At 51.5% G+C, this 138386-nt stretch overlaps 7 protein-coding genes, 1 long non-coding RNA gene and 1 pseudogene across 10 annotated transcripts in view; 4 read left to right on the forward strand and 5 right to left on the reverse strand.

Moving 5' to 3' along the window:
• Positions 1 to 2855: 2855 nt before the first annotated feature.
• KRT80 (keratin 80) lies at positions 2856 to 25944 on the reverse strand. 2 transcript variants are annotated; one of them, XM_050748776.1, is made up of 9 exons: positions 25423 to 25944; positions 19198 to 19406; positions 14723 to 14783; positions 14333 to 14428; positions 7440 to 7604; positions 6881 to 7006; positions 6056 to 6276; positions 5517 to 5572; positions 2856 to 5381 (listed from the first exon to the last, which is right to left on the reverse strand). In XM_050748776.1, exons 1-9 carry the CDS (start codon positions 25720 to 25722, stop codon positions 5257 to 5259), a joined length of 1359 nt encoding a protein of 452 aa, XP_050604733.1. In that variant the 5' UTR covers positions 25723 to 25944; the 3' UTR covers positions 2856 to 5256. The 2 variants fall into 2 exon arrangements, with proteins under 2 accessions (XP_050604733.1, XP_050604734.1); XM_050748777.1 differs by having other exon boundaries at positions 2856 to 5416.
• Positions 25945 to 34344: 8400 nt separating this feature from the next.
• LOC126931064 (uncharacterized) lies at positions 34345 to 57895 on the forward strand. Of its 2 annotated transcripts, none has more exons than XM_050748802.1 (4): positions 34345 to 34377; positions 47650 to 47857; positions 49695 to 49766; positions 57521 to 57895. In XM_050748802.1, the coding sequence occupies exons 1-4, from the start codon at positions 34367 to 34369 to the stop codon at positions 57581 to 57583; spliced, it is 354 nt and encodes a 117-aa protein (XP_050604759.1). In that variant the 5' UTR covers positions 34345 to 34366; the 3' UTR covers positions 57584 to 57895. The 2 variants fall into 2 exon arrangements, with proteins under 2 accessions (XP_050604759.1, XP_050604761.1); XM_050748804.1 differs by lacking the exon at positions 34345 to 34377 and adding an exon at positions 34400 to 34432.
• On the reverse strand, positions 38336 to 46772 carry LOC126931072 (uncharacterized). The gene is made up of 4 exons (XR_007717771.1): positions 46712 to 46772; positions 46201 to 46276; positions 44751 to 45099; positions 38336 to 40033 (listed from the first exon to the last, which is right to left on the reverse strand). It is a non-coding gene; the product is annotated as an uncharacterized LOC126931072 (long non-coding RNA).
• A 4865-nt stretch (positions 57896 to 62760) lies between the features above and the next one.
• LOC126931065 (putative methyltransferase-like protein 7A) lies at positions 62761 to 63538 on the reverse strand. Its single transcript, XM_050748805.1, has one exon. The coding sequence runs from the start codon at positions 63509 to 63511 to the stop codon at positions 63113 to 63115; it is 399 nt and encodes a 132-aa protein (XP_050604762.1). The 5' UTR covers positions 63512 to 63538; the 3' UTR covers positions 62761 to 63112.
• Positions 63539 to 67296: 3758 nt separating this feature from the next.
• Positions 67297 to 82064, forward strand: KRT7 (keratin 7). The gene is made up of 9 exons (XM_050748774.1): positions 67297 to 67688; positions 69201 to 69412; positions 71557 to 71617; positions 72740 to 72835; positions 74674 to 74838; positions 76228 to 76353; positions 78528 to 78748; positions 81319 to 81353; positions 81734 to 82064. The coding sequence occupies exons 1-9, from the start codon at positions 67365 to 67367 to the stop codon at positions 81901 to 81903; spliced, it is 1410 nt and encodes a 469-aa protein (XP_050604731.1). The 5' UTR covers positions 67297 to 67364; the 3' UTR covers positions 81904 to 82064.
• Positions 82065 to 83114: 1050 nt separating this feature from the next.
• Positions 83115 to 92214, reverse strand: LOC126931052 (keratin, type II cuticular Hb1-like). The gene is made up of 9 exons (XM_050748772.1): positions 91303 to 92214; positions 89168 to 89376; positions 88466 to 88526; positions 87398 to 87493; positions 86729 to 86893; positions 86376 to 86501; positions 85410 to 85630; positions 85176 to 85207; positions 83115 to 83765 (listed from the first exon to the last, which is right to left on the reverse strand). The coding sequence occupies exons 1-9, from the start codon at positions 91684 to 91686 to the stop codon at positions 83590 to 83592; spliced, it is 1470 nt and encodes a 489-aa protein (XP_050604729.1). The 5' UTR covers positions 91687 to 92214; the 3' UTR covers positions 83115 to 83589.
• LOC126931597 (keratin, type II cuticular Hb3-like) lies at positions 91685 to 105593 on the forward strand (annotated as a pseudogene).
• An 11638-nt stretch (positions 105594 to 117231) lies between these two features.
• Positions 117232 to 122764, reverse strand: LOC126931049 (keratin, type II cuticular Hb1-like). The gene is given in 10 exon segments (XM_050748768.1): positions 117232 to 117812; positions 118112 to 118143; positions 118434 to 118654; positions 118928 to 119053; positions 119316 to 119480; positions 119694 to 119789; positions 120549 to 120609; positions 121403 to 121572; positions 121574 to 121612; positions 122396 to 122764. Coding segments are annotated over 10 exon segments (1518 nt in total). The 3' UTR covers positions 117232 to 117573.
• A 10390-nt stretch (positions 122765 to 133154) lies between these two features.
• The window catches only part of LOC126931053 (keratin, type II cuticular Hb6), a 7246-nt gene continuing 2014 nt past the window's right edge, over positions 133155 to 138386 (forward strand). Inside the window, exons 1-7 of the mRNA XM_050748773.1 lie at positions 133155 to 133567; positions 134374 to 134582; positions 135376 to 135436; positions 136196 to 136291; positions 136505 to 136669; positions 136932 to 137057; positions 137331 to 137551. Coding sequence (XP_050604730.1) covers positions 133199 to 133567; positions 134374 to 134582; positions 135376 to 135436; positions 136196 to 136291; positions 136505 to 136669; positions 136932 to 137057; positions 137331 to 137551 — 1247 coding nt within the window. The 5' untranslated portion in view covers positions 133155 to 133198. The remainder of the gene's footprint in view (positions 133568 to 134373; positions 134583 to 135375; positions 135437 to 136195; positions 136292 to 136504; positions 136670 to 136931; positions 137058 to 137330; positions 137552 to 138386) is intronic.

Here is a 138386-nt window from a genome sequence, read left to right on the forward strand (position 1 = left end):
GGATCAGACTCTGTGCCTGTCGGAAACGGTTTAGGTTTTGCTAGCCTGAAAGGGGCAGGAGCGTTTCCTTGTTTGGGTAGGGAAGCCCTTGTTTTCTCCCGTCTGTTCATTCATCCTGCACACTCTCACTCTGTTCCTTCAATGTCCAGGCATTGCACCAGCACCTGGGATCCAAAGGTCAAGAAGATGTGTCCTCACCTTCGTAGGACTTTTAGGCTGGAGGTCTTGGCTGCGGAGGGACATTGCTCATTCATCCCTTCATTCATTTTGCATTTATTGAACACCTACTACATGGCAGGCACTGTGTAAAGCCTTGGGAAGGCAGTAGGACATGATCTTTGCCCTCAAGGAGTTTAGAGTCTTCTGAGGATAAAAGTCACAAAAGCAGGTGACTGAAGCACTGCTTAAGTAGAGGAGTGGGGAGTCAAGGACACAGAGAGAAATGTTGGATGAATTTAATGTCCCCTGTGTGTCCAGAGCAGGGCCAGTCACAGGCTAAGTATGTGTTCAGTAAATGTTTGTGAAATGCAGGACCCATGGGTGGGTCGTAAGTTTCTTAAAACTTATGAGTCAAAGAATCAAGTCGTTTTAACTCTACAATAAAAATTCTGCAAATGAAAATGACTGGAAGCAGTCAAATGATACTTAGAGGAAAATATATGGTCTTCAAAGCATCTTATATTTAAAAAGACGATAGAAAATTAAAGCATTTAACTCAAGAAGCTGAAAAGCAATAAAAATAATAAACTCAAAGAAAATAGGAAGGAAATAACAAATATGTCATCTAATTCTTTTATTTATTTCTTTTAAAAATTTTTTTTGAGATGGGGTCTCACTGTGTTGCCCAGGCTGGAGTGCAATGGGCGTGATCATAGTTCACTGCAGCCTCCAATCCCTGGGCTCAAGTGATCCTTTTGCCTCAGCCTCCCAGGTAGCTAGGACTACAGGCGCTTGCCACCTGGGATTGCTGGGATTTTAGGCATAGCCATCACCTCCTGGCCTCATGAAATTCTTGGCTATGAAATTCATATTCATATTCAGAAATTCAAACTCCAATTCAGAAATTAATAAAATAGAAAACAAAGATAAAATGAGAGAGCTGGTCTCAGCTCTAGGCCTCTCTTGGACAGTTATGTGGCTTATCAGTCTCTTCTGAGTTTTGAGAGTGGAGCCTGCCCTTCAGGGTCTTCAGGGGAATGGATAAACTCAAGCCTCTGAACTTTAGCCCAGGGGCCTGGCTGTGCTGTGCGCTGAGCCGGCATGAGGTCTATTTGCTTGCATTTGAGTCTCCTGATTAGTTGGTCACCTTTAATCCTTAATGTCTGCTGTAATAATCACACCATCACTAATAAGCCTTTACAATTGTTGAGCTATTATAGTTCAGAGTGCCGGAAGCAAGAGATGTGGCTTTCCTGAAAGGAATAAACATAGCCACCTCATCAAATGCCCAAGCACCCTGTGAGTTAAGTAGGGAAGGGGTGTGCCCCATTTTACAGATGAGGACAGCAATGCTCTATTTGCCTGAAGTCTCCTTGCTGGTGAGTGGGTGGGCCAGGACACAAATGCTTCCACGTCCCTTCCCGCTATTTCTTTCCTTTGAGACACCTGTTCCTCCTTTGGTCTGTCTCCTGAGTTCCTTTGTGTTCACTTGAAGTCCCCCTTCCTCTAAGCAGCCTGTTCTGATTCCCTGATTCCCTCCACAAATCCTTCTCTTCCCTGACCTTTGATAGCACCCACTTCTGCATGTGGCGAGGAAGTCCAGGGTGGCTACCTTGGGTGGATATCTCATCTCTCAGCCTGACTGTGAACTTCTTGCGGTGAAGAGGTGGACCCTTGTCTTGGAGGAGTCTTAGCACAAGGCTGGGCTTGGAGGAGGTCCTCAATCCTTATGCGTTGACTTGGGATTTGATTTGGCAGGATTGGGCCCATACCCATCAGAATACATTCTGGGCTGTGTCAATTCCCAGTAGGGCAGAAGTGCTTAAGAAGAAAACCTGCCACCACTGGGGAATCCCTGGCATGTGTGTTGGCTAAAGCAGCCTGTGTGGTGCCTGGATATGTCAGGAGGCACTGGGAACATAGGTCAACATTGGTGTAGTCTCGGGGCAGGACAGTGTATTAGTCAGCCTAGGGGCCTGGCTGTGCTTATAGTGTGTTCTTAAACACACTATAAAGAAATCCCTGGCTGAGCGTGGTGGCTCACGCCTGTAATCCCAGTACTTCAGGAGGCTGAGGAGGGCAGATCATTTGAGGTCAGGAGTTCGAGACCAGCCTGACCAACATGGTGAAACGCCATCTCTACTAAAAATACAATTAGCCGGGCGGCCGGGCGCGGTGGCTCAAGCCTGTAATCCCAGCACTTTGGGAGGCCGAGACGGGCGGATCATGAGGTCAGGAGATCGAGACCATCCTGGCTAACACGGTGAAACCCCGTCTCTACTAAAAAATACAAAAAACTAGCCGGGCGAGGCGGCGGGCGCCTGTAGTCCCAGCTACTCGGGAGGCTGAGGCAGGAGAATGGCGTGAACCCGGGAGGCGGAGCTTGCAGTGAGCTGAGATCCGGCCACTGCACTCCAGCCTGGGCGACAGAGTGAGACTCCGTCTCAAAAAAAAAAAAAAAAAAAAAAAAAAAAAAAATTAGCCGGGCATGGTGGTGGGTGCCTGTAATCCCAGCTACTCGGGAGGCTGAGGCAGGAGAATTGCTTGAACCCGGGAGGCGGAGGTTGTAGTGAGCTGAGATCCGGTCACTGCACTCCAGCCTAGATGATAGAGCAAGATTCTGTCTCACACACAGACACACACACATTAAAAAAAAAAGAAAGAAAGAAAGAAAGAAAGAAATCCCTGAGGCTCAGTAATTTATAAAGAAAAGACATTTATTTTGGCTCACAGTTCTGCAGGCTGTACTGGCATGGCACCAACATTTGCTCAGCTTCTGGTGAGGGCCTCAGGAAGCTTACAGTAAAGGCGGAAGGTGAAGGGGCAGCAGGCATATCACATGGCGAGAAAGAGGGGCGAGGTCTCAGACTCTTTTAAACAACCACATCTACGTGGATTGAGTGAGAACTCACTCATCACCAAGCGGATGGTGCTGAGCCATTCATGAAGGATCCTCTCTCATGATCCAAGTACTTCCCACCAGGCCCCACTTCCAACACTGGGAATTACATTTCAACATGAGACTTGGAGGGGACGAGCATCCAAACCATACCAGATGGTGAGACACGAGACCTTTGTGTGTCCAAGCTGCACTGGTCTGAAGATATAACTAGGTCCCTGGACTTTTTCTCCCTTAATTGGAGAATTCCTAGTGTTCCATGGTCAGCCTGATTGACCAGTGGCTGACCGGTCCTGAGAGGGGAGATAAAAAACAGACATACAGCTTTCTCCATAGACAAATCTCAACACTTTATTCATCCTGTGGCAGCGAGAAGGGGACATGGCCCCAAGATAGCCAATCAGGTGAGGTGGCTGGAGCGTGTGCTATCTATCCAGATAGTACATACAGACTGATCATGCAGAAACAGGAAGGAAGCAATAAGTTAAAAGCCACATAAGTTATGAAAAAATAATATATACTTTATATATCTTGTATCCCCACTGAGGATTTGCTCCCTTGGAAACCAATGAAGAGCCTGAGGGAAAGCACCAATCAGCACCCTCTTTTGGGACTTCGGGGATGAGAATATCTGAGTTCCCATGGTCGGAGAGTCAGTAACCCGCCAGTGCTCCCCACAGGCCTGGAGGGCCTTGAGGCCTGGGGGCCCCGACCTCTGGCCAGCATGTCCTGGAAAATGAGATGAATGAATCTAATGCAGTTTAGAAGAGGAGGTGAGGCGAGGGGCAGGGAGGGGAGATGAGAGAGAAGGAGGGAAGGAAGCTGTGCAGTGGGAGGCTGGTGCCACTGGGATGCCTCTGCAAGCCTCAGCATTGAGAGCCAAGAGGGGGAGACAGGAGTATGCCTGCCAGCACCCCCGTTTTCTGGTGGAGTGTGGAATTTTCCTCTCTGGTAGAGCCCTTGTAAGGCTGTCATTCGGGCCCCACAGCTGGACCTCAAGGGCTTGGAAGCTCCCAGACTTGCCTGGACTGTGCCTTCTTGCTGGCCGGCCAGAGGCAGGGGGAATGGGCATGGAGGGAGGAGGGGGACAGGGTGAGAAGAAAGGAGGAGCTCTAACTCCATAGGTGTGGGGAGTTCCTGGGCTCCTCCATGAATGCCAAGGAGGGGAGGGCAAGGCTATTTGGCCCAATGGAGAGGAGAACAGAGGCCCTGAGAAGTGAGATTCCTGGGAAGTAGACCTGGGGCTTCATGGCAGGGGTGGGACCAGGGGTCTTCAGGGCTAGGTGCACCAAAACCAGGTGTTTAGGCTGGGAACAACCTGGGCTGGGGGCAGAGAGCTCAGATCCCAGACTGGTAGGACGCCAGTATGGCAGGGAGGTGAAAGGAAGATCTAATGCTCCTGCCTAATCTCAAGCTGCCATCTGGCTTCCACTCCCAGGGAGCTGATTATGGCAAGAATAGCTTCCGGAGAAGGTGCTAGGAGCTGGTTGGGGGCAGCCTGTCCAGTTCTGACTGTGGCCTACTGGGAGGGACCCATAGGAGGAGGGAGGGGTGCAGGTGTTCGGACTGATCTCTGGGGCCTAGGCTTAGGTCCCCAACACCCAGGGCCCCTCCTCCCTTCACTCCATAATACTGTCGGGTCTCTGGGGAGCCCAAGGAGCATGGGAAAGCCAAGAGGGTCTTCAGCAGCCAGGCTTCCCAGGAACTCCAGATACAGAACAGGGCCCACACCGTCCTCCTCGGCTCCCGCCCATAGGTGGATGAGCCGGTCCCAGTCTCAGTTCCAAGGCAGAGGCAAGGCAAGGCTTGAGATAGGAGTCAAGGTCAAGGACTGGGCAAGAGTCAGAAGGGCCTTGGCAGAGCCCAGTGCTGGAGGAGGGGCCTCGGAGGAACAAGAAGGTGGAGACAAAACTGACCCCTAATTCCAGCTGACCCATCAGGAAAACCTCTGGCCAGAAGGTTGGAAGGACGGGACTGTGAGATACTGATACGGAGCGGAGTGGCTCTGAGCAGCTGCTGATGCTCCTCTCCCACCCTGGCAGCCCACAAAACAGCAGTCAGTTTTGAACCCCCCTCTCAGTTCAGTATCAGATTTTGCCTCTCCTCCCAACCTAGAGGCTCCAAGCTGCTTTCTTGAGTCTAGCTTAAGTCCCTTCTGCTGCAGTGGAGTGCCCTGGGGGTCCTGGGGTCCCGTCGCCTCACTCTGAGACCTCCGACTCCTGTGAGAAGTACTTCTCTGACATTTCGGTGATTTGGATCACGGGGCCTTTGCTGCCCTTCTTCTTTCGGGAGGGGGCCTTGGAGAGGCCTGACCTGGAGGCAGCTACAGGGAACATAAGGGGTAGGGGAGGGAAGGGGCTGGAGGTTTGGGAGCCACTTAAAATGATGCCTTTAGGATCATGATCCCCTGCACCCTCACCCCCACCCCACCATGGGTTCTCAGGGCAAGAGGACTCACCGGTTTTGCACCTGGACTGCACAGCGCTGACCACAGTGGCTGAGGGCAAGTCCATCCTGGGGGTGAGGGGTGGGGGGTGGGAGAGGGATATGATGGGATGTGAAGGGAGCCTGTGGCTTAGACTGCCCTGGGGGCTGGCAAGTGGAGGGTAGTTCTTGGTGGTCACTCCCAGCCCTGGGGTTGTTCTGCTGTGTGGCCCTGGCTAGCCAGCTTGTTCTCTGTGGACCTCTGGCCCCTCTCCATGGCATAAATGGCTAATAGCACTGAGCACTGAGTTTTGACAGGCATTTGCCTGCATAATCACATGAATCATCCCTGCCACAGGTGAACCATGTTTATGATCAGCTCACTTTCCAGATGGGAAAACAGGATGAAATGAACTGGGCCAAGGTCCCAGTTTGTAAGTGACTGAGCCAGGACTTAAACCCAGGCCTGCCAGGCTCACTGTATCATGTTGGAAAGGAGAAGTGACTTTGTGTAGGCCTGGGCCTCCAGCCCTCCTTCCCCTCCAGCCCTTCCTCACCAGCCCTGGCTCTCACCTGCCCTCCTCGCCCTCCACCAGCTTCCTGTAGGTGGCGATCTCAATGTCCAGGGCCAGCTTGACATTCATCAGCTCCTGGTACTTGCGCAGCTGCCGCGCCATGTCCTGCTTGGCCTGCTGCAGGGCGGCCTCCAGCTGGGCCAGCTTGGTCTTGGCGTCCTGGAAGGCCAGCTCACCCTGCTCCTCAGCTGCCTTGATGTTCTCCTCCAGTTTCAGGCACTGCAGCCAGGAGGACAGAGGGAAAGGGCCTGTGAGCAGGGGAAGGAGGAGCAGGCCACGGCCAGGAGTCATCTCTGTCCTTGGTGGGGTTGGGTGTGGGGAGGGAGGGCTGAGCAATGGCATTTCTGGGTGTGGTAACTGGTTGCCATGCAGCAAGAGGGAGTTTAGTTCGACCCGAAGAGGCACCTTCCCAAGGCCAGCAGAGAGCACCACAAGGCACTAAAGGAGCCTGTTCTGGCTGTCCTTATGGGGCAGCACCTGCCCTGAAGGTTTGTCCTGACTGGAAGCTGGGACTTAGGCCTCTACTCCCTCCTCTCTGTGTAGTTGGTGGGGGGCTCCTAGGAGGGAGGCAGTGGGCTCTGGGTGTGCGTGGTGTGGGGGTTTCTAACGTTCCAGCAGCCTTGATCAGTTTATAGAGTATTTTTGTATGCAGAGCTCACACGATCTTCATAATTACTTTAGGAGGCTGTACTATTAACCCATTTGACAGATTAGGAAACTGAGGCACAGAGGCCCTAAGCGACTCACCCAGGGTCATTCAGCACACAGGACTGTGTCTCCCTGCTCTCCTCCCCACCCCTAGGCACGTCCCCCAGATACTCACATGGCTCTTGACAGAGAGGATCTGGGACCGCAGCTTCTGGATGCGTACATTGAGGTCCGCGATCTCGCTGCGGCTGCTCTGGAGGCTGCTCCCATACTCGGCCGAGCGGGCGACCTGCTCCTCCAGCTGGAGGTACGTGGAGGTCTCAGTGAGGGGCAGCTCAGTGCCATTCCCAGCACCCGTTACCTGCCTCTGCTTTTTCTTGCACCCCCCAGTCCCATCTCCAACTCTGCAGCCCACCACGCCACGCCAGGCTCCTTCTGCTTCCCCTACCACCTCACTTTCTAGGTGGCCTCCTCCTGGCTGCCCTAGCTGAGCCCCATGCCCACATCTGGCCTGGCATTGCTGATAACAGCACCACCTCGAACTCCTGGAGGGCACAGACCAGCTTCTGTGGTCTCCCCCGGCCCGCCCGCCCGCCCCTGTGCTTCTCCATTCCTCTCTCATAGACTCTCAGGACAGAGAGCTGCAGGCAACCTCAGCCATCACCAGTCCAGCCCTTCCTGCCACCTGGAGAGCTGTCCAGGCTGCTTCTCCTGCCCTGCATGGTCAGCCCCACCTGGCTCCGAGAGTATGCCTCGGCCTCCTCCAGGCTGCGAGCTGCGACGGCGTCATACTGGGCCTTCACCTCCTCCACGATGCCGCTCAGGTCGATGTGGCAGCGGCTGTCCATGCCAACGGTCACCGACACATCCTTCACCTGTGCTGCCAGATCCTTCAGCTCCTGGCCGGGCACAGGTGTGGGGGCTCAGGGCTGGTGGGGAGGGCACAAGGACCCTCAGTCCCACACAGTCCCTTTGTCCCCGGGGTGAGCAGGGAGTGGAGCTGCTCCCTTCCTGTCCCTCTGGAGAGATGATGAAAGACCGAATGCCTCCCTGCTATGTCTCCCCAGCCAGGACTCTCAGAAGGCAGCTCACTGCCCACTGCTCACCCACCCACGGTCCTCCTCTCTGAGTGGAGGGCAGGCTGGGACTGTAGGTTTTAAAAGCTACCCCGCAAGCTTCCCCACTGCCTGCCCTGCTGCCCTCTCCCCAGGAGGGATAGCCTCCTCCTGGCTGATGGGAAAGGGCCCGAGAAGTCAGGCTCTGGGGCTGTGAGTTGGGCCCCTCTGTTCACTGTTCCATTATTCCTGTGCTGTGGGGTGCAGCTCTGCCTCTCCCACTGGGCAAGGAGCTCCCTGTGAGCCTGGCAGAGCCGTGTTCATCTCTGAGTCCCTGTGTCTGGGAAAGGAGTGCCTCAGTTCATTTGGTAAATGTTGGGAGGGAAGCAAGTGAGTGACCAGGGTTGGGGAGGGCTGGAGGCTGACAAACCTGTACTCCCCTTTCCCGGCCCCACTGAAAGCCAACAGCCTGTGAGGGGCCTGGGCGCAGCCTCCGGTGCTGACTTCAGGGTCGCCCTGGAGACTCACTGCCCGCTCCCTCTCTAGCCAAGGGACATTGCCTGGACGACCACAATATTTTCACCATCTCCTCCCTATCCCTGGAGACTTCTGGAAATGGTAAAACCCACCATTCCCCGAGGAATTCCCTACAGGCTGGACTGTGTGCTGAGCGCTTTCCACACGTCCTCACCAGGCTGGCACTGCTGCGGCCCCAGAGGAGGAAACTGAGGCACAAAGATGTTGTGGAGACAGCGGTGAGTGGCAGGGTGGACCCCAGAGCAACTGCTGCTGTTGCTGCTGTGACGCTCCTTTAGCGTATGGAGACAAGGGGCTGACACCTTCTTCATTGTCTTTCTGGCCCCAGACCAGCTTTCTCTCCTGGCCACAGCCTTGCAGCTTTCTAGCCAGAATGCTCAGGGGTGTGTAGGGAGGCAGGTGGGACCAGGGATCTCTAGAGGCTGCAAAGGGCCCTGGGTTGCTTACCCTGGAGATGCTGAAAAGGGTAGGGCCTCCCTGTGGGAAGGAGGAGCAAGGGGAGTCAACCGAGCATTGTGCCGAGTGAATTGATGGCGGGGAGGGGGCCAGGCAGGAGGTGGGTGTTGGGCGCAGACACATCGTGCTCCTTCTGGCATTTACAGTCCACCCCGACCCCTATTTCAATCATCAAATTTCAGTCAGCGTTCCCATTTTGCTCACCGCCTCATAATTTTTTAAACGTGTTTGTTTGAATCAAGATCCAAACAAGGCCTGTACACTGCAGTTGGTCCATATGTCTCTAGGTCTCTTGTAATCTCCATTTCTCTCTTTTTTGTTCTTTGCCATTGTTCTTATTGAACACACTGGCTGTCTGCCTTGCGGAGTCCCCACAGCTGGGTTTGATTGTTGTACCCTGTGCCAATGTTCAATGTGCTCTTCTAGCCCCAATATTTCCTGAAAACTGGCTGGTGCACCTAGATGCCTGCTGGGATCCAGGCTCAGCTTTTTAGCTCCTGACTGTGTTCTGATCCTGGTTCTTAACTCTGGGCTCCCTCCTGATCCTCTGTCCCTCTTTCTGCTCAGAGAGTTTGTGCTGAGGCCTTTGGTTTCTGTCTCAGGCAGAGGCTGGACTTCTGAACTGTAGACAACAGGGATGAGGGGCCAGCTAGGGCTGTGTGGGCAGCCACAAAGGCCTGTCTGGGAACTGACTCTGCCCACCAGCACCTCGTGGTGACAAGGATGGTGTGGAAGTGGCAGGCATTCGGAAGCCCCTCTTGGGGACAGCCTATCTCTGCCCTGGAGCTGGCAGGACCCTGAGCTCAGTGGCCAGCTGCCCTTGCGTGTCTCCTGCTGGGGGTTTTGGTTGATCTTCAGATGAAAATATAAATCTCTGGGAAAAGCAGGCTCAACCCGTGCCAGAGTAAGATCAATTGTTACCACAGCCCCACCTCTCCTGCCCCAGTCACTAGCCGACATTTCCCATGTGGCACCAGCACCCTGGCTGGGGCTTGGCTGGGGACAGTTTCAGAGTTGCAGCTTTGAGGCTGTTTTGGTTGACACATTGTGGGCATCAGTGGGGGTGGAGACCTAGATAGAGCCCTCCAGTGTGCTTCTACACGAGGGCCTAGCTTGGCATTCGTTATGGCCCCAGGAAAGGCCAGCGCACTGAGGACGCACTATAGTAGGACTTCCCAGTCAGGGTGAAAAGACTGGCCAGACATTTTCTGGAATGAGGCAGGCTAAGCAGGAGCTTGGTAAACAAAAGCAGGAAATGGAGCATTCAGAACATCCACAGACCTGTTCAGACATGCAGGCCCCTGCCGGGCTGCAGAGAGTATGACAATGCTGGCTGTGTGGTGTGGAGGTGCCCCATGGGATGGGCCCCCTGGAGAGCACGTGAGCCTCCAAATGGTTAAGAATGAAGCCAAAGTCCAGTTCAGGGCTTCCCTTAGGAGGCTGCTGTGCGTGTGAGCACCCTCACTGTGTTCCCCACGTCAGGGTAGATCGTGACTCTTATGGAGTAACAGTGTTGGAGAGTAAAATGTAGCGCTAATGGCTCTGGACACTGAATACCATCACTTCTTTTTTTTTTTTTTTTGAGACGGAGTTTCACTCTTGCTGCCCAGGCTGCAGTGCAATGGTGCAATCTTGGCTCACTGCAACCTCCGCCTCTTGGGTTAAAGCAATTCTCCTGCCTTAGCCTCCCAAGTAGCTGGGATTATAGGCATGCACCACCATGCCCAGCTAATTTTGTATTTTTAGTAGAGACGGGGTTTTACCATGTTGGTCAGGCTGGTCTTGAACTCCTGACCTCAGGTGATCCACCTGCCTCGGCCTCCCAAAGTGTTGGGATTATAGGCGTGAGCCACTGCGCCCGGCCAATCCCTTCTTATTAGTTGAGTAACCCTGGTCAAGTTTTTAAATGTGTCTAAGCCTTGGTTTTCTCATCTGTAAAATGGATCTAATTATAGAGCTGAAAACAGCTAATGTTTATTGAATGCGTACCATGTGTCAGTTACTGTTCTAAGTATTTTAGGATATGCTAACAAAAAAAATCCTCACAACAGCCCAGTGAGGTAGATGCTGTTATTGTCCCCATTTTATAGATGGGGAAATTGAGGCATATAGAGATAAAATAGCCTGCTCCAGTTCCCACAGTTACTGAGCCAGGATTCAAATCCCAGCTGTTCAAAATCTGTGCTGTCTTAATTATTATCCCTACTTCATAGGGTCGTCGTGAGGGTTAACTGAGATTAAGACTGGAAAGTACTTAGCACAGTGTCTGGAATATATTAGGTGCTCACTAAACAGTAGTTAAGGATTCTCTATTATGGTAATTGGTAATAGTGATAAAGCTGGGACGAAGTGTCCAGAGGCAGAGCAGCCTAGTCTTGGGGCAGCCTCCATGCAGAAGTTTAGGCAGCACTGGCTTCTCTCTGCAGGGATGGGCCTCCCTCGAGGTGTGCCTGGCTGCAGGGGGTTGTCAGCAGATTCCACAGCTAATCTCCCTGGAGCCAGAGTGTAGGGGTGGGGTAGGTGGCATTCCAACTGGATGCAGCCAGGCCCAAACACACTTGGGAGCTGTACTGTGTCTCAGAAACTGCGGGGGACCCTTCCAGCCTGTGCCCCCGAGGAGAGAGGCGGAGGGTTTGCAGCAGATGTGGTCTGAGCAGATCATGGCCATGAGCCCCTGCTCAGTTGGCTGGGAAGGGCTTTTCAGAATGTATCCTGGCCGTGTGTGTGTGTGTGCACGTGTATGTGCGCACATACATGTGTTTTGGAGAGAGGAGAGGGCTGTTTTCCGGGACACAGGTGTGGGCCTATATTTCTGATCTGGTGTCTGCTCCAAAGCTGAAACTAGAGTATCGGGGCCTCCTGGGCCACTCGTATTCTTCCACCTAAGGCAGACGTGGCTGGCACAGTCTTTGCTCAGAGCTGCTCTGTCCAATGAGGTAGATGTTGAAATAATTATATTTTGGATATATTGGGCTAAATAAAATATATTATTAAAATTATTTTTTCTGTTATTTTAAAATGTGGCAACTAGAAAACTTAAAATTACATATGCAGTTCACATTTCTATCAGACAACACTGAGTTAGACACCCTCTGGTGTGGGGAATATTTTTGGCAAAGAGTCAGCATTGCCCTCTTAGCCTGCAGCAGTGTATGGAGAGAAAGGCAAACCTCCAATTTCAACCCCATCTTTTTGCTCCCAAAAGTAATAATAACTGCTGTTGTGCCCTGGCCCCTACTGCCTTCACCGCAGGCCCTTCTCCGTGGCAGGCTCAGGATAGCACAACCACACCTGAAACCCGCTGTGTGCCACCCCGCCCCAGTGCCCACTGGAGGCTGCCTGTCACACTCAGAATGAGGTCCGAGTCGTGAGCCAAGCCTGTGAGGCGCTCTCTGACCCGAGGCTCCCACCCTGCCCTGTGCTCTGACCGGAGGCTTCTTTCTTTTCCTTTAATCGCCAGGCTCCCTCCTGCCTTAGGGGCTTTGCATAGCAATTCTGTGCCATCTCCAGTCTGCACCGGGCTGGATCTCTGCCACTCTTGGGGAGGGTACCGCCTCTGAGAGGCCCTGCCCATGGGCTCTGAGGCTCTCCACTCCCTCCAGCTCCAGTGCAGCACCCGGTGTCTTTGCATCCCAGAATCTGTCACCCTGCAAAGCCATCTTGTCCAGATATTTGCTGACTTGCTTATGACTTCTCTCAGCTAAGTCATGCCCTCCTTGAGAGAAGGGAGCTTGCCCAGGCTGTGGCATCAGTGCCTGGCACTTAGTAGGCATGCAATAAACATTTGTTAAATGAATGACTGGGCTGAGTCCTCCTCACAGCCCTATGAGGCTGGTGCTGTTACTCTCTCCATGCTACGGATAAGGACACTAAGGTACAGAGAGGAGAAATGACTTGCCTAAAGTCACAGAAATAGTAAAAAAAAGGCCAAGTTGGGATTGGGGCCCAAGGACTGCAAAATCCAAAGGGAACCCACAGGCCTGGCTACTGGGGTGGGGGCCAAGAAGTCTTGTGGGGTACGACTGGGCAACGCTCAGGAATATCACTGGTTATGCCCAGCTTTCTTCCAGTTATTTCTCTACAGCTGCGGGGCCTGCATCCTGGCTTACAGCTTGAGCTCTGAGCTTGCCGAGACATCAGTGAGCAAGTGGAGAAACGCTGGGCTCAGGTTTCAGAATCTGCACTCCACCTAGGCTCGGCAGAATCTGCACCCACCCATGGGCTCAGCCTCTCAGAGGCAGTACGAGTGGGTGGAGGCCCAAGGATGGCAGAGATCCAGCCCAGTGGAGATGCGAGATGGCCCTGCTGATGCCTGCCCGGGCTGCACAAGCCCACAGTGAGTCTGGGCAGAGGGGCCCCTAGCCCAGTTCCCACCCAGCTAGTGGGCATGGTGCCCTGGTCAGCCCCACAGCACTTGGCCTGGCTGTGGGGGGATTTGCTAGGGCCAGGAAGCTTTTCAGGGCTGTGGGGAGAGCAGACTGCCTGGGACGGCTGCCTTCCTGCTGCTCCAAAGGGTTTGCTGTTCTCTCTGCTATGCTACATCTCGTGGCCACAAACAAGACTCAGTTCCACGGAGGCCCCAGCTGGAGGCTGGGACTGCTGGAAAGACGTGTGGCCCATGACAGGGCCACGAGGCCCGGTCTTCCTTTCCACAGGATGCAGCCATGAAGCTGTGGTCAGCAGATCACAGGGCCATTGTAGCAGAATCTGTAAGTTGTGGTGGTGACTTTGATCTCGGCCTTGACCTTAGCTGCACTGCCATAGCCTGGCACCAGCAGTGTGCAGCACTTAGGTGGCCAAGCCCTGTTATCCCCAACAGTGGTGCTGCCTGCTCCTAGCTGAACCGAAGACCTCTGTGGAAGGAACTTTAGCCCAGGAGTGTCACCCCTGAACCTCCCCATTCCTGAAAGAAGCGGTGTGGAGAGGAGGACTCCTATCCTGAAGGGCGCCTGGGAGTCAGCAGTTGGCATGGAGGAGCGGTGTCCCGAAGCCAGCGGCCGTGCCCATCTGATGGCTGTGCTGACACATACTACACTGTTCTGGGCCCTTGTACACTAGGCCCCACTGAGGACTTAGGAAACAAATGCAAATGTTTCCATTGTCTCCATTTACTAGGTCATTAGCCAAAAATGGGGAAGAGGGAAAGGCAGGCCTATCAGAACTAGCACTGTGAGTGCTGTGGTTTAGGCTGCAGGAATTAGAGAGATCAGTTCAATCAGAATACTCATTCCAGGCCCCTGGGTTCCATGCTCCTGAGGCCAGCCTCCTGACCCTTGTCTGAGGCACCTGGTCTCCCGCATGCCCTCAGTACTCTAGCACACAAAGATACAGTTCTTCTGTATTCATCTCATGGAACCGGCCCATGTTCCATGAGATGAATGGCCAGGGGTCAGGCAGGGTTATTGACATAATCACAGGAAGGGGTTTAGGAAATTACTATGCTGGGCCTGGAAATCGTAAGTGACTGTTGGAGTCTCCATGTCTCCATGCCCCACCGAATGGCTGTGCTTCCCCTGAGTCCTTTACCCATGGACCAGCCAGCTCTGGGCTTGGCGGGACACTGGCCCCATCTCACTCACCTGCTCATAGATGGTTTTCATCAGCTCCACGAAGCTCTGCAGGCTTTTTAACTTGGTTTCCAGTTCAGTCCGACGAAGACACTCTGCATCCAGGTCCTGGGGTTGGGAGCAGTGGTGAGTGGTGGGAGAGGGAATGGAGGGTCCCCGGGCAGGAGTGGGCTGGGGGGACTGCCTCATGGGTGAGAGTGGGGGTGATTCCAGAGGAGATCTGGCTCAGAGCCTCGAAAAAAGAGCTGGATGGGGATGGGGGTATCTCCCTGTCTGTCTGTTGGTCCTGGGACTTAAGACTCTGAGGGCTTTGATTGGGCATAAAGGAGAATAGGATATCTGGAGGTAAAGAAGGCCCAGGGCCCATGGGAAGGAGCCCCTGGGGCAGGCTGGGCAGGCTACCTTCTTCAGCTGGACAAAGGTGAACTCCATGTCTGTGCGCTTGGAGATCTCATCCTCATACCTGGGAGGGAGAGAGGTGTTGCTCAGCTGGATGTGGTAGGGGCTTGGGCCTGGTGAACTCCCCTTGGTTGGGGCTCGGGGCCTCTGCTATCCCACTTGGGGTCTCTTTGCCAGTTAGAAAAAAGCAGCCCATCTTTCTCCCTCTTGTGTCTTCTATGACAAGTCCTCTCTCTGTCTCTCCCCCCGCAACCTCCTGGCATTGGTTTCCAGTTCCTCACTCCCTCCTGATGACCCCGTCCTCTCCCAGCGGCTTCTGCCCTTTCCTGGCTCTGCTCCACACCCAACCCCCTCCAGGAGGCCTCCCTGATTGTGCAGCCCCTCACCCTGGCACTTTGTCCCCTCATCTTTACCTGACCTCCTTCCCTGACAATGTCAGGTTCAATCAAGTCCGCTGGGAGCATCCTGCTCACCCCTCACCTCTCCCACCTCCATGCCTTCCCTGCAGCCCCAGCCACCTCCCCTCTGCTTTGTGAGCTGGTAGGACACTAACCCATTGTGTTCCCTCCAAAGGGAGGATGGGAAGAGTGTGAACTTTGCTGTCAGCTGGACCCCCAGTGTGTTTTTGGGCAAGTTGCGTCACCCCTCCTCCCTTGGCTTCCTGCCTCTAAGGGGTATGCGTGTGCCCACGTGTACAGGGGGCTGACAAAACCCACTCCTGACGCAGTGACAGCCAGCTACAGGCTACAGGCCATACTCAACAAAGCACAATAATGCTCTTCTCAGTTTGGACTTCTCCTTACTCACTCCCACCTTGTGTTTGGAACAAGGACATCACTGGATGGGGAGGACGGGACCCCCAGATCCCTGGCCCGACCCTCTTCCTCCAGTCAAGACATTTGTCTTAGTCCCCGGGGTGGGTGTCTGCTGGCTCCAGACTTCTTGCTGGCCCCAGTGGTCGTGGGGATTCAGCAGCTTCTGTTTTTTTCTCTCCTATTCGGGGAATGCCTGAATCACAGGCAGCTCTAATTACAGCCGCCTGCCTACCTCAGGCCCTGGCCTCCCAGCAGGGCCACATCACTCATCACCCATTGAGCTGGCTGTATCTGGCGCCCCTCATGCCTTCTTTCCCACCAGCCCACCCGAGGAGCTGAGGGGTGTGGACCCAACGGCAGGACACATGGGTTTCTGGTCTCAGTGTGCCAGGGGCCCACACCCTCCCTGGCCACTGCCTTGGCTGCTAAGAGTCTGTTTGGGGCTCTGATGGTATAGGTCCTGGGGGCGGGGCAGAGGAGCAGGCTGGGGAGAATGTTTTGCTGTCTAGGCATTCCCAGAGAGAACTAAATGGGACTTGAGTGGGGAATGACAAGTGCTGAGTGCTTCACCTGCACTATCTCCTGTGGCCTTCAAAGCACCCAGTTAGGGAAGTCCCATTAGTTTCATTTTACAGATGAGGAAATGGAGGCTCAAGAGAGGGCTGGGGGCTCCTGGAGTGTGTTGATGAAGCAAGGGGACTAGAGCCAGGCTACTTGGGCTGAAATCCTAGCTTCCTTGCTAACCAGCTGTGTCCTGGGGTGCGTTCCTGTGTGCCTCAGCCATGATCACGTGATGCTGTGACAATTAAGTGGGGCAATTCACAGAGTGCTTGCAGCGGGGGCAGCACCTGCTGGGGCTCAGCCCCTCTGCTTCGGCCTCAGGAAGCCTCGCGGCAGAGCACAGGCGGCTGTCTGCCACTCACCCTGCCTGCGGGAACATAAGCAGGGTGAGTTGAGGGAGACAAGTGGCCTGGCAGCTGCCCTGGGAAACCTCCCCTGGCAGAGAAGGACACCAGGAGTAAGGGGACTGGAGGGGCCGTCCTCACAGTATCCTGGCTAGGCCAGGTCTGCCTTGACCGTGGACCTCTAGGTGTGCTTTGTGGGTGGGGTGGGAGCAAGCCCTGAGCCCCAGGGGAGAGGACAGTGGGGAACATTGGGCTGAGGCTGGATGATGGGTTCCAGTCTGGAGCCAGTCCCCTTAAGGCCAACACTGTTTCATCTCCAGGCTTTGTGCCAATTAGAAAAAAGCCCCCTTCCGCACGGGCTGTTTGACCTTGTACCAGCCTGCATGGTCTGATGCTTGGCTGGATCTCAACCCCTATCCACCGCCTGAATCATGTACTCTTGTGCAGCGCACAGTTTGCACAGCTGTATGTGGCATCTCTGAGTCACTTGCTGTGTGGCCTTGGGCAAGTTGCTTCCCCTTGCTGGGCCTCTGCTTTGTCCTTAGGAAACAGGAGGGGTAGACTGCTGATCCTTGGGGTTTCTGCTACTTCAAAGCCTTTGGAAGTCTCCATCCCCATAGAGGCTTAGGTCCGCTATTCCACTCCCAATCCTCTGCCAGTCTGTCAGCCACCAATTCCCAAACCCGTTCTCAGGACTTTTTTAGCTTGTCACACCTGCACCGCACCCCCCCCCCCAACTTGTTTATTTCTGGGAGTGAGGCTGATCTCATCGGCTCTGTAGAGACAGGGTACAGCCCTTCCCTACTGGGGCTTGGCCTGGCATCTCCTGGGGGCCCTAGGCTCTGCACAGCCAGGCTTTAGCTCCTCTGGCTGTGGCCTGAAGACCGAGAAGCCCTCCAGCTAGGCTGTTTGCCCAGTCTCTCCTTCCCAACTCGGGTGGGTTCCCTACGCAGAGAGAGGAAGAGAGGCTCAGCCTAAGCAGTACAGTCAGGTAGCAGGCAGATAGAAATCAGGCGGCAGCCAAATGAGGGGGCTGAGCCAGATTAAAACAACAGGTAGTGTGTGTATAGGACTTCCAGTTACAAAGTGCTTCCATGGACGTGATCTGGCGGAGCTCGTGGGAGCAGCCTTACCCAGTGGCTGGCTGGGGTTAGGGATGGGACTTAGCATGCAAGGCTGTGTAACTGAGGACAAACCCTGCCCTCTCTGGGTCTGTTTCCTTCCCTATAAAAGGAGGATCCAGGACTTCCTCTAGCTCTGGCATTCTCTGATCCTTTGAGGGCCGAAGATCTACTAGGGATCAGGGAAGTGGGTCACAGATTCTAGTGAACTGCCCTGACTGCCTGGTCATGGCCAGGTGCTGGGAAGCTGGGCCTCTTGGGGCGGGTGGTCAGCTGCCCTGTGTGTTTCCCTAGGCCTGGGAGGGCAGGGCTGGGGAGAGGTGTTGGGTAAACTCAGCCTCTGGAGTCCAGACAGCTCAGGTCTCTGGACTCCCGGACGGGACAGGTGCTCTCCACCCTCCAGCCTGCCTGGTCAGCTGCTCTGGAGGTTGCAGGTCTCACCTCAGATTGGCAGGGTTTGGGGCTGGGCGGCAGCACTGCAGGAGGGGAGGCCGGGGTTCAGCCTGCCCTGTCCTCGCCTCACCCTGGCTGGAGATCTCCTTGCAAGTAGACCAGACCCAGGAGGTGGGCGCAGGGGCACAGCCGCTCTCCTCTGCCTCAGGCTCCGTGTTGCTGAAGCCCTGCCCACTACCTGACCAGAGAGGGTCACCTCTCTTCTAAGCAGCCCAAGTGACCAGCCTTCCCCTTTAGACTGGCCCATTCAGTTCAGCAAACCTGTGTCAAAGACCTGCTGTGTGCTGAGAACTTCAGCGTTCTAAGGATAGAAAAGCTGCCATTTATAACTGCCAGTCACCGTGCCACACTCTCAACTTCCTCCTTAGGTTAGATACCTACCTTAGGTTGGCATCGACCATAATCATTCCCGCTTCACACAGGAAGAAACTGAGGTTCAGATATTAAGCCACTTACTGGAGGTCACAAAGCTAGTGACGGGTGAGGGTGAAGATTAAACCTCATCCTGGTCTAATGCCCAAGCGGGGGCCCATAAATGCTCGAATATACTGCCCAGCAGCTGTCTGTCTGTCTGTCTGCCTGCCCCCCTCAGTTGTAAAGGCACCTTGCATACTGGGGCTGTTTTCCTTTTCTGTCTGATTCCAAGTCTACCTTGATGTCCGGCGTGCATTGCTTCTCTACTCAAATAAAACCCACTCTTTCCATGCCCTGCCTGCTTCCCCGTGGCTTTCCTCTCCTCTCCGACCCAATCCAGATCAAAATCTAAAGCCACATCTAAAGCAGAAACCCATCTGTTCTAGTTAGTGACGTAATTTCCCATTGCCAGAGCGATGTGTGGGCAAGAGCAAGTGTGTCCACAGGTGCAAGGGGGCGGCTGCTCGAGGCAGGGGTGTGGGTTATGATGATGCCCAAGGGCCGGCAGGCGCAGGGGTTCGCTGGCAGCCAGCACAAGATTCACTTTGTTGTAAGGGTCGCTATTAGGGAGGGGGCGGCTGTAGGTTCACAGCCATATCCTCAGTATTTAGAATACTGCCTGGCACATACCAGTCCCTCAATAAACGTCTCAGGTAAAGAAATGTTCCAGAACATCTTCCCTCTTTCTCTGGCTTAAGTGCCTCCCGTCTTAGGACAGCTTGTTCCCAGCCCTCAGGCCTTGCTCATGGCTCCCATGGGGCTCTGTGTACCTGATTCGAAACTCCTCGACCTTCTCCAGCACCTGCAGCAGGTTGGCCTCCAGCTGCCCCCGCTCCTGGCTCACTTTGCGCAGCTCCTCCTGCAGCCGGCCCTGGTATTCCTCATAGAGATGCCCGAGGTCGAAGATGGCTGAGTCCTGGCCCTGCAGGAAGCTCCAGCGTGTCTCCAGCAGCTGGTTGCGCTGTTCCAGGGCTTGCACCTGGGAGAGCAGGAGGGCGGTGAATGGGTCAGGCGTGGACCAGTCGGGGGCTGAGGCCCCGGGCTGACCAGCAAGAGCCCGCGGGGGACTCCCTGGGAAGTGGCAGCTCATCTGTGCACACCACCCAGGGCCCTCACTCAGCAGAATGCACCTCCAATGACTGATTGTTAAAACTGAAGATGGTAAGATAAGGATAGGATCAGAGCAAGGTGGAGCCAATTAGCAAAGGTTTCCAGGCGAGGGCAGGGCAGGGCTGGCAGAGGAAGGGGGATGAGGGTGTGAGAGTGCCAAGCATGCGACAGGCTCTCCGTGCCTGCCTGGGGCTGGGGCGGGGGGATCCCAGGGAACATGGGGTGTCAGAGGCCCATCTGCCCCCTTCCCACCACGACAAGCGTGGTCTCATCTTGTCTTGGAAACTCAGCAGGGTAGGGCCTGGTTAGTACTGTGGTTAAGCGCTCATCCTCTCAACGACGCAGCCTCTCTGAACCTCAGTTTCCCCAGCTAGAAGTTAGGAGTGATAACACCTGCCTGAGCAGTCCTCTCCTTCCCTCCACCCCTGTCCAGCCCAGCTCAGCCTGGGGCTCTCCCTGCCTCCTCCCCACCCTGCCTGTCCTCTCTACTCTCCTTCCCATCACCAGGCCTCTGCTCTCCCCATTTGTTCTTCCAGCTCCCTCCTGCAGGAAGTCCTCTGTGACTCATGTTGAAAGACTCCCCTCTTCCCTCCAGCACCGAGGCCCTCAGTTTAGCTGCTCCTCCTTTGTCCTGACCCACCACTCTCGCCATGAGACTGCGGGGACACCTGGGGATGTGCTTTGGGATGGGACCAACATCGAGTGCCCATGTGGCCCCTGCTGTGTGCCAGGCCTTGCTCTACACGCTTGACCCATGAAATCCTGCAACACCCCCATGGGTGGGTACTATTATAAGCTGCATTTTACAGATGAGGAAACCAGAGGTGATGGAACTCGCCCAAGGTCACAAAATTAGCGAGTGGCAGAGCCAGGCCTGGAATCCAGGCACTTTGGGTTTAGAACCTTTTAACCACTGTGACACATGCCTCCTGTATGTTGCTGGAGTCACTGTGGGCCCTGGGATCCCGGCTGCCCTTTGTGGGCTGGCTTCTGCCTCCAGTTAAGGACAGTTTTGCCTCGCAGTGAAACCCTGGAAGGGCTCTGAGCCCTGCTGCACCTCTCAAACTCTGCCTCCCATATGCCTCTTGCTGGCAGGGTCCTGCGCGGTCCTCCCTTCCTTCAACCCAGTCCAGCCCAGCTCAGCCTGGGGCTCCCCCTGCCTCCCTCCTCCCCACCCTTGCCTGTCCTCTCTACTCTCCTTCCCATCACCAGGCCCTCCCCTCCTCCCCATTTGTTCTTCCAGCTCCCTCCTGCAGGAAGCCCTCCATGACTCATATCTTGAAAGGCCCCCAGTTTACCTGTTTCCCATTTGTCCTGACCCACCACTTTCCCCATCACACTGGGAGCCATCTGCTCCCCCTTGGGGCCTCTACTCCCTTGGTGCCAGGGATAGGCCATGAGGGTAGGCCATGAGGTTGGAGGCCTGGCTGGGGCCTGGCTCCCGTCAGTGTGGGTGGTTTGTCATGAGGATGTTGTGATAACCAGCCCAGTGATGCTCCCTATGGTCACAGGTGAGTAGCTGGGCCTTCTCCTGCCACTGGCGGTGCTGCTGGCCCAGGCTCCCAGAATCGCAGCCTGAAAAAGCTGCCAGCAGCCTTTTGGATCAGCTGGGCTGGGTCCTTCATTTACAGAGGAGGCAATGGAGGCCAGGGGTGTCAAGTGACTTCTCCAGGGTCTCAAAGCAACTTGGTGGTCCAGCTTCCCAGACAGCCCCATCTGACAGCCACTGCCTACTCTGCACCTTCGTGGGCTCCTGAAGGGTCAGGTGGGGCCAGCCCCTCTCTCTCTGCTCTGCTTCTTCAGGGTGTCCTTGTTTTCCCCGAAGTGCTCTGACGATCCTTCGACATTCACAGCAGACAATGCCAGCGGGAATACTGGATGATGGCGTTTGACGGTGTTTGTGGGCTGCCATTCCCCTGCGTACCTGTACTGGTAGATTCTACTCGAAGCCAACCTTAATCCTGCTCTCTGCTGTACTCACAGCCAAACAGGTTCAGTAGGGATGGAGGTCAAGAGGGTTTCTGCCCTGCCTTGTGTGTGTGAGAGGGAGCGTTGGGGGGGCAGGTATCTGTTCACCCCACCTTGCCTCCGTTTTGACAAGCAGGAGCTCCATGTTTACACTGAGGGTGGAGTGAGAGGAGAGATGTGAGGCTCCTTCCTCCACCCATGAGCAGCAGATAAATCTTCACACCAGGAAGTTCTTCCTACTGTCTAACCTCAATTCCCTATGCTTCAGCACTAGCTCGCTGGAACATGGTGTGTGTTTGGCCAGCCAGTCCAGCTAGAAGGCATTTGTGTCTTAGGGGATTAGGGACAGCCCCCTGTTTTCTGCTGCCCTTGGGGGAGTCTCTGGTTGTCTCTGTGGGCAGGGATGGAAACTCATCCCCCACCTGGGACCTTCCTTGTAGAAAGGCTCCTCCCTCTCAGAACAAACACCTAGGGAGGGCTGATAATCCTGGCGCCCTGAGAGGTGCCAGGTTAATTGCTCCAACCCAGGAAGACTGTCGAGTCTTCACCTCTGATTCCTCCTCTCTGCTCTGCCCGGCCCTCTGCCCTTAGATCATACCGTAGCAGCTGTAGCAGGGACCTCTCCATTTTACAGGTGAAGAAACTGAAGCCCAGTTGAAAAGTAGGGCCAGGTTGGGGCTGAGGTTAGGGGAGAGACCTGTTTTGTAGGGGAAACCGAGCAGTCTAAACTGGAGCTCCTGGAGGGAGACAGGCTGGACATCTTAGAGGCTGCAGGTCCCCAGCTTATAGGGGAGTGCCTCTGGGCCACACAGGTAGTGTTCCTCAGCGGGGGCCGTTGAATCCCCGGCCTTCAGCCAGACGTTGGCTTTGGCCAGGGAGCCTCACAGCCTCACCAGGAGTGGCTGGTTTGTGCTTTTCTGCATACAGGCAGGGGGATGGCTGACTTCAGTTCTTCCAGAGGTCACACAGGCCTCGGTGAAGACATTGTCTCCATCCCTCTGTCTCCAGGCATTTTACCACTGCTCATGGGTTCCCTCTCTACAGCCTCCCCAGGATGACCTCAGGCAGTCCTGCCTCTTGCCTCCCTCTCCGTCCCCTCTGTTGTCCATGTGTGCGCGAAGGCAAGAAGCCCAGCCAGCAGCCTCTGCTGGAGGTCGGCTTTGCTCCCTCCCTGCCTCCCCTGGCCTCTTCTGCTGCTACTGCTTCTCCTCATCCCCCTTCATCTCATGACTGTGACCTTGCCAGTCATTCCGCTGGGATGAGCTCAGGGCCACTGGCAGAGCAGAGCAGAGCAGAGCAGAGCAGAGGAATCGGGGGCACAGAGAGGGTAAATGACTTGCCCAGGAAAACGCAGCCAGCAAGTTGAAGAAACCACACTGCTCCAGGGCCTCTGCCACCTCCTGAAAGTCTCTGCTCCTCCTCATTGCTCCCTGGTTCCTCTCAGTTCCTCAGAGGGCCCCCACCCCTCTCCTCTCTTTGCCCAGAGCCCCTGCCCACTGATCATGGCATCTCACCCCAGTCCTTCCTCTAAGTCCATACATTGCTCAACAGCCCTGCGTTGTACCCCCTGCCCACTGAGTCCCTTCACTCCTCTATCCCGCAGGGGGCCTCTCCCCACCTCCTCTCCATGCTCCTGCCTGGAAGGGGCTAACTGGGTTCTAGCTGCTCCCTGGGCCAGACCCATTTATTTAATTTTTTATTTAACAGTTATAATGCACTTAACATGTACCAGGTATGTTCTAACTGCTTTTCAAAAATTCTCCCATTTGATTCTGATGAGCCCATTAACATAATATGTGCTGAGGCACAGAGAGATTAAATAATCTGCCCGAGATAACACAACTGGTCAGTGGTGGACGGGGATTTAAACCCCGCAATGCTGCTCCAGATTTCACATCTTAACTGCTGCCTGCTTCCATCTGGGCCCTCACAGCCTCCACAAGGAGGCAAGGAGGGTGGGGCTAATAGATCTTCTTCACAGAGTTGAAGGGTCAGCTGGGACCCCTTGGGGCAGAGCTCCTGCAACCAGGCCCCCCACAGGGTCGGTACCCACAGCTCCCTGTGTCCCACCCTGAAGGGCACCCCATCTCAAGGTCAAGGCTAAGGGTTGGGAGGCTCCAATTCTGCTAAAGAACTTCAAGGGCATTGCCCTGGTCTCTAGGCACAGGACCCCAACCCCGAGGGCCTCCTCCCTGGGCTTACATCCCCCCATCCCCATGGCAGTGGCACAGGGTGATATCAGTGCTGGTGTTTGAGGGAGAAAAATCACCCATCTGAGCCAAATTACATAGCTCAGTGAAGCATTCCTTCTAAAGGATTAAACTGGGTTTGGTGAGGAGCTGGCTCTGTAGGGACCTGCCTCCCCAGGGCAGCTGGGCTGCTCTTAGAGGGAGAACCAGCCCAGCAATGCAGGGCTCTGTGCAGCTAGGGCTGGGGGAAGGGATGTGCTGCCTCAGTGGACAGTGGTCCTTCCCCTCTGGGTACCCAGGGGTACCCCAGGTGTGGATGATGAAACTCTGGTCTAGGCACATGAATGGAAGAGGGAAAGAAAAGATTCCCACCACAGAGACCACTGACTTCGTGTCTCAACAGACCTGAGTTCAAATCCAGACTACCATTTGTTGGTTGTGTGACCTTGGGCAAGGCACTTAGCCTTGCTGGTCCTCAGTTTCCTCATCTGCACGGTTGGAAAAATAACAACAACTGCAGGGTAGCCGTGTGGCTTGAATGTCATTGCATTTGCAAAGTTCCTCCAGAGGGCGAGGCACAAGTAGATGCTCAGTGCATGTTACTTTCTTCCCTCTGCCCCTCCCTGTGAGCCCCCACTTCATGGGAGAGACCAGCAATGTGCAGAGGAACACAGAATCAGAGGCCAAGAGCAGACAAGGATGGAGCCAGGGGCTGAAGGCTGGACCTCTGGTTTACTGGGAGGGTCAGAAATGTACAGTTTTCCTTATCTGTGAAATGGACATAAAATTGTCTTCTCCCATAAGGTTGTTGAGAGAAATACAGATAAATGTGAAAAGCATCAGCACAGTGCCTGGCACATTGTAAGCAATTAACCGATAGCAGCTGATACTGTCATGATTATTCTTGAGGGTGCAGGAGGGTGCAGAGTCAGGAGGAGTTTCTTGGAGAAGATGAGTAAAGAACAGATTTGGGAAGTGGATAGGACTTCCTTGGGAGCTCCCTTGCCCTGGGAGCAGAGATGGACACGAGTACCCCAGACCTGTTGCAGGCCATGGACAGTGGAGTCTGGGAAGGGTGGTTGTGATGCTGAGGCCACACTCCCTGCAGTCAGGCGGGGTGCAGGGTGCAGGAAGGCCCAGCTGGCTACCCTGTTCTGACTTGAGGCATTGTCCCCTGCATTCCTATCTCCTGACACCCGAGCTGCACCCTCACTTGCGGCAGTCTGGGCAGCAGCCCCACACGCCCCGTCCATCCTGCTGGCTTTTCTGACTGGGGCAGCTGAGAGAGATGCTGCGGGACCAGAGGCTTGAGGGATAAACAGGAGCGTGGAGCCTGGGAGGCCATCTCCCCTGTCCACCTGCCTCAGAGTAGGACCGCAGAGCACGTCTCCATCAGCCATTCCTGCAAGAGGGCACCCCTGGCCACACTAGGTGGTCCTTCCCAGTCCCTGTCTGGGTGGTGGGTGACCCCAGGTCATGCAGCATATTATCAAGACATCCCTCAAAGGCCATCCTGGGGTCCCTTTCTCCCCACATGCCAGGATGGATCAGGGACTTCCCTCCTCCAGCCTCTGCTCAGAGCTAGGCTGCCGGGTTAGCAGTGCCATCTCCCCATTGGCTGGGTGCAGGGGTGGGGCACAGTGATCGATGCTCAGGAAAACACAGAGCTTGGCTACCTGCCCGGGCCTGGCAGCCCTTCATATTTGGGACCCCCCAACTTGTGCTCACCTTGCCAATCAGGGAGGCAAATTTGTCATTGAGGGCCTTCATCTCCTCCTTCTCCTGGTTCTTCTGCTGCTGAACAGCGGGGTCCAACTTGAGGTCCAGGGGCACCAGCAGGCTGGGGTTCACAGTCACCTTGGAGATGGTGCCAGCCGACAAGCAGCCTGTGAGGCTGCGGGAGCTGAAGCCCAGCCCGGGGTCCCCGCAGGTGTCCCATCCGGAGGTTCCAGGCCGGGGGCTGCCCACCGGGGTCACCTCACAGCTGCTGAGGCTGCTGAAGCCAACCACGCAGGAGCGGCAGGCCATGGCGCCCCCGGCCGGAAGCAGGAGGGCCCGGGGGCTGAGTGAGTGAGCCTGGGAGTGCAGCGGGTGGCGGGCTCTGGTTGCTCTGGTCACAGCTGGGGCAGGCTGGGGACTGAGGAGCAGACACCTGTCGCACAGTGCTCATTAGCTGCAGGAGGGCGGGACGCCTCCCAGCCTGACCAACCTGTTGGATGATGTGGTGCTCCCGCCCCTCCCCCAGCAGCATGTAGGTCTCCCTCCCCACAGGGATCTGCACTGCTTAGGGGGCTGGTCCATAGCCCCCTGCCCCCAAGAAAGCAGGCCTAGCTCTGGGGAGGGGGCAAAGGCTGGGCTGGCCGGGTGGGTTGGGGGTGGGGAGTTGGCAAAAGGAAGGCCATTCAAGGAGGAAGGAGAGAAGAGAGATCGCCTCACCGCAGACCTCACTGCATACCTGAAGGCTGACGTATCTGGGCTCACATACTTCTGGAAAAGATGAGGCAAGCATAGGCCTTGAGCTCCTGAGTGTAGGGCAGCTATCCTGGGCACGGTGCCAGCCTGGCACTGGAAAACAGCACTTACGATTTATTTTCTAGCTGCCAAAGAGTCTCCCTGGCTTATCTTCCCCTTTCCCTCTACCCCCTCTCCCTTCCTTCCTTCCTTCACGTTAACTGGCATTGACTGAGGACCTACTGTGTACACCCCACTGTCTCAGAGGCTGGGAGGACATAGATGGTCAAGGCCAAGGAGCTCTCAGCATTGGAAACGTGAGACCTGGTTCAAGACTCAGCTGGGCTGCTTACCACTCATGTGATCTCAGGCACGTTACTTGACTTTTGTCTTCGTTTGAAAACACCCACCTCACGGGAGATAGCATGTACAAAGCACATGGTAGAGGACAGGGGACAAAGTTGCCCTCAATCAATGGTGCTACCTTCCAGGCACTGAGTCTAGCAGGGCGATGGGTATGGCCGAATGCAGCTCTGCTCTGGGGCAATGAGAATCCCTGCCTTCCTCACACTCTTTCCTCCCTATTCTTCTTTCTCTTCTCTGCCTCCTTTGACCTCTTTTACACCATCTGTGAAGTAGAAACAGAAAAGACGCCATTTTGCCCCCACAGAGCCTCTGACAGGGCAGCAGAGGCCCACACAGACCAAGGCAAACCCTACCTTCCCACAGTTCCTGAGACCCCACTCTTCCACCCCAGGGGGTTACCAGCTCTCCCAGTCCCGCGTCTTCTTTCCTGGCCTGGTGGTCCTGATGTTCTGGCCCTGGTGGCTGGCTCTGCATGTCTTTCCTGGACCTGGCTCACCCCTGCTCTCGGTGGCAGGGGCCAGAGCAGAGAGAGGAGTGTGTCTGGGAGAGTTGCAGATGGTCAGAGATAGAAGGGGTAGCAGCCCCCTCTGGGCCCAGAGGAAGACAGCCCCTGAGAGGGACAACCATTTGCCAGTCACATCACCACCCTGGGCCTCCGCCTCCCAGGGCAGACATCTTTCTCACACACTGGGCACTTCTGGCTCACAAGGGCACAGGACACTGTCCAGAGGCCACGGGTCCATCCTGAGCCTGATCCCAGGATCCGGTGCTGGGTAGGGTAGCGAGGCACTGGTAGGTGACTGATGTGTGCAGCCCTCCCCACTCAACACCACCTTGGCCTCCCACCATCCTCACTCTGGTCTGGTATCTGAATGGCATGTGGTTGAGCACAGCACCTTGCCCCCCACCCTGTCACCCCTGTGTGCTCTGTGGGGAAGGGAGGGGGCAGCAGTGGCATCTGGGCTCTGCCAAGGCCAGAATAACAGCTGATCCATTAGGTATGTCCCAGATGCTTTGCAGGAGTTAGCTCCTCAATCCTCCTGATAACCGTCACTTGAGGTGGATGCTTTAATTCTCATCACCCTAACTGACAGAGAAGGAGGCTCAGGGGGCTTGAGTGTCTAGTCTAAGGCCACAGGATTATGATAAATGGGAACCTGGACAGTTGGGGCGAGGAGCTCTTTAATCTGAGCCTCTAAGTTTTAAGACCCCTAGGAAGGGTAGTGGGTGAGAGAAGGAAGCTGCCTTCTTACTGTCTGGGGCGCAGTTTAGGGCAGCCCTGCCACCTAATTCTCTTGGAGCTGAATGCCTTTTTCTCGCAAGTGCCTGTGCACTTGAAATCTATTTCTTGCTTCCTTCCTCTGGCCTCAGTCAGCTCCTGAGAGTTGACAGGTCTTGGTTAATTGCCAAGTCCCTGGCTCCTCGGCTGGCTTTGCAGGGCTTGCCTTTGGGGCCCCACGCCAGGGGGCTTTCCTTGCGGATGTCTTAACCTCCTTGGAGAGGACTGGAAGGCATGCTAGCCTGGGGCTCTGGGCTGGGGGAGGTAGGTGGGGCTTGCCTGTTGCTTCCTTTCTGGTCCGACAGTCTTCCTTGGGTGCAGTCGGTAAGGATGTCTTTGACTGTCACTGCTCTGGCTGCCAAACAGGAACAGCCACAAAAAAACCCCAAATAAACAAAACTCCATAAACAGCCCAGCCCTACCTGCTCCCTCTCCCCTCCTCACCCCTTGTCTCCTTTCCTCCCCCAGCTCACCTTCCATCCTCCCGACAACCACCACTTGAGGTGGATGCTTTAATTCTCATCACTCCAATTGACAGAGGAGGAAGTTCAGAGGGCTTGAGTGCCTAGTCTAAGGTCACCCGATTATGATGGATGGGAACCTGGACAGTTGGAGTGAGGCGCTCTACTCCCTCTACTCTGGAACTAGCATCCCTGGGGGTCCTGGTCCAGGCTGCTGTCTCTGAGCAGGGCTGTCTGTACCAGCCAGTGCCATCCTCCACCCTCACCGAGGGCCTGACATCACCCTCTCCTGGCGTTGGTACAGAGCCTGAACCACCTGGGGGCTTGGACCCCCAACCAGGGAAGCAGGAGGCCTGGCAGGAGTTGGGAGGTGGGAGATGGAAGTAGGGGAAGGTTTCAGTCTCTCTGAGGATGTTTAGGTACCCAAGCAGTCTCCAGCTCCCTCCTGGATATACAAATAAACAAACCTGCTTGTGGCTTCAGGTGAGGATGGGACAACCCCAGCTAGAAATGACACCTGGGTATCCCGTACCCTCTGGGATTCCGGAACCCTGCCCTTCTAGTCCTTACATGGTCCAGGGACAGGAATCTGCATCTCCCTTTCCTGCCTCTTGAGTCTATCCCCTTTATCCCACTCCCCTGTCACTGGTGACAGGACACAATCCTGATGATCCAGGAGGCAGAGAAAGAGCAGAGGAGGGGAAGGGCTGGCTAGAGGTGAGGAATGGGGAAGAGGCTTAGGCTGGGCTGCCAGAGCCTCCTGGAACTGGTCTTGAAGTGAGGGGGAGTTTTCTTGTTTTTTCTCTCTCCTCCTCCCATTTCCTTCTCCATGTCAGTCCCACCCAACCTGTGGTCTGTCTCCCTTGCATTCTCATCCGCCTCCTCTGTGTTTTCGATTGTCGTGCTCTCTCTCACTTGTCTTACTGTCTTCCTGTCCCTCTCGGAGTCACCTGCCCACTCAGAGTCCCGGCCTGGAGCTCCTCCTTTCTGCCCTGGGTGGGGGCAGAGGGAACAGGGTTTGTGCCCCTGCAGCCCAGCTGGATGTCCTTATGAGAATGGCATCCCTGTGTCATAGTTTCAGCGCCTCCTCTTTGCCCTGCTCCCCATTTGGCCTGAGGCCTCCTGGCCGTGGAGCAACAGGTCTCTGGAGACGCTGGATGGCAAGATATAGTTGTTGGGTGAATGTTCCAGTGGGCACATCCTAGCCTGGGTCAGGCTCTGGGGCAGGATGTGACTCTTGGGGAGACAGACAGGGACTCTCTGGCAGGGGAGCCAGCAAAGGGTTTGGAATCTACAGGGGAAAATCTTCGTATTACTGAAGGACACGATGGGAAGGAGGGTCACTCCTCCAAGAAGCCTTCCCAGATGAGCCTGCTCAAGTTCCTGTCAATCTTCCATCTTCTCTTCTAAATGCATGTCCCCACCTACGGTCGCGATCTGGGTTGGTGCCATCTCCCTTATGAAGTTAGCAACTCCTGGCCTTTTCTCTGGATCTTCCCTTTGAGCAGGGCTGGTCCAGGGGCCAAGTCCTGGGAGTGGGAGGACCTAGGCTGGGGACTGAGAGTCTTTGGCAGACTGTGGCTATGTGATTAGAAGTTCTTTTTTTTTTTTTTTTTTTTTTTTTTTTGAGATGGAGTCTCACCCTGTCACCCAGGCTAGAGTGCAGTGGCATGATCTTGGCTCACTGCAACCTCTGCCTCCTGGGTTCAAGTAATTCTCCTGTCTCAGCCTTCCGAGTAGCTGGGACTACAGGCGCATGCCACCATGCCCAACTAAATCTTTTTTTTTTCAGTAAAGATGGAGTTTCAAAGGCCAGATGGTCTTGATCTCTTGACCTCATGATCCATCTGCCTTGGCCTCCCAAAGTGCTGGGATTACAGGCGTGAGCCACTGTACCTGGTCCCCCCTTTTTTTGTAACAGGATTTTACTCTGTCACCCAGGCTTGAGTGCAGTGGTGTGATCTCAGCTCACTGCAAGCTTCGCCTCCCGGGTTCAAGCAATTCTCCCGCCTCAGCCTCCTGAGTAGCTGGGATTACTGGTGCGCGCCACCGTGCCTGGCTAACTTTTGTATTTTTTGGTAGAGACAGGGTTTCACCATGTTGACCAGGCTGGTCTTGAACTTCTGACCTCAAGCAATCTGCCTGCCTTGGCCTCCCAAAGTGCCAGGATTATAGGCACGAGCCACTGTGCCCCACCTGTGCTCAGAATTTCTGAGGGTCCCAGAGTTGGGGATTGGGGATGTAAGTGTAGGTGTGGGAAGGGTCAAGAAAGGAGAACTAATAGCAAAGACAGAGAAATTAAGCCTCCTCCACATGCCAGGCAGGCTATGGAGACATGGAAGAGGCACTGACCCAGATGAGGGTGTCTACAATGCCTTCCCAGACGGGGACAGTGAGCTCAGGCCTGAAGGAAGAGCAAGAGCTGTCCAGGCAGGGGAGGGGAAGGGTATTTCAGGCTGGGCCAGCATTATGAGCTGCGGGTGTGAGAAATTGTTTGTGTGGGGTTTTGACAAAGAATGACAACGAATGAATAAATGACCACTCCAGCTGGTGTTGCTGGAGTGTCGGAGGTACTGTAGAGCTCAGAGGAGCAGTGACACCCTTGGGGTCCCACAGAGGCTTTGATCAAGGCATGTCCTTACTGTGTAGAGTATCCTTTAGGGGCTCTTCGTGGCTTTGGGGATGGAAGATTCCTTGAAATGTCAAACCCAATCCTTCTTCCTTGCTGGGTCTCACCTCCACTGTGCCTTTTTATCCCACAGCCCTGCCCATTCTCCCACCCCCCGACCCCACCACACTGGCCACCTTTCCCTGCACCTGCTGAGTGGTGTCAGGTGATTGAGTTGAACAGCACAGATACAGAACAATTCCATCATCACATCCGGTCCTATTGGACAGTGCTGACCTGCAAAGCAGGCATCTGAGATGGGCCAGGAGGCTGCAGATTCCTGGGGGCTGTGAAAGGGTTCAAGACTGTCCAGTGGGCAGCCTGGGATGTGGCAGGAACACTGGACCTGGACTTAGGAGACCTGGTTTCTGGTCTGGGGCTCTGCCACTCACCAGCTATGTGGTTTGGGGCCAAATGCTTGGCCTCTCTGGGCCTCAATGGCCTGTACAATTAGGTTGTACTACATATTCTTTTCTTTTTTTTTTTTTTTCCAGTTCAGTTCAACAAATGTTCCTCAAACTACAGTGAACCCTCTTACTCTGCTGGGTACTTGGCTGCCAGTGCGATCCACGGTCCCAAACAAGCAGCATGCTGGGAGGTTGGGCAGGGATGGGTGTTCTGTAATGAGGCCAGGCCTCTGGGGCCAGGGAGAGGTAGGCACAGGCTAATTACACTTTCCCGTCGTCGCAGCACTCAGCCCAATTTGTAATTATTTATTGTTGGTGTTTACGTGTTTGTGTCTGCCTCCCCTGCGCAGCTCTGTGAGCACAGGGACTGTGTGGTGGCTTTGTTTCTTCAGTGTCAAAATGCCTGGCATGGTGCCTGGCAGACATCATAGGTGTTTGATAACTATTTCTTTTTGGAATGAGTAAAAGGCCACCCTTCCTCCCAGCGCCCATGTTACACTGGATTTCGACACAGGGGACAGCCGCAAGAGCTTTGGGATGCTGTAGAGTGACAGAGCCCAGGCGGGATGTGGAAGGAGGTCAGGGTGTCCCCCCATCTCTGGAAGCCAGCTTTGGGGCCCCTGCCCCACCCTTGCTAGGCTGTGCTGGGCTCACTGGGATGAGTTGCAACACTGGGTCCTCTGCCTGGAGGGGTCAGGTAGACCAGTGCCATTTGACTCCTAGGCCTGGCTTCCTGCTCCTTCAGCTTCTGGCCCAGCGTCTGGTCATGGCCAAATGCCTTGGAGGGATGAAAATATTAGGGTCCCTCTTGCAAAGCAAAGAAGCAGAAGGAAGCCTCCCCAAGATGGCAGAGGCCCCACCAAGCCTAGAATTTTGTCAGACATGCACGTGGGGCCGAGTGGGACCAAGCCATAGGCTCCCCAGGTCCCTCTCCTTGGAGGTGGGACACAGGGAGGGAGCATGTTGGGGTTGGTAGGTTTCCTCTGGTCCAGGTGTAGGGTAGGCCCAGCCTTCCTGGGGAGCCCTAGACCCTGCCCCACTGTGTGGGTGCTTGGTTCATGCCAGTGGCATTTTGGCACGGCTGCCAGGCCTGCTTCTGGGTGGAGAGGAGCAGGAAGGAGGATTGCACAAAGGGAAACTGGCAAGAGAGCCTTACTTCTTCCGGCTGCTCAACTCCTTGCAGGGAGGGCCAAGGGGCAGCACAGGCTGTCTTGGTTCCCCGGGAGACACCACGTCCTTGCATCTGTGTCATCTCCCAGGAGGAGAGGCCAGGTCCCGGAAACAGGGGTCCTGTGCCTGGCTGTGAGCCACGAGGGAGGTTCCTACAACCCTCATTTCTTAGACCTCAGACAACACTCAGCTGCTCCGCTCCCTCCCTCTGTCTCTGGGCTTCGCACTGGCCCTCAGCCACTTCTGCCTGCTTCCTCCCTGCAGGAAGCCCCCTCACTTGTCCTTTGAGCAAGACAGTTCTCAAAAGCAACCTCCACCACGGCAGGGCCTGTGTTGTTCACTGTTGTATTGCCACCGGCACATGGCAAGTATGCAGTAAACAATTGTTCAATTAAGACACAGCACGCCCTCTATTATTAGCACTTTCTCTATGGCTGTCTTGGGCAAGGGTCTCTTCCCTCCCTCCCCCATTAGACAGGGCTGAGGACCTGTTTCTCCTCCTCCTAGTCTCCTATGCCTGGAATCCTGGTCACTGCAGAAACTGGCCAATCTTACTTACCTCTGCTATTTGGGCATTTCTGAGTCTCTACTAGGTGCCCGTCCCTGTGCTGAGCAGTGGTGCAAATATGAAGATAAGCGAGGCAGTGTTGTGACGGGTGTTCACCCCACAATTCCGGATCCCCCCTGCCCCTGAGACCAGCACTTCCTGAGCTCTGGAGTCTCTTTCCATCCATCCCTGCCTCTGGGCCAACTGCCGGCTGGTTGCAGCCTCCTCACCCTTCCACTCCTGACACTGTATACGGCTATTTAGGAGGTTTCTTCCTCCCTGGGGCTGCTTTCAGAAAAGAACAAAGAGGGACGGCAAGGCTGGGGAGTGGCAGGGCATCTGGAGACACTTATTTGTAAACCCAACTAGCTCCCCTGAGCTTCAGCTGCTGCCTTTATCTGGCCCGATAATAGACCGAAACCACAGTCTGCTCTCTGCTGAGCGATCTGTGGGCCTGCCAGGGTGGCAGCAGCCCAGGGTGGCGCTAAGCACTGCTCCAGCTGACACAGGGCGAGGAGCCACCAGCCTGCAGGCTGCCTGCCATGCAAGGATGTTCTGTCCATCCAGGGATCCTCAATGGCTGTCTAGGAGGCTCAGGACATATCTGGAGAAGGGCAGCTTCATCTACTGTGGTGTGTGGTATTTCCAGCACTGAGCACAGTGCCTGGCATATAGTAGGAGCTCCGTGACTGAACGTTAAGCGTTCAGCACCTATTTATCAGAGACCAACGAAGTGCAGGAAGCTGTGTTTCCCCCTCCCCATCCTTCTGTATGCTTCCTTCAGCACCTGTTGGGGATTCCTTGATGCAGTGACAGGCAGGGAGTCTCCAAGGCAGTTGGTCTGTGAAAGGCCAGTCGGGGGCCAGCCCTGCCCACCGTGTCTCAGGGAGGAAGCATCAGTGCCTAGGATAACAGCAAGTGCTTGCTTATGTGGCCAATGCCATCTCCTCAGCACCAGCAGGCAGGCATGGGGCTGTTGCACTCCCATTTTGCAGAGGAATGGGGTTTGCGCCCAGATTTCCCGCCTCATCCTTCAGCAGCTAGAGTGCCGCTGCCACCCCGGCAGGCTCACAGATAGCTTAACAGGGAGCAGAATATGGTTTCGGTCTATTATCAGGCCAGATAAAGGCAGCAGCTGAAGCTCAGGGGAACTAGTTGGACTTCCAAATAAGCATCTCCAGATGCCCTGCCACTCCCTGGCCTTGCTGTCCCTCTGTTGGGTGGGATAAGAGCTGGGGTTGGGCTGGGCTGGGGACGGGCAGCCAATGGAGATGAGGTGAGGAGGAGCAGAGGGAGGGGGTGGGCTGGGTCAGTGGATAGCCAATGGAGATGAGGTGAGGAGCAGAGGGAGGGGGCGGGCTGGGTCAGTGGATAGCCAATGGAGATGAGGTGAGGAGCAGAGGGAGGGGGCAGGCTGGGTCAGTGGGCATAGATGGGCTCAGGATCAGCCTCCCGGCCTGGGCTGCTGGATGGAGCAGGGCAGCTGGTGGGAATCTAATGACCCCAGCTCCCCTCTGAGCAGCCACTGGCTACCTCTTGAGAGGGCAAACAGTGCTGGGCGAGATCGGGGGCTAATGACTGTTTTCCAGCAGGCGATTCCTCTATGCGGGGTTTATCTGCTGGGTCATCATTCTGTAGGCTGCACTTACCAGGGTAATAGCAGGCTGGTCTGGGGCCTCTGCCTGCCCATTGGCCTTGAGGCCCTGCAAACAGATGGCAGTAGATGAGGGAGGGGGGGGCAGGAATAAACAGGAGCAGCACCCCCTGTGTTTTCTGAAGGGCGGCTCCACAACTTGGCAGGGGAAAGCCTGGTGAGGACAGGAGAGAAGATTCAATCCAGGGCAGTTGCTCTCTTTCCCCTCCTCCTCCAACTCCAGCCTCCAGCTTCCTGTGCCTCTCCCACAGGGAGGCGGGCAGAGAAACATGCCTACAGCAGCCCATTTCGGGAGACTGAGTGCTGGGTCCCTGCAGCTGTGTGTCCTCAGCTCAGGGTGGCTCCCCCACCACAGGCTCATTGCCGCCCGGATCCAGGGAACCCTCGTGGACACCCGCACCTCCCAGTCCTTACCCCGACTGTCGGCCCCTGCCCAAGTCCACACGGACTCCCTCACTGGCCTCAGGGTCCCTCCTCACCCTCTCCTGGCGCACACTGCTTCAAAGCCATCCTCAGGAAGCCCAAGCTGGAGAGGGCAGTGCAGCTGATTGAGGTGGCCCGGGTGAGAGGCGCAGTGCTTTGAGGACTCACGTGGTTTCCAAATCCCATGGCCACCCGTGTGGAGGAGTTATTTTCAGTTTACATTTGAAGATGCTGAGACTCTGAGAGCTTAAATGACTTGTCCCAGTGTGGGCAGAATAACAGCCTCCCAAAGATGTCCACATCCTAATCCCCGGAACCCATGAACATGTTCCCTTACATGGCAGAAGGGACTTTGCAGATGGGATTAAGGATCCCGTGGTGGAGAGACTATCCTGATTATCTGTGTGGGCCCAGTGTCATCACGGGGGTCCTTTAAACTGGACGAGGGAGGCAGGAGACTGAGGCGGTGTGAGGGAGATGGAAGGGAGCCCAGGAACATGGGCAGCCATGGGAAGCTGGAAAGGGCAGGAAAATGGGTTCCCCTGTGGAGTCTCCAGGGGGAATGCAGCCCCACCGCACCTTGATTTCAGCCAGTGAGACTGTTTTGAACTTCTGGCCTCCAGAGCTGCAGTAGTAAGTAAGATTTATCTATCTATTTATTAATTTATTTAGAGACAGGGTCTCGCTCTGTCGCCCAGGCTGGAGTGCAGTGGTGAGATCTCGGCTCACTGTAGCCTCCGCCTTCTGGGTTCAAGTGATTCTCATGCCTCAGCCTCCTGAGTAGCTGGGACTACGGGCACGTGCCACCACACCTGGCTAAGTTTTGTATTTTTAGTAGAGTTTCACTATGTTGCCCAGGCTGGTCTTGAACTCCTGACCTCAAGTGATCCTCCCACCTCAGCCTCCCAAAGTGCTAGGATTAGAGGCATGAGCTACCATGCCCGGCCAGTAAGATTTATTTAAATAAAGAAATACAGTTGTGTTGCGTGGAGCCCCTAAATTCATGGAAATCTGTTACAGCAGCCGCAGGAAGCTAATGCTACCAGCTGGTAAGTGGTGGAGCTAGCCGTTGAACCCAGAGCGGAGGGCTGGGTTCCAGGCTACTCTCTTGGCCTGGCGTGGCTGTGTCCGCCACTTTCTCTGCCTCTCTTCCCGCTGCCTGCCTGTGTTTTCTGAAGGGCAGCTCCACAGCTTGGTGGGGGAAAGCCTGGTGAGGACGGGAGAGAATTCAACCCAGGGCCAGGGGCTGAGTTTCAGTTGCTCTTCTCCCCCTCCTCCTCCAACTCCAGCCTCCCGCTTCCTGTCCCTCTCCCACAGGGAAGCAGGCAGAGAACACGCCTACAGCAGCCCATTTCTTGGGGGTTCATGTTGGGAGCAGGTGTGTGCTGGCCGTCAGGGCTGGGAGTGTGGAGAGCCCTGCGGCGGCACAGCCGACATGGCCTCTGCCGAGGTCCATGCAGCCTGGCTGCCTCCCTCACTTCACTGGGTTTTTCCTTCCTGGCTGCTGCATCATTTGAAGCAGGGAGTGGGTGGGATGAGGGGGTGTCTTTGGGTCTCTCCTCGGGGGCCCCCGAGGCTCTGTGTGTCTATCTCAGGGTAGGGGGTGTCTGGGTGCCTGGCGTGGGGAGGATCCGAGGGCCCTGCCCCTGGGGTGTGTGTGGGTGGGGGTGTCCCAGACACTGTGGCCCTCTCTGGGCCATGTGTCTCTCAGCCCCTGCGTGTGAGTGTGGAAATGTGAGCATGCGAGTGTGCCTGTGTGCCTGTGTGAATTTGTTGTACTGTAAGTGTTTGAACATGTGTCTCTGTGCCCTGTGCTCACTCATTCCTCTGTGTGAACATGTGAGTGTGCAAATGTGGCTGTCTGCTCATGCTCCTGTATGTGACTGTGTGAACACGTGGGAGTGCATGCCTCCTCACACCCTGCATGTGAATGCATGTGGACATGTGAGCATGTGAGTGTGCAGACACACCCACTCATGCCCCCACGTGTGGATGTGTGTGTCTCTAGATGTCCTTGTGGGAGTGAGTGCTTCAGCATGTCTGTTTCCTCCTTGTGTGTGAACATGTGTGTGTGTGTGAGTGTGTGGCTGGGGAAGCGCCACCCCCAGCCAGCCAGCATTGCCTCACCCCTGTGACACAGCCGCTAATGACTGTTTGCCATTGTCTGAGCGGTGGTGGCATCACCCGCACTAATGACAGTCTCCCCTGCCTAATGACCTGGCTCCTGCCCCATCATTGAGGAGCCTCAGGAGCACTGGCCCTGTGACCGGAGAGATGTTGACCAACTCAACACATTTCTCATTGGGGTGTTGCGGGGGGTGGGGAAGTCATAAATCCCGCCCCTCCCCAACAGCCCTGGGGTGCCGGCGTGGGCTGGAATTTCAGCTGGCTGATGGCATCCTGGGCGGGAAGCCCGAGGTCTGGCCCTGCCCTCTGTCTCCGGCAAAGCTGGGTGGCTGCTGCCCCTCCCCACAGGTGACCCTGAACGCTGGCAGCCAGATCCACATCAGGTCCCAAAGACAGGGTTTTGCATTTCTATCATGAAACCCGCAGGACCTCTCACCTCTGCGAATGGAAATGTCCCTTCTGAGCAGGGCTCTCTGTGCCCAGGAGGCTCTGGTCTGCAGCTGACCTTGGGGAGTGAGGGCATCTGGAGCAGCCAGGGAACCACAGGGTCCAGAGCAGGCTACCTGCATGGAGGCCACCACGGAGGCTGATTCAGCTACACCATCAATATTTCTTTTATGATCAACATTAAACTAAAATAGCCTCTGGATTCAGGAGGAGAGTTGGGCAGGAGGGGCTGCCCCCTTTCTGTGAGCCCACAGCCACAGCTGTTCATTCATATTCTCTTCTAGCTTTCAATCTGCTCCCTCCCATTGATGTTCCCCACTTACAGGCAGGCCTCCTAGCTGAAGTTCACCTGGATCTGCAGGGAAGCCCAGGCCTCTGCCTGGGGCAGGAGGGACTTCTTAAAGGTGTTCTGGGTTGAGAGATGCAGGTCTGCAATTGGCCGTGAGACCTTGAGCGGGGGGCTGGGGAAGCTGTGGCGTCCTGCTCTGCCAAGTGCCGGTGCAGCGGTACCGGCTGCCTAGGGCTGCTCTGGGGACTAGATAAGCGCTGTGCATTATATAAACCATTCAGAACATTGCCGGCACACAGCAAGCACACAGTACATCTTTTTAAAGCCTCTGAGCCTGCATTGCCCCCTCTCCAAAATGGAAGAGATAACTGCTGGTGCTCATGGCTGTCGTGAGGATTAGTGAGAATCCAGGGGAAGCACCTGCTGCAGAGTAGGGCAGCTCCGGCATCTTTCTCATGGAGTCCTCGGCTTGGCCGCTTCTCTCCTCACCCATGAGGGGCTAAGCAGGGGGAAAAGGAAGGAGTGGTTGCACTGGCTGTTTTCATTGCTACCTCAGTGTCCCTGTCCCGGTGGGGCATTTCCTCACTTGCCAGCCAGGGACTGTGGCTTGCTTACGTTACTTATAGCGGGATTTCTCAAACTCATCTGCAACTCACTAGAGGGTCGTGAGGATAGAAAACCATCCCAGTGCAATACAGAGTATCGTTTTGTAAATGTATGTGTCTGTTGGTTGCTGTTAAATATATTTCTTACTGTGCATTGAGATTAAGAAGCTGGAGACACCTGCTCCACTGTCTCTGGGCAGGGCAGAAGCAGGGGCCTGGGGACTCCCTGGTTTTGCCTTGCTCCTCCTCTGCCCCATCATGAGATTCACACTAAGTGCCCATGTGCACTGTCCTGGCATGGCTAGGCCCCAAAATGGAAGAACCCAGATCCAGCTGGAGACACATCCCTTCCTGCCACCAACAACCCACACAAGTGCCCCCTCCTGCCATGTGCCTGGGAAGGCCCACACTTGACATCCAAGGTGCTATGCCATCCAGGAGTGGCCTGCAGGCTGGAGGGTGCTGCAGGACAGGCAAGGGTACAAGGGAAGGCCTCCCAGGCATGCCTCTCATCTGGACCTAGGCCTGGATGAGTTTCAGGGCTGAAGCAAGTGTCCCTGAATCCTGCTTCTTTCCTCATGATGCTGGACACTTAGTCAATCAGCCCAGGGGTAGGGTGAAGGCATCAAAAAAGCCTTCCCACAAAAGCAGACCAGTTGGGGGTGGGGGCCCTGCAACCCAGGCATGGTCTTTCTTTCCTTCCCCCAACACAACAGCCACATCCTCAGTGTGGGCCTAAGTGAAGGCCAGTGGTGGGCAGGGGCAAGGGGTGTAGGGGCATCCCAATAGCAATGGCTGCCATTTACTGAGGGAGGCCTCTGTGCCAGGCACAGCACAGATCAACTTCAATCTTTATGACTCTCCTCAAGTGTTCATATCTATAAAATGGTTCTCATTTTATAGATAGCAAAGCTGAGGTCCAGACCAGTTATGTCCACACAATTAGTAAGTGCTAGGGCGGAGAATCAATCCCAGGTTGGTCTCTCTCTGCATCTTTCTGTGGCTTCTGAGGGAGAGACTCGTGTGTGTTACTGGGGACACAGCACTGGCACACAGGCAGGTTCTAGAGGCCAGGAGAAGGGAACTTGGTCTTGGAAGGGTTTGCAGCACACCAGCTGGAGAGGTTTCCTTTGAGGAGAAGCTGACCTCTTACAGGTACTCGCAGAGATTCCTTTCCCAGTATAACCTTAGCTGGGGCCTCCCTGGCAGTCAAGGCAAGAACTTGCTCATGGGGAGAGCTGCCCCTTGTTGAGAATTTTATCAGTGAGATTGCTTGATTATCAAAAGGAAAAAAATTGCAGCAGGGGAGATGTGACTTAGATCCCAAAGTCTTCTTTGGCACTCTTTAAGGGCAGGGACTAATCCTCCAGCAAAATAGGCTTAATGAACACTGGAGACTCCCGCAACTAGTGATGATCATGGCATGTGTAGCTCTGTGAGAATATCTGCAAAGTAACACGTAAACAAGGGCAAATGAGCACAGGGTAACTTGGGATCGAAGTGCTGAGGTACGCGAAGTAAGTGGTGTAGTAAGTGGTAAAAGTTGGGTGGGGTTGACCAGGTAAGGCTTCCAAGAGCAGGGAATGTGTGATGGTCTGGGAGGGACAAGGCTTTCTTTGAGGCTGGGGCAGGCAGGGGGAGCAGCTGGCATCTGGCATCCCAGCGGCATCATTCCAGAACCAGCCAGTCCTTGGGAGCCCTACCCCAGAGATGGCTCAGTGACCTGGTACTCTGGGAATTTGCCCTGCCTCCTGGGTGGGGATTGTCCAGCCACATGCCTGTCCAGCTCAGTTGGTGCCACTGGAAAATGACATGGAAATGTGATATGGCCTTGAGCCAGGTCCTCCTCTCCAGGGTTTTGGCCCAGTTTTGGCCTGTGGCCCATCCAAGTGTCTTCTCTGTGAGATGCTGGGGAGAGAGAAGAGGGGAGTGTGACTTCTACCAAGGTGGGGCTGAGGGAGATTCTGGAAAGTGGAGTGGGGAATGCTACCAAGGCCAGCTGTCCCCCTCCTCAGGATCCAGAGGCCAGTCAGGAGGGTGTGTGCCCTGTGGTCAGCCTGCCTCCAGACTTGGCTGCATCCGGGGCGGGAGCCCCGACCTGAGGCTGTGGAGAGAAACCTCAGATTCATAGAGGTCTTGGGCTGGAGGGGATTTCAGTCTCCCGTTTCCTTACAGAGAGGGAGGTGGGGGCAAGGGGTTAGGAGGGGAGGACAGAGCATGTATATGTGTGTGTTTGTGTGTGTGTGTGTGTGTGTGTGTGTGTGTGTGTGTATGGTGGATGGACCCATGTTATGAGGTTTTTGATTTTTGAGGAATTCCCTGAGGGTGGGGAAGGCTGGTGTCTCCCAGGCCAAGGTCTGAGGTGGGAGCAGCAGGGGCACCTGGACTCTAGGGCTGGGGTGGTGACTGTGGAGGGAGAGACAGGCAGAGCCCAGGTGGCTCCCTGTAGGAAGGGTAGGCCAGGAAGCAGGGCCGGGAAGCTGGAAGGGGTGGGACCGGGAAGCTGGAAGGGGTGGAACTTACTTGGGGAGATCCTTGGTGGGGACAAGGAGGCACATGTGTCTGGCTGTGCTGGAGCTGAAAGTCTGAGAGCAGACAGTGAGATTGGGAGCAGAGAGAGCACCCTGAGGGCAGAGCTCTGGGCCATGTGGAGGCCTCTTCCTATAATCAGGAGGCAAAGGGAGCCCCTGGTGGTCCAGCAGGACCAGACATCTCCTTCCCCTGGGACTGCCAGCCAGGCCTGCCATGCTGTGTTCCAGAAGCTGCAGTCTGTCCAGCCAGGCTCAGGGGAGGGTCTTTGGACCCCCAGTGGTGGATTTTGGGGTGAGTGGAGGGGATAATTTGGGGAGAGACATATCCAGGAATTGGCTGGGGAAGGAGAGGTTGAGGGTTAAGACACAGGAGAACTTGGGATTGGGGTTAACTCAAGGTCTGTCTGATCTCTACGGACACCCTGAAACAGAGAGAGAGAGAGAGAGAGAGAGGCATCTCTTTGGGGATTACAGGCCCTTTACAGCTGGCATTTAGTTGCATGCCTGCGGCAGCCTCAGGAGTGACAGCATTTGGCTACCAGTCTCCTGCCCAGCAAACTTCCTGTGCTTTAAAGCAAGGGTGTCCTGTTCAGGGTCAGCAGAAAGAGATGCAGGGGAGGGAATGGCCCCTGGCGAGGAGGAGAGCCTCCCCTCCCCTCACCCATTGTCTTTTGGTGTGAGGGGGCAGCACAGGGAGGCTACTGGGGAGCATGGAAGGGCCTGGAAGGAGGGACAGAGACTGTGAGTCACTAGCTAAAGGTCACACGTGGAGGCCGGAGGAAACTCGTGTCTGAGCCCCATGGGGACAGCTCTGTTGTCGGCTCTCCACAGCCTTCCCGTCTTCTTGTCTTGGGCTTCTTGCCCAGGCCCTGCTGTCAGTACCTGCTCCCTGAGCCAGTGCCTGGCACACACAGCCATGAGATCATGGGGTGGGGTAAATTGGCAGGACCCCGATCTCCCCTGGAGCGGCGGCAGGTGCATGTTGGAGCTCTGGGCCTGGCGCCTCTGTAATCTCCCTCCTGGCCCCTTGCAGGGACGTGGCTCCTCCAATCAGCCAGTTCTGCCTTTTCCACCTCAGTCCCCGGACTCCAATTAAGGTGGAACATTGGCCCAATCCGTGGCATGAAGGCTTGAGATTAGACTTCAAAAAGGACTTCCTACTCAACCTGTGGGATGGTGGGATAAGGGGAGAGGGAGTTAAAATTAGGGACAAATAATAATAATAAGTGTATTATTCATCATCGAGGGCTTACTCTGTGCCCTGCTCTGTGCTAAGTGCTTTGCAGGCAGTTCTCGTGTAATCTTCACCGTAACCTTGTAGAACACAGAAACTCAGCCCGAGCTTTTGCAGCCAGTCAGCAGAGGAGCTGGTGCTTGCCCTGAGCTTCTAGCTGTGGGATAAATCTGGAGGGCACAGTGAGGCTGGCCACTGGAGGATCACGTGGGCTCCCGAGTGCCCATCATCCATCATTTGGCATTCCGTTGTGAATAAGACAGGGGTCTGGAGGTCAAACAGGTAGGAAAGGTAAGAGCTGAGTTCATGTTCCAGAAGGCGAAAGTCAGGACGCAGAAGTGGGTGGGCCTGTTTCTGTTTGGCATCTCTTGAGTCAGAAAAGAAGCAAGCACATCAGAACTGCAGCAAGAGGGAGCGAGGTGAGACAGTGAGACGTTCTCACTTCCAGGGCTGCATGTCATCGGCACGTGAGGGGTGTGTTTCCTGGAGAGGGAGAGCTGCTTACCGGGCTCAACTGGTAAGTGGGAGGATGGACAGCCCACAGTGGGGTCTCTGTTCAGGCTTGTGTGAGCACCTGTGTGTGCATGCCTGTGTGTGCCCAGATATGTGTGTTCACAGTCTCTAGTGAGGCGTCTTCTGCCTCCACGGGTTCTGAGCTCTCCAGCAGTGTCTGTTGCTGTGAGCACAGGCCCCTGAGACGGGACTGTTTCCTTTGCTGATGGTCTGGAAGGTACTTTATGTTTGGGTGCAGTGCTGTCTTGATTGGGGACCATTCTTTTTCCTCAGATGTCCTCCAGTTTGGCAGACCATGTATTCCAATCTGAAAACCTCCACCCTTACTTTCAGGAATTTTTCTTTGCCCCTTCTCTAAGGACCTCCATTCCCTTTGCCTTTCCTTGAGGACAAACGCCTTTCCTTGAGTATATGACTCTTTCGCCTCTGCTGCGTTCTAGCTTCCACAGGATTGGATCCACTGTAGCGAGTCCACACATGCTTAGCAGCATGGATGCAGGGGGAGAAGGGGCGTGTGAGTGACTGCGTGTGGATGGGGATAGCCCTTGGGTGCTCCCTGTCAGGTGTCATGTTAGCTGCTGGCCCTGTCTGCCCTTGGTGTCCAAGCCTGTACCACATGTCAGGGGTCTGGGGTCAGATTCTGTGTTTCAAGGTCCAATGGCAACACAAAAATTCCTGGGATGTCAGGGCCAGGTGAGACCCCAGAGGCCACCTAGGTGCATCTATCCTTCACTGATAGACAAGGCACCCCCCAGAGAGGGAAGGGCCTTCCTTGCCCAAGATCACACAGGAAGTTGAGGGGACACAGCTGGGTCTCCTGACTCCCAGTCACAGCTCTGTTCACCATGCCACATTCTCTCCCTAATTTTGACAACCCCCTCTCCCTTCCTCTCTCCCTCTCTTTGCTGTCATCCTTGTACTTTTCTCTTGCCCTCCCCTTTCAAGAACACACATTCAGAGCCTGCCCATTTCTCAAGGCCTAGCCTGGCCCTCCTTCACTCTGGAACCTGCCTGATTCCTCTCCCCTAACTTCTTCTGCACCATTAGCAACATGTCCTGCTAATTCTCATTCTGTAATTGTCTGTAACACAAATTAATGCTTGATTACTTGATGCTCTAATGACCTGAGCCCTAACCAGGCTCAATTGCTTTCTAGCTGCATGACCTTGGGCTAGTTACTTAACATTCTTTTTTTTGTTTTGTTTTTTGAGACGGAGTCTCGCTCTGTCGACCAGGCTGGAGTGCAGTGGCGCGATCTCGGCTCACTGCAAGCTCCGCCTCCTGGGTTTACGCCATTCTCCTGCCTCAGCCTCCTGAGTAGCTGGGACTACAGGCGCCCGCCACCGCGCCTGGCTAATTTTTTGTATTTTTAGTAGAGATGGGGTTTCACTGTGGTCTCGATCTCCTGACCTTGTGATCCGCCCGCCTCGGCCTCCCAAAGTGCTGGGATTACAGGCGTGAGCCACCGCGCCTGGCCTAGTTCTCTGTTTTGTCATCTGTAAAGTGGGGCTGGATTTGAGCCTGAGTAAACAGCAGAAGCCAAGACTCAGAGGGGTAAACTTCAAAAACGGCAGTGTTAAAATCTAAGGTGTGATGGTGGTGTGCTGGGAGCAATGGTGAGAAGGCAGGCAGGGGTCACCCGGGGGAGTCTCAGCTGTGGGGGGCTTATGTTATTGGTAATGGGGCTCCCATGAGGCTTTTTGTAAGGGAATTAACAAACCCCCACCTAGAGCTTGAAGTAGGGTAGAAAGGACACTGGCTTTGGAGTTGGCAGATCTGGATTGAAATTCCAACTCTACCACTGACTAGCTGTGTGATGCTGCACACATTGCTGGATCTCTCTGAGCCTCCTTTTTCAAACTATAAATTAAGGATTATACTCACCCTATGGAATTATGGTAAGGATTAAACAAGAAAAGGTCTATTAATTGCTTAGCTTGGAGTCTTGCACTTAGTAAGTACTTAATAAGGAGTAGTCGTGATTACTGGTGCTGTCGTCATCACCCAGCAGCACGTGTCTGCCTCCTGGCCTGCCTCTGTCCTGGGTCTCTCTGGGTCCTGGGTGTCAGGCTCATTCCTCATTTCCCAACCTGGAGGCTTCCCAAGGGCAGGGCTCACATGCATCATCTTCTTGCTCTGGCTGTTTCAGGAAGTGATGGGAGTGGGAAAGACTGTTGAACTGGTGATGTCACACTTTGGGGCTTCTGGGTGGTTCTGCAGAGGCCCCAGGGACCTGTAGGCAAGTGGAGAGGGGATGGGGAAGGTCTCAGGTCCTATTGGTCACCCATCAGTTGTGTAATGTCTGAAGTGATTAAGGAGCTTGGGGAGGTTGGCGTTGACAAGATGTTAAGCCAATTCTCCCAGGGATAGTCCCTGGGGCCTCAGGCACTGCGGTGGGCCTACCGCTGCTGGGGAACCCCATGGTGGGGGCAGGCCCATCCCCCAGAGAGAGAGCACAGAGGTGAAAGCTGAGGGGAACTTGCCTGACAGCTTCCCCCAGCCCCGACTGAGTGTCTCCTCGGTTCATGCGGATGGAGCGGGGAACCAGACTACACTATCAATGAAATAATTAGAGCCTAATATTAGACAGTATTTCTTAAACACCTACTAGGTGTTCAGGTGTGTGCTGGGTGCAAAGGATAATCATTTGGCAAGGTTGGCAGGGCCCCTGCCTGCAGAGAGGTTACAGTTTAGAGGGGATTCAGACAAGCACGCAGAGGATATGCACCAGGAAGGGAGGAAGCCTGGGGGCTACAGGAGCTCTGAGGGGTGCACTTGGTCTCTCTAGAATGGCCATGTGAAGTTTTGTGGGGGTGAGACATAGCTGGCCCTGCAGGGTGAGCCAGGGACATGCAAGCGGTTGTGTGTTTGGAGAGCAGACCAGGGTGTTAAGAGGTCGGGTGGAGGTGGCGGTGGGGGGTGACGGTGGCTGGAGATGAAGCTAGAAAAGTACGTGGGGCTCTTGAATGCTGACATGAGGAGTGAGCTTTCTGTCCCAGGGGAAGCTGGGAGCTGTTGAAGAGTTTTAAGCAGGGAGGGATGTGGTCAGATGCAGGGGCTGCAATGCTATGGGAATGGGGAGGATTGCGGGGGGTCTGCCTTTGGGTTTCATGGAGCAGGGGAGTGATGGTAGGGGCATGCTCCTGCGGAGGGAGAAGGGGATGGGGTGTGTGGGTCTGCAGCAGGCAGTCTGAGGTGGGCCTGCCCAGGTAAGACTCCATCAGGTCAGGATTTGGAGCCCAGGGCAGGGCTGAGGGAGAGGGAAGGGTGAGGTGGAGGGCTGGACTGGAAGACCAGGCAGGAGAACTGCGGCTTCAGCTCCGCCAGCACTTACTTTAGGCCTCCCAGGGTGGTCTGCTCCACTGGCCCTCAGAAAGACTTGCTGCCTCGCGGAGCCTCAGTGTTCTCATCTGAAGAATAGAGTTTGCAAGGCCTTTCTCCTACATACTTATCTGATTAGTGAACAGTCACAGTGTCTCCATCTGGGCCCTGAGTTATGGGACACAGGAACTGGGAGAGGTAAGCCCATGACCCACCAGGCCCCCTGAAGAGCCATGCCACAGCCTGAGGTGGGCTCTCGGTGTTGACCAGCTCTTGGAGTACTTCAGGAGGAGGTGGAGGGACTGGGGAGTTCTAGGAGAGTGTCCATGATAAAGAGCTGCAAACAAGATCCCAGGTCCAAGGCTGCCTCTCTTCCTCTGTGACATGGGGTGCTCTCAGACCCTTGCAGCTCAGTGGGTTTTTGAGCCACCCCTGCGTACTGGGACCAGAACCCTTAGGGCTGGGAGGACAGGGAACACAGGGTTGTAGCTTAGGCATAATGGGGTGAGGACCCCAGGACTCACCCAGCTCTGAAGGTCGCCAGATCTTTGCATTTTACTGTTCATCTTCTGCCTCTGCAGGCCCTGAATGGGAAGAAATAGGTTCCATGTGCAGCAGGCCAGGAGAGATTTAGGCAACAAGAACTTCCAGTTCTGTCTCAGGGTTCCCAGCTTTCTCCATGTCCTGAGGGAGCCGCTGAGCCTGTGGGAGATGAGGGGTGCCCATTCCAGTCTCAGCCTCCCCCACCTGCTCTCCTGGGATACGTTTGTCTGCCACTTGCATCCCGTTGGAAGCTGTCCCCATGTGGGTGTCAGGCAGGTGGCAGGTGCAGGAGCAGAGTGCACCACCGCATTGCCTCCCCCTCTGGGGATCACTGTGAGTTGGGGTAAGAGTAGGGTGTTTCAGCCAGCCCTAGGAGAGGGGAAAGCAGCCCCCGTCTGCCCTGGTGGATCTCTGCTCCTGGAAAAGGTGCTCTAGCAGGCTCATCTATGTGAGTCACTGCCTTCCATGTGGGGTAAGTTGAGCCCGGCCTTTTGGATGTCAAAATCCAGGGATGCTAAGATCCTGGGTCTGGAGAAGGGAAGGTGCACAGTGCAGCAGAGCCTTGGCCTGTCTTTCCTGACTGGGGATGGAGCTGGCAGGACAGGGAGGTGGCTGGCGGTGCAAGGCGTGCCCATCCCTCTACCTCCTTCCTCACACCCCTGAACTGCTCTGTTCGCGTCTGGCCCCTCTTCTCTCCTCACTTTTTCTTCTCTTCTTCTTTTCTCTCTCACTCTCCTCCTGTCCTCAACCTTTTGGTCTCCCTCCCCACAGTCCTTCCCTCTGTCTCCTTTATTTCTTCCTTAACCCCCTGCCCTACCATTTCCCATCTCCTCCTCCACCCTCCGGTTCTATTCCATCCACTTACCCCACCACAGACCCACCTCCGTGAGTTCAAGCTGCCCATTCTTCCTTCTTGCAGCCCCTGCCCAACTGAGGAGCAGAGTTCATCCCATACCCTGCAGGGAGTCCAGTGCCACCACGATGCCCCCTCTCCCCTCCCTGAGGCTGGCTGGGTCCAGCCTGAGCTGTGCTGCCTGTTGGCTCAGGCCAGTGGGACTGTGCCTCAGGCAGGCTCCTGCCCTTCCAAACCCGGGGCTTGGCTGCAGACCCAACAGTGGCTCCCAGAGGTGAGGCTGGGGATTGCAGCATCCTGCCAGCTGCAGTTCCCTCCCTGCTGTACTCTCACTCGTGATGTCCTGAATGTCCCACTTGTATGTCTACTGGTGGGCATGAGCATGTGAACGCTGTGTGGACACCTGGGCATAGTCTGTTGTTCATGCATGCACGTGTGTGTCTGGGGGTGTGCATGATTTGAGTGTGTACCTCCTGCCTTGAGTGCGCACCACCCCTGGGAACCGAGGTGTATGTGTGAGTGCTGAGTGCACATGGGTGTGCAGGTGTGTGATGGAATTCAGGCTCCTGCAGACTTTGCATATTTGTGAGTGTGTACATTTGGGAGCATGTGCGACAGTACAAAGTCATGTGTTTTCCTGCATACTTGGAGAAACTTAAGTGCCCTGCCAAGTGTGTCCTTGTCTGTGCCTGGGGACACCAGTGAGCATGGGAATAGCATGAAGCCACGTGGACATGTGTGAGGTGGGAGGGGGCTGTGGGCACTTGCACAAGGCTGCTTGTAGCATGCACCTGTGTGCCCCAGAGAGACTATCTGCCTGTGTGAGTTATGTGCACACATGTGTATTCACTGCACGTGTGAGGGATAGGAGACCACCCTCGCCCCCAGAAGGTCTGTGGTGCCATAAAGGCACGTGTGAGCAGTGAGCAGGGCCTGAGGGAAGCAGTCTGTGTCTACATGAGGAGATGCATCCTCCCAGGCCCAGGGTGTGGCTGTGCTGAAAGGGGACATATTTAGTAATTTATGAGCTTTGGAGGAAAAGCCTCAGCCCCCATTCTGGTCCCAGACACAGTGACTTCCTGCCCCCCGCTGCCACCTCACTCAGGCCTGACTTCAGCCAGGCACCTGAAACTACAGGAATGAGAGGTGATCTCATTGCCACTGCCACCTCACCTGCTCACCCACTGTAGGGCTGATGCCAGGGGATAGCAAGGATGCCTCCCGAAGCACCTGCTGGGTGAAGGAGTGAGCTGCCAGGACCATGCTGCAGTCCAGGCCAGAGACCCTCTGCAGCCACGGAGGCCACACTAGCCCCACCCCTTGGCTCAGAGAGGGTTGCAGGGAGTAGGGATACCTGTTTCTGCCTTGGTGGACTTGGGGTCCAAGTGCCCCCTTTCCCAGCCAAGCCTGGCTCCTTCAGGAGAGCTGGTGGGCCTCCCGAAGCCTGCCCTCTGGGACCGACTGGCCACAAAGCAGAAGGGAGAAAGCCCTTGATAAATGTGGGTTGGAGGAATGAATGAAGAAACGGTGAGGCTGGGTGAGGTAGCTCACATCTGTAATCTTAGAGCTTTAGGAAGCTGAGGCAGGAAGATTGCTTGAGTTCAGGAGTTGGAGACCAGCCTTGGAAACATAGTGAGACCCTGTTTCTACATTTTTTTTTGAGACAGAGTCTCACTCTGTCGTTGAGGCTGGAGTGCAGTGGCACGATCTCGGCCCACTGCAACCTCTGCCTCCTGGGTTCAAGCGATTCTCATGCCTCAGCCTCCCAAGTAGCTGGAATTATGGGATTGTGCCACAACACTCAGCTGATTTTTTGTATTTTTAAGTAGGAATGGGGTTTCACCATGTTGGCCAGGCTGATCTACAACTCCTGATCTCAAGTGATCCGCCTGCCTTAGCCTCCCAAAGTGTTGGGATTATAGGTGTAAGCCACCACGCCTTGCCCAATCTTTTTTTTTTTTTTTTTAATTTAAAAAAGAAACTGCGGTTCCCAGGGGTGGTGCTGGCTGGCCCCAGGGAGTGCACTGAGGGTGAGTGGATGGCTGTGCTCAGTGCTATGAGATTGGCCTTTGAATTCACTTCTGCCTGACCCTCACTTTTCTCCTTTCTAGCAAAGATCAGAAATCCCCTACAAGTTAATTATACCAAAGAAGTTCAGAGGTGCGCCTGGTGCCTGGCACATGGTAGGTGCTCAGGAAATGACAGGTGTCTCCTCCCTGAGAGCTGACAGCTGCCCTGAACCCCTTCCAGAGCAACCCCTGGACCAGCCATGAGTCAGCTATGGCTGGGCAGCAGAGATCCTCGAGTTCCTGTTCTGGAAGCATGAGTCAGGCCCAGGTGGGAGAGGAGGGAGGTCATACTGGGGTCAGATGCCGGACCCAGACAGGATCAGACAGGCGTCTGGCTGCCATCTTATCATGATGCTAGTAACTGGATCTCAGAAGATAAGGCCCTGGGGCTGAATGAAGCATTCCAGCTCTGTGGGCCGAAATGTTGTTGACGTGGGCTGTACGATGCGTAGATGCTTTTCAGATAGCACAGCCTGAAAAGGGCCAGCAAGCCCCCAAAGGCATTGCCTTCACAGCTGCTTTTGCTGCTACTTCTGGGGACAGAACCTCCATCAACTGGGGACCCCCATCACCTCCATGAGAGCTCCCGAATCTAGCTTGCCAGCCCAGAGCCCATCTCTGATTTCCTGAGAGCCTCTGTTCTTTATCTAGATCTTAGCAGTCACCAGTGAGGACCCAGATGCGCTTTCCACCAGGCTTTGGAGAACATCTGAGGAGTGGAAATTCCTATTTTAACCCTCTTTCCTACACCTTTGACTCTTGAGCAGGGGTCCATCATCCGCTGTTGCTGTAAACTGTGACCGTTCAGTACAATGGACAGTGCTCATGAGTGGGGTGGGGTGGGGACAAGCTTCTCTGCGCTGTGCAAAAGTCAATGTTTCAGCCATACTAGGCATATGCCCAGTGCCCGGCTCCTTATCTCTAGGAGCCATTGTCTCTCTTGTTTCTTATGGCAGATAACGATGGCTTATCCATCTCTCAGGAGCAAAGCACGCCACTTTAAACAGTCAAACACATTAACGACCTTATTTAGGAATTAGGTGCCTCAGAGAGAGCCTTTGCAGGCTGAAACATGGAGGGAAGTGGTGTGGTGATGGGACTTATCCCTTTGCTTCCCAGATATGCAGAAAAAGGCAGTGTGGGAACACACACACACACACCCCTGGACAGAGAAACAAAGCATTCATTGAGCACCTGCTGTGGACCGACCCTTATTAGGCACTGGGAGGGAGTGGACAGAAAAGCGAGTTTGCACAGTGCTTGCCTTTAGCAGCTCACAGTTGCATGGAGAAGATATGCATCAGCAAATGCTTACTGCTTTTCCATTTTTGAAATCTGTAGGACTATCCCAGGGAAAACATCAAACTTGTTAAAATATGCAAAAAGTGAAGCAGCAGCTTTGCTGTGGGGAAAAACAAACCTCAGAAACCCTTAGTGACAGGCCACTGAACACTGGTTCCTAAGGCAGTCCTCTCCTGGTTCCACTGGCAACTGCACCGGCAGGGCCCCTGCCACCCCTGCTGGAGAAACAGTGAAGGGGAAATGGCATAGAGGGCCAAGGACAACAGGTCTGGTGACTTAGATAAAACAAATACTATATATGTGTGTGTATGTGTGTGTGTGTATGTGTGTGTGTGTGTGTGTGTGTGTATATATATAATGTGACAATACCAGAGCAAAGGCACTCCTCTCTTCCTCTCCCCTCCTCCCTTCCCCAGTCTCCTCCTTCTCTGAGCCTTCAGGGCCTGATGGGAAGGTCTTGGTCCCAGTGGAGGGTAGGAAAAGTCCTGGTTTGCTTCACTTCCTATCCCAAGCCCCAGAGGCCACAGGCGACTGACCTCCTCCTGGAGTGCTTAGTGCTGAGGTTCCTCACTGGAGCCTTGGCCCACAGCCAGCATCCAGCCCTCCCTGGCCAGCCTCAGGCCTGAACCCCTGCACAGGGAGGTGTTTGTCTGCCCACGCCTGGTAGGCTGCCCCGAGACAGTCAGGATGAACAGGTTTGGCCACCTGAACTGGCTGCAACCTTTGCCTTTAGTGAGATAAAGAAAGACTCAGAGCTTTCAGCCGCAGCCAGAATGAAGTTTTGGGACTTTTTCTTCCCCTTTGAAATAATTTTTAACTTATGAAAAAGTTGCAAGAATAGTACAAAGAACTTTTTTTTTTTTCTGTATCATTTGAGAGTAAGTTGCTGGCCTGATAACCCCTCACTCCTGAATAGTTTAATGTGTATTTCCTCAAGCAAGGACATTCTCACTCTCACATAACCACAACACAGCCATTAACACCAGGGATTTCATCTCAATACGTTACTGCCATCAAGTCCTTAGACCCCATTTGTTTTTCCCAGTTGTCCCGGTGATGTCCTTTAGAGCAAAATGTTCCAGTTCAGAGTCAGGCATGGTTGCGTGCGACTGTCATGTCTGGTTAGCGTTCTCGAATCTGAAATAGTTCCTGCGTCTTGATTTCCATGACCTTGGCACTTGAGTTTTGTAGAACGTCCCTCCATTGGGGTTTGCGTGATGTTTCTTCATGAATAGATTCTGATTCTGCATTTCTGGCAGGAAAATCACAGAAGCCATGCTGTGTTCTTCCTACAGCATCCGGTCAGGCCCTGCACCATCTTAATTTGTTCCATTACCGGTGATGTTAACTTTGATCGCTTAAGATGGTGTCTGCCAGGCTTCTCCAAGGTAACTTACGTTTTTCCTCTTTGTAATTAAAAAGCACTTTATGGAGAGATCCTTTGAGACTATGTAAGTATCTTGATCTTCATCAAACTTCCTCCCACTAGTGTTAGCATCATTGATGTTTCTTGGTCTAATTATTACTGTGATAGTTGCCAAGTCCACTATTACTTCTGCATTTATCAGTTGGCATCTTCTATACAGAAAAAGAAAAAGCTCTTTCTCTTCTCTACATTTATTTATTCATATTTTTATTTATATTAGTATAGACTCAGGGATTCCTCTTTTACTCATGATTTATTTTGGTTTTATTTTATTAATTTTAATTTATTTTTGTTAATTTATTTTTGAGATAGGGTCTTGCTCTGTCACCCAGGCTGGGGTACAGCGGTGTGATCATAACTCACTGTAACCTCGAACTCTTGGGTCCAAGCAATCCTCCTGTCTCAGCCTCCCAAGTACCTGGGACTTCAGGTGTGCACCACCATGCCGGGCTCATTTTTTTTTTTTTAAAGACAGGGTCTTGTTATGTTGCCCAGGCTGGTCTTGAACTCTTGGCCTCAAGTGATCTTCCTGCCTTGGTATCCCAAAGTGCTGGGATGACAGCACCTGGCCTCATTATTTATTTTGGTGCTAAAAATCTCCCTGCTTGGCCAAGGGGTCACCCCTTCAGCAGGCTTCTGTGTCCTTTTGCGATACCCCCTCCATTCTTTAGGCACTTCCTTGCTTTCTAAAACAAGGTGTTCCTGGCTCATCTTGTGCTTTCCCTGTCCCACCCATGGTATTGGCCATTTTTCCAAGGAGCAGTCGTTTCTCTTGGTGGAGAATGGGATATAGAAACCGAGATCCGGGCACTAGCTCTCCTCATTGCTTTCGAGAGTTCGTCAGTTTGTCAGTGATTCTTGGACTGGAGTCAGGGGAAGGATGTTTCCTTTAAGCTTTAATATTTGAAACCAGCAACTCTAAGGCTTGTTTGGGTGGTGGGCAACATGGAAATAATGAGACCTTTAATGAAAAAATATAATCTATTGATTGAATAAACAATATTCTATAGGAAATAAGATCATCAGTGGAGTTAGCAAATATATGTACATATCTGTATATGTGGTTATGTAAATATACATCTACACAATTTAAATCTGTATATATTTTTATCTATCTATCTATCTATCTATCTATCTATCTATCTATCTATCTATCCATCCATCTATCTGTCCATCTGCCTGTCTGTCTTGAAGGCCTTGAGCCACACTGAAATCTCCAATACCAAACCCATGATCACATGGTTCATGCAGTTCCTCCCTTACCATATTTATAAATCCTTTCTCCTTTAGTGAGAAGCGTGTCTTCCATCATACCTGTGTGTAAAATCAGTCTCTCCCTGTAGGCACCACTGCCGGCACAAGTGCCTTCGTCTGTACTGGGACAAAAAACCTCCCCGCTGCTGCCCTGGCACAATGCCTGCCTTCCCAGCCCCATCTAACAGCTCTGGGACTAAATTATTCAGGCAGGCCGGCAGCTCTTTGACTTTTCCTGATCTTTGGAATGTTTTGCTCATAACTTTTTTTAAAAAATGATACATTTTGCCATTTTTTTTTTTTTGAGACAAGGTTTCACTTCTATCACCCAGGCTGGAGTGCAGTGGCATGATCTCGGCTCACTGTAACCTCTGCCTCCCAAGCTCAAACGATTGTCCTGTCTTAGCCTCCTAGTAGCTGGGACCACAAGCTCGTGCCACCATGCCCAGTTAATTTTTTTTTTTTTTTTCTGTGGAGACTGGGTTTTTCTATGTTCCTCCAAGCCGGTCTCAAATTCCTGAGCTCAAGTGATCCGCCCGCCTCAGCCTCCCAAAGAGCTGGGATTACAGGCATAAGCCACTGTGCCCGGCCTGTTTTGCCGTTATTAAAGTATCAAGTTTCATGGAATAATATCTGCAAAGGAAAACCATTTCTCTATGCACAACACTTCTGACAGCAAATGTGTGGGTTTTCTACACAATTCTCCAGTTCTCTGCAGACACCAACTAGGTGTCCTACAATTTAATTTAGTTTGAACACTAACTACCCAAGGTAGGGGAGAGCCTGCAGGTTAAAGTGTCAGTCCCACAAAATTGCCCCCATTTCAGATGTCAATTGCAAGTACTGGGTGCCCACACCTCTGTCTAGTTTGGCTATAAATCCAGGATTCCCACAACCTCCTCCTTAGGTTCAATAATTTACTCTTAATGGCTCACAGAACTCAGAAACACTTTCTTTAGATTTACTGGTTTATCACAGAGGAGATTATAGAAGATAGACATGAATAGCCAGATGAAGAGGAAATAGGACAAGGTCTGGAAGTGTCCTGAGTGCAGGAGCTTCTGTCCCCATGGAGCTGTGATGCACCACTGTCCTGGCAAGTGGATGCATTCTCCAACCTGGAAGCTCTCCTACCTCGTAGTTTAGGGATTTTTATGGATGCTTCATCACATAAGCATTAGCGATTATTACTCAATCCTTAGCCCCACTCTCCTCCCCAGAGCATGGGGGAGGGGGCTGAAAGTTCCAAGCTTCTAATCAGACATTGACCTTTCTTATGACCAGCCCCTATCCTGATGCTATCTAGGAGCCCACTGGCAGTCAGTTCATTAGAACAAAAACCGCACTCCTATTGTCCAGGAAATTAGGAGCTCTGTGTCAGGAAGAGGGATTGAAGACTAAATATTAGAACAAAAGGTGCTGCTAGCACCCCTGTCACTCAGGATATTACAAGGGTTTAGGAGCTCTGTGTCAGGTGCTGGGGGCAGAGACCCAATATATATATACTGAATTATGACATAATTTGGAAAACAGAGAAAGGGAGTCAATCATAATTCCAGCCCTCAGTACAACCATTGTTTAGTATTTAAATGCATTTCCTTTTAGTTTTTTCCTCCAATGCACCTGTTTTCCTTTTAAGCATAATTGTAAGTGTAATATTGCTACCTCTTTCCATTCTGCATGTTTACTTAAGACAATAAAAACATTTATTACTTACGAAATACCTGGCATGTACCAAGATCTGTATAAATTGTTTTCTCTTTCTCATTAAATCCTTAACATAATCCTGGGAAGTAGGCATTTTCCTGACACTACAGATAAAGAAACCAAGGCTCCGGGAGTCTCAGTTGCACTTTGGATAAGCAATAGAGCTAGGATTGGAACCTGGATATCTTTGACTCTGAAATCTCTGCTCTACCCATTGTGGTATCCAGCCTCCCCAAAGCATAAGTACCTTTTTGATAGTACAACACTATTCCCATAACTCTGATTTTACATGCAGACATATTATGCTAATGAGAGATGGTTTCACAACTTAACCACGCCTCTGTTGTAGAACACATGAGCTACTTTCTGTCACTCTATAAATAATACCATGATTAACATCTTCATGGATACGGCTTTTAACCAAACTGTGTTTCTAAAGGGTTGCCCTAATTTGAATGCCAGACTTAAACCGTAATAGCATATTATTATTTTAAAAAATAGTTGATGCTTTTTTAGGCAACAGTATCTTGGTTTAATCGGCACATGGTTGAATACAGGCTTGGCTTTATTCAAGAAACATTTAAAGGGTACCTGCTGTATGCCAGGAATGACGGTACGAGTGGAAGATACAGAGGTGTTTGTATTATACGACTCACTCAGAAAGCCAAAACCAGGGCGTTTCAATTACTTTAACCCATGACTCACTCAGCTGATGGTTTCAGGGGCTGTGCTGGAGAAGCCTTGGTGATACGGGTGCAAATGCCAAAAAAATGGGTAGGTCTCATCAGCTCAGGGAAAATGTGATGCAGAGTAGGTGGCATTGCCAGCTGATGAGTGTGACAGTTACTGAGTTACTGTCTCTTTGCCCCAAACCCAACTCAGACTCTCAGCTTTGGGGTGCTGGAGCCGACTCTGTGGCTCACCTATGCCTTGTCAACTGGCTCCTGCCTGGGATGTGCAGATAGGGGGCGCCAGAGGGAGACTCAAGGCGTTGCTTTCTGTGGGCGTCCCGTCTGTTTGCTGTTCTTGTGAGCAGTGTCTTCACCCTGCCATCCAGTTGGCAGTTTTCCCTTCACTTGGAGAATCAGCCTCATTGTGCCCTCCCACTCAGAGATGCCAGCACCAGCCAGCCTGGTACGGGTACTGTACTACCCCTTTCTCAGAGCTCTGGGTCCCAGGCCCACAGGGCCCTGCTTTTAGCACCTGCCAAGCAGGGTTTCCTCCTTAAAAGTCTGAGTTTCAGGGGCTCCTCCTCTAAGTTTCCAAGTTTTCGTAACCTCTAACTTCTTCCCTCTGTCACCTCAGCCCTAGCTATGGTAGCTACTTCTGCTAGTTCTGTGATATTTTATAGCTAGTTACTCTTTCACTTACCCAGTCAACAACTCTAAACCTAGTTAATAATTCTATTTATGTATTTATTTTTTGAGACAGGGTCTCACTCTGTCACCAAGGCTGGAGTGCAGTGGCATGATCTTGGTTCACTGCCACCTCCGGGCTCAAGCCACCCCTCTGACTCTGTCTCCCGAGTAGCTGGAATTATAGATGTACACCACCACACCTGACTAGTTTTTTAAATTTTTGTAAAGACGGAGTTTTGCAGTGTTGCCTGGGCTGGTCTCAAACTCCTGGGCTCAAGTGATCCACCTGCTTCTGCCTCCCAAAGTGCTGGGATTAGAGATGTGAGCCACCATGCCAGCCTTAGTTAATAATTCTTTACTCTGTTCAAATAACTAGCGTGGGTATTGTCTCCTTATTGAACCTGACTGATAAAGGACAGGCCTTGAGCCCCCGAGTTGCTGAGGCCCTTGTGGTAACCACATGAGTTATTTTGTTTTATTTAACAGTGTACACAGAGACATGAGGAAATTGTAAAGTTGATTTAAAATCAACTTTAAATCAATAAGGTTGATTTTTAAAAAACTTTGAGGTTTGGTTGAAGTCTGTTTAATAAGCCATTCAGACTTGGGATCCCCTACCCCACTCAGAATAGCCAAATTCTGTCCCTCCTCACCTCAGCAGAGGTTTATTCTCTGGAGATGGCTAGATAGAGGATCTTTGTAACAAGGTACAGTGCATCCTATTTAGGGCATAGACACCTACTAAAAAGATAAGAGAGTAAGTGAGGATTTACAACTGAATGGTGAGACCCCTCTGTCCTCTTTTCTCATTTTGTTTCCAGAATGCTGGAAGCCAAGCTTGCACATTCCAGGCAGCGATTTGGAAGATTCTTTTCTGTGGGTGACCAACTGGAAAGGAAAAACCCCGAAACATTGGCACTGTGACTTCTCCATGTGAACAGTTTAACTAGTTCGTCGAGGTGGACATGCCTCATTCATGCTTATGGAGTGACCAACTAGCCTTTAGTGACACCCCCTGAAATGTGAATCATCTGTGGGTCACTAGTCATTGGAGAAGAGCCTCTCACACAAAAATTGGAACTCAGATCACAAACAACAACAACAACAATCCAAAAAATAAAAAAATAAAAAATTAGGAGCAGAGACTAAATGGAAAGATGGAAATAGTAAAAGAAAAATATTATTTTAAAAATTAATATGTATTAAAATTTTATTTAAATAAAGTAAAAATAAATAAAAATAATTGATATTAATTAATACCAATATTCTCCCTTTTATTAATATCTTCAGAGAGAAAAAGAAGATATTTCATCCTGGAAACAAGAGCAGAATGCAATAAAAAAGGTGTAGTCAGAAAACAAGATGAGCCCTAGGAAGTTAAAACAATGATAGCAGAAATGAAAAATTTAGTAAAAAGCTTTGAAGAGAATATGAAAGAAATCTAGAGAGTAGAGAAAAAGGACAAAGCACTAGGAAACAGGAGAGCAAAGATTAGAAAATCAGAGACCCAGTTCAGGCATTAGTTCCAGCACTGAATAAGGAGAGTTCCAGAAAGAGAAAACAGAAAGAATGTAAAGGAAGAAAACTCAAAGAAATAGCCTGAGCAAATTTCCAGAACCGAAAGATAGGAGCTTGTTAATGCAGTAGTCCACTAAATCTCCAAAAGATCAAGTCATTTCACTGGGACAGGGAAGATTCAACAAACATATGGTTTCCGGGGAGAAGATTTCACATAAGAAATCTAGAATCAGATGGTTTCAGACTTTTCAGCAGCGATACTGGTGGCTAGAAGGCAATGGACACCCTTAAACTACTGAGGGCAAACATTTTACAACTCAGAATTCCACAGCTGCCAAAACTATGAATTAGTCTTGAGAATAAAAAAGTTCAGACGTGTACTTTCTCAACACATTTTCCTCACAAACCTCAGAAAGCTACCAAAACTAGAAAGTAAACTAAGGAAGAGATAGAATGTAGGAGATAGAAAGTCCCCAGCAAGAGACAAATCCTAGCCTCATGATGGTGATGGGAGGCACCAAGGTGAGAGCAGTGCATCAGGTCTAGAGAGCACCCAGTCCAGGTGGGAACGGGGAGAGACTTTGGGAAAAACAACTCCAGATGATGAAATTGATAGAATCGTTGACATGTTCTATCAATTTATCAATGAGGGAGATTCTGGAATGATTCATTAACTTTGGGAAAAGTGAAAGTAGGGAAGCATATTGATTGAATGGTCCCAAAACTAAATGAAGTATACTATACCCAATAATTGATATTGCTCTGAATATCAATTAATGAAATAATTCTATCAGGATGAGGGGAGATGGGAAATATGGTGGCCCTGGGATGGTTGTTAAAGAGAGGTAAATTCTTACTTTTCAGAGTGAGAAGTCAATAGTTAATGCTCAAACCTGAAAAGTTGAGAAGTAGCAGTATAAATATGTTATTTAGAGATGTGGATATAAAATTTAAAATAGAAGGCCAAAACTTGAATGTGGTTGCCATTGGGGAGCAGACATTGTATATAAGTAAGAGCTGTTATTTTTCATAATAAGTCTAATGGTTTGCTTCTTTAAATCACACAAGTATAAATTTTTTTTTGTTTTGTTTTTGAAACAAGGTCTCACTCTGTTATCCAGGCTGAAGTGCAAAGGTACAATCATGGCTCACTGGAGCCTTTGTCTCCTGGGTTCAAGCGATCCTCCCACCTCAGTCTTCTGAGTATCTAGGACTACAGGTGCATGCCACTTTGCTTTAAAAAAAATTTTTTTTTTTTTTGGTAGAGACAGGGTCTCTCTATGTTGCTCAGGCTGGTCTTGAACGCGTGGACTCAGTGATCTTTCTGCCTTGGCCTCCTAAAGTGTTAGGATTATAGGTGTGAGCCACCATGCCCGGCCAGCATGTATAACTTTGATAAAAATGTATATATCCGTATCAATATTTATCTATCTCTGGAGCATATTGGAAAGTGGTGGCTGAAGTGGAGAAGAGTCTTTTTTTTTTTTTCTTCCCTCATTGTGCTGCTGGGATAATCAGTCAATAGAATAAAAAGCTAATCAGTTAAATGATGGTGGATGGGGAAGTTTGGTCTTTTGCTAGAGCCCAAAGCAGCTCCATCAGAAGCTTTGAGTTCCTAGAACCCTGGACCCAAAGGCCTTGGGGGAAGCTTGTTTGTCTAGCAGAGCCAAGATCCTCTGAGTTACTTGAGCTGGGTGGATCCACTCTCTCAGGACAAGAGAAGGATCCAGCTCTGGCCATAAAATCTACTGACACTGGCTGCCCTCTATAGAGGGGGACTCACTCTGTTTACCTGAGCTGGGAGAAGAGCGCCCTCATCCGTTAATACCTGTAACAGCCAGAAAACTTGGGGGCTCTCCTCACTCTTCAGAGTGCTGCCAGCTTGAAGGAGGGAACCAACAATCAAACAGGTGCCTACTACTGAGGACAACGGAACAAAGAAAATACAACTTTTTTTGTTTGTTTTTGTTTTCTGAGATGGAGTTTCACTGTTTTCGCCCAGGCTGGAGTGCAGTGGTGCAATCTTGGCTCACTGCAACCTCTGCCTCCTGCGTTTAAGTGGTTCTCGTGCCTCAGCCTCCCGAGTAGCTGGGAGTACAGGCATGTGCCACCATGCCCAGCTCATTTTTTGTATTTTTAGTAGAGACAGGGTTTCACCACGTTGGCCAGCCTGGTCTCGAACTCCTGATCTCAGGTGATCTGCCCGCCTCGGCCTCCCAAAGTGCTGGGATTACAGGCGTGAGCCACTGTGCCCGGTCAAGAAAATAGAACTTTAAAACAATCTACAGCACCAAATATAACCTCCATAGGCATCCAGCAGCATATTACTAAGAAATGATATGGAAATAATAATAAGGTTTTGGCAATTAAAAAGAAATCTTAAACTTAAAATTCAACAGCGGAAGTAAAAAGTAGAATAAATACTGCTGGGCCATGGGGGAGGTCATCTAGAAGGTCGAATGGAGGAACTATGTTGAAACACAAAACAAAAGCATAAAGAAATGGAAATAATAAGTGAGAAGAGCGGTGATGCTAAAGCTAGGAGATCTTGTATCTGAATAATATTTGTTCCAGAAGAAGAGAAAGGAACAAATGGAGTAGGGCCAATAAAGAAAGAAACAAGGCAAGAAATCTTCTCTGACCTAAAGAAGACTTGAATATTGACCTCAAAAGCATTCTTTGAGTGCCTAGAAATAGTAATAAAAACAAGACACATACCTAATCATATGCTGGTGAAATTTCTGAACTTCAAAGGAACTTCAAAAGAAAATAATCCTTAAAAATTCCAGATGTAAAAACAACCAAGAACAAAATCAGTTACCTGAAGAGGAAAGAGAATCAGAAGGCCACTGAAGGCATCTTCTGCAATTTGGGAAGACCAAGGACCACGGAACAATACTTACAATTTCTGGGGAAAGTCCTCAGATCTAAGAATCTTGGCCAAAATATTATTTAAGTGTGAGGAGCGAAGACAGACATTTTCGGATATACAAAGATTATCCCCATGAACCATTTCTAAGGAAACTATCCAAGAAGGTAGTCTAGGCAATTGAAACTTAAATTTGAAAATCAAGTGAGCAAAACAATTTAAAACTCACAATAGGGGAAGACAAATAGCACAAGAAACAGTGGAGACCAATACATCTAGTGGAATGTGTAGTAAATAAATGAATGACGATAAAGTGATTTAAACTATTATAAATTAGAAAGAGTTTTTGAAAGAGAAGACAAGGAAGAAAAACCCTTAGAATAGTTTGAAACTAAAATGACAGGTTATTTCCACCAAATCCAGGATTTGAGATAGAGGGGCTTGTGGGGATGAGGATGGGGAAATAAAAGGTGCTATAGGTGTGATCTAAATTGACGGGATTACGTTACTCTATGCTTTTGGTATGATGAGAGTGAAATACGGGTTCAAGTATAACTTGAAAGATGAAAGTAACTATTAGTAATAGGTCTCACACTGTCATCCATGCTGGAGTGCAGTGACACAATCTCGGTTCGCTGCAACTTCTGCCTTCTAGGCTCAAGAGATCCCCTCTCCTCAGCCTCCCATGTAACTGTAACTGGGACTATAGGCACGCACCACCACGCCCAGCTACTCTCCTCCTCCCCCTCCCCCTTCTTCTCCTTCTTCTCCTTCTCCTTCTCCTTCTTCTTCTTGGATCTATTTTGAAGACACGGGGTTTTGCCATGTTGCCCGGGCTGGTCTTGAACTCCTGAGCTCAAGCAATTGCCTGCCTTGGCCTCCCGAAGTGCTGGGATTACAGGCATGAGCCATCACACCTGGCCGGTGTTCTTTAAGTTTTGAATTCTTCTTAATGACAAGGCTGCGTTGATTAATTGCCCTTATAATTATAATCAATGAAGTAAGAAACATTGTAAAATAAATGGTGTTCAAAGATACCCTGTGGTTCCATAAGCAATGTCTTTGGCAAAACTCCTTTCTTTCATTTCTTACATTCTTTCCCTGTATGCTTTCCCCATTACCCAGAAACAATGACTAATGACTGTTACTAGGGAAAAGGGCTAGAGAATGGCATGTAGGTGACTTTGTGAGGGCCCAGAATAAGAACTGAATAACGTATGATGCCAATAAAGATGGATATCTGAGTACTTATAAGCTCTTATTTGTTAGGGAAGGGAGCTGTTCTGGCATGCGCTATAGGGGATTTGTAATCCTCATTTTTAGAAAACCGGACTCTGTGATGGGATTTAGAAGACACCAGGTTGAAAGCCACCAATGGAGCAGCATGGTGAGGTCTCCGGCCTAGAAATTAAGGTGCCTCAGTTTAGTTGTGTCTCTGCCGTTTTTGTGAACCATGTGTCTTTGCGGAACTCATTTAAGCCCTCTGAGACGAATTTTCCCACTCCAGGAAAACTGTTGCTGCACGTAGTCAGCACTCTTAAAATCTCTCGAAATGTCTGTTGAATAAATAATGAATAAACAAGGCCGGGCGCGGTGGCTCAAGCCTGTAATCCCAGCACTTTGGGAGGCCGAGACGGGCGAATCACAAGGTCAGGAGATAGAGACCATCCTGGCTAACCCGGTGAAACCCCGTCTCTACTAAAAAATACAAAAAACTAGCCGGGCGAGGTGGCGGGCGCTTGTAGTCCCAGCTACTCGGGAGGCTAAGGTAGGAGAATGGCGTGAACCCGGGAGGCGGAGCTTGCAGTGAGCTGAGATCCGGCCACTGCACTCCAGTCTGGGCGACAGAGTGAGACTCCGTCTCAGAAAAAAAAAAAAAAAAAAAAAAAAAAAAAGAATAAACAAATGAGTAAAATGACTTGTCTAAGGTTGCCTTCAGTGTGAGCTGTGCCTGAGCCCACAGGTGTCTGGATGCAGCCTGATGCTCCATCCAGCTTAGCACACCTCCCCAGCTCACTCACCGGTCTCAGCACTCTGCACATCTCGCAGAGACTCTGCTCCTGCTTCTCCACAGAGCACAGCACCAGGGTGCAGACCACACGTCCACAGAGCCATCGGCCACCTGGTGCATGTTCTCCCCGGCAGCTACCACAAAGCACTCAAACTGCAGGTGTCGGTTCTCTGCAATGCTCTTGATCAAAAACTTCTCAAAGTTGCGGTTGGGGTCAATATAGGTCACCCTGCACCCAGGTAGGTAGGACTTGAAGTTGGCTCCAGTGCCACAGCCCACCCCCAGCAGGGAGAGCTTCCCGGAGGGGTCTGCAAACTCCTGCAGGTTGCCGAAGAGCTCCCGCTTCTTGCTTGCCCTCTGTTCTTTGTACATCACAATGAACCTCACCAAGAAGTAGGGGAACCATTTCTGCATATCCAGTTCTACAAGCCCATAAAATTCAGCAGGTACATGGGAAATGCTAGGATGTCAATGGCCAGCAACCAGGAGGCCCAGGAGACACTGCTGACCAAAGGCAGGGAGAAGTGCCCAGTGGCAAAGTGGATGCCGCTGAGCTGGGGACTGCATTGGTGGTCACACCCAATCTCGAGGATGTGACTTTCTCCACTAATGCTCTGCAGGCTAGAGCTCGAGGAGAGGAGTCCAAGGTTTAGTCTGAATAGGGCTGGAGATTTATCCAGGTGGGGACTGAAGAGTCAGGGGTCAGAGCATGAGGGTAATGGTCAGGGAGCCCAAGCTGGAAAGAAAGGCGAAAGGAGGGTGGTAGTGGGGAGAAAACGGAACAGCCAACTTCAGGACTGGGGTACTGGGGTGCTAGTGTACCTGAGGAATCCATCAATGACAGTGAGAGTTGTTATCAATGGTCCTGAAGTTTAGGATCTCGAGTGTGACCTCAGGTGTAGGCAAGAGAAAAAGCATGCAGTGAAAGAATTGAGGAGCTCAAGGAACTCAAAGGGTAAGATGCTGGGTGGGTCATTTGCACTGAGAATGAGGGAGCTCAGGGTGGAGAGGAAGCAGGCCCCAGGTACCAGAGTCCACAGTGAGCATGAAGGGAGTCAGGTCAGGAGGTGGCTGTGGGGCCAGCAGGGGTCAGCCTCAGGGGAGAGGGGCAGGAGTGGTGGAGCTGGATGGCAGGAGCCCACAGGATTTTTAGAATCACAGTGATCTGTGCAATCAATATATAAAGGTTAAAAACTCAATCAGTGTATAAAGGATTTTCTTTTCAACCAATAGCATTCCAGTGAATGGTGAATTCACTGGATTAAATGAATTAGTCAATTCATTTAATCGCTTCTCTATTGACAGGCATTTAGGATGTTTCTATTTTTTCACAAATATACCACATTCCAATCTGAATTTCAAGATAATGAAAAAATTAGTTTTTTTTTCTTTATGAGTCAGAGAACGTGTTTTTAGGGGATAGACAATGAGTAATAGTTCCCTAAGTGCAGCAAGGAGCCAAACAGAATGCCTCCTCTCTGGGAAAGGAGTAGCAGGGGCCGCAGGGACAGAGGTGTCTAGGGCAGGTTTAGCAGAGCCAGGAAATGTGGATGACCTGGGGCTGCTTTGAGATCATAGCTCGGTTCTAGAGCGTGAGGTGGGACAGCTAGGAGGGTGGTGGGAAGACAGAGTGTGTGTGTGTGTGTGTGTGTGTGTGTGTGTGTGAGAGAGAGAGAGAGAGAGACAGAGTGCTACGGAGACAGGAGCCTGCATTTGGGGCAGGCAGATGACCAACGAGGAAAGACTGTGGGATTAACTCACCTCACGATTCTGCCCAGGATTTCCTAAGGTGGTCTTGGTGAGGCCAACAAAGGCCGGGTGGGGTGGAGACAGAAGCTGGATGGATGGCTGAGCTGTGAACTCTTGTGGGCAGGAATCTTATCTGTAGCCTCTTGGGTTGGCAGCACTTTGGGAAGCCCTTCAGGGGATGTTTGCATGCTCCACCTGGCACCGAGTGGGCTCCTAGTGCTGGCCTGTGAATGGAGAGGCAGGAGGAGACTGGCCAGGGCTGGAATGGCCTGGAATGCTTCAGGGAGGGGAGGAGAGGCCAAGGGGTGAATGTCAGGCAGGACCTGGAATGGGGAAATGTTGCTCAAAGTGGTCACCCACCCTCAACCCCAGATACGAACCTGAAAAGTCCAGAGACCTTTTCTCCTTCCCGTTGTCCTCCCCAGCCCTCTCTAGGTATGGAATCTGGGAATTTCATCTTGGGTGAAAAATCCATGACCCAGGGAAGCGCAGTGACATGTCCAGGGCCTCAAGGCAGCAACAAAGATTCCCTGACAAAGATTTCCCAGCCAGGCTTTAGGAGAGAAGCGAATGCAGGAACTCCTGGCCTGGGTGGGCACAGCCTCCAGAGTGCAGATCCTGTAGGGGGCTGGAGGTGGGGATGGATGAGAGGGCCAGAGGCAGAACTTGTTGGGGGAGGTGTGGGAAGGCAGGCATTGGTGTGAGAGGCAGTGGTGAAAACAGAGTTGAAGATGAGCCCTGAGGGGTAAGGAAGTTGGAGTTTGTGTGCGTGTGTGTGTGTGTGTGTGTGTGTGTGTATGTGTATAAATTAAACAATTGGTCTCTTTGCCTGCTTGGGCGTTGGGGAAGGAGGGCAGTGAGATTCCTATGAATGCAAATATCACAGGGCCAGCTAATCCGTATGCTCTTCAAGCTACAACCAGGCACAATTCCAGGTCGAATCTCTCTCGCCTCATGCACACATACATGCTCCACAGCTGATACCACAGCAGGTCTGCTTGGGCACCCCTCTGCCTCTGGCCTGAGCTGACCCAACACCAAAGGCTAAGGGCCGGGAGGGGAGACAGGGAGGGAGGCTGGTGAGCCTCCACTAAGATCACTGAGAAGGGGTGACATTCTTTAGCCTCGCTGGAAGTCCTTGTGCTTTAACTGAAATGGCCAACCAGGAAGGACATTCCATCCCCACCCTCGTCTCCCCCAAGGGCTTGGTCTGAGGTGACGAATCTGGCCAGCTTATTGGGAGGGGTTAGAGGTGGGCTAAGGGCAGACGGAAGCCAGGCCTGAGAACAGGGTGTGGCAAGCATGATTGGCCCTACTGGGAAGTGAGGCTAGCACTCAGGCTCTGTCGGGTATTCCCTGTTCCAGCACCGGAGGCTTACCCCTCTTGACTGGGTTTGAAACTGCTGGGAATTGTTTGGTGGTGGCTTCATGGGAGAAAGATAATGAGAGCTGAGGACTTTTAAATAGGAAAATGGTGGGGGGAGTGGGAGGAGAGTTGAGTGCTAATAGAAGCACACGCGCTCAGGCAGGCTTGCAAGTGTGTGCCATTGTGTAGCCACAGCTGCCCCCTCGCCCAGGATGCACGCACAGACCCCCGTCTGTGTAAGCAGGCTCAGACATGCGCGTGCATATGCCTGGGTGTGTGAGCACAGCAGAGCCCAAAGGCCTGCAGGTGTGTACACACAGAAGTGTACACACATCCACAAAGTGTCACAAATACGCACGAGTGTCCCCTTCCTCTACAGGGACGCATAAAATAAATGAGCAGGAATATGAGTGGAGGGTCCGGGAGGTGAGCGTCCGGGGTAATCATTCCCAAGGCCCCTGGGTTTCCGATGCCTACTGGAGTGGGGAGGGGAGGAGCCAGAAGTGCGGTCGCGGCCCTCTCAGCCTAGTTTCTTTGGGAAATGAAGTAGGAGGGAACGCAGCCAGGGAAACTAGCTGGGCCAGGAGGGGTCAGACTCCCGAACAAGTGAGCTGATCTCTCAAGGAGGAGCTGGATCGGTGTGAGGGAGAGCGGTAAGGAATGCCTTTCTGGCTTCAGCAGCCTGGACGGGCGTCTGGGCGTTGACTCCTGGGTTGGAACTTTTCTGCCCACCCCTTACCCCAGTCTCTTGGCACTGGGTCTTTCTGCTCCGGCATCAGGGATCTCTGTTCTTCACCCCGTCTCCAAGCATCCTCCTCCGGGAAGCCTTCCCTCACTGAGCCCTTTTCTGATGGGCTCGAACTGTGGTCCCCCGCTGTTCTCTGCGGCCGTCTAGGGATGGCGCTCCTGCCCACTCCGGACCATTCCTGCTTGGATTGAAAGTCTGGGCTTCGGCGGAGCTGGCGGGCAGATGGCGGAGGGCGGCCCCAGGAGGGGCCTGGCAGCAGAGAAGGGTGGCCCGCGGCCAGCCCCGCCCCTACCTGTGGAAGCCCAGCCGCCTGCGCCGGCGGATAAAAGGCGCAGAGTGTCCCCGAGGTCAGCGAGTGCGCGCTCCTCCTAGCCCGCCGCTAGATCCATCCCGGCCCAGCCACCATGTCCATTCACTTCAGCTCCCCGGTATTCACCTCGCGCTCAGCCGCCTTTTCGGGCCGCGGCGCGCAGGTGCGCCTGAGCTCCGCGCGCCCCGGCGGCCTTGGCAGCAGCAGCCTCTACGGCTTGGGCGCCTCGCGGCCGCGCGTGGCCGTGCGCTCCGCCTATGGAGGCCCGGTGGGCGCCGGCATCCGCGAGGTCACCATCAACCAGAGCCTGCTGGCCCCGCTGCGGCTGGACGCCGACCCCTCCCTCCAGCGGGTGCGCCAGGAGGAGCGCGAGCAGATCAAAACCCTCAACAACAAGTTTGCCTCCTTCATCGACAAGGTGAGCGGGACTGGACCTCGCCTCGCCTCGAGCCGCGCTCCAGACCACAGCAGCCGCCCCAACTAGCCCTGCCTGCGCGCGGGCGAGGCGCTGGGAGCACTGCCGCCCTTCTCTCTTTCCGCCAGTGTTGGGGACACGATCTGGGGGTCCTTCCTCCTCCGCATGAACCCCGTGGCTATTTTATCCCCTCGGTTTCCAAGCCCTCCCTTCCAGCAAACTGCCCAGCTGCCCCTCCCTTTTCTCCGGGAGTGCGGGCCTGAGTGCTGCAGGGCTGCCGTCGCTGGCTGCCTGTGGGTCCCCTGGACGAGTTTTGCCTCGGGCTAGGAGTTCCAGAGGCCTAGGCCAGGAGTTCTCTCTCTGGGACCCTTTCCCTGAGAGGGGACCGTGTGGAGTCAGGAATGGAGTTGGGTGGCACGCCCTTCCCAGCGGGGGAGACCCAGTCTGGTTCAGATGCTGATGCGGATGCGGATGCTGGAGTTTAGGGCTACAATGAGGGAGGCTCCCGCCTCGCCCCGCCCCCACCTGCCTGGTCCTCCAGCCTCCCTTAGGTGGCAGGAGGAGAGGGTACACCTGCCCTTGAAGACGGCCCAGTTGGGGGCAAGGAGTGGCAGAGGGGGGCCTCGAAAAGGGGCCATTTTGGAGATATTTTTCCTGGCTGTTGGACTCCGTCACACAAGGGGCCTCTGGAGGGGTCGAGGGGCAGACTTGACTGGTGGGTTTGGGAGGAGTGCGGCCAAAACCAGGAACTCAGGGCTGGCCCTGCTGGGCTGTTCTGGCTTCCTCAGGCTTCCACCAAGTTTACTCCCACACCACCCCCATCCCTCATGTCCTCCTTTCCTTCACCATTCACCCAGACCTGTTTTTTAGATTTTGTAGGGGCCTCCCCAAGCTGCTCCAGGCCCAGGTTCCCCCCACGTGTTGAGCCGCAGCGTCTTACTCTCTGTGGTCCACAGGGCCTGGGGCCCTGAGATGCTGGTTTTGCAGAGGCTTCTATTGCCTCCCACCCCTAGTCATACCAGCTACTCCTTAAGAGCCTTTGTGGACTCCAGGCTGGGGTCATTTTACCAATGGATTGACTGTCCTGAGGCCTTGCTGGAGAAAGGGGAAGGAGAGAAAGGATACTGAGGAAGGAAGAGAAGAGGTCCCAGACCAAAGGGAGGGCTGGGCCTGGTCATCCTCATGATCCATTGACAGGAAGAGGTGGCCCTTCAGAGAGGGAGGTGGAGAACACCACCTGTAATGCGATGGGGAGTGAAGTGGAGGCGAGGCCCTAGAGCACATTCGTCGAGAGTCAACCACGGGGCACATCCGTGCACCAGGCAGACCTGCTTCCTGGATCACTCTGTAGGACCCTTGATTTGGAGTCCAAAGGGAGAGGGCTGGAGGCCCCAGGCAGGGAAACAGCCAGGGAGAGCATGATTCTGCTAAGTGGCTAGAGACAATGCTCCTCAGTCCCGCTGTAGGTGACACACTCTGGCTCCTCTTGAGTTTCTTCCTTCTCGCCCTTTCTAGGTGCGGTTTCTGGAGCAGCAGAACAAGCTGCTGGAGACCAAGTGGACGCTGCTGCAGGAGCAGAAGTCGGCCAAGAGCAGCCGCCTCCCAGAAGTCTTTGAGGCCCAGATCGCTGGCCTTCGGGGGCAGCTCGAGGCGCTGCAGGTGGATGGGGGCCGCCTGGAGGCGGAGCTGCGGAGCATGCAGGATGTGGTGGAGGACTTCAAGAATAAGTAATGCCCCCAGTGCTGCGTGTGAAAACCCCTGCCCTGGACCAATGTGACCCTCATCAGCTGACCCTGTGCAAGTCCCCCTGCTTCAGGAGTCAGCATGCAACTGCTCAGTCCAATAACTCCCTGAGGGGCCAGTCTTGACCAATGCATTTCCCACTTTTCCTCTCTCCTCTTTGTTCCTGGAGACTGTTTCCAAATCATTCTGGTCTTTTCCCCTGACTCAGTCCCAGTGAAATGTCTCAGCCCAGCCCTGACCTGCAGTGTCTCCTGTGGGTGCCTGACCACGGCCCCGAGAGAGAGTAGGGCAGAAAGTGTCTTCTGACAGGGGTGCTTCAGAACTGGCATGACCTTCACAGATTATTCTAGAACAACTCTCTTTTGTTCAGGTGAGGAATTAGAGACCAGAGAAATTTTGGGACTTGGTTGAGCTCACACAGCAAAGGTCACTGGGAGAGCTGGGACTTGAATTTTAGGTCCCTGACTCCTAGGAGGGGATACGGAGCCAACTTGGGAAGGAAAGAAGCAGGGAGGGAAAATGGTTATCGTGAGCCATGGGAGGGCTGCAGAGGCTGAGGGTGGGTCTGGTCATGGTAGGAGCCAGAAGGAGGCCCCGGAAGGCTGGGACTGGGGCTTTTGAGGACAGGCCTTTGAGGTGCTAGCTGTGCTCTTTTCTCATTGAATAGAAACAAAAGCCTGAAGCTCAGGCCGGCCCCACCCTGGCACACCTGAGGGGCAGCGGGGCAGTGAGTGAGTTCTGTCCCCTGCCTGTGGCTGTGTGACTAAGCAGGAGCAGGTACATTGGCTGTGACTGGAGGAGAGCAAACAAGGTCTTTGTGGAGCGCCCCCCCACATCCCCACTTCCCTAGGGCAAAAGTCAACAGGATTAGTCCCATAGCAGGTGGAACCAGACAGGTGCAGAGTAGGGAAGGCCTGGGGCCACCATTCAGCCCGTGTTGTCAGGACTAACACGTGTGTGTATGCATGTGTGCACACCTGCTGCCCCCCCCAATACTCCCCCCACCCCAAACCCTCAGAGCACCTTCCTGTGGAGCCAGCCTGAAATCCAGGCTGGGACTGAAACAGGAACTGGAAGGGGGTCCAGGGAAGGGGTACAGGGAGGGTCCCTGTGTGCAGCCGCTCAGGGAGTTCTGATCTGTGCACCCTCTGGACCTGGCTGTGCACCGCCGAGGCAGGGGTGGACAGGAAGCCTTGCAGGTATTTCTACAGCTTCTATAGGACTTGAGGGAGTGCAACTTTGAGAGTATGGGCACCTCCCACCCTGAGTCTGGGCTCCTGAAGGGGCTTGGCCTACCTGGATGTCCTGCTCTCCACCCCAGGTTGCCCCTACTGCTCCCAGCAGCTCTTGGAACTCTTGTTTCCAGCACCCTTTTTTGAGTCTCAACATAAACATTAGATTAGGCCAGTGTGGTCTCTTCCTCTGTGCCTTGTTTGCTCAGGTCCTCCTAAGGGCCAGGAGTGGCTCCTTGGGAGGAAGAGTGACAGGAGCTGTGGGAGGAAGGATGGGGACTGGATCATCTAGGCGGGACCTGATTCTTTCATGACTTTGTGTATCCCTCATCCTGATTCTACAACGTTCCTCCCCTTCAGACTCCTTCTTTGCCCCTGAGGGGTGGGATTAGGTAGTGATTAGGGCATGGCTGTAGTCAGCTGCCAGGTTCAAGTCTGGGCTGTGCCACTTAGCAGCTTAGTGACCTGGGCAGATTACGCTGCCTCTCTGTGTCTCTGTTCCCTTCTCTGATAACCAGAGTACCATCGTTATAGGTTTGCTGTGAGGATGAAATGAGCTCATGCACAGGAAGCACATAATATGTGTACAACCCATAGAACATAGTCCATGCGTATGACTATTATTATTTGCTTTCTTTCTCCCAGGACATGCAGCTTCTGTGCTGTCACTCACATGTTTCCTATGCGCCCCACCAACAATCCCCAATGCCAAGACTCAAAGCCCTAGGAATGGCCACATGGAAGTCAGGGAAATTTGGTTTTGTAGCTGACACCTGTTTTTTCAGGTGTGTCTTTAAAGAGTAGGGGAAGGGAGGCAGGGCAGATTTCACAGCTGCATGTGGCTGGGGGAGCGTGGAGGCAAAGCTGCACCAACACCAGGCCCTCCTCTACTGCAGGTATGAAGATGAAATTAACCGCCGCGCAGCTGCTGAGAATGAGTTTGTGGTGCTGAAGAAGGTGAGTGGGGAAGACAGGCTGGAGGCAGGTTTTCTGAAAACATGTGGGACAAAGGACCACAGGGTCCTCTCACCTGAGCAGCCCATGGGGACCTCTGGCCAAGACCTGCCTGAGCTGTCCAAGAGGAAGTCTGCGCAGTCTGTCCTGTGGGTGCATGTGTGTGTGTGTGTGTGTGTGTGTGTGTGTGTGTGTGTGTGTGTGTGTGTGTGGTGACTCATTTCTAGGCCTCTAGGGGTTAGAACTAAGAGCAAACGATGGAGGTTATAGAGGGAGATTTCAATGCTGAATAAGGAAGTGCTCTATTCAAGCCAGAACATTTTCATCACAAAGGTGGTGCTTGGCTGGCCTGAAATGTTTGCTAAATGAATTCAATGAGCTGCCTCGAGCCAGCATGAGCTCTCTGTTCCTGAAGATGTGCAATGTTGGAAGGCCTTAGAAGTATCTTAGGGGTCTTGTCTATATGCCCTTTAAGATTCTCTTCAAAACACTGAGCAGTTGGTGTTCCAGGCCAAACCACAGAAGTGCAACTTGCCCCTGGGAGCTGGGCCCTTGGAGATTCAGGGATGAGTAAAAGTGAGGCCTGTCCATAGGAGTTTAACCTCGGGAAAGTGCAGCTGGAAGAGGCCCAGACACCATCTTCACCTGGGGTGTTATTTGAGGCCCACCTGCATCATAGTTACCATGCTGGAAATTAAACACATAGCCTGGAGATTTTCCATCTCTGGGAGAGGGGCTGGGAATCTGAATGACTTTGTGTTCTGCTACTGACTGATGAAAAGTTGAATTCCCAGAGTTGAAGTGATTTTTTCCAGGTTACACGGTTAGTAGGTGGAGTTAGGGGAGTGTTGAAACCATCTAGGTCTTTAGGAACTGGTCAAGTGCTAGCTTGGGGCTTCAGCTGCTCTGGGATACCTGTGCTGATGCCCGCCATGCAGTCTGGAGGGGCAGCAGGGCAAGCTTCCTGCTGTGACCGTGTCAGGCAGCTGGAGAAACTCTGTTTCTGGGTAGGGTGGTAGTGTTTGGCCTGTGGGTTGGGTAGGGCAGGACTACTCCCACCCCTACTAAATGTTCCCCGTACTGAGGACATGGTCTCCCTCTGCCCCATCTTGCCCCAACCCCCAGGATGTGGATGCTGCCTACATGAGCAAGGTGGAGCTGGAGGCCAAGGTGGATGCCCTGAATGATGAGATCAACTTCCTCAGGACCCTCAATGAGATGGTGAGGACCACGGGGCTGGGTGACATGTCTTATCCTACCCATTCTAACCAGAGAGACATTTGGTCCAGCCCCCTGCCTCTGGGCCAGTCCAGGTATGTGTCAGTGTGAGAAACAAACTCAACCGTCCAAACCCAAAGAATGGACTCAGACCTGGAGAACAGCGAAAGTGAGACTTTTAATGACAGTCTTGCAAGATGGGTGTCTGATGGGCAGGTACGCCCAGCACAGCCACAACAAGCAATTTATCCCCTAGTGCACAGGTCCCTCCCTCAGTTCCTCACAGGCTGAGTACTATGGGGTTAGAATCTTCCTGGACGTCGCCTATTGGTTGTTGGGTTGGGGCTTTAGGTGTTTTTTTTTAGGGTTGACTTGCTGCATTTTGTTGCAGCCCACAATGCATTGCAATCCTAGTCAGCTCAAGGGCTCTTTAAGTATTTGACTTATGACCTAAGTAGCTGGGCAGGCTGATAAGAACAGACAAAGTGAGTCATTTTGCAGGCTAGTAAACCTTCATCTTAGACTAAACTTCTTTGGTTCAGGTGAGGGCAAGAGAAGCTGAGGGGCTAACAAGCAGGCATTGGCTATTCAAGTAGAGGGCTAGTATATCCTATTTCTTCTGTAGTTTGCTGACCTAAGTCAATTTAAGGCACTTTGTCTTGGAAATGGACCATTATATACATTATTTCCTTCATCAGGGGTTGGGAGAATTTATCCTGCCCTTATCCTTTCTGGACTCAGGAATTCAGGATGGGCTAAGGGTTCGGGAGGAGGTGGGGGTGAGTCAATCAGGATGGACCTTGGAGAGACATGGGATGATTGCAGCATTTCCAAGGAAGGGGGATTGGGTGGGACTGAAAGGAACCAGGAGGAGGTCAGGGGACTCCAGGCTGTGATAGGGTTCAAAGGTGGGCTAGGTGGGGCCAGCAGGGGAGCCCAAGTCAGGAGAGACTGGAGTGCCTGAGCATTTACTCCCAGAGGGGCTGGGTGGTAGCTGCCTGCCAACTCACCACTCTAATATCCTCCCTTCCCTTCTCATTCTCTCCCTCTCATCCTTGTCCTCCGAACTTTCCAGCTGTTTTTCTTCAAGGGGATTTAAAAACCTCTCCACTCTCATCAGTGTGAGTCTCTGGCTTTAGGCAGAAGGTAGGGCACCTGGCAGAGGCTAGCCTGGGCATAATTAGCTTGTGAGGTTAATTACAGACCAGTTCTTCAGTCTAGTCTTTGCCTGAACGTCCAGTCTCCATCAGCCCCTCAGAGCAAATGTCCATACATTTGTTAATTTCAGGGGAAGTTTCTTTGAGGCTTGCTTCAGGCATTTCTAATCTCAGGTCTTCTTGTGTCTATCACATGGTTTATTTATATGTAAACACACATGTACCATGGTGAAAGTTTAGTTTATTTATATGTAAACACACCTGTGTCTGTGTGTGTGTGTGTGTGTGTGTGTGTGTATCAGTGTACAGACTGCAGAGTATCCTGTAGCAGGGTAGAATATGATAATTTCATCCATTCCCCATGGCCTCCCTCACAATAGAGCTCGTGTGCCTACAGAACCTCACAGTGAGAAGTCAGCACAGCACACGACACTGTGCCTTTCCTTATCCCCTTTAACCCTGCCAGATTCTCGTTTGAGACACTGCTAATGGGCTCTCAGGGAGCCAAGGGTGGGCAGAATGAAATAACTTAATGTGTGCTGGGTCTGGGCCCCCTTGCTGCCTGGTGACTCAGCCCACTCCAGGCTATTCTCTCTTTTCTTTCGTTTGTGAGTGGGGAATCCCAGGGTGGGCGTGGGCATAGGATCCTGCCCTAAGTCCTGATGTCCTGTCTGGTCCCTACAGGAGTTGACAGAGCTGCAGTCCCAGATCTCCGACACATCTGTGGTGCTGTCCATGGACAACAGTCGCTCTCTGGACCTGGACAGCATCATTGCTGAGGTCAAGGCGCAGTATGAGGAGATGGCCAAATGCAGCCGGGCTGAGGCTGAGGCCTGGTACCAGACCAAGGTGTGAGGCCACCGGGGGCATACTTACTCCTGCCAGGGTCCTTGGTGGCAGCTTCCCTTACTCCTCAACTTGTCTCAAGTCTTCAGGGCCTGGGTCCCACTGTTCTGGCAGGCACCAGTGGTTTAAATCTGTGGTGCTCTGCCCTGGAGGAAATCCCAAGATGGGACGACAGGGCAGAGGAAACAGATATGGATTAATCATTATAATAGCTAAAATATGGTAAGTATTTACACAGTACTAGGCAATTTTCAAATGTTTTGCCGCTATTGACTCATGTAATCCACAGAACAGCCCTATTAGATAGGCATCATTATTACCCCCATTTTGTTTTATTTTATTTTATGTATTTTATTTTTATTTTTTGAGATGGAGTCTTGCTGTGTCATCCAGGCTGGAGTGCAGTGGTGTGATCTTGGGTCACTGCAGCCTCTGCCTCCCTGGTTCAAGTGATCCTCGTGCCTCAGCCTCCTGAGTAGCTGGGATTACAGGTGTGTGCCATCATGCCTGGGTAATTTTTTTTGTATTTTCAGTAGAGAGGAGGTTTCACCATGTTGGCCAGGCTGGTCTCAAACTCCTAACCTCAGGTGATCCACCTGCCTCGGCCTCCCAAAGTGCTGGGATTACATGCGTGAGCCACCGCACCCGGCCTGTTACCCCCATTTAAAGATGAGGAAATTGAGGCACAGAGAAGTTTAGTAATTTGCAACTGCATGCAGCTAGGAGATGGAAGAGCAGGGACTAGATCCTGAATACGAGGGCTCTAGACCTGGGAGGCTTAATCATCGCATCTACTCCATGGTGGCAGGACAGTTGATGGTGCAGGGGCTGAGGTAGCAGGAGTGGGTGCTGGGGTGAACCAGTGTTCCTGAAGAAGGGATCCTGGGGCAAGGATTGAGAGGTCTGCCCCTGCAGAGATAGGGAGTCATTCATGGTGCATGGGCGAGAACACAAGTATGCCAACAAGGAGACCTGGGTTCAAGCTCTCATTCCACCACTGATAGGCTGTGTGATCCCCGGGTGGTGCTTTCTCTTCTCCGAGACTCACTCTCCTCACCTATGAAATGGGTGTTCTGGGTGTTGAACAGGTGAGAATCTCAAACTCTCAGTGATTCTCCAGCAGAACGGCATGGTGGGATTGGAGGAGCCCTGGGGTCCATGGGGATGGGCCTGCGGAGCCTTGTCTGTCCTCCCTGGCTGGCTGGGAGGAGAATGAATCCCTTCCTCACGCTGCTGTCTGGTCTCCTGGCATCAGGCAAAGGTTGATGGGAGTCAGACGGTCCTTCCCTGAAAATATAAGTTGGCAGGGGCCTTCCTTGGGTGGGGAGAGGGATGAGTTACCTGTACTCTCTGCCCACCTCCCTACCATAACTCTCTGTATGGCCCTTCCAGTTTGAGACCCTCCAGGCCCAAGCTGGGAAGCATGGAGACGACCTCCGGAATACCCGGAACGAGATTTCAGAGATGAACCGGGCCATCCAGAGGCTGCAGGCTGAGATCGACAACATCAAGAACCAGGTGGGACAAGCCCTCCTGGCTCCCCCTGCTCCTTGGGGCATGCAGGGGTGGCCAGCTGAGGCCACACTCAGGATGCGGAGCAGGAGGTTTCCCCTCTCCCGGCCAAAGTTGGTGCCACTGTTTCAGACCCCCTTGTGAGATCTCCAGGACAGAATGTTCTTGGCCAGGTCCTGGCATGGGCTGATGGGAGAAGGGTCCTGGATGTGCACAGAGCATGTGGAGGGAGACTCAGGCTGACTGGCCAGAGGAAAGCCACCACTGGTTCCACATTGATACTGAGCACTCTGATTGCACCTGGTTCTGGTGCAGGGTGCTGTCCCTGGGAGCTCATCGTTCATTGCAGGGACAGAGGCCAGCAGAAGACATTATAATGGCTCACATGGCCCTTTCCCACCTAAACCTCACTTTCCATGACTCCCCTCACTCTGCTCTGCCCATGCTAACCTACTTCCTGTGTCTTGCATTTACCAAGCATGGTCATGCTTCAGGGCCTTTGCACTTGGCGTTGCCTCCCCCTGGAATGTGGTTCTCCCAGCTCTGTCCATGGCTGTTCCTTTCTCCTCCCTGGGGTTTAGGAAAAGACCCCTTTTCAGAGACAGCAGCCTGAAACACCCAGCCCCTCTATCGGCAGCCTGTCTGTCTGGTTCACTGCTCCTCTCTTCCAGCACCTGGCACATGGCAGGGGCACGGGTCTCAGATGAGAGACTGCCTGGGAGGATGAGCTTTGCTGGAAGCTGGAGTTGGAGGTGTTGATGGGGGAAGGGCCCCAGCCCTGGCTGAGTAGGGTGTGGCCAGGGCAGCTCAGCCTGTGCAGGTGTCTGCAGTGGAGAGAGGGGGAAGGCGACACATGTGGAAGCTTCGGAAAGCTGATTTCCAGATGAGCTGTGGGTCCGGGGAATATGGGAGTGATTTACCCAGAAATGTCCTCCCCTTGGAGCCCTGCGGGCCTGTTTACAGGAGGGCGGAGGCTGCCTTGTGGCACAGAGGCAGGGCCACTAGTCACCCCATGAAGTGGGCCAGCTTCCAGGCCAGGAGGGGAAGCACAGAATAACAAATGGTGGTTTCCCAAACACTGCAGCCTCCACCACATCCGGTTCTCCTCTCACACAACAGGGCAGATCCAGGCCTAGGGCCAGGTGTCTACCACCACTGAGGAGCATCAGGGGGAGCTACAAGGGGTCTCCAGAGGCAGTGGGGATGGCCTTAACTCTGGGGGCACCAGTGTGACAAGGCAGGGCACTGAGCCACGGCTGAGGGGCAGAGCGTCAGAGGGCCTCCTGGGGAATGCAGTCTCTGGCAGGGAGGCAGGCTGCCTCTGCTGAGGGAAGAGGATCTGAGGACAGAGAATGGCCGGTGAGAAGGGAGAGAAGTCCTTGCCCAGGGGACAGGGATGGTGGCTCTCTGAGCTAAACAAAATGAGGCCTGGGACTATTCAGGCTCCTGGCCATGGGGGCTGAGCCCAAAGCAGAGGGTATTCTAAGGCCAGGGAGGAAGTGGCAGCTGCTCCAGGCAGGCACAGGTCTAGAACCAGAGCATCCCTCACCAAACCCGGGGACTGTGAGTCATGCATCTCATGGCATCTGGGGGCATCTAGGAGGGTCTGTCTGCTCCAGGCCCTCCTGTTTTGGGCCTGCTTTCAACTGGTTCCTATTTTATAGGTGGTTTCTGGTCTTTCTTAGCTGCCTGACATCTGGGGACTCAATTAAGATCCCATGGTCTTAGAGCTCCTGCAGCTGGGGGCTGGGGCTGGGGGACTGGGGGTTTGAAAATCATAATAGCATTCATTAAAAATGATCACAATAGCATTTATTAAGAACTTGCTGTGTGCTAGACATTGTGCCAAGGACATGTTGTATACTATTTCATTTCATCCTCAAAATCTCCTGATGAGGCATACACTGTGATTATTGTACTTTCAGAAAAGAGGGGACTTTGGCTTAGCAGGGTTGGTTCATCCATGGTCACATAGCTAGTAAGTGGCAGAGCCAGAACTGGAACATAGGCATTGGATATCCAAACCTATGTGTTTAACCCTTGGGATTCTCTGGTACTTGGGGGAGTAGGTGGTGCCAATGAAGCCACCTTAAGCAAGTTGCCCGGGTGCTCACTGCAGGATGGGTAGGCAGGAAGGCAGACTGGTGAGCCCCGGCTTACAGCTGCACTGCTGCCCACAGCGTGCCAAGTTGGAGGCCGCCATTGCCGAGGCTGAGGAGCGTGGGGAGCTGGCACTCAAGGATGCTCGTGCCAAGCAGGAGGAGCTGGAAGCTGCCCTGCAGCGGACCAAGCAGGATATGGTGCGGCAGCTGCGTGAGTACCAGGAACTCATGAGCGTGAAGCTGGCCCTGGACATCGAGATCGCCACCTACCGCAAGCTGCTGGAGGGCGAGGAGAGCCGGTGAGGACAAGGAAGCTGGAAAGGGGATCCTTCTAGGGCTCCGTGGGGTCTGGGGCTTGACATTCATCCATTTACAAGCGTTTCCTGTGTGCCCCTCCTCTGCAGGGCACTGGGTGTGGGGATGCAGGGGACACAGAGCTGACGCTTGCCTCTTTGCCTTCAATGAGATGAGCTTCTGGAAGGAAAGACCATGGAGTGTGAAGCTCAGTGGGCAGGTTGAAATGATAACAGTCCCTTTGTGTGTGTGGCTTCTTAGGGTTATCATATTTGATCCTCAGCACACATTCAGGTAGTCAGGTCAGAGATGATTGATTCCTTAGTCTCCAGAGGGGAAAACTGTGGTTGAGTTTCATTAATTGAGGGAACAGGGCCAGTGTGCAGTCAGGGTGTGCTGATTCCTGCTCCAAGGATCTTCCAGGATGCCAAGCTGCTTCTCACTACAGAACTAAGTGCTACATCATGTGGTGTTAACTGACTGTGGTGGAGGGGGATAATTTCGTTTGTCCCCAGAGATATTTGCAGACTCACTTGTAGTAAGAGAGGAGGCTGCAATGGGTGAGTCTGAGAGCACATTCTTCATGAACCACATGACACCTCTGTCCATGCAGCTGGGCCTTCATGTATGTATTGTTGGGTTAGAACTCAACCTCTTCATTCTTGGCTTGTTGTAAGACTCCATGGCGATAGAGAATATGTAGGACATGTTTCTGCCCTCAGGGAGGTGCAGAGGGTGGAGGAGAGAAAACATCCACAAAGGAATCCCCCAGAGACAAGTAACTTGCATTTGTAAAATGCTGAGTGTATACAAGAACTTTTTCTTTTCTGAGTATTATTCCTGAGGGGCCAGGGAGAGACATGATGGAGGATGAATGGAGCAGCAGGGAAGGGACTGGGGAGTGAAGGGGTGCTCGGGTCAAGGGCCGGGGTGCTGGGGCCGAGGACCTGGGCACTGGGAGGTGGAGAGGAGACACAGGGCTGCAGGGTATGAGTAGGGGGCGGAGAGGAGGAGGAAGGGGCTTTGCCCCTGCCACTGACCCGCCTTCTCCCTGGGTTAGCACCCAGTCCTCTTTGTGGGAAGGAGAATTGAACACCAAAGGCCTCTGGGAACACAGAAGCTGATCTGGGCACAGGGAGCTCCAGCCGAGATGCCTCTCTCTGCTTCCACCCCTCTCATGGGGCACAGGCCCCACATTCTTTAGAACCCATACCCTGGGCCTTCTGTCGTCATAGAAGTCAGAGGTGGGGGACTCTTAGAGTGGTACCTGATCTGGCTTCCTCCCATGGGAAGAAAAGGGGACTGAAGCTCAGAGATGGGTCAGTAGTGTGCCCAAGGTCACACGGCATGCAGAGACATCCTCTTCCGAAAGCTTAAGCTCAGTCTGAGCTGCTATAACCAGGCTTCGATTCAGGTACTCTGAGAGGATGCGGTTCCCCCATCCCTGGGGGGACATGGAGGTAGATACCTTGCTTTTATCCCTTAACTTATCAGAGTTGTGGTCCAGAAACTCATTCAAACTGGGAGGCCTACTTTAAGAATACAAAGTTACCCAAAAAACACCCACTTATTTAGAATGAGAAAAGTCACACAGGTCACTGGGGCCTTGGACATTCAGGCCTCTTCCGTCTGAGTTCTTTAGGCATTGTACCAGAAATTCTTAGAGTTGCTGCCTGACTGCAACCCGGCTCCCTCTCCCCACCCACAAGTGCCAGCAACTCCCAGCACAAGCAGGGGCCTTTTAAGCAAGCCCCCTGGAAGCTTTCAGCAAACCTGTGTCTTTCCCTCAGGCTTTGCTCTGCCTGCTTCCTGGGCTTGGGGCCACAGAGGCCAGCGAGGCTCCCTTTATTCCCTCTACTAAAGTGAGGTCCTCCCTGCCTCCACGGAGCAAACTGATCCCCAAGGCCAAGGGTTTGGTGACAATGGGGCTGTGAGTCACAAAACAAACATAGCCAGCTGTCTCGAATGGATTTTTAATTTCTACTGCAAGACCTGTTTCAGCCCCAATGGCTGCTTAAAGCCACCCCCACTCCCTGCTCCTTCGTTAGTCCTGGCTGGAGCCCCATTCAATCAGTCAATGATTCACTAATTATGTTGACATATATTAAGCAATGACTTCTCCAGGCCTCATACTGGGGATAAAAGTATCAATAGGCCACAGACACCTTTAGGATTTTATGATATGGTGAGGAAAGGCAACCATCTACATAAATAATACACACAGCTACCATTCACCGAATCCCAGGTGCTCAGGGCTTTAGACAGATTGTGTGATTTAACCCTCACAAACAAGCCCATGAATTTGGTCCTGTAGTTGGGCCCAAGGCATAGGTGGGAAATGGAGGCCCTGAGACATTGCCTGGGATCATGTGGCCAGTGGACAGAAGGGCCAAGGTGAACACTCCCTTCCTGCATGCCTCCTCGCTCCTTTTACAAGGCTGAAGGCAGGCTGGAAGTGTGGGGCAAGAAGGAAAAATCAATGATCCTGCTTAGGGCCTGGAAGGATAGGGAGCTGAGAGCGCTTCCCTCCCACGCTAGGAAAGCGTTGTCCTCACTATCTGTCCTCTGCCCCCAGGTTGGCCGGAGATGGAGTGGGAGCCGTGAATATCTGTAAGTCCTTGGCTGCAGCCCGTGGGAAGCATCCCTTGTGCTGTTCAGACGGGGCTGGGTCTAGAGAATGGCAGACTGGCCCAGGGCCCTGCTGGAGGGGACAGGAACCTCATTCCTTTCTGCAGGGTCTGGCAGGTCCCCTGGAGCACATACCGCCCGGCTCAGTGGCCTGGGAAGCAGTACAAGAGGGCAGGGTGGGGCCGGGAGCACTTGGGGAGCAGCCCTACCCCTGTTAGACGCTCCTTCTGGGCTGGCCCATGGGGGTGGGGCAGGGGTGAGGGAGAGGGGCAGCTGGGACAGGAGGGTGGGGTGCAGTGAAGGGATGGGGTCCCTGGTAGGGAGCCTCACACTGAAGAGAGCCCTCCTCTTTTCTCTCCCAGCTGTGGTGAATTCCACTGGTGGCAGTAGCAATGGTGGTGGCATTGGGCTGACCCTCGGGGGAACCATGGGCAGCAATGCCCTGAGCTTCTCCAGCAGTGCGGGTCCTGGGCCCCTGAAGGCTTACTCAATCCGGACCACATCCACCAGTCGCAGGAGTGCCCGCAACTGAGCTGCCTCCCACCACTCCATTCCTCCAGCCACCACCCACAGTCACAAGAAGATTCCCATCCCTGCCTCCCATGCCTGGTCCCAAGACCATGAGACAGTCTGGAAAGTGATGTCAGAATAGCTTCCAATAAAGCACCCTCATTCTGAGGCCTGAGTGATCCACGTGCCTGGTATCCTGGCTTCATGAGGCTGGGCAGGGGGAAAGACAGGACTAGAGAAGGCAGGGTTTCCCTGCTGACTAGGAAGCCTTTTGTGCAGGAGACTGAGAAGGCACATGGTGGGATGGGGTGCTGCTCTAAGGAGCAGGATGCTTACCTAGTGCGAGCCTTGGCCTCCAGGGCTGGGGCTGATCCAAAGATTCTCCTGAGGAACTCAGAAGAGCCATGGGGAAATGCAGGCTCTGCCAGCATTTGGGCCTTGGAGTGCTGTCCTGCTAAGGGGGTAGAAAGGCTGTTTGCCTCCCTCCCCCCATGTCCAGAGCTGCCAGAACACATTCTTTTTGTGAGGAGGTCACAGACGTTCAGCTGCCCCAGGCCCCAGTTTCGGGTGACTCAGCCAACTTTCATGCCAGCCGTCCTCAGCCCTTCCTGGTGCTGGGTCTGCCAGGCTCATGGTCAGCCAGGCCCTGGGGCCCTGGAGAGGTCCTTTGCATCTCGAATTCTGTGGGGGTGGTGGCTGGGGGAGGAGGTGTGTGTGTGCATGGGAGGAGGGTCCTAGAGTCTAGATACCCCGTAACAGGTCTGTGCCTAGGACCTTAACGGAGGGTTGGGTTTGTTTCTGGATCCGTGGGAGTGGGGAAGGACATCTGTGTTAAGTCAGGGCTTGATGGGGGCCTCTATATGTCAGTGTGGCAGGTGTTCTGTGGCAGGGCCTGTGCATGGAGAAATGTGTCCCTGATGGGCAGCAGCACATATGATGGGTACTGTGGAGCCGCAGGGAGGCCTCTGTGTCTGGGATCCCAGGGGGGTGATGGTGGTGGTGTGGGTGGAGGAGCTATCTGGGATGTGTTGGCTTCTCAGAGGAAATCTGTATATTTGACCCTACGGTCAGGGAACTTTCAAATGCTGAGGTGGGGGCTGGGGTGGAGAGTGAAAGAAGTGGACCAGCAGCCGCAGTGATGAAGTTCCCACTCAAGGTGTCAGGAGATCCAGGCCCCCTTGCCTGACTAAGAAGACGAAGTGGGCAAGAAGAAAAAGAGACTCTCAGGGCGTATTGCATATGACTAGGAGCTTTAATGGAAATGCTGAGACAAGCACAGGGGAGAGGGAGGGAGCCAGGCAGCCAGGCGGGAGAGGTGGCCTGTCCCACACTTCTAATCCACTGTGTATTAGAAGACAGTGGATTAGAAGGCACAGCAAGTCCACACCAAGGGGCTCCAGGCCCATCTGTCCCTCAGAAGCCACAGGCATCCAGGCCTCCGGACCCGGGTCTTTGCCTAGGGCTGCGAGGACACAGTCCTTTAGATGCGGAGGTGGGGAGAGCTGTGGGCTAGGAGCCCTGTGCTCCCAGAAGCAGTGAAGGGACTAGCGGGAGGGGAAGCCAGACGGGAAGGCGCGGTGTGGGGGCCTGTGGGGAAGCTGGGCCCCGAAGCCCTCCTTCCCCACGTCTGAGGACCCTGGGAGCTCTGGCCTGTCTCAGGAGGCTGGGACGTCTGCTGGCGTGGGGGCGTCGGTACAAAGCAAGGCGCTCAGGCGAAGCGCACGGAGCGGCTGCTGCTGCAGGTCTGGCCGCAGGGCGCACACAGGCCGGTGCTCACTGCCACGTTCCCGCTGCAGGGGGCACTGCAGACGCTGCCGGTCACCGGCCGGGAGCCCGACACGCACAGGTCCCCGCACACGACCCCGCCGCGGGAGCTGCTGACACCTGCCGGAGGGGGAGCACAGGGCTCAGTCTCCTGGCGGCCAGAGGCCCCTTCTGCTCAGATCTTCTCCCCTCTGTTTCTATCCGCTCCCCTCAACACCCTCACATGGGCACTCCTTCCTGCAGTCTTAGCCTCAAGTGTCCTTGATACACTGTTAGCCCAGGTCCTCTCTAGAGGCAGACACAGCCATGCTTCGCCTCACAACAGAGACAGGTTCTGAGAAGTACAGCATTAAATGATTTTGTCATTGTGCGAACATCATGGAGTGCACAGACACAAACCTAGATGGTGTAGCCTACTACATACCCGGGCTCTATGGCAAGAGTGGCTATATTTTATTTATTTTATTTTATTATTTCATTTCATTTCATTTCATTTCATTTTTTTGAGATGGAGTCTCTCTCTATCGCCCAGGCTGGAGTGCAGTGGCACGATCTCGGCTCACTGCAACCTCTGCCTCCCGGGTTCAAGCGATTCTCCTGCCTCAGCCTCCCTAGTAGCTGGGATTACAGGCACTCATCACCACGCCAGGTTAATTTTTTAATTTTTAGCAGAGATGGGGTTTCACCATGTTGGCTAGGCTGGTCTCAAACTCCTGACCTCAAGTGATCCACTCGCCTTGGCCTCCCAAAGTACTGGGATTACAGGCGTAAGCCACCACACCCAGGCCCCAAGGGTGTCCAGTCTTTTGGCTTCCCTGGGCCACATTGGAAGAAGAAGAATTGTCTTGGGCCACACATAAAATACACTAACACTAATGGTAGCTGATGAGCTTTAAAAAATCACATACAAAAAAATCTCATAAGTTTTAAGAAAGTTTACAAATTTGTGCTGGGCCACATTCAAAGCCATCCTGGGCTGTATGCAGCCTTCTGGTCGCAGGTTTGACAAGTTTACTGTATAGCATAGCCGATTGCTTCTGGGCTACAAATCTGTACAGCATGTGACTGTACTGAAGACTGAAGGCAACGGTAACACCATGGTAGGTATTTGTGTATCTGAACATAGGAAAGTAGAGTAAAAATATGGTATTATAATCTAATGGGACTACTGTCCTATATTCCATCCATCCTTGACCTGAAAGTCCTTATGTGGTGCATGACTGTAGCTAATTAAGTTACTATAAGCACTCACTGCCCAACTCCGTCTTTCCTTTTAAAGTCTGAAAACTATGGTCACATGCAGGCTTCCTGTGTGTCAATCAAGTTTACCTGGAACCCAGTCATACCCCTTCCTTTAAGTATTGCCTTTGGCTGTGGCTGCTTTACATGACAACAACGGAGTGGAGCAGTTGAGGCAGAGACTGCATGGCCCACGAGCCTAAAGTTTTTACCATCTGAAGCTTGAAGAAAAAGTTTGCCTGCCCAGAACCCCAGGCTCTTATTTCAGGACCCACAAAATGGATTACTTACAGACATTTACCGCACCAACGCCCTCACACAACCTTATAGGGAAAGCAAAAAGACAGAAATTAGTTGTGGGGAGCAAAACTGGTGAAATCTGTTAACCTGCAAATTCTCTCCTCCAATTAGCGTTGAGGCACATTCCAAGTAAATAATATGCAGACATGCTCCTGGGTGTTGAAGCACTGCAGCACTGCCTGGGGGAAACTGAGGGGACACCCTCCCCACAGCTGTGGTCCTCACCTCTGCTCCTCGCCCTCCAGCAGGCGCCTATAGGTGGCGATCTCGATGTCCAGGCCCAGCTTGGAGTTCATCACCTCCTGGTACTCCCTGATCAGGCAGGCCATGTCCTGCTTGGCCTTCTGCAGGGCGCCCTCCAGCTCGGCCAGCTTGCAGCGGGCGTCACTGAGGGCCGCCTCACCCTGCTGCTCAGACTGGGCCACTGCGGCCTCCAGCTTGGAGTTCTGGGAGGCAAGATGGGTTATTAAGAATCTCTGTTCTGGCTTCAGGGTCAGAGACCAGGTAACCACTGACCACTGACTAGCAGAGGAAGAAGAGGCCTTATCTATCTGTTAGGCCAGGGGTTGCAAATTAGTGCTCCCAGGCGTGTTTGCACGGTGTCTTCAATTTTGGAAATTTAACACAATAATTGAAATTCCTGGCTTCTTTCAAAAGATCAGAGGATCTGGCCATACTGGACCCGCATTTCTGCATGGCCTGCCTCAGTTGGAGCTGCCTAGCCCTGCCCTTTGTGCTTTCCAGTTTGCCATAATCCCGATTATACCCAAGTGCCTTGGGAACAGCTTGCTTGCTTTGCTCATTTACCAACCCCGCTGATGTTTGAATGTACGATCACTGATCTAGAGCAACAGGCTAGAGGGGTTAAATGCCTTTCTCAAGTCTCATGGCAAACTAGTGGCAGAGCTGGTTTGAGAGCCCAGATTTCTTGCCCCTTAGACTGGTGCTATTTCCTCTGCCCCACTCTGCCCTTGGAAGCAGGAAAGCCCTTGTCACCTCATTCCCTCCATATTGCCCCAATGCCTCCATTCAGCGAGAATGGAGAACATTTTCCATGGAGGAGGCTGTCCGTCCTTATGCTGGGTGTTTGCCCTTGTCCCCACACATTGGCAAGGAGTCTAACCCAAATCCCTCTGCTGAGGGCTAACCCCACTCTCTTCCTACACTGAGGAGTGGGCTGGGCTCCCACACCTGGCATTTGGCGTTCTCCACCTCGGCTGTCAGCCTCTGGATCATGCGGTTCAGCTCGTTGATCTCCTCCTTGGTGCGGCGCAGGGTCTCCCCATGTCTGATCACCGTGGCCTTCATTTCCTCGCACTGGCGAAGTAGAGATGCTCATGAGGCTTAGGGTGGGACCTCCCATCCATTCAGGACACCACGGATGATTATGCAGTGCTCAGCCTGTGCAACCACACATGGCAGTCCTGCCCTGCCACCCCAACATCTGTAGGGACCAGAATCCCCAGAAAAGGAAGCCTATTTAATAGATACCTTGCATCCCTCCCACTGCCGTGTCTAGCAAGCAGGTGTCCTGTGCCACTCACCTTGCTGCGGTACCAGGACTCGGCCTCGGCCCGGCTGCGGGTGACAATGTCGTCGTACTGTGCCTTGATCTCAGCGACGATGCAGTCCATGTTCAGGTCCCGGCTGTTGTCCAGCTTGACGACCACTGAGGTGTCTGAGATGTGGGACTGGAGAATGCGGATCTCCTGCAGGAGAGGGCGAGTGGCAAGAGCTTCTTAGACCAGAGCCCTACTCTTGGTAGCCCACCCTCATCATCATCCCCTGTCCCCTTTCCTGGCTTCCTCACTGTCTGAAGCTCCACTCTCCCAGTTATAGTCTTCCGCCTCAACCCTGGGACCCCCTCAAGACTCCTCAAGCCCAGAGTCCTGAGGCCTAGAGGACTTGGAGGTAGAGAGTCCATGTCTGAGGCCCAGTGCCTGATTTTAATCAGGACCTTCCAGCTTGAACCTTTGGGTCTAGGACCAGAGTTTACCACCTTGTGGCAATTGTCACTTTAGTAACCAGGAACACCAGCTTGCCCGGGGCATAGCAGTGGGATGTCAAGCCACATTTCTTCATCTGCTCATGGTGAACCTGCCTGGGGTTTCTCCCCTTGTCCCACCATGGGGTCAGAAGCTGAATTGTGACAAGTCTTTTCCAGTGTCTAATTCATATCCTCCTTGCTGCCCTGCTGCTCTGTGACCCCGCACCTCCTCATACAGCCGCCTCAGGAAGTCGATCTCCTGGGTCAGGGCCTCCACATTGGCCTCCAGGTCTGATTTGCGCAAGTAGGCACAGTCCACATCCTAAAGGGGAGAAGATGGCACAGGAGTTGCACTGGGAGACAATTCAGAACCCTTGTTTTTTTCCTACCCCATCAGGCTGAGCAGCTTCCCTGGAAACCCTCTGTACCTGCTCATCCCAGTGCCTGGTATCATGCCGTGGCAAAGCCCCTTATGCAGTTAGTAGTGGGGTCAAGAGCAGGTTCAGGTAAGGGAGGGGGATACTGAGGTTTGCAGACACTTCCTCTGGTACCCACTGGGATGATTCCTCTAGAATCCATGCCATGCACTATCACCAAAACTTAGGATCTAGTGTACAATGGGTAAATTCTAATGATGCCCCACCCCTCTCCGCTCTGGAATCTCATGGAAGATAATCTAGATCTGTGGTCAGAAGAGGGCTCAGGGCTCAACTCTGTCCCTTCCGAGTGAGTGTGACTCTGAGCAGTCCCCTTAACCTCTGCGCCTCATTTTCTCACAATAACCCCTGCTTTCCTCATATGGAGGTGGCTGGAAGGGCCTAATGAGAGTCCAGGCACTTGTACAGAGTCAAGTCTAAGAAGCAAGGAGTGACGGTCACTGTCCCTGCCTGCGGTTCTGAGTTGTTGCTGGCTTGAGGATGCAGCCATTGTCTACAATTCACAGGCTGTTTCACTCACAAATATTTATAGGGTGCCTACTCTATGCCAGGTGCAGGGCTGAAGGAGGTGAAAAGCCGGTGGCTATGTGGGAGCAACCTCAGATGGGGGAGAATATTGCACTGCCTGAAGCAGGCAGTATATTCTGTTGCCAGAGGCACCCAGGGAGCACTGGAGCACTGTGGAAAGGAATAGAAAGAAGCTGGGCTGTGTGATTCTAAGGGAGTCCCTCCACCTCTCTGAACTACGGAGAGCCTGATTTTAGTCAAGGCCTCCTAGCTCAAACCTTTGGGTCTAGGACCCTTCTGTCTCTGGCCTCAGTTCTGAGTTAGGGGACAAGGATTCTGGGGTCACTCACCTTCTTCAAGGCCACAAATTCATTCTCAGCAGTGGCCCTTAGTGCCACCTCTTCTTCATACCTGGGGACAAAACACACAAGGCTCAGATCTGGGGAGGAAAAAAATGGGAATGAAGGCACAGGCAAACACATTCCAGGAACTGGATCTTTTGGAGGTGGTCGCAAGAATCAAAAAAGTGTTGGACCAAAGGGAACTTGTCCATCCTTTTCTTCTGGGCATTCAAACCAACCCATGTGACTCAAAGCTCTTTCTATTTCAGAGACTCTCATTCCTGACATGGGTCAGGGTGGGGGTTCTGCACATTTTCAAAGACCTCCTCTCTGTTTCTGGGCTGTAACTCCTTGCGGGGGGTAGGGGGGCAGGAACCCTGCCCAGTTCTGGAATCTCTCCTTTCTCCTCCTTCTTACTTCCTTACTCCTTTCCCACTCAGGGCGCAACATAGCACCTACAACATTGAGTAGATGATCAATAAAATGTTTGATGAATTAATGAAATAAATACATAGCGATGAAGTAACCTGGAGCAGTTCAGAATCTCCAATGTTTAAACTCCCAGCCTAGAAAAGAAATTCCCCACACCCCACAGGATTATTGTACTATTTTCTTCTTGTTGGGAAGTTCCTCTTGCAGTCTAACCCAAATGTATCATACTTTGACTCAATCCCATTTAGTTTCTCCAAACCCTCCTCCCACTGCACTCACTTCTTCTTGTAACCCTCCAGCACCTCCTGCACGTGGTTGAGCTCTGAGGCCAGCCTCCCACTGTCGGCCTCCACGCACTCGGCCTCCCGCCGCAGAGTTGTAATGTAGCCCTCAAACAGGGGCTCCAGGTTGCTCTCACAGCACTCACGGTTCTGGAAGAACTGCAGCTTTGTCTCCAGCAGTTTGTTCTGCTGCTCCAGGAAGCGCACCTGGTGTGGAAGTGGGAGAAAAGTCAGTAGGAGGAGTCAATATCCTCAGCTCTCCTTGGGGAACAGCCAGAGGCAAGACAGAACTGGCAGTGAGATGTGCAGAGGCAAGGGGTAGACCACATGGCCCCTGCTGGCCTCTCCTGTCCTGAGGATGCAGCGGGAGAATCCTTGTTTCATAATTGCTTATTCGGGCCTAAGTGAGGGTCTGTCCAGGTGGGCCTGGATGGGATGAGTGAGAAACTGAGAGGCCTGTGGGCTGTGCTGGGTTACTGTCAGGCTAGGGGGGGACAGATGGGGGTAGGGGGTAGTGACAATTAGGGAAGACTTCCTGGAGGAAAGGAATGCAGAGCAGTGTTGGGAGGGATAGAGTAGGGAGAATGCCTTTCACTATAAGCTCCCTCAGGGCAGGGCCTATGGCTTATTTATTGATGTCCTTATAGCCAGCCCTTGGCTTGGTGAACGTTTGATTGAACAGGTGGTCAAGGTGGGAAGGGCTTCCTAGATGGGGAGGTCAAAGAGGCTAGGCTCCTACCAAGCAGGATGCCTGGGGCCTGAAGAGGCATCCAGGAAGTGCAGGGCGTGGTCCTAGGTGGCCTAAACTCTTATGTTGGACACTGTGTCATATGTCTCTGGGGGCCAGACAGGTAATGTGAATGGGGGGAGGTTTTGGAAAACAGGGAGGGTGGGGACCCTAGGGAAGTGAGGCTTGTACACTTTTCCTGGATTTCACTGAAACGGGAGGAATACATGGCAACAATACATTGTGCTGGCCAGAAAGGATGTCAGCAAACGAACTAGGGACCTTGGCTTCCAGTTTTCCACTTCTCATACATTTGAGCTGGAGCTGAGATGTCTCCCTGCCTTTAAGCCCTGGGGTCATTTTCATCCAGCTCCATGAGTGCAGCTGGGAATTCCCAGGTTGGAACTTGCAGACATGGGGAGCAGGGACTGCTGATATTACATGGGATAATTTTAGGTGGTCTTGGCTATGGGGTCTCATGGCTGCCTTGGGCCCTATCTTCCCTTTCAGAGTCATGGGCAGCTCACACGCTGCACCACACACAGCCCTGGTGAGGAAGCCACTGGGGTGGAGAAGGGAAGCCTCTGCCCAGTGCCACACAGTGTGTCAGTAGAGGAACTGAGCACGGAGGCCAGGTCGCCTCCTCCTGGGCCAGTGTTCATTCCATGAGCCACTTCTTGGTCACCTCTCTAGGGTGCAGTGCCTGTTGAGGTGAACCAGCCCCTTCTAGAGGGAGTGGGGCAGCTGGGGTCCCAAGCTGTGGGCCTTCTAGCCCAAGGTCTGGAGAGTTGGAGAGGGCCTGGGCTTGGAACCCTGCTTGGGCACCCACTCTCTGTGGGCCCTTGGACCAGCCCTTCAACCTCTCTCTGCCTCCTTTTTCTTCTGTGTACACTCAAGGCTGACTTCAGGATTTTGCCATCCCATATACTATTTTACTCCTAATTTATCTATAAGTTAATTCAATTAACATTTACACGTATCAGGTTAAAAGAGTAACTTCATATTACCACTAGAGATGTAAAACTGTCATCACTAGGCATACATAAATTAGGGAAATTACAGAACATTAAATTCTAGCAGAAACAGTTGTCCTAGACAGTTCTAAAGCCGGGGCTTGCTCTCTTTATTAGAAGCAGGAGGGAAGCAAGTATTAGAGAGATGCTAAAGACATTAGCATCCAATGAGATTTTTTTCCCACCTAATCTTAAGGATTGAAACAGACATTAAGGAAGATGTATTTTCTTACCAGATGTTTCAATGTTATTTAATACGATGGGCCGGCACCGCCTAAAATTATATAAAATATCAGCCGTCCTCATTCCCCATTTCTAGAGAGACCACTCTGGGAATTTCCATCTCCTCCTAGGACTGCCAGGTTCAGGAAGGGTGTGATCCAGGACACCCACCTTGTCGATGAAGGCCGCGAACCTGCTGTTGAGGCACTTGATCTGCTCCTTCTCCTCCTGCTTCACGCACTGCGCGTTGGGGTCGATCTCCAGGTTGAGGGGCGTGAGGAGGCTCTCGTTGACCGACACGGTGGTGATGCATGGGGGGCTGGGTCCGCACACGCCCCCAGAGCGGTAGCCGAAGCTGCGTCCGCAGGAGCCGGCGCGGAAGCCGCCGCACACGCTGTGGCTGCCGAAGCCCCCGGAGAGGCCGCGGTAGCAGGAGACGCCGCGGTAGGGGGCGGCGGTGATGCAGCAGCGGCCGGGCCGGGGCCCGCAGGCCGAGATGCAGCTGAAGGCGCGGACCCCGCAGGGGGTGCTGAGGCGGGAGGAGAGACAGGACATGGTGCGGCGGCAGCAGGAGCGGGCGGCTGGACCCCAAGCATGCGCTGCGCCTTATATGGCGGCCCGCGGGCCCGGGGAGGGAGCTCGCGGCCAAGGCGTTTACGAGCTTGGAGGGCTCGGCCCTTGCGCCTCGCGGAGCCGGGAATCAAAGCGGGCCGGGCCGCCCGGCCGCCTCCATAAAACGGCGTTCACCTCCCGCCCGAGCTTTATGGGGCCAGGAAGCGCCTGGTCAGCTCCGCTGCCCATGCGCTGCGGGCAGTGCGAGTGGAACCCCTCTGCCTGTCCACCCCTCCACCGGGACTCGGAGCGTTGCCTTCTTGGATCCGGCCCCAGCTTCGGTCCCAGTCCCATAGCCCTGGTCCCCTGCCAGCGGGGTTATCTGGCATCTCTGCACGGTGTACGGGGCGAGTGTATGAGTGTGTCGAGAGGGTGGGGCCTCTGAAGTCAGTCCCGCAGGTTCATGTCATGACCTTGGGCAGCTGAATAACCTTTCTAAGCTTCAATTTCTCACAGGCAAAATAGTGATAATAATAGTAAGCACTGACAGTTGTTGCCAGGATCTAATGAGATAATGACCAGAAAGCATTTAGGGCCCTGCCTATCACTTAATAAGAACTCTGTAAATGTTAGTTTATTTATTCATTATTTGTTCTATGTATTCTATTGTTAATTTATCATTTCATCCTGTGTCCCTTTGGGCAAAACCTTTCTCTTCTTTTCTATCGAAGGACTCAGCTCATACCTCCTCTTCTTGTAAGCGTCCCTCCTTCCTGTACCCCTCTCTACTCTGCTTGGGTGAGGGGAAGGGAGTTGTATTCATGGAGTGCCCGCAATGTGCCTAGTACTGTGCTGAGGCCTTTTTATGCTATATTATTTCCTCTAGCTCCCAGGGCGTCCTTCTGAGGTTGGTATTATTGTGCCCATTTACCTGATTGGGAAGGTGTGAGCTCAGGGTGGTCCAGTGACTTGTTTAAGGTCATACATAGAAGGATCCATAGAGGGGCAGAGTCAGAATCTGAAAGGCGACCCCTCCTCCAAGCCCTCCTCCACCCTGGTCTTACCCAGGTTCTGAATCTTTGGGAGTCGAGTGAGGGTTGAGTTTTTTTGGTGGCAGGAGCACAGACTGCTAGGCTTTGGGCCCTTGGGGAAATCTTTCTGATCCAAGGCCTTCCCCTCAACTGAGGCTTGGTCATGGCCACCAACTCTAGAAGGCCATAATCCATTATAAAGGAGGTTAATTATGTGTCCAATTATTGGCAGAGGAAACCAGGAGTGTGCACTCAGCAGCCAGCATTAAAGAGAAGCATGCAAATCACCCTCAGCTTCCTTTGCTTTTAAATACGAGTTATTATTGTGAAAGCAGTAATTAAGTCTTAGAACTCCAGAGGTCATCACAGCCAGTCCTGGCTTTAAGCTGCCTGGCATCTCATTTCCTCTTACCCCTTTTCCTGTCTTTTCTGCACTCTCATGGGCTTGGATTCCTTTGGCCCAGGCTTGGTCTGTTTTGCAGCAGTTTAAGGCCAACCTTAGTTCAGTCCTCTATAGAAGTTGGATCCCAACTCTGCAGGCTTGTGCCCTTGCCCCAGCTTCAGCTGGCAGTCAGTGTAAGAATTAAAGAAAGAAGAAAGAAACATGAAAGGTGGCTTGCCAGTCAAGACAGGTTTATTTTAGAGAAAACAAGCCTGAGAGGGGTGTCTGGCCAAGTTAGGTCAGAGGCACACTCTCTAAGACTAATAGTTTTTTTTTTTTTTTTTTTTTTTTAAGGATTCAGGGTGGGAGAGTTTATAAGAGGCTTGGACTACTTCTGTGTCTTTGTTGTGCTTATCTGGGAGGGGGAGGTGTGTGTCTGTTCCCAAACATCTTTCTGCAGCTTCAGGCATATCCCTCAAGCCTGCTTTTAGCTTCTCTATCTTAGTGCACCTGAAGGGAAAGGAATGTGCTTATTAAGGCCCACTGTTTTACTGGGGCCCATTGTATGAGGGTGAAGTTTGGCGGTTACCTACGAGACTTTCCTCCTACTTCCCTCTGTGCCTGAGCTGTCTTATCTGTGTTTTAGTGCCTGCTCCTTCTGTCTGCTTGTAGTTAGAAGAGAAGTGATTTCCTTGAAATGCATGAGGCTAGAAAGGGAGCTGGAACTTAAAGTGGCGGTGTTTGTCCAAGATGACGGTGCTCCTGCTGTGTCAGTCACCAGCTGTGTGACTAATGCTTGGCTTCAGGATTATGCATTTCGATTCCAATTTTCTTTTGAGAATAAGTAGTATTGGAGGAGTGTTCCCTTGGTGTCTCCCGGACGAGAGGATACAAGAGGATTTGGACTTATCCTGAAGCATGGAGGATTTAAATTAGATTTATGAAGGCACTTACATGATTCTTGCTTGGATCCCTTTCTGGGTTCTGGTGGGTGGATAGACTGGACTTCCTATGCTATTACAATCAATGAGGATGCTAATAATCAGCCTTTGTCCACACAGATAATTACGTGCTTTTAAAATCCAGAGAAACAGAAGAGCTGCAGGCTACGTTGTTCCCGCTAAGCAAACAATGTGAAGGGGCTGGAAGGGAGAGGTTTGACATCTAGATCACAGTGGTCTTCTACAATGTTAGTGCTAATCCCTGGCCCAGCCTCAGGGAAACATGATCCCTTGTGGTCTTTTATTATTCTTGGAACTCAGGGGAGAGAAACGGGCTGAAGCTTGAGAAATTTCAGAAACAATTAAGGACATACTTCTTCATAGAGAGGGTTGGTTGTCACAAGTGCCAGGGAAGAGGAGGGCTTCTTCGTTGTCAGCCAGATCTTCTAGAAAACACCCCCCCAGCCCCTTTTGTCACCAATATACCAGTCTATCAGTGAAAAGCTAGTGTTCTGTTTGGGTTATCATGCCTTTTCTTTAACCTCCCAGTGAGTCCCAGGGGCCAGTTCAAGGCAGGAAGAAAACATCTACTAAATACCCATCAGGAAGCAGGCTCAGAGCATGAAGGAGAGACTGGAGTCCTCAGACAGCACAGGCATGCATACAGAGGACCCTAGTGCAAAGCCGCAGGGGGTCTGGCTATAGTGGAGCAACACCATGCCATGGGAGCTTGGGACCAGGGGTCAGAGCAAGGTCCTTGGAGATGACACTTTGGTTTGGCCTGAAGAAGGTGAGAACTTGAAAGTGCTGAGATGAGAGAGGGGAGGATTCGGGCAGAGGGAATGGTGTAAGCAAAGACACAAAGCAAGGGAGGCCAGCGGATGTGAAGGGAATAGTGGGTCATCTGCTTTGGCTGAAAAATAGGGGTTGGCAAGGGCAGGGGGAAGGAGTCTGGCTGAGGCTGCACGGTGGATATGGTGGATGGGCAGGGTGGGCTTAGAATATCAAGTGAAGTGCTGGAGGTTCTTGACCTGCAGAGGGTCATGCTCAGAGGTGTGTGAGTGAACGGGACATGGGGATAGTACACAGAGAGTGTATATGTGTCAAAGTGTGTGTGTGTGCACATGCGCGTGTGTGTTCTTCTGGTAACTTCGTTATGAAACATCTTGAACACCAGTGTGTCCATTTCAGAAATACATTTCTTCATTCTTTATGGTATAGTGATCAAAAGTGTCTCTGGAATCAGACACACCTGGGCTCTGCCACTTACAATGTGAGTGAAAACTTGCACACAACCTCTCTGAGCCTCTGTTTCTTTTGCATCTAGAATTGAGGTAATTGAACTTGCCAGAGACATGGCAAGGATCAGGTGAGGTATGTGTAAAGCACTAGCATGCTGCCTACTGTATAGTAAGTGGTCTGTACATTCTAATACTGTTGGGTACTGTTGTTATTTCACTGCCCTGGTCACCATCCAGAGCCCCCCAACCCCCTGCCCTGCTCTTTCAGGTCTGGGGGCTGTGGCTTCCTACACACTGATGCTCTCCTGGCTGGAGACCTCCACTCCCATGTCTCAGTTAGGTTCCTTGGGCCTGTCTGAAAGCTGATGGGAGAAGCTCTCTTGAGGAGTACCTCTGATAAAGAGGGACCCTTTGCAAGAGACTGGAGAGCGTGGCCCTGTGCTTCTGGTGGAGTTGAGGGAGACACTGTTGAGTGGGGGTGAGAAATATTAAAGGCACATGGGAAGGAAGGGAGGTGGGTGGGCAGGCAGAGGGATCCAGATACTCGGAACCCTCAAACCAGATGCTTACACATATCCACCCATGCTGGGGTCTGTCCCACAGACCCTGACCCAGTGATGGATGAATAACTTGCACTGACGCAGATATTATGCTTGTCGGTCGACTGAGAGTCCGGGTCGCTTACAGACTCCCTGGAGAGTGCTGTAAACAGTTGCGACCATGGCCTAGACTAGCCAGCGAGACTTGCATTTATTCAGTAAAGATTAATTGACAAAGGCTTGAGTCAACACCACTAGAGGGTAATTGACATTGTGAACCTCCCAGTAGAAAGCCATTAAGCACCCTTGTAGATCAAAGGTTAGTCTTAGGACCACATGAGTAAACAAGCCAGTTAGATAAACTCCCCCACATTCCTTTGTATTTACTTTTAATCCTTTTAATTTAAGGTAAAGGGACTAGACTGCCTTCAGCCAGATTGATTACTGAAGTTACGCCAACTCTCAGGCCTTCCAAGAGGCTTTGTGGCTATTATAACTAAAATTTTTCCCATCAGCCTGACTGAACCCCCACATACCCACTTCGTGGCTCCTGTGGGAAAAAGAGCTGGACAAAACTTTTTTGGTTGTGTGGTTGACTCTTCCATGTTTTGATAGAGGTAGACACAATCTCCTACTGGCCATGATAGGAGGCAGGTGTCACAGGCTGCCTTTAGGACTCAACCCTGGGGCCCTGCCTAGGGAGAACGTGGAAGGCTCTTCCACTTGAAGGAGCCAGGACTCACCACCCGGAGTGAGGATGGCCTGTCCTTTGTCCCTGGTTACAGCTCACCTGATGGCCCAAACTGAAAAACTGTGAGGTTGTGAGCTCAGCTAACCACCTGAAAGGAAGTGTCCCAACCTGGCTTCCCCCCGGCTCCACAATTACCTCACAAAGTGTGGAGTTCACAGGTGTTGGTTGACCTTGACTCCTGGGCACTGTCAGCCCTCAGCTGTGGAAGAAATGCTGCCAACGTTTCAGAATTGCCTGAGTGTAGGATTTTCCAAAGTTCCATATTGATGATGTTACCCCAGGAGGGAGGAGAAATGACTGTGAAATTTCCCAGGCTCATAAAGGTGACAATATGGCCTCTCCACGTGGGGAGGCAGACAGACCCAGGTGCCCAGGTTTGTAAAAGGTGCTAGCAGTGAGGGAGAGATCAGAGTCCTTTTCTTCTTCCTCTGGCTTCTTGTCCACCAGCAGAGTCACCATGACTTGTAGATTGTCTTGCCTGGGCTCCCGAGTGGAGTCTGCAAATCCAGGTCCTGGGCAACCACTCAGAGATACGGTTATGACCCAGCTCTCAGGTCCATCTTGCCCGGTGGGCCCTGGTCTGGTTGCTGCTGCATCACGGCCAGCGCCTGCTACTGTGGCCTCACTGGGGGCTTTGGCACTGGTTCCTGTGGACACAGATTCAGCTACCACTCTGGCAGCACATGTGGGCCCAGCACTGCCTGCATCACCATTGTGTTGGCCAATGAGAGCCTCCTCATGCCCCTCGACGTGGAAATTGCATGGTGCATAAAGCAGGAGGAGAAGGAGAAGATCAAGTGCCTGAATAGCAGGTTTGCTGCCTTCTTCCACAAGGTGGGTGTCCTGGATCACACCCTTCCTGAACCCCCACCATATGCACAGCCGGGACTGGGCACTGAGGAAAGAATCAGAGCCAGGCAAGTCTTTGCCTGCCTGAGGTCCCAGTCTGATGGGAGAGGCACACAGACAGACAGACAGACAGACAGACAGACAGACAGGCACAGGAACCCAAGGCCCAGAAAGACTCTGACAGTTCAGATACAGAGAGCTTGTGGAAGAAAGATGCCAAATTTCAAAACTTCAACAAATTTAGTTTAAAGATCTTAGTTGGATTTTATATGCAATTTTAGAATTGGGCAGCCCTTAGAACTGATCAGAGGAACTCTGGCTGCACTGTGGTCCCAAATACTTATGGACAGAAAACAGAAAGTGACACATGGAAAACAGAAGTGAGGTACAGAAACAGCTGGATTGTTTACAGCTGGTGTTTGTGAACATTTGGCTGCCTGTGATTGACTGAAGCTCAGTTACCGTGATTGGCTGAGACTCAGCTATTTGTTAAAAAGGATAATTCAGAAGTTAGGTTTGTAAGGGATAATTGGAAGGACAGCCGAGAAAGGAATGAGGCCAATAGAACCAAGTTCAGGCAAACTGATTTATTGTCAGTCCTGCCAGGCTACCTCCTGACAAGAGCAGAGGAGGCAGTCCTACTTATAGGCTATTGCAAGGTTTTATAGGGCGTAGAACTGGGTTAGGGTGAAGGAAAAAGAAAACAGAGCGGGGGGTCCTTTGTGCCAGGTGTCTGACTGCTTCCTGTAGATGTTTTTCTTGCCAGTTCTGTTGTGTAAGGTAGATGTCTTGACCGCATCCTGGAACAGCTGGCTCTGGTCAGACAGTTACAGGTGGGTTTGGGGTGGGGGGTTTTACTTTTGGCCTTTGGGGCTTAGGTCTGTGGGAGGGAGAAACAGTCCAGTTGGGTGGACCCTAACAAGGTTTCAGTTTGTTTGCCTACTAAGTCGGATTGCAGGTCATCATGTAAAAACTCAAAGGGAGACTTCTTCAGGTCAAATCTAGTTTAACAATTCCCTTACTTTTGGTCAGTCTCTCAATTTTCTAAAATAATATATATAGTTCCATGTAACCAGAAGTGTTGGCAACTGCACAGACTTCTCCCTGTTCAGCCTGTAGGTAATCTAGAGCAATTCTATTACCTAGTACAACTTTAGCGAGAATATTGGAAGTCTATTGTGCAATCATAGCCTTTGCAGTAGAATCTGCTATAGAGCCTACTGTGAGAGGTACATTTTAAATCATTGCCTCATTCATGTTTACACCAAGCTATGGAAAAAGGGATCTAACATATCATGCTCATCCAGAAGGGTTAAAGTCTCCTGATGATGCTCTTTTTAACCTATGATGTAGTTTAGGAAGAGCAGACCAGTGTTCTGTTTCTGACTGATTATGGAGCAACAAAGGTACCATTATAATTCCTAACCTGCGTTGGTCCATCATTTTCCATCCTTCAAGGTATGAGGGTTGCCCAAGCGTAAGGTTGGCTACAACTCCACAAAGAAAAGTATACCCCATGAGTGCACACAAGACCCTTTTTTCAGTTCTATTGTTCATGAATACATTACTACGAATGTATTCCTAATTCCAACTAGGAATGTTGGAATTAGCAGTTTCTGCCCAAGGATCTGAGGTAGAGTTATTATAGGTTAAAAGAGTGCTGGCCAGGCACGGTGGCTCACGCCTGTAATCTCAGCACTTTGGGAGGCTGAGGCGGGCGGATCACGAGGTCAGGAGTTTGAGACCAGCCTGACCAACATGGTAAAACCCTGTCTTTACTAAAAATACAAAAATTACCTGGGTGTGGTGGCACGCACCTGTAATCCCAGCTACTCAGGAGGCTGAGGCAGGAGAATCGCTGGAATCTGGGAGGCAGAGGTTGCCGTGAGCTGAGGTTGTGCCACTGCACTCCAGGCTGGGCGACAGAGCAAGACTCCATCTCAGGAAAAAAAAAAAGTGCTGTAGTACCCTGGCACATAGGTCAATTTGCAAGAAAATCTGTTTGGTCTTTTGGTGCAAACTTGTCTTGTAATATACTCATTAGTCTTGGTTCTTGAATCACATGACTGGGTTAAAGTAAAACAGGTCATAAGAACAAATGAGTCTGGAAGTCTAATTCCATAATAGGGACCACTGCTGTAATACATCATAGATTGATCCCTTATGAAATAGTTACTGGAAGGCCTATGCCCTAATAATAGAACCTCATTTATTTTCTACTCTCCTAAACTCTGACATAACTAAATGCTGCAAGGTTTTAATGCATTATGCCAAAGTATATTTTCACCAGGTAAAGGAAGCTTTTCAAGATCTATCCACTGAGGACAATCAAACCCTTCACAACCTAGAACCCAGAGATCAGGTTATCTGGAGACTATATCTGAGAAAGACTGCCATGGAGCCCCATTGGAGGGGACCATACCAAGTTCTTCTTATCACCCACTCTTCAGCAAAACGTCAGGGCCTTGAACTTTGGGTTTACATCTCACAACTCAAAAGGGCCCATTCAGACTCTTAGAACTGCACATCCATTGGAGACCTTAAGATACAGCCAACAGGAGAAGTTTCTTCCCAGAAGCAGACAGTATTCTAGATGTGGACAGCTTTCCCAAGACCATGGATCAAGACTTCTCAGTTGCCATGCAACTCTTACCTTCCTTAAATTTTTCCTTGCTTACACCTTCCTCATTCGCTTGGCAGGATAATGTTGTAACTCGAAATTCACAATCAGTAGCTTCTGAGAGTAACTTTTTTTTTTTTTTTTTGAGACAGAGTCTCTATTGTCCAGGCTGGAGTGCAGTGGTGTGATCTTGGCTCACTGCAACCTCTGTCTCCCGGGTTCAAGCAATTCTCATACCTCAGCCCCCCAAGTAGCTGGGATTACTGGCATGCGCCACCACACTGGCTAATTTTTGTATTTTTTTGGTAGAGACGGGATTTCACCATGTTGGCCATGCTTGTCACAAACTCCTCACTTCAGATGATCTGCCTGCCTCAGCCTCCCAAAGTGCTAAGATTATAGGAGCAGGCCACCATGCCCAACCTTCTGAGAGTAACTTGATGGAGTGTTGTATCTGTCATGTCGAACTGAAATCTTTACATGACCTACAAAGTCCACCTATTGGCCAACTTCAGCAACATCCCTAATGCTCAACTGTTTGTTCAAATTACAGCTATGTTCTCAACTTAAGTCACTGCCCCCACCTCCTATAGGGGATCTCCATTCTCCAATCCCACATCTCAGACACTTCTGTGATTGTCAAGCTGGACAACAGCCAGGACCTGAACATGGACTGCATCATTGCCGAGATCAAGGCACAGTATGACAACATTGTCACCTGCAGCTGGGCTGAGGCCGAGTCTTGGTACCACAGTTGCCTGCCTGATGTGGCACCTGCCTACTAGATGTGGCAGTTGGGAGGGCAGGATGTGAGATACCTATTAGATAGACTTATTTTGTCTGGGGATTCTGATCCCTATGGATAGTAGGCCAATAGCTCTCAGGTTGGGGTGGCGGGGCAGGACTGCCATGTGTGGTTGCACAGGCTGAGCCTGCAACTGCACAGGCACAGCCCGCACAATCATCCCTAAAGGATGGGATATCCCACAATGAGCCTCATAAGCATCTCTGCTTCCCCCAGTTTGGGGAGGTGAAGGCCACAGTGATCAGGCACGGGGAGACTATGGGCCACAGCAAGGCGGAGATCAAGGAGCTGAACCGCATGATCCAGAGGCTGACGGCCTAGGTGGAGAATGCCAAGTGCCAGGTATGGGGCATCTGTGCCCAAGGCCAGAGAGACTGATGGCCTAACCTTTGTCACCCAGCCTATGTGTGCCCTACCTGGATCTCAGCATTCATTCTCCAGTCCCTTTGTCCATGCAGAGTCCCTGGTTGTGGTCAGTCAGGGGGTCCCAGGTGATGAAGGCAAGAGGCCCAGTTTCTGAGGTGCTCCCAGCTGAATGGCAGACTGGGCATATCCAGGCAATGGACAGAGAGACCATAACCTATCTTGTTCTCTTCTGGTCCCCCAGAACTCCAAGCTGGAGGCGGCGGTGACCCAGTCTGAGTGGCAGGGTGAGGTGGCCCTTAGCGACGACTGCTGCAAGCTGGCCGAGCTGGAGGGCACCCTGTAGAAGGTCCAGCAGGACATGGCCTGCCTGATCAGGGAGTACCAGGAGGTGATGAACTCCAAGCTGGGCCCCGATGTGAAGGCTGCCTCTTCTTGCCAACTTCTAGATGGTGAGGAACAAAGGTGGGTGCAACCTGCACAGCTGGGCCCAGAGCTCATCTGCATAAACCCACCCCACTTTTTAGCACCATCACTGACCCAGCCCTCACTACTACTTCTGTTTTCATCTTGGAACACTTTTAGGACCTCTACCAGTATTGAGCGCAGTCCAAGGAGTGGCGTCTTAGTTGAGGTCCACAGGCCGATTTCCAATAGGCTCCTTGCATGATCTATTAGGGACAATGGTTTGTCTGTAAATGTTCAAGAACTTGTTCTCTGAGATGAACAACGCCCTAATTTATAACACTTACTGATTTCAGAGTTGTATATACTTCTGTCATGGCTGATTTCAGGCTGTTGCTCTGACTTCATGTAGAATTGGCTAGAAATGTACACAATAGGCTCTTGTGAGCTGGTGGGAACTGGTTCAAGAAACCGCTGGTTGGGGCCAGGATGGAATGGTGCCTCACACTGAAAGACAAATAGGAAGATATTTGTCTCTTCTATTAGATGAAAAACCTGAGGCTTAGGGAGACTGTGGGGGTCGAGGAGTCAGACTGGTACGGAGTTATTGGGACAGTTGGAGAATACTTTTGTGTCCTGCTGCATTTTCACAGGCTCCCCTTCCCGGGGGGATCTGGGAGAGCCTGGCACTTGTGTTCTTTTGGAACAGGGTTGGGACGATGCTGGGACTTTGAGGGTGCTAGACCCAGGTCTTCCCTCCACTCACCTTCTGGGAGAGGCTTGGGTGACCCCTTGCTTGACTGAGTTCAGAGCTGGTGACCACATGGCCTCTGGTGTCATTGTCAGGAATTAATGCCCAGTGCTAATGCTGACATTTTCTCTCCTGCACCAGGCTGTGTGATGGCATCCATGCTGTGAATATCTGTGAGTAATTCTGGCCCTGAAGGGAGACTCTGAGGTTTGCCAGCGGGAAGAATTTTCTAGCTCTGAGGGTGGAGATACCAAGGGAGAAGTGGTTCCATTCGTTTACAACTACACAGTTATAAAGAGGGAGCCAAACGACAAGTCTTCAGTGGAATCATTCCTTATGCCAGACTTGTCAGAGTGGCAGTCTTATTATCCTCACCATAGTGGAGGAACCAGAATGCATCACCTCAAAATATGTATCTTTAACATAAATATTTATCTTTTTTTTTGAGACAGAGTCTCACTGTGTCACCCAGGCTAGAGTGCAGTGGTGTGATCATGGCTCACTGCAGCCTTGACCTCCTGGGCTCAAGCCATCCTCCCACCTCGGCCTCCTGAGTAGCTGGATCTATAGGTGTGTACCACCACACCTGGCTAATTTTTTTCTTTTTTTTTTTCGTAGAGGTAGTGTATTAGTCCGTTCTCTTGCTGCTCTAAAGACATACCCGAGAGTAGGTAATTTATAAAGGAAAGAGGTTTAATCAACTTATAGTTCATCATGGCTGGGGAGGCCTCAGGAAACTTACAATCATGGCAGAAGGTGAAGGGGAAGCAAGGCACCTTCTTCACAAGGCAGCAGGAAGTAGAAGTGCCAGGAGGGGAGATGCCAGATGCTTATAAAACCATCAGATCTCATGAGAACTCACTCATCTTCATGAGAATCACGTGTGGGATACTGCCCCAGTGATCCAATCACTTCTCACCAGGTCCCTCCCATGACACATAGAGATTATAGAACTACAATTCAAGATGAGATTTGGTTGGGGACACCACAAAACCATATCAGATGGGGTTTCGCCATGTTGCCCAGGCTGGTCTTGAACTCCTGAGCTCAAGTGATCCTGCCTTGGCCTTCGAAAGTGTTGAGATTACAGGTGTGAGCCGCCGTGCCTGGCCTGATATAAATATTTTATCAAGCTAAAAGCAATTAAGAAGATGCAGGGGAGCTCTCTGCTTTCCCTGTGTTTGCCTAAAAGCAGAACAGAGAATTACAAAGACAAAGGTCTTTCTATCCTCTCCGCTTTTCTGCCTAAAGCCAAGATGTAAATTCTCCTTACAACCATTATGAGCTTAGAGGTGGCGCCAGAGGAATCTGGGTGGACTTTACTCTATTAGTTTACCCATAAATTTACCTTCCCACCTTTTCTCATCTTTGGAAGCCTTAAACTGCTTTTCTTTGTCTTGTCATTTCTCTAAAATTGATTATTCCTTGTTGAAGATGAATATACAGTTGGCCTTCTGAATCTGTGGATTCAACCAACTGCAGGTTGAAAATATTTGGAAAAAAACTATACTGAACATGCACAGACTTTTTTTCTTTTCATGACTCTCTGAACAATACAATATAACAACTATTCATATAGCATTTACATTGCATTGGATATTATAAGTAATCTAGAGGTGATTTAAAGTATATGGGATGATGTGTATAGGTTAAATGCAAATACTATGCCATTTTATATAAGGGACATGAACATCTTCAGATTTTGATATTTGCAGGCGTCCTGGAACCAGTCCCTCATGAGTACTGACGAATGACTACATAAACCACACAGCCTGTGTGTGCCCTACCTGGGTCTCAGCATTCATTCTCCAGTCCCTTTGTCCACGTAGAGTCCCTGGTTGTTACTTTTCTCCTTCCATGCCGTGCGCTGCTCATGTTGGTAAACTTGCTTGTTTTTCTCTTGTTAATCTGTCTGTTGTTGCAGGAGTCTGTCTCAACTACAAATTTATGTGGGTTGAAGAAAATTATAATTTCTCCCCTTCGGTAGGAAGCTCTTATTCTCTCCCTGTCCAAACATACTTGTCCATGTTCAAGATGTCAGTCACTTTACTGGATTAAAACATTCATTTAATCTTCTTTAAATACATGTGGATTGAATGAGCTGTCATCAAATCCACATGTCGTAGATCCTGAGGTTGTCCTGATTTTTTCTTTTCTTTTGAGACAGGGTCTCAGCCGAGTATGGTGGCTCACCCTTGTAATCCCAGAACTTTGGGAGGCCGAGGCAGGTGGATTGCTTGAGCCTAGGAGTTTGAGACCAGCCTGGGCAATATAGTAAGAGCTCACATTTATGGAAAGAAGGGATTGAGGCTGGGTGCGGTGGCTCACACCTGTAATCCCAGTACTTTGGGAGGCTGAGGCAGGTGGGTCACTTGAGGTCAGGAGTTTGAGACCAGCCTGGCCAACATGGTGAAACCCTGTCTCTACTAAAAATACAAAAAATTAGCCAGGCATGATGGTGCTTGCCTGTAATCCCAGCTACTTGGGAGGCTGGGGCATAAGAATTGCTTGAACCTGGGAGGTGGAGGTTACAGTGAGCCGAGATCGTGCCACTGCACTCCAGCCTGGTTGACAGAGTGAGACTCCATCTCACACACACACATACACACACACACACACACACACACAAAAAAAAAAAAAAAAGAAAAAGAGGAAAGGAAGAAGGGATTGAGATTAAACCCCAAGATGGACTCACTCCTAGTCAGGGTGTCAGTCCCTGGCCCAGACTACAGGGAAGCAATGCCATCTTCACCCCTGGAGATGGAGGTAAGCAGAAGCCATCCTCCTGGCTGCTCCCAGCTGGTAGGAAGCCAGTGCTGATTGGAGGTGGGGCTTTTTGGGACCAGCTTCCATCCCTACCAAAGGGTTTAACTTCTCGTTGCTGTCCCTGTGTAGGTGTGAGCAGCTCCTTGGTGTGGTTGCATGTGGAGCCCTCTTGGCCAACTGCACCTGCGGCATCAGCTCCTGTGGGATGGGGCCTGTGTCAGCAGCTGCAGGAAGTGTTAAGTTGTCAGAGCTTGAGGATGCACCCAGCGCAGTCTCTCACACTTGCAAGGGTCCCAGCTGGCCCTACTTGACCTTGTGCAGCCTGGTGGTGGGGCGCCACTGCTTGACCCACCCTGATCCATGTTCTCTGCTTCCCATTTCTTACTTCTTGTTGTGTGGGAATCCCTCTTCCTTGGCCCCTGCTGCCCCCAAGCTGAGAAAGGCTGTTGAGAGGAGTGGCACGTAGCCCATGGGCGTGTCCTGTTTGAGGATTCTGGCCCGACTGAACCCACGAAGAGAATAGCCTCTCACCAGCCATCTTCCAACCTTCCCCTTCCCTTGCTGTCTTGCTCTTCCCTTCCCTTCTCCGGTCTTCTTTTCCTCCTTGTTTCTTGCTAGCTTTAGAAGGCTAAAATTTAATAGACTTTAATAGACTGACAATGCCAAGTGTGAATCAGCTGAAACTTTCATGGAGTGTAAAATGATGTAGTTGCTTTGGAAAACAGTTTGTCAATTTCTTATGGAGTTAAACATGCACTTATCAAATGATGCAGCAATTCCACTCCTGGGTATTTCCTCAAAAGAAATAAAAGCAGATCTATACGGAGACTTGTACATGAATTTTATAGAAACTTTATTTATAATAGCCCCAAATTGGAAACAATCCAAATGTGTACTAGTAGATGAATGGATAAACAAATTGAGATACAGTCATACAATAAAATATTATTCAGCAACAAAAAATAGTGAACTAGATTCATTCAGTGGTGATTAGATTGGAGCATACATCTGTCAAAATTTGTTGAACTGTACTTTTAGAATGTGTGCGCTTTATTGAGATACAATTGTATGCAAATTATATCTCAATTAAGTTGATAAAACAATGATTTAAATTGCATAAGATATTTAGAAATAAATCTAACACATATGCAAAAGACTTACACCTAGAGAAATATAAACATTATACAAAATGTTATAGGAAACAAAAGATAAAGAAGACATAATTAAATGAAGAGATATATCATGTTCTTAGATAGGAAGCTTTACTATCATAAATATGTTAATTATCCTTAAACTGATCTACAGAGTTGATGCAATTACACTCAAATTCCAAACAAAGATTTACATAATTCTTGACAAGTTGATTCTAAAATTTATGGGGAAGAACGAAGGTCAAGAATAGCTAAGGAATGATGAAAAGGAAGAAATAGGTACTCTCTATTTCAGGGATTATAATGTATTATAGAGTTATAGTAATTGAGAAAGTATAGTACCCACACAAGAATAGACAAACTGGCCAATGGAACAAAATAGCCCTAAATTTATTTGTAAATAAATCAATGATTTTGTTGTACAATAGAAGTGGTATGGCAGATCAGTAGTGAAAAGGACTATGCATTGGTTAACCACATGTAAAAAATAAAATTAGGTCCCCGTTCTCTCTTATACACAAAATCAGTTTCAAATTAATTTAAATTACAAATATCAAAAGCAAAACTTTAAGAGTTTCAGAAGAAAATATTGGAGAATATTTTTCTGACCTTGGTGTAGAGAAGGATTTAAATGGATTCCTCCATTTAAACAAGGCACATAAAATGCTCAACATAAAAGACTGATAAATTAAATTACATTAAAACTATCAACTTTATTTTTCAAAATAGGTGACAAAGTGAAAAGATAAGCTGTAAACGATAATATTTGTGATATATATAAGTGATATAATAGTAATACTCAGAAATATAAAGAACACTTATAGTCATTTAGAATAAGGCAAAAACCCAATAGAAAAATAAAGGCAAAAGAAAAGGAAATACACACGTAATAGATATTTAAAGAGATATTAAACTTTAACAGTAATCATGAAAATATAAAGTAACACCAAAAATGAGATTGAATTATTTAATTGTTGGAAATTAAGACAAAGAGAATATGAATCTTTTTCACATTGCTGAGCAAAATGTGAATTGTTATAACAACTTTGGAAAATAATTTTATATTATAAAGTTAACACCTTTATAAGATTGTGACCATCTTATGAGTCAGAAGTTCTGTTTGTAGTTGTATACAAATCCTCACATATGTGCATCAGAGGATGTGTAGAAAAATCTTCATAGCACCACCTTTGTAAGAGAAAGAAACAAAACAAAACAATAATAGAATTACCTAAAGTGTGGTATAGTCACACAATGGAATACTCTAAGAATGGAATACTAATACGATAATGGAGGAATACTAGCTACATGATATTGAATTAAAAAAAGACCTTGTGTGACACCCTTTTTATAAAAAAAGAACAAAAAACTGAAACAAATATATATTTAGGCATATACATGTATGCGATAAAACTAAGAAAAAACAAAGGAATTTTATTAACTTTAGGGAAGTGGTTACCTCGGGTGGTTAGTAGAGGACAGGGTAGGGAAGGAGCATGGAGCTAAATGTAAATTACTAGTAAGGTTTTAGTTTTGGGACAGTAGGTGGGTTCATGAGTATTTCATTTTCATTCTATTATTAAATAATAAAGTAATATGCTAGTTATAAGAAATAAACTTAAAACATGAGGACATAAGTTGAAAGTAAAAGAATGTGTTAAGGTGATTGGTTAGATCAGATTGCCTTACACATAGTAGAAGTAAATGATTTTTCCATGAAACTTATTTCAGTAGATGTGTGTATATTTGTATGTAGATAGTGATTCATGATACAACATATATTTCTTATTTAAAGTTGAGGTTAAAAAACAGTTTGACAACTAGTACCCCAAAGAACCTTTTGCTGAGGTCCACCAGCAGATATGTACAAGCAAGTTCATGGCAGCATTGTTTGTTATAACAAAAACAAAAAACACATGTGCTGCCTATAGGAAAATGCATATATATGTGTATATCTATCTATATCTATATATATAGTCATACTTTGGAATACTATACAGCACTGAGAAATAAAACTATATGCATCAAAAAGATGAATCTCAAAACTAGAATGTTGAGGAGGAAAAAGCAAGTCATAGAAATGTACAAGGTGTAATTCTGTTTATATAAAACTTAAAGGTAAGAAAACTCAGCACTAGTTTAGGGATACACACATATGACATAGTAATAAAGAAAAGCAAGAGAATGACCAACATAAAAACTCAGGACAGTGGTTACTTTGGGGATCAGATGGGGTTAGAGACGGATAGAGATGGATCAGAAAAAATCCCGCAGGGGGGTTTGAAGGTACTGGTGGGTACACAAGGATTTGTTTTATTATTGTTGCTATTGAAATCAATAAATGTAGGTTTTGCATACTCTTTTGCATGTATGAGAAATTTATAAAACAAAAGGAAAATGCTGACAGCAGCTTGTGCTCTCTAGCCCCTACTCACTCCTACAGGTTAAAGTCATTGCCTTACCCAAGATTTCCTACCAAGTTTTGGGACTGGCATCCCCAGTCTCAATTTCTTGCCCTCCTGTCAATCTTCTACACTGCTTCTAGACAATCACTTCTCATGTCAGGCCACTCTTCTGCTCAAACACTCTCTGTGGCTCCCCAGTGCCCATCCATAAGCTTAAGCTCTTCAGCTCCACACATTTCCTCCATCTGAGGTAGCCTTCCCCTCCTCCACTTTCCTTTAAGTTCCACTTCAGCCCAGAAACTTCCATTTTCCCATCTGGGGTCACAGTGTGGCTCCCTTCTACCCTATGCCCCTGAGGCCTCCTGGGCAGAACTCTGTGATTGTAATGAGGTGAGGTCACAGAGCCCCCAGGAAGAAGAGGCCCTAGTCCTCAGTGGCAAGGATTCTGGTAGCTCTTGGGTTGGAGCTGGGCTTTGGTGCTCAAGAGAGGCTTGGAGGAGACCACAGTTCTTTCTCTATGGTGAGACTCATACACATGGCTCCCTGGTCACACAGGGATGAGGTGTCTTGGACTCCACCCAGATCTGTTGGGCATACAGCTTTTGGGAACAGGAGCAGAAAAAGGGGGCAGTGGGAACACAGAAGAGATTGAGATGATGTTCCCTGGCTGTTCGTGTATTGAATGCACATGGGGGCGAGGTGCAAGAAGGGAAGGGGTCCCCTGACTTCATAGACAGCACTTCCCTTAGCAGCCTTGGGTTTGGAGAAGAAGCTGGAATCTAGATCACTGTCCCTGGTGTCTGATTAATGGCATTCAAGTTAAGGACATTTCTTCCTAATCCTAGATTTTAAAATGTGTTTTTTAAATTAGGAAATATTGAATTTCATTAAATTTTTTTTGTTCTAATTTAAATGGTTAGATGTGGTAAACTACAATAATCAGTTTCCTAGAGTTTAACTCTCCCTGTTCCTGGGATAAACCTCATTTAGAGGTTTCAAATGTCCCCATCACGGTCTCACCTTCCAAGATCAAGTCAGGCCAAAGAAAGTGTAGTTTTTTTTTTGTCTTCTCTTTCCTCCAAAGAGTCATCAACAAAAGTGAGTTATATGAATCTAAGGCAGGAGTGATCAGAGCGCACCAGGGAGCTTGCAGGGTGGAAGGACTGCTGTCTGGGAGGGTCAGGAGTGTGTGTCCTGGGGAATGCGAAAACGAAACTTAGTGGACGGATGGACTCACCTGCTTCCTCCTTCTTCCCGCAGGCTTGGTCTGGGATTTGGGGCAGGGAGCATCAGTAAGTAAACAGTAGGCTGGCGTGGTCGGATCTTATTATCTTATTCTCCTTATTCCCTCCTTCCCCGTCCACACCTTGGCGTGCCTCCTCTTAAGAAGGCAGAAGGGCTGTGTTTCTGTTCCTGTGTCTGTGACAGCTCCCTCTGTGCCTCTTCTTTTGTCGGGGGCTATTTCTTCTCTCGGGGGTGACTCTGTGTTTGCGTGTGTGGGGAAGGGGGTCCTGTGGTCTGTTCTTTGGGGAGAGGTCTGTGTACCTGTTCCTTTGGAGGAGTTTATACGTCTGTCTCCTGGTGGGGAGGAGGGTCTGTGTATCTATCCGCTGGAGGAGATGCCTGCAACTCTGTCTTCTGGGGCTTGGGGTTGGGGTACGCAAGGGCTTTCCTCCCTCCGACAGTAGTCCTGCGTTCCGCCGGTCCCCGCCCCGGGCTCCGCCCGCCTGCTCCAGCCCCGAGCTGGCTCCTGCGCCCTGGAGAACAGCGCCCCTGGCGGCGGCTACGCGCTCTGCGGTTCCCCTGGCTGTGGCTGTGTCCGGGGCTTCAGCAGCGGGGGCTCCCGCAGATGTTGAACCCTTCCCGCCTCGCTCCGGAGAAGACAAGGAACCCTCAGCTTCTGCCCTAAAGACTTAGCCCTCTTGTCTCAGATGCCCCCTCCCATACAGCTGACCCCACATCATCTTTTCTTTTTGCCCCCAACACCGGGGTGTGAGGCGTTGGAGCACAGTTTACGGGACTATGACCATCCCCAGTGCAGATGGCCTGGACGCTGGTGCCGCTGGGTAGAGGTGGTTGGCCAGCTTACCTGGACCAAGAACCCTGCCCCTCGGAACTGCCCCCTTCCCTTCTTTCCAGGGACTTTTCTTCAATAAACAGTTGTGCAGTGGTCTGAGCTGCCAGGCGTTTAAACCTGGATTCTCCAGGCCATTCCCAGAGCGCAGACAAACCTGGCTGTGGTGGAGGGGTCAGGGCAAGAACAATACCAGGAAGCAACCTCCTCCCCTCCTGGTGTGCGGGTGTATGTGACTTAAGCGTATGGTGATTCGATATTATAGAACCAGGGTCTTTAGGATGGGGAGCCCGGAGTCCGTGGGGAAAGCGAGAGAAAGGGTTCATTCATGCAGAACGGTCTAGCCGGGGCGCATAGCGTCTGGTCAGCAGAGCTGAGAATTCCATTCTCCATCCGTCCATTCACTGTACACGTACTTACTGAATGGTCTCATAGTGCTTGGTGCAGGGGACAGGATGGTGAGGAAAACACTCTAGGATTCCTGGAGATGAGGTTCTGGGTAGGGAGGTGGGCCATAGATGAGGAAACCGAGCAGAAACAGAAAAGGGTGGGATGGGGATTGGGTCAGTGCCTTCTAGCTCCCTGATGGGGCACTTGAGGACAGGTGGCCCTTGCAGATGGGGGCTGGAGAGATATGAACATATCTCTTGGCTTGGGTGGCCAAAGCCTGAGTTCTGATTTAACACACAGTTGGGCCACCCAGTTCTGTTAATATGATCTGGTGGTGGGCAGGGGAACAACACACAGGGGTGGAAGAAAATGTGGGCTGTGAAATCCGATAGAGGCTCCGGCTGTGTCTCTACTTCAGATCTAGGGTGTAAGTTGGTCCAAGTTTTTACAAGGCATTGAACTTTGGCGGTTGGAAGATAGACCAGTCTGGGGAGTGGGGTGGCTAGATAAAGGCTGGGTTTCTGGGTTCTTTCCCTGCCACACAGGCTCAAGAGAAGCTTCTATACAGTGAGCCCACATTCCTTTCTATTGCATGAAGTTACATCATCAATACAACAATAGTTTCTGCTTTCTATGTGCCTGGGTGGGGCTAAAGTGCGTCATTGGCCAGAGGCCTGGGCTTTACCTTTTAAGGCACTCTAGTGCCAGAGTGTCTGATGTGTTCTTCTGGGTGCCTGCCCGGAGGACAGGTATCCAAAAAGCCCTCTTCTTGTGTAAACAGAAAAGTCTCATGCAAGAGGAATGGGACTGAAACTTGGCTGGCAGGCTGCCACCCTCCTGAGGGGGTAGGAGGCATGGCCCCACTGGGCTCACACATCAGCCCTGGTTGATAAATACTGACCTGCCAACACTCGCAAATGCAAACAAGCTGCCTGAAGATTATTTCAAGGTTCTTTAGTCCAGCTCTGTGCTCCTTGCATTTTGCTAGGGAATCATGAGATTCTGTGCGATTCAAGGCCAATTTTCTCCAGCTCCTGCTGTGATGATCATGTCAACAAGGGAACTTCATGGGAATTGTAGGCAGGATCTAGGATGTACATTCTGCAACCTGCGTCATTCAGGACTGGTTGCTCACATTTTCCTTTTTCAAATACCGAATCTGGACTTGCCTGATGTCAATCCAGAAGATCCCCAGGGCTTTGGGGTCAGGTTTGAGTTTCTTCCTGGGCCAGGGCCATGTGGGTCACAAGCAGTGTTTGTGGTTTGGAGACTAATTCCCTGAGAGGCTCCCCTGGCCATGGGCCACATTCCAGCCTGGGGTGGGAGGAAACTGCCCAGTGCATTTATGGAGAGTCATTCTCCAGCCCATTTATAAGCTTTGTGAGTTGGGGTGGCTTTTGAAGGAAGGAGGGCTGTCCTCGGTTCGGTCATTGCTTCTCGGCAGAAGGGCACCATAAGGCGTGAGTCCTCTGTTGGCTCTCCATGCCTGCCTCACACTCCGTCGCACTCAAACATGTCAGATGCTAACTTAGCTGTGGTCATGTCTCTATCTGAGCCCCTGGAGGGCAGTGAAGGTCTCATCCATCCCCAGTGTCTGCCTCAGAGTAGGTGTGATGAGGTTGAGGCTGCGTGGTCCTGGTTGGTGTGTCCTGTCCTGAGATGTATCGGGCCCTGTTTTTGACCATTAGCGTGTTGCATTCTGCATAACCCCTTGGAAGTCTCTTGTGGAGTCTAAATGCAGTTCTTCCTGCTGTGATTTCAGCTGCAAGAGATCAACTAGACCAACCTGGAGTAAGGAAGGAAGGGCCTGGATCCTGTTCCCAGTCTTGTTCTTACCTTGACCAAACTCTTCACCTGTTTCTGGGCCTCAGTCCTGCCCTCCTCTAGATCTAAATTGTGAAGATTCATTTTTTTCCTTCTTATTTAATTTTAAATTTATTTTTGTAGATATGAAGTCTTGCTCTATCACCCAGGCTAGAGTGCGGTGGCACGATTATAGCTCACTGCAGCCTCGACCTCCTGGACTCAAGTGATTCTCAGTAGCTGGGACTACAGTTGCATGCCTCCACACTCTGCTAATTAAAAAAAAATTTCTGTAGAGATGGGGTCTCACCTTGTTGCCCAGGCTGGTCTCAAAATCTTGGCCTCAAGTAATCCTCCTGCCTCAGCCTCCCAAAGTGCTGGGATTACAGGTGTGAGCCACTGTGCTTGGCTTTATTTTTCCTTATTTTCTTCCCTACTTAGTCCCTCTGAGCCAAAGATTAGCTGCAAAATAGAATAGTAACTATCAGAGGGTTGTTTGAGAAAAGATACTGCTGCATGTAAAGTGCTTAAAGCATCGGAAGTTATATTAAGTGTAACTATTATTTCACTTACTGGAATTCTTTAGAAGATTTTTGAGCCTCCCGCCCCCTGCTTTTTTTTTTTTTTTTTTGAGACAGAGTCTCGCTTTGTTGTCCAGGCTGGAGTGCGGTGGTGCTATCTCGGCTCACTGCAAGCTCCGCCTCCCGGGTTCACACCATTCTCCCGCCTCAGCCTTCCAAATAGCTGGGACTATAGGCACCTGCTACCAAACCTGGCTAATTTTGTTTTTGGATTTTTAGTAGAGACGAGGTTTCACCGCGTTACCCAGGTCTCGATCTTCTGACCTTGTGATCCGCCCACCTCGGCCTCCCAAAGTGCTGGATTACAGGCGTGAGCCACGGTACCCGGCCAAATTTTGAGCCCCTTTAAAGAAAGCTTTACAAAGTCTAAGGGTGACTGACCTCCCTCTGCCCCACCTGGAGTGAGAGTGATGGTAGGGCAGGAGGAATAAGTAGGCAAGCCTAGGGGTTAGAGCAAGGGCTCCTTAGCCAGGGGGGACCTCCCTAGTTTGACTCCCAGCAGCATCGCCCATCACAACTCCCACTTTAGCCCCAATCCCCATTGGTGACCCCTACCTCACCAGCACACATGGGTCTACCCATGTACCCACATGCACTCACATCCACATGTACCCACAAATCTCCCCTTTTCAGCACATAGATGCACACATGTTCACATGTATAATCACATATTTAGAAACCCTCACCATCTCTCTCACACACGCGTTTCCACACGGGTAACTGGAATGTGCATGTACCTGAATGCAATCATATTGCTCCACTCACAGTTACCTCTAGGCATTGAGCAATGCAGAATGAATACACAAACAACATGCGCATACACTGCACAGTTGCATGAAACCTGGAATCACCATTTCCCTCTAGCCCCTAATCCTGTCCCACCTATCCCAAAGAATAACACAGTTGGCTGAGCGCGGTGGCTCACGCCTGTAATCCCAGCACTTTGGGAGGCTGAGGTAGGCGGATCACAAGGTCAGGAGTTTGAGACCAGCCTGGCCAATAAGGTGAAACACCGTCACTACTAAAAATACAAAAATTAGCCAGGTGTGGTGGTGGGCACCTGTAGTCCCAGCTACTTGGGAGGCTGAGGCAGGAGAATCGCTTGAACTTGGGAGGTGGAGGTTGCAGTGAGCTGAGCCCACACCACTGCACTCCAGCCTGGGCGACAGGGTAAGACACTGTCTCACAAAAAAAAAAAAGAAAGAAAAAAAGAATAATAGAGCTTTAAATTGGTAAGGGATGTTAGCAGCCACCTAATCCAAGCATTTTCTTTTCTTTTCTTTTCTTTTTTTTTGAGATAGTCTCTCTCTTGTTGCCCAGGCTGGAGTGCAATAGTGCCATCTTGGCTCACTGCAACCTCTGTCTCCCGGGTTCTAGCAATTCTCCTGTCTCAGCCTCCCAAGTAGCTGGAATTACAGGCATGCACCACCACGCCTGGCTAATTTTTTGTATTTTCAGTAGAGATGGGGTTTCTTCCTGTTGGTCAGGCCGGTCTCGAACTCCTGACCTCAAGTGATCCACCTGCCTCGGCCTCCCAAAGTGCTGGGATTACAGGCATCAGCCACTGACCCCAGCCCCAAACATTTTATTTCACTAGCAGATACACTAAGGCCCAGAGAGGGGAGTTGACTTGCTAAAGGTCACACAGTGAGATGTTCCATTTTCTTCACCATTCTGCACCCGGGGAATTATGTGTTTGATTCCTTCCTGCCTTGCTCCTCTGCCTGAGCCTGTGCAGGAATGGGAACCTAGAGGGAGGTGACGGTGGTAGGGCTGGAGTAGGAAGGGAGGGTCAGAGCTAGAGGTAGGGTGAGGGAGTGAAATACGGCAGGGCACTAAGGCCCAGTTGGGCTGAAGTTGGGAGACGTGAGAAGTCCATCAGGACTGGAGTTGCAGTTGGCTTCTGAACTAGGGAGGGATGGAGCTGGTGCTTGAGTCTCAGGTCTGGACTTCTGACAGGGGCTGCTGCTGCTGCTTCTTGTTTTTTTATTTTTTTGAAACAGGATCTTGCTCTGTCGCCCACGCTGGAGGCAGTGGCTCAAACATGGCTCACTGTGCAGCCTCAACCTCCTGGGCTCAAGCTGTCCTGCTTCAGCCTCCTAGGTAGCTGGGACTATAGGTGCACACCACCTTGCCCAGCTAATGTTTTTATATTTTACAGAGAAAAAGTCTCACTATATTGTCCGGGCTGATCTCTAACTCTGGGGCTCAAGCAACCTTTTCACCTTGGCCTCCTAAAGTGTTGGGATTATAGGTGTGAGCCACTGCACCTGGCCTAGGGCCAGCTTCTGAGCTGTGTGATGTCACAGCATAGAGGGCTAGTTGGAATGATTGATCACAAATTCTGGAACTTTCCAGGATTCTGTCCTGCTCAGAATTCCATCAGGGGTGGCTGAGAGACCTTGGTTTGATTCTAGCTTTTACAAGAGATTTTGCTTTTTTTCAGTCCACTCACTTCTGGTCTGTTAATATTCTTAATCATTTCTAGTGCGCAGAAGGGTAGGGGTGGGGGACTCCCATTTCTGCTGCATTTTCTGGGTCTGGAACTGGAAGTGTAGAGATTCACCCTGGCCTAAAGATATATGTTCAGGGAGTCACCTTAGCCCATAGTGGAGCTGAGCTGTCATCTTCCCCTTCCCCTACCTCATCAGTGCCAGGGAATACTTCCATGCATGAAGGAGCTGAATGGCCCTGGTAACCACGGAGATTTCTCTCTGTACTTGCAATCTCTGATCACAGATATAAGTATAATAAGAGGTTGGCCATAAGAGGCCCTGATCCCTAGAGGGACTTCTACTTTACATTCTGCAAAAGAATAGCACTAATGATAAAAAATAGAGTGATAATTTTGTGGAATGCACTATGTAAACCTTTTACATATATGAAATCCCTTAATCCACTCATCAAATTATGAGGTGGTTGCCCTTTCTGTCATCCTCATTTTAGAGGTGTGGAAGCAGGCACAGAGAGGGTAAATACATTGCCCAGCCCCACTCAACTAGGAAGGACCAGGGCCCAGCTTGGGGCCCAGGCAGTCTGGCTGGAGTCTGTGTCCCCTCTCTATGCCACATCATCTTGCTATGTGCTGTTTTCTGTCTTTGAGGAAATGTATCAGCTATGGCAGGTCTCCAAAACCCCAGAGTGACTCCGTTTAAAAAAAAAGAAAGCCAACGTCAAAGGCTTTTTGAAACTTTAAATCATATTCATGTGTTCACCCCTTAAAGAATTCCAATAAATTACTCAGGCATGAGTCTTCCCTGTCAAAGCAATGGGTGATGTTGCCTCAAGCTTTGAGTGATTGGTGAATCTGATTTTCATGATCCACCAGTCTCCAGATATGCACGAGGTGTTTTCTGGGAGACAGCTGCAGTTTAGTGAAATGAGCCCTAGCGACACACACAGGACTTAAACCCCAGATGAACCACCCAACTAAGTGGGGGACCCTGCCCCAAACACTGAGTGCCTCTGAACTCTAGCTTCTTCATCTACAAGGTGTATCATTAGGGTTGTGTGGATAAAGTTACATCAAATAGGGGTCTAGCACAACTCCTGGCTAAATCTGAACCTTCTGTGAGGCGAGTGATAGAGAACTGTACTGGAGACCCTTGACTTGGGGCTTTCGCTGCTCCATGTGACTTTGGGGACCCGTCCCTAACCCCGACCCCTGAGGAGGGTAATAGAGATGCAGACAAGACCCAGGTTGGCTACATTAATTTATTGAAACACAGATCAAGGGCAGAGGAAGAAGGGGAGAGGCAGGAAGGCAGTGGCCATGGGCAAGGTTCTGGTCCTGGCCCTTCCTGCTCCTGAGGCCCCTTCCTGTGGCTGCCAGGGGACTTCTTTCTAGGGTAGCCTTTCCCATTGTGGGGTGGCAGAGCCCAGAAGTAGGGGATCACACAGAGAAATGCGAAGCCAGGAGTGGGAGGGGTCTTTCAAAGTGCAGGAGAAGTAGCTGAGCACTTGTTCCAGGCGCCTGGACTGGATGGGCCGAGCAAGGCAGGGCAGGAAAGATGTCTGGGGCCTGGGACTTGAGTTGGGGTGCCTAACATTTCCGGCAGCTGCTGCCGCAAGACCCCACACCCAAGGAACTGATACCACAGGAGCCCACGCCGCAGGAACCCACTCCACAGGTGGTGTTCAACTGGCCACAGGGTGCACACAAGCCGGTGCTCACCGCCACGTTCCCGTTGCACGGAGCGCTGCAGACACTGCCAGTCACTGGCCGGGAGCCTGACACGCAGAGGTCCCCGCACACGACCCCACCCCGGGAGCTGCTGACACCTGTGAACCCCGAAGGCTGAATCAAAATTCCGGAGGGCAAGCCATCCTGCCTCCCTGACCACCGCCCCTGCCTAAGACCTGAGCTCTGGTATGAAAAGTCAGAAGCATCTTTAGTGCACAATTGTAGGTCCATCTAGTCCAAGAGATTAGGTCTTTCGGGTGTCTGACCCCAAATCCCTCCTGTTGTGATGCCAGCCCACTCTTTTACATTCAATCTCAGTGACACTCCTTTTTTCCAAACTCTGCCCTCCATCACAGGGAGGTAGTAAATCTGTCCACACCGGACCCCAAATACTCACAGACATTCACAGCCCCAACGCCTTCACATAGCCTGAGGGCAAAAGAGAAAAAGCAACATTAGTAACTGCCCCAGAGTGGCTGAAAAAGCTCCCTAGGTCATAGGGTAGTGTCCACAATTGGTCGATTAAGAACAGAGTCTGAGGGAAAACCTTGTCTCAGACAAACTCACACACCAGCCCTCCCCACACCGGAAGTGAATAATAATAATTTTTTTTCTTTTTTTTTCCCCCAGAGCCCTGGCCCTTGCTCAGCCAAGACCAAGGGTAGGCTTGTGCCAGGGATGGGGAAGGGTGGCTCTGGGCCAGGCTTGGTTGGGCCCACCTCTGCTCCTCGCCCTCCAGCAGGCGCCTGTAGGTGGCGATCTCAATGTCCAGGCCCAGCTTGGAGTTCATCACCTCCTGGTACTCCCTGATCAGGCAGGCCATGTCCTGCTTGGCCTTCTGCAGGGCGCCCTCCAGCTCGGCCAGCTTGCAGCGGGCGTCACTGAGGGCCGCCTCACCCTGCTGCTCAGACTGGGCCACCGCGGCCTCCAGCTTGGAGTTCTGAAGACAACAGAGAGAACAAGGTAGATCAGAATCTCTGGGTCTCTCTGATGCTTACCTGGATGAGACCATGCTCCCCACCAACCTGGGAGCACCCCAGAGCACAGCCTCTCGCCTTCATCACCTGGGACTCACTGAGAGACCACAACCAGGGACTCTACATGGACAAAGGGGCTGGAGAATGAATGCTGAGATCCAGATGGGGCACACATAGGCTGTGTGACAATGGTTAGGCCCTCGGTCTCTCTGACCTTGGGCACAGATGCCCCATACCTGGCACTTGGCGTTCTCCACCTCGGCCGTCAGCCTCTGGATCATGCGGTTCAGCTCATTGATCTCCTCCTTGGTGCGGCGCAGGGTCTCCCCATGCCTAATCACCGTGGCCTTCATCTCCTCACACTGGGGGAAGTAGAGATGCTCATGAGGCTCAGGGTGGGACTTCCCATCCATTCAGGGCACCACGGATGATTATGCAGGTTGTACAGTGCTCAGCCTGTGCAACCACACATGGCAGTCCTGCCCTGCCACCCTAACCTCAGAGTGGCAGCCATCTCTTCTCATCCCCAGGGACCAGCATCCCCAGTAAAGGAAACCTATTTAATAGATACCTCACATCCCTCCCACAGCCACGTCTAGCAGGCAGGTGTCCTGTGCCACTCACCTTGCTGCGGTACCAGGACTCGGCCTCGGCCCGGCTGCGGGTGACAATGTCGTCGTACTGTGCCTTGATCTCGGCGACGATGCAGTCCATGTTCAGGTCCCGGCTGTTGTCCAGCTTGACAACCACAGAGGTGTCTGAGATGTGGGACTGGAGAACGCGGATCTCCTGCAGGAGGTGGGGGCCGTGACTTTAGTTGAGAACACAGCCCCACCCACCATGTCCTGACTCCACCTTCTCAGGCTTTCTCTGGTCCCCAGCCCTGCCCCCTCACACAGCCTCAGGGACTGCAACCTCTACCCACATCCTGTCCAATACTCCCACCCCCCAACTCTCCTCTCTGCTGGCCGCCAGGTCTCTGCCTGGCCCGTGGGCCCGCACCTCCTCATACAGCCGCCTCAGGAAGTCGATCTCCTGGATCAGGGCCTCCACGTTGGCCTCCAGGTCTGACTTGCGGAGGTAGGCGCAGTCCACATCCTGGAAAGGTGGGGAGTGTTGGAGCTCAGAGGACCCTGGTAATCTAGCCCCCAGACTCGTCTCTCTGCCCATCCATTCCATGCAGCCAGGGGAAAGCAGTACCCAGTGTCCCATTCCCATGCCTCTGCTTCCCTTCTGCCCTTCCTGGGATGAGCTGGCATCCTCTGCCCCTCTGAGGACAAATCCTGTTTGCTTTGGGCATGACTCACCAGCCTTTCACCCCTCCTTGCCCTCCTGTCTCTCCCTTCTCCCCTCTCCTGCTCCAGGAAGCCTGCCCAGACTGACCCCCCTGCTCTCACACCTTGACCCTTTCCTGTCCTTCAGTAGTGCTCCAAGAGCCCAGTTCCTGCTGCTGATTCTGCTCCGTCCTCCCTTAGACCCTGGGATTGTATCTGTGCCTCAAGGTCCGACTCCCCAAAATGCTAGACAGACTGCACTGTCTCTCAGCAGAGACACTGTATCTGCTATGGCTCCAGGGGACTCAGCAACAGACCACAACCTCTGGAGCAGAGCAGGACACACAGAGGACAGTGCAGCGACCCCCTCACCCAAGGCAGGTGCTGATAGATGTTCCAAGGTCATTGCCCTATTTCAAGACCCTGGATGCTCCATCTAATGACCTGCACCTGGGCAGTCCTATCCTGCTGTGGAAAGGTCACTGTGCTCCACACTGAGGTTGAGACACCCTGTGTGTCCCCAGGAAGAGCCTGTCATTCTGAGATCCCACAGATCTGTGCTTCTCAATCCTGTGTCACTTGCCTTCTTCAGAGCCACAAACTCGTTCTCAGCTGTTGCTCTCAGAGAAACCTCCTCCTCATACCTGAGGCAGAGCAGAGGGCAGAGAGGGGAGGTCAGGGCAAGGCAGGTCTCTGCAGAGCCCCCATCACATCACACTTCATCACAGCCACGGGGACAGTACTAGAAACACCCCCACACAGCCCGGGCCTGGCAGACTAGCTGAGTGCTTTCCGGTTGGATGTGGGATGTGTCTGGGATTCTCTCTCCACTTCGAACTGGGGAGGAAGAGGGCTCACCTGGTACCTCCCAGTCCTGTTCCCAAAGGGTCTCTGAGGTCCCCCAGGAGGCAAATAGGACTCAGCCCCCAACCCCATCCTGGGAGTAAACAGCATATCCTCCTGGGGCCTGTAGCCCCAACCTCCCTTCACTGGTGTGAATCCCAGCTCAGGTGCTGGACCTGCAGACCCTCGGAGCTTAGAACCCAAGGCAGTGGGAACACCCAGAGCCCCAGACCTGTCACTCGTGAGAGACCCTGGGCTCACATCTGACAGGTGCTACAGGTGTCGGGGCTGAGGGTCGGGAGAGAAGCAGAACCCTGCAGAGGCTTCCTCCCCACCGAGCGCAGGGGAGAGCTGCTGGGTGATGTGGCTCAGGGAAGAGAAGGCTGAAGTGGGATAGAGACAGGTAGTGGGAGTCACAGCCCTCCTCTTACACAGGTGTCTGGGCAAAGATTCCACAAATGAAAAGACCCGGCCACCCTCGGTCATCCTAGCGGTCATGGCCACTCACCCTACCTGGGAGTTCTTATTGTCTAATCCAGTGTATTTAACCTAAACCCCATTCCTGTGCCCAGCATCCCTCCTGCTGTCACTCACTTCTTCTTGTAGCCCTCCAGCACCTCCTGCACGTGGTTGAGCTCTGAGGCCAGCCTCCCACTGTCAGCCTCCACGCACTCGGCCTCCCGCCGCAGAGTCTCGATGTAGCCCTCGAACAGGGGCTCCAGGTTGCTCTGGCAACACTCGCGGTTCTGGAAGAACTGCAGCTTTTGTCTCCAGCAGCTTGTTCTGCTGCTCCAGGAAGCGCACCTGCCATTCAGGGTGGGAAGGAGGGGCAGATGGTTTCTGGTGCCCCCAAAGACAGCTCTGGGGACCTGGTGGAGGAGGGATACTTTAAAGGAAATCCCCAAATATGGAGCTTATCTGCGATTGAGTAGAGGTGGGCAGTGGGAGACAGAGTTTCTGGATTTCCTGGTCATGATCTGTGCCTAGATTTCCCACTCAGGAATGGAGCAAGGGCTGGGTGGTGTCAGTGCCTGACCCCAAGCAGATGAACACAGTGGAGGCTCAGCTCCTCACTCTGAAGCCAGGTGAGGCAGCATCCCTCACAGGCAGAGTACCCAGGTTTGGATCTCAGATGGGATTTCTGGGGATGGTGCCAAGAAGAGGGTGTCTAAATTGAATCACCACCTGGAAGGGAGCTCAGCTGTCCCAGCTCTTCCCCTATGTCATCTGGAAGTCAGTGCACCCTACTTTCTCACCCTGGGGCTGCCCAAACCCCTCTGAGTTCAGCAGCAGCGGTCACATGTCCCCCACCTCCAAATCCCTGATGTCTAGCTTGTGTCCCAGAGCAGCCTGGCCACACTTTTCCTCCACAAGCTCCCCCTATCTGAACTGTCAGCTGAGTCTACATCTTGAGTGCCTGTGTGTGTCTCTGTGTGTGTGTGTCTGTCTGTGTGTCTGTGTGCCTCTCCCATCAGACTGGGATCTCAGGCAGGCAGAGGTCTTTCTGTCTCTGACTCCATCCTCAGTGCCCAACCTTGGCTGTGTAGGTGGTGGGAGTTCAGGAAGTGTGTGATCCAGGACACCCACCTTGTCGATGAAGGCCGCGAACCTGCTGTTGAGGGATTTGATCTGCTCCTTCTCCTCCTGCTTCACACACTGCGCGTTGGGGTCAATCTCCAGGTTGAGGGGCGTGAGGAGGCTCTCGTTGACCGACACGGTGGTGATGCATGGGGGGCTGGGCCCGCACACGCCCCCAGAGCGGTAGCCGAAGCTGCGTCCGCAGGAGCCGGCCCTATAGCCTCCGCACACGCTGTGGCTGCCAAAGCCCCCAGTGAGGCCGCGGTAGCAGGAGATGCCACGGTAGGGGGCGGCGGTGATGCAGCAGCGGCCAGGCCGGGGCCCGCAGGCCGAGATGCAGCTGAAGGCGCGGCCACCAAATCCTGATCCGCAGGTCATGGTGCTCCTGGATGTTTGAGTTGCAGAGGACAGGATAGGGTACCTGGAGTCCTGATGGAAACTCCAATGTGCTCCTCAGGGCACCGCAGCCCTATTTATGCGCAGATTCTGAAGGGGCTTGGCTGTGAAGATGGTGTTGGGGCAATTTGTGCTTTATGGGCTTGGGTGGTTAGCCAGGTCCAACGCCTCTCTAGACTGTGCTTTAATGGTGGAGTGGCCTGCACCCTCTTCTTTGTAAAGGATGTCAGCCTTGGGCGCTAGGGGGAGTCAGCATGTTTCATCTTCAAAGTGTCTTGCCAGCAGGGCACTCCTTCATCTGTAGGTATTGTGGAGGGAAGGGGAAGGCAGAGGAGAGGAAGAGAAGGAGGAGCAGGGCCTGGGGAGGGGAGGAGAAGGGAGGCCAGGTGCTGGGAGAAACTGGGAGGAGGAGACCTGTGTGTTAAGTGTGATGTGGGGAGAGGGATTTCAGGAAAGGCTGAGGCATTCATAAATACCCTCCCTTATTTCCATCCCAGCTGTGGCTCAAGTGCTCCTGAGACACAAATCTGGATTTCCCCGTCTCCAGATTTTTCAGTTGGCAGCTGAAAACCATCTCACTTTCCTACCATGGGAACAATCAGCAGATTTTGAAATATTTGTCTTTTATCTTTCTTATGATGAGAACTTTGAAACATTGAGAAAAATTGGAATAATACAACATGCATGTATTGATGCTCCACCTGGTTACCCCGATTCAACAGTTAACATTATACTGTATTTGCTTTTGCAGTTGCCCAATTATCTGAGTGGCAGAAAGCATGGCATGTAACCCTTAAATACATTAGTAGGAATTTCTTAAGAATAAGGAGAGTACTATTTTCTTATGCAGGAAAACTAACAATAATTCCAAAGCACCACTTACTATTCATCTCAGATTTAATTTTCCTAACTGTCCTAAGAATTTTAAAACTAGATTTTACATACTTTAATTTGTGGCTCTTGCCCTTGTATTTTCTATAAACTGGAAATTAAATCTTGAGCTGGGATGTCCAATTTGGTAGACAACAGGCAGATGTGGCTACTTTAAGTTAGTAAAAATTAAATAAGTTAAAAATCTAGTTATTCAGTTGCACAATCCACATTCTGAGACCTCAGCATCTACCTGTAAGTGGTGCCTACCTTATTAGACAGTGCAAATAAAAAACACTTCTTTATTATTTATTTTTATTTGATTTATTATTTATTTTCACATAAAATTCTGTTGGACAGCACTGGGCTAGAGGCTCGATTAGGTTTAAATTAAACATTGTTGGGTAGAATACCTCATAAAAGATGCTGTATAACTCTTAGTATGTCACCCTAGGAAGCACGAAATATCGGATTGGTGATGCTAAATTGAATCACAGCTGGACGCAGTGGCTCACACCTGTCATCCCAGCACTTTGGGAGGCCAAGGCGGGTGGATCACCTGAGGTCAAGAGTTCAGGACCAGCCGCAGTGGAGGAATTTAAGACCAGAGATGGTGAAATCCCGTCTCTACTACAAATACAAAAATTAGCTCAGTATGGTGGGATGTGCTTGTATTCCCAGCTACTCGGGAGGCTGAGGCAGGAGAATCTCTTGAACCCGGGAGATGGAGGTTGGATCACTTGAGTACATTTCCCCCTGTATTTGGAAAAACTGTGTAGAGAATTAGAATTAGAAAGAACTGTGTAGAGAAACATAGATCCTGGTTTGATAAGAATATGTTTCTTTTCAATTGATCACCTACTATGTGATCATCATTATATATCATAAATGATCTCTAATTCTCACATCAATCATACGAAGTATGTACCATTATCCCCATTTTACAGATGAGGAAACCAAGGGTCAGGGCGGTTAAATAACTTGCCCAAAGTCTCCCAGCTGGTAAGTGACAGAGCCAGGAGTTGCAATGCCTTCTTACCTATAAGCTGTGACAACCCCTCGACTTCCTAATCCTTGGATAAGTTCAAGAGGGTAGTGAAAGTTGTTTACAGGGGAATATCTGTGAATTTAGGGTGTGGGAGAATCTATCTAAGGAAGACAGGCAGAGTCAGAGTGGGTTGGGATGGTTAGAACCATGAGGGGCCCTTTAGGGACATGTGGCACATGGCGATGTGAGGCTATTTAGGGGCTGGGAAGGAGTATGAGTTAGATGTGCAGCACTCTATGGCTAAGAATTGAAGGACGGGATGGAAAACATCAGTTTTAGTTATTTGCATACCTCTGGTATATGACAATACTTTGATAGATTGTACTATGTTCTACTTACCCAATGAACCACCCCCACTCCAATAGAACAGGTCCTAGAAAAATTAGCTCATAAAGTACAGAGGTTTGCATTAAATTGAGGAGAAGAAAAGGGAAGTGAAATGACCTGGCTTATAGCCCCCTGGAGCTGCTGTGCTTCAAGGGCAAAGGCAGAAAGAGTAGCCTTAGGGAAAGAGAACAGGTAGGATTGATGGGAAAAGAGAGGAGAAGAAAAAAATAGAAGAGAGTAGGGCTCAGGGTATTTGTGCAAAACATTCAGAGTGTGGCCTTGTGACAGGACAAATGTGGGAGGTCACAGATGGTGTTGAGCTATCTGGTCACCCTAGAGAAGAGTATGGCACTGCTATTCCTTTGTGAGTTCAGGGCAGCTGGGCCAGCACTTCTGAAGCTCTTTGTACCCTCATCTGCAATTCTGGGCACTGCCCACAATTGCGCAGTGATGTCCCCAGCAAACCAGCGGTTGGATGTCCTGAGGAGCACTATGAGTCAAAGTACATCTCATCCACACTTCACCTTTTCTACCAGTATAACTCCTTATAAAAACAGCATGTATAAACACAAGCTAATTACTAATGGCTGGTCCTTACTAAGCAATTTTAAAGATGTAAGAAGCAATTTAAAACAAGGTATGAAAAATTCAAACGTTGACACCATTTCATTGAACTTCAAGAATTAATTGCTGCTAATTTTTGAAGACCTAAAAAGACATTCAACTTGTTTTCTTCAGAGAAAAAAAACCTTGTCATGGGGAAGGGAGGAGGGGAGGGAAGATGGCAGAGAGGAGGGGAGGGAAGATGGCAGAGAGGAGGGGAGGGAAGATGGCAGAATCTCCACTCTATGGTCTTGGCTCTGGCAAGGTAAAGAGGAAAGATTTTAACTTTATGGAGGTAACAATTATTTTTATTGTGAAATATTTCAACACAAAAGAATGTATAGGTGGTTAGATCTGTACCAATACCTACCACTTACAGGAAAAAATAAAACGTGTGTATTTCAGGAGCTTCCTATGTACCTCGTTCTGATTGTACCCTACTCCTTCCTGGCCTAGGGTGACTCTTCTCCTGCATTCTGTGTTTAATTATTCCCTTGCTTTTCTTACAGTTTTAAAACCAATGTACCCATCTTGCAATGACATATTGTTTCTTCTTCCAGCTTTTGAACTTCACATAAATGGACTCATGTTGTATGGATCCTTGTGCACCTGGTTTCTTCCATTAAATGCTGCTTCCTGTAGCTGTTCTGTGATCATTTTCACTGTGGATTTCACTCATTGCATGGCTATACCACAGTTTATTTGCCTTTCTACCTCAATAACTGCACGGTTGTTTTCAGAGTTCTGTAGATCGAGCAGAGCTGCTATGAACATCCCTTCCCATGTCTTCTGGTATATTTGTGCAAGAGTTTTTCTGGGGTATGTGGCTTTTTTTTTTTTAAAGTTATGTAAGTAGTAGGTGTTTCATGTAGAAAACTATTTTATGACTATTCTTCCAAACTTAATAATAACATCTTTTGATGTTCATCTTACACCATGCTAGATACTATTTTAAGAGTCCAACATGCATTAACTCATTTAATTTTTACAGTTACCCTTTGAGGTTGGTGTTATTATTCTCATTTTATAGATGAGGACACTGAGGTCTAGGGAGGTTAAGGCTCAGGTTGTGTGTTAGTAGAAGAGCTTGCACCCAGAGCCTGTGTGTCTGATCCCAAAGGAAGGGACGCATTTGTCCCATTGCGCTCCCTTCTGTACTCCATCAACCATCAGTAATAAGTATCACACAGTAGCTGGTGTTTGTACATAACATACAAACACAAATACTCATCTTGCCCCATGCCCTCTGCAGGGCCATGGAGGTTGCTCTCAGGGTTCAGGGCCAGAGGGTATAGGAGAGCTCACCCTTGTTCTTGGCGAGCTTCCAGTATTAAGAGAAAAGCTGGACACATACCCAGATCATGAAAAAAAATGCAAACCCTGCAACACATCAATATGTACAAAAGTTTTCTTTGTGGATATATTCCAAGGGCTTGGCACATAGTAGGTGCTCAATAAATATTTGTTGAATGAATGAAAAGAATACCAGCTGCATATTAAGTGCTAAGTAATGGAGCCATCAAAGCTTGGTGGTTTATTGTGCAAAGCTATGTGGTAGGATAGGGTGGGGACACAAGAAGCAGATGATGTGGTCATTCCTGGGGGTGGGGGTGGAGAGAGGTGACCTTCCTTGCTGGGGCCTGAAGGAACAATGAAGTGAGTGAGATGTGTCCTTAACCCAAGCAAAGTCCTTGGCTTGGGTTATAAGGGGGTGGTAGGGAAAGTCAGTCAATGAGAGCAAGGATCTTGAAGGCCTTGGGGCAGACTAGAGACCAGAGGCCAGATTGGAGAAGGAAAGAGAAAAGTGAATCAAAGAAGATTTCTAGGAAAAGAGGCAGAAATAAATACTTGGTCTTAGACTATTATTCTCAAGGGCAACTTAGAAGAAGAGAAGGAGAGTGCTGCATGGGTGGAGAAGAAAATGAGGGAGAGATCTTGGGAGATAGTCAGGAAGAGGAGGAAACTGGAGGACAGTGGAGGAAAAGTGGGAGAAGATCTGGGGAGTATGGTGGAGGGGTCACTCCAGGGATGAAAGAGCAGAGGAGGAGGTGGATGGGGGAAGCAGCACAGCACCAAGGGGAAGTGTGTGTAGACCCACTGGAAGAGGTGGGCACCATAGCTCCAGATTTATAGTAATGAACCCTCACAGGGCAGGGACATGGGGTGAGGGAGGTGCAGGTACTCAGCTGGTTAGTGGGATGAACGTCACCAGGATGGAGCTTTTGAGTCAGGCTCCAGCCCCACCCAGGCATCCCACAGAGGCCTTCTGGCCCTTTTCCAGTGGGACTCCTCTCTGGTGAGTTCTGATGTATAATTGGCCAGTGTCCTGGGCTCTCTTGGCTGAGAAGGCAGGGCTCTGACTTGGGCCTCTCCCCAATCACCCACCCAACTGGCCTGGGTCAACTCCATTATCAACATCTCAACAGCCCAGGTGTTGTGTAAGCAGTCTCCCCACTACCCCTCAACTTCCTTCACTGGACCCTGGCCTGCATCTGCTTTCTATGAGTAGAAAGCATGAGCCAGCTGCAAGGTTAGTAAGGGCATGGCCCTCTGGACACCTGTAAACCCGGCATGCAGATGCTCTAGATGTCAAAGGCTGCCTTCCAGCCCACAGCTGTGTAGCAGAGTCTCAGGGATGACACTGTCCCTGCTTTTGAGGGCTGTGCCTCAACTGGCTTTCTCCCTCTGTCTCCACTGTCACAGCATCTCAAGATCCTCTCCACTCCTGCAAGGGCCCACAGGATCACCTGTTGTCCACCCACTAGCCCTGTCTCATTGTCTCTCACTGTCTGAAATGCCTCCATGCACATCTTCTCATCAACACTGTCCTGTCCGCCTTTTGCCTAAAGCTTGTCCTCACCCTCTCCAGGGAGCCTTTCTTGCCTTTCCCATCAGATTAGCTGCAATTGCACATTGTCCTAGAAAGGACACTGTCAGCAGTCATTGCATTCCTCAGCATCTGACAGTATGTCTGAAAAATAACCCTCTTTAGACTTCTGGCCTTTCTCATGAATTTGAATATGCTCTACCAGACTGGGAGCTCCAGAACCCATGTCTCCTTCCTCCTCTTAGTGCCTCCTTCCCTCCAAAATTAAGACAGGATTGAGCATAGAGCTAGGAAATATCAGTCACAAAATCCCTGAGTCCCCCAGCTGGAAAATTTTATCTACTCTAAGCGGTCAACTATCTTGAGGAGTCTGCCTTATAATACCCTCCAGGGAGCAGAATGAACTGAAGGGAGCACTGAACAAGAACTTCCTAATGTTAAAATCACCTAATTTTCCCATTCTTTACAGGTGCCCCTTGAAATAAAGTTCCACTTGGGCTAAGAGACTCTGATCTCCAGATCTGAAGGTCTTTTGTTCACCTTATCTCCACAAAAATGGTGGCCACTGCAGAATAAGAAGTGTCTTTCTTTTACATAAAGCCTCCCTAAATGGAAGAGATAATGCAAGCTCCTTTAGAAAATAATGACTACTTGTCTCCTTCTGGGAAGTTCTTCCTCAACGCCAACTTCCATTTGTCCATCTGCAAAGAAAGCTTGCCTTCTCTTGTTCTCATTGGAGCACCATTGTACTTGGATGAATTATCAAGGTCGTATCTCCCAACCTCAACCCCATGAAATCCTCTGGCTACTGACCAATAAGGAGGTTTTAGGATCAGGCAAAAATAAAGATGAGTGAGTGTGCCATCATTTGATTTATGACTGAGGATTTCTAATGGTCTGTTAAGTCCAAATAATAAATACACACTTATGAATTATTCACAGATTCAGAATTTTCAGATTATCCAAGCTTCTCTTCTCATCCAGTAGTATGGTTGCCCAAGGATTGGTGATGTGTTCCTTTGCAAAGAGAAGAGATTCTCATTGGACCTTCTCTGAGGCAATCAGGCTGGAGCAGAGATGGAAGGAGGGGCATTTGTTTTGATGTTCTTTTCGAGGACAAAAGGAGTAACCATGGCCAAAGGTCTAAGATCCTCTGCCCCTTGGACTGGCTCCCATTGTAGAATACAGTAGATAACATTTATTGAGCATTTTCTATGTGCTGTTAACCATTGTCCATGCATTATTTCATTTAATCCTTCTACAAGTTCTTTAAGATAGGCAGAGTTAATGGAAACTGGACACAGATGGCTTAGGCATGTGGGTGAGTATATCCCATCAATGCTGCGGATATGTCAGCAGCAGCAGCAACAACAACAACAACTAATATGATTACACACTTAGAGTATGCCAGGCTTAGTTCTAAGTGATTTACATGGATTAACTCTTTTAATCTTTACAACAACTTTATGAGGTGGGCACTATTATTTCCTTCATTTTAGAAACCATGAAATGAGGTACATGGAGGTTTAGTGATTGCCTGAGTTTACACAGCTAGAGAATGGCAGAGCTAGAATTTGAAACGAGGCAGTTTAGAATCTGAGTCTGTGTGCTTAACTAATATGCCATGTATTCAAACTTTTTATTTATTTATTTTTATGTTTTCTTTTTATGGGTACATAATAGTTATACATATATATGGGCTACATAAGATATTTTGAGATAAGCATAAAATATGTACTGATCAAATCAGAGTACTTGGAATATCCATCACCTCAAACATTTATTATTTCTTTGTGTTGGGAATGTTCCAAACCTACTCCTTTAGTTATTTTGAAATACACGATAAATGATTATAGTCATTCTATTGTGCTACTGAACACTAAATCTCATTTCTGTTATCTAACTTATTTTTGTATTCATTTACTAACACTTCTTTATCTTCCCCTCCCAATTACCCCTCCCGGCCTCTGGTAACCATCATTCTACTCTCTCTCTGATGAGATCAATTTTTTTAGCTCTCACATATGTGTAAGAACATCTGAAATTTGTCTTTCTGTGCCTGAATTATTTTCCCTAACATAATTTCCTCCAGTTCCATCCATGTTGTTGCACATGGCAGGATTTCATTCCTTTTTATGGTTGAATAATATTCCATAGTGTATCTGTAACATATTTTCTTTATTCATCCATTGATGGACACTGAGCTTGATTCCAAATCTTGGCTGTAATGAATAGCACTGCAATAAACATGGGAGTGCAGATATCTCTTTGATATATGAATTTTCTTTCTTTTGGAAGTATACCTAGTAGTGGGATTGCTGGATCATCTGGTGGTTCTATTTTTAGCTTTTGGAGGACCCTCCATACTGTTTTCCATAGTGACTGTGGTAATTTACATTCCACCAGCAGCGTACAAGTGTTGCCCTTTCTCCACATCCTTGCCAGCATCCTTTTTTTTTTTTTTTTTTTTTTTGATAAAAGCCATTTTAACTGGGTTAAGATGATAATCTTATTGTGGTATTGATTTGTATTTCTTCGATGATATGTTGAGCATTTTTAATATACCTGTTGGCCATGTATATTCTTCTTTTGAGAAATGTCTGTTCAGATCTTTTGCCCATTTTAAAATCAGATTATTTGGTTTACTTGCTATTGAGTTGTTTGAGTTCCTCATATGTTGCAGCTACTAATTCCTTGTCAGTTGAATAGTTTGCAAATATTTCTTCCATTCTGTAGGTCATTTTCTCACCTTGTCGATTGTTTCCTTTGGTGTGCAGAAGTTCTTTTAGCTCTGTGTGATACCATTTGTTCATTTTTTGCTTTGGTTGCCTTTGCTTTTGAGGTCTCAATCAAGAAATCTTTGTCCAGGTCAATGTCTTAAGCATTTCCTCAATGTTTTCTTCTAGTAGTCTCAGTTTCATAGTCTCAGGTCTTACATTTAAGTCTTTAATCCATTTTAATTTGGTTTTTGTATACAATGAGAAATGGATATTTCAACTTTTCAGCTGCAACTATAGTAAGAAATAATTTTACATAGTGACTGGGTATGCACATACATATACATATGCCATACAACTGAAATAAAAAGGGCATGTAACAAGTTATTCTCGTGACATATGGTGCAATTTACTATTTTCTGGTCTACTCTGCTCTATTTGATTTTCTCATAATCCATTTCATTAAAATAAAATTCTGGTTGGTTCAATTAGTGGGTCAGAACATGAATTCTGAATAAACACTGCCCCTGAGCCCACCGCCTCCTAATGATTGTAATGAAGCCCTTCTGCTCTGTGCTCTGGAGTCTGCTGAGCTTGTACACATCTCTGTAACTCTAAGGCAGTAGTAGGAGGGAAAGCCTTAACCTATTTCCCAGGAGAGTCAAGTGCCTTCCCCCAGATTACACTGGGATACTCAGGGCAGAGCCTTGGTTCCTACCCAGCCCTCGTGAGTTCAAGACCCACACTACTTATACTAGATGGATGGCACACACAAATATAGATCTGTTCTCTGGCACCTGCCAAGGGTACTGGCAAACTTCCATGCAGGAGTTTCAAGGAGTATAGTGTGGAAAGCAGCAGAGACTCAGGAGATGATGGCAGGGGCTGGATGCTCTCCTCATGTGGCTCTACATGATCTCATAATCTGAGCCAGACACTATACAGATTCATAACAGTGGTGCTCACCCTAGACCTTCTAGGCCCTGGAGGTTACACAGAGGCCTGAGAGGACATCCAGACATTCAATCCTTGTCTAGGGCCTTGTGGGAAGTAATTGTGCTTTCCTGGGACCGGTGGGCTAGTGTGTGCCCCTGAGGCCTCATGGGACACTCTGAGGGAGGGAATGCCTTCGCTCAGCCAAGCTGGCCAATATGGCCTAATAAGGTGGCCTGAGGACTAGTATACATGCTAGTTGAATGTGCAGGTGAGAACCTGTGAGTGTGTGTGTGAGAGATGGTGGGTAGAAAGGTCAGCATGTGAAAGCATTGTGTGTGTGAGTGTGTGTGTTAAAGAGAGAGGGAGGTTGTGAGTAGGAAGGCCAACATGTGAGTGCATTGTGTGTGTGTGTGCACCAGAGAGTGGGAGAGAGAGAGAAAAACATGTTGATAGGTATAGATAAGGGATTTGGGAGTACGTGTGGAGGAATTGGGGTCCTGAGAAGGTGACTAAGTTAGAGATTCTGTAAATGTGGGGCTTTTGGAGTGCAGAAACAGGCCATCTGGTTCGGAGAAACCATCAAACGCCCCCCAAGTTCCACATCATGGGATTCCCCCTCCCAACTTTCCTGGCTAGTCCTATCAGCACCACGGACAGCGCATCGACAATGTCAAACCCGGCAGGACAGAAAGAGCAGCAGCCCCACCCCTTCCCTTCCATTCCAACCTGAGTCACTGCTCACTCCTTCGTCCAACGTCAGTTTCCTCAACTGTGTATTGGGAGGTTGAGGTGGGTGTGGGGGACGTGAGTTGGTCCTTTGAAGAGGAAAACTGCAGTTTAGGGCAAAGTATCATAAACATCTGGCTGCTTCTGGGCACCAATTAAGCACATTAAGTGGGGAGCGACAGCAGCTACACAACCCAAGCCCATAAAGCCTTCTAATTGCTCCGACCCACGTGGTCACAGTTTCCCCGCTTATATAAAAGGCCTACAGAGGTGCAAACAGTGAACGCCTGACGCCCCGACCACTGTACTCTCCATTTGGACGTCTCCATCCTCAGAACCTCCTCTCTTCCCCAAAAAGCACCATGACTTGCGGATCTTACTGTGGTGGCCGCGCCTTCAGCTGCATCTCGGCCTGCGGGCCCCGGCCTGGCCGCTGCTGCATCACTGCCGCCCCCTACCGCGGCATCTCCTGCTACCGCGGCCTCTCCGGGGGCTTTGGCAGCCACAGCGTGTGCGGAGGCTATAGGGCCGGCTCCTGCGGACGCAGTTTCGGCTACCGCTCTGGGGGCGTGTGCGGGCCCAGCCCCCCATGCATCACCACCGTGTCCGTCAACGAGAGCCTCCTCACGCCCCTCAACCTGGAGATTGACCCCAATGCTCAGTGCGTGAAGCAGGAGGAGAAGGAGCAGATCAAATCCCTCAACAGCAGGTTCGCGGCCTTCATCGACAAGGTGGGTGTCCTGGATCACACCCTTCCTGAACTCCCACCACCTACACAGCCAAGGCTGGGCACTGAGGATGGAGTCAGAGACAGAAAGACCTCTGACTGCCTGAGATCCCAGTCTGATGGGAGAGGCACACAGACACACAGACAGACACACACACACACACAGAGACACACACAGGCACTCAAGACGCAGACTCAGCTGACAGTTCAGATACAGGGAGCTTGTGAAGGAAAAGTGTGGCCAGGCTGCTCTGGGACACAAGCTAGACATCAGGGATTTGGGGGTGGGGGACATGTGACCGCTGCTGCTGAACTCAGAGGGGTTTGGGCAGCCCCAGGGTGAGAAAGTAGGGTGCACTGACTTCCAGATGACATAGGGGAAGAGCTGGGACAGCTGAGCTCCCTTCCAGATGGTGATTCAATTTAGACACCCTCTACTTGGCACCATCCCCAGAAATCCCATCTGAGATCCGAACCTGAGTACTCTGCCTGTGAGGGATGCTGCCTCACCTGGCTTCAGAGTGAGGAGCTGAGCCTCCACTGTGTTCATCTGCTTGGGGTCACTCAGCTCCCCAGAGAGCAGGCACTGACACCACCCAGCCCTTGCTCCATTCCTGAGTGGGAAATCTAGGCACAGATCATGACCAGGAAATCCAGAAACTCTGTCTCCCACTGCCCACCTCTACTCAATCGCAGATAAGCTCCATATTTGGGGATTTCCTTTAAAGTATCCCTCCTCCACCAGGTCCCCAGAGCTGTCTTTGGGGGCACCAGAAACCATCTGCCCCTCCTTCCCACCCTGAATGGCAGGTGCGCTTCCTGGAGCAGCAGAACAAGCTGCTGGAGACAAAGCTGCAGTTCTTCCAGAACCGCGAGTGTTGCCAGAGCAACCTGGAGCCCCTGTTCGAGGGCTACATCGAGACTCTGCGGCGGGAGGCCGAGTGCGTGGAGGCTGACAGTGGGAGGCTGGCCTCAGAGCTCAACCACGTGCAGGAGGTGCTGGAGGGCTACAAGAAGAAGTGAGTGACAGCAGGAGGGATGCTGGGCACAGGAATGGGGTTTAGGTTAAATACACTGGATTAGACAATAAGAACTCCCAGGTAGGGTGAGTGGCCATGACCGCTAGGATGACCGAGGGTGGCCGGGTCTTTTCATTTGTGGAATCTTTGCCCAGACACCTGTGTAAGAGGAGGGCTGTGACTCCCACTACCTGTCTCTATCCCACTTCAGCCTTCTCATCCTTGAGCCACATCACCCAGCAGCTCTCCCCTGCGCTCGGTGGGGAGGAAGCCTCTGCAGGGTTCTGCTTCTCTCCCGACCCTCAGCCCCGACACCTGTAGCACCTGTCAGATGTGAGCCCAGGGTCTCTCACGAGTGACAGGTCTGGGGCTCTGGGTGTTCCCACTGCCTTGGGTTCTAAGCTCCGAGGGTCTGCAGGTCCAGCACCTGAGCTGGGATTCACACCAGTGAAGGGAGGTTGGGGCTACAGGCCCCGGGAGGATATGCTGTTTACTCCCAGAATGGGGTTGGGGGCTGAGTCTTATTTGCCTCATGGGGGACCTCAGAGACCCTTTGGGAACAGGACTGGGAGGTACCAGGTGAGCCCTCTTCCTCCCCAGTTCGAAGTGGAGAGAGAATCCCAGACACATCCCACATCCAACCGGAAAGCACTCAGCTAGTCTGCCAGGCCCGGGCTGTGTGGGGGTGTTTCTAGTACTGTCCCCGTGGCTGTGATGAAGTGTGATGTGATGGGGGCTCTGCAGAGACCTGCCTTGCCCTGACCTCCCCTCTCTGCCCTCTGCTCTGCCTCAGGTATGAGGAGGAGGTTTCTCTGAGAGCAACAGCTGAGAACGAGTTTGTGGCTCTGAAGAAGGCAAGTGACACAGGATTGAGAAGCACAGATCTGTGGGATCTCAGAATGACAGGCTCTTCCTGGGGACACACAGGGGGTCTCAACCTCAGTGTGGAGCACAGTGACCTTTCCACAGCAGGATAGGACTGCCCAGGTGCAGGTCATTAGATGGAGCATCCAGGGTCTTGAAATAGGGCAATGACCTTGGAACATCTATCAGCACCTGCCTTGGGTGAGGGGGTCGCTGCACTGTCCTCTGTGTGTCCTGCTCTGCTCCAGAGGTTGTGGTCTGTTGCTGAGTCCCCTGGAGCCATAGCAGATACAGTGTCTCTGCTGAGAGACAGTGCAGTCTGTCTAGCATTTTGGGGAGTCGGACCTTGAGGCACAGATACAATCCCAGGGTCTAAGGGAGGACGGAGCAGAATCAGCAGCAGGAACTGGGCTCTTGGAGCACTACTGAAGGACAGGAAAGGGTCAAGGTGTGAGAGCAGGGGGGTCAGTCTGGGCAGGCTTCCTGGAGCAGGAGAGGGGAGAAGGGAGAGACAGGAGGGCAAGGAGGGGTGAAAGGCTGGTGAGTCATGCCCAAAGCAAACAGGATTTGTCCTCAGAGGGGCAGAGGATGCCAGCTCATCCCAGGAAGGGCAGAAGGGAAGGAGAGGCATGGGAATGGGACACTGGGTACTGCTTTCTCCTGGCTGCATGGAATGGATGGGCAGAGAGACGAGTCTGGGGGCTAGATTACCAGGGTCCTCTGAGCTCCAACACTCCCCACCTTTCCAGGATGTGGACTGCGCCTACCTCCGCAAGTCAGACCTGGAGGCCAACGTGGAGGCCCTGATCCAGGAGATCGACTTCCTGAGGCGGCTGTATGAGGAGGTGCGGGCCCAGGGGCCAGGCAGAGACCTGGCGGCCAGCAGAGAGGAGAGTTGGGCGGTGGGAGTATTGGACAGGATGTGGATAGAGGTTGCAGTCCCTGAGGCTGTGTGAGGGGGCAGGGCTGGGGACCAGAGAAAGCCTGAGAAGGTGGAGTCAGGACATGGTGGGTGGGGCTGTGTTCTCAACTAAAGTCACGGCCCCCACCTCCTGCAGGAGATCCGCGTTCTCCAGTCCCACATCTCAGACACCTCTGTGGTTGTCAAGCTGGACAACAGCCGGGACCTGAACATGGACTGCATCGTCGCCGAGATCAAGGCACAGTACGACGACATTGTCACCCGCAGCCGGGCCGAGGCCGAGTCCTGGTACCGCAGCAAGGTGAGTGGCACAGGACACCTGCCTGCTAGACATGGCAGTGGGAGGGATGTGAGGTATCTATTAAATAGGCTTCCTTTTCTGGGGATGCTGGTCTCTGGGGATGAGAAGAGATGGCTGCCGCTCTGAGGTTAGGGTGGCAGGGCAGGACTGCCATGTGTGGTTGCACAGGCTGAGCACTGTACAACCTGCATAATCATCCGTGGTGCCCTGAATGGATGGGAAGTCCCACCCTGAGCCTCATGAGCATCTCTACTTCCCCCAGTGTGAGGAGATGAAGGCCACGGTGATTAGGCATGGGGAGACCCTGCGCCGCACCAAGGAGGAGATCAACGAGCTGAACCGCATGATCCAGAGGCTGACGGCCGAGGTGGAGAACGCCAAGTGCCAGGTATGGGGCATCTGTGACCAAGGTCAGAGAGACCGAGGGCCTAACCATTGTCACACAGCCTATGTGTGCCCCATCTGGATCTCAGCATTCATTCTCCAGCCCCTTTGTCCATGTAGAGTCCCTGGTTGTGGTCTCTCAGTGAGTCCCAGGTGATGAAGGCGAGAGGCTGTGCTCTGGGGTGCTCCCAGGTTGGTGGGGAGCATGGTCTCATCCAGGTAAGCATCAGAGAGACCCAGAGATTCTGATCTACCTTGTTCTCTCTGTTGTCTTCAGAACTCTAAGCTGGAGGCTGCAGTGGCCCAGTCTGAGCAGCAGGGTGAGGCGGCCCTCAGTGATGCCCGCTGCAAGCTGGCCGAGCTGGAGGGCGCCCTGCAGAAGGCCAAGCAGGACATGGCCTGCCTGATCAGGGAGTACCAGGAGGTGATGAACTCCAAGCTGGGCCTGGACATTGAGATCGCCACCTACAGGCGCCTGCTGGAGGGCGAGGAGCAGAGGTGGGTCCCATAGACCTTTCCCTTTCCCAGCCGTGCCAGGGCCCTGTCTTCACACTCCCGGCAGCACTCAAGTTTTGTTTCTTAACCTCCCCACCCTGCAACCAGATAGGTAATTTGTGTAAGTCCCCTAAGTATGATCTAGCGCTGCTTGAGTCTCTCATGTTCACCTAGGCACTGATCTGAAATTGCGGTCTTGTTAATCTCAGTTGAGATCCAGTAATCTGGCAGCAGGTATTCCTGTTACTGAGAAGCCTAGTTAAGGCTTGGGGCCAGCTTGCCTGGGTAGTGCTCCTTCCCTTCCAGCTCTAGCTGCAAGTGCCTCTCAGGATTTCTTCTGTTTTTCCTAGTCTGGCCCTGGCTCCAGCTCCAGACCTGGGAGTTCAGATGCATCCCATAAGGACAGCTTCAGATAAATGACACCATCAACTCACATTTTTCTATTATAATGGCAATGAACATCCCAAAGGGGTCTTCTATTGCAGCAAGTGGGAATGAGTTAGACACAGAGTAAGGACTTACCCGTTGGGGCAGTTATGCCTTGCTCTCAGGATTTTTGCTTGCTTGCTTGCTTCAGAGGTGGGGGGAGCGGAGAAGACCTACTGGTCACTCAGCCTTCCTATGGCTGAAGGCCAGCTATACAGCTGGAGGGCAGTTATACAGCTCCTGCTCCCAGAAGGACAATGCTCCCAGAATGTGAGCGCAGTCTTTGCCCTTGGTTTCTTTCCCCTAGTTAGTCAGTTGGTTTCACTCCAAGCTCTTTTTTTTTTTTTTTGTGGACAGTCAGGCCCTTGGCCCTGGGGAGAGGCGGGTGAAGATTGGGGATGTAGAGGGAGCA

The sequence above is a fragment of the Macaca thibetana genome, chromosome 11 (assembly GCF_024542745.1).
Source record: "Macaca thibetana thibetana isolate TM-01 chromosome 11, ASM2454274v1, whole genome shotgun sequence".
Classification (NCBI taxonomy): Eukaryota; Metazoa; Chordata; class Mammalia; order Primates; family Cercopithecidae; genus Macaca; species Macaca thibetana.

Coding starts and splice junctions, on each gene's coding strand:
- KRT80 (XM_050748776.1), bottom strand. CDS start 25,722: ATGGCCTGCCGCTCCTGCGTGGTTGGCTTCAGCAGCCTCAGCAGCTGT. Junction 14,429..14,722: donor CCTTTGTCCAGCTGAAGAAG/GTAGCCTGCCCA, acceptor TCCCAACCCCAG/GACCTGGATGCAGAGTGTCT. Junction 7,605..14,332: donor TGAAAACCATCTATGAGCAG/GTGAGTGAGATG, acceptor GTGCCCGGCCAG/GAGCTGAAGGATCTGGCAGC.
- LOC126931064 (XM_050748802.1), top strand. Junction 47,858..49,694: donor CCCAACAGTGGCTCCCAGAG/GTGAGGCTGGGG, acceptor TCTCCTTTCTAG/CAAAGATCAGAAATCCCCTA. Junction 49,767..57,520: donor CGCCTGGTGCCTGGCACATG/GTAGGTGCTCAG, acceptor TTTTGTTTCCAG/AATGCTGGAAGCCAAGCTTG.
- LOC126931065 (XM_050748805.1), bottom strand. CDS start 63,511: ATGCAGAAATGGTTCCCCTACTTCTTGGTGAGGTTCATTGTGATGTAC.
- KRT7 (XM_050748774.1), top strand. CDS start 67,365: ATGTCCATTCACTTCAGCTCCCCGGTATTCACCTCGCGCTCAGCCGCC. Junction 69,413..71,556: donor GTGGAGGACTTCAAGAATAA/GTAATGCCCCCA, acceptor CCTCTACTGCAG/GTATGAAGATGAAATTAACC. Junction 71,618..72,739: donor AGTTTGTGGTGCTGAAGAAG/GTGAGTGGGGAA, acceptor CCCAACCCCCAG/GATGTGGATGCTGCCTACAT.
- LOC126931052 (XM_050748772.1), bottom strand. CDS start 91,686: ATGTCCTGTCTCTCCTCCCGCCTCAGCACCCCCTGCGGGGTCCGCGCC. Junction 86,894..87,397: donor TGAGGCGGCTGTATGAGGAG/GTGCGGGGTCAC, acceptor CCTCTCCTGCAG/GAGATCCGCATTCTCCAGTC. Junction 86,502..86,728: donor AGTCCTGGTACCGCAGCAAG/GTGAGTGGCACA, acceptor CTACTTCGCCAG/TGCGAGGAAATGAAGGCCAC.